At 36.3% G+C, this 144,179-nt stretch overlaps 1 protein-coding gene across 3 annotated transcripts; it reads left to right on the top strand.

The window, feature by feature from the left end:
- The first annotated feature begins 23,581 nt into the window (after positions 1 to 23,581).
- CHST15 (carbohydrate sulfotransferase 15) lies at positions 23,582 to 83,679 on the top strand. Of its 3 annotated transcripts, none has more exons than XM_087964354.1 (8): positions 23,582 to 23,639; positions 67,691 to 68,721; positions 69,792 to 70,131; positions 74,877 to 75,023; positions 78,363 to 78,519; positions 80,734 to 80,890; positions 81,557 to 81,704; positions 83,025 to 83,679. In XM_087964354.1, the coding sequence occupies exons 2-8, from the start codon at positions 68,182 to 68,184 to the stop codon at positions 83,213 to 83,215; spliced, it is 1,680 nt and encodes a 559-aa protein (XP_087820480.1). In that variant the 5' UTR covers positions 23,582 to 23,639; positions 67,691 to 68,181; the 3' UTR covers positions 83,216 to 83,679. The 3 variants fall into 3 exon arrangements, with proteins under 3 accessions (XP_087820480.1, XP_026524907.2, XP_087820479.1); XM_026669122.2 differs by lacking the exon at positions 23,582 to 23,639 and adding an exon at positions 24,909 to 25,501; XM_087964353.1 differs by lacking the exon at positions 23,582 to 23,639 and adding an exon at positions 33,221 to 33,457.
- The last annotated feature ends 60,500 nt before the right edge of the window (positions 83,680 to 144,179 follow it).

Consider the following 144,179-nt stretch of genomic DNA (forward strand, 5'->3'; position numbering starts at 1 on the left):
CTTCTTTTTTTATTTTACCGTATTCCTCTCTCAGTTCATCAACAGATAAAGCCATTATAAACCTTTTCTTCTTCTTTTTTCTCTTCTTCTTCTTAAAACAATCAAGATAATTCAAAGCTTGAAACAATTCCCCAAAATCCCAAAGTCATCAAACAATCCAAACAGAGCACAAAGTCCACACTTTTTCTTCCTGGGGTAATATTGAAGCAGGACCAATTAAGGCATATAAAATATGGACATTATAGAAATCTAGGTCATAAGTTAGAACAAACCTACAGGTCAAATTTACTTCTGTATTTTGTCTGCTGCGAAATTAAGGAACTTATATTTTAAGGAAGTAAAGCTCTGCTTCTCTTGCAACTAAGGATGGGAATGGAAAATTACTGTTGGTGTAAGATAACAGAATAAGCAAGAAAAACATATCCTCTTTTTGTGTTCCTGCCGTAACACAGGATATTGCATTTATCTGTCCTAAGATGCATGTATAATCAGTTGACCGTAATTTGTGAAAGTGTTAAAGGTAAACGCCCAGACCTATGATGAGGTCATTCTGGGTATAAAGAAACCACCCCAGATGCAGCTGGGTGTTCAGAATCTGTCATGCTAATGCTCTGAACGTGTTGCGCAATAAACCTGATTTCCTCCACCTTTTCCGTGGTCTTGAGTCCTGTCTCTGACATATGACTTGCTGCTACAATATCAAGTGGCAAGGGGAAAAAAAAAACCCAATCTGTATTTTAAAGTCTTATTATAATTAACTTCCAATCTCAAAATCTTCCAGGCATCTCCTCCAACAAAATCTTAATAAAAAAATTTCCTTTTGTCCTCTCCCTTCCCACTTATAACAGAAAGCTTTAAATTTTTACCTTCTGTAAAATAGCAGGATTTTCAATATCCATTTGTTAAATCCATGTGGAAGGAGAGTAAATTTTCTCTTTAAACACTTTCACTCGCCGCTTGTAAATCTCTTCTGGAAACAAAGTATCTTTCAAAAAATCAGGATTTTCAGGATATTACTTGTATCTTATAGTCCCAGTTCAGCCAAAAAACTTTCGCTTCAGAACTTTCTCCTTCTTCCTCCAGCACAATCTTGTCCAGCTGTCAGCTTCTTTGTGGCGGCCATTGCTGACCGCCGCTCCACCGCCTTGAGAAAAGAGGGTTAAGCCGGGTGGGGAAGGGGTCTGTGAAAACCCCAACCCCCTGTCCGGATCCCTCCTATCTTCAGCTGCCTCTTCGTGGCAGCCTTAGCCTCCAGATCTGTGGATCGGAGGCACCAAAGCGGCTAGCGCGGCAGGGATCGCGCAGGATCGCAAATCCCTGCCGCTTGCGAAGCCGACAAACCGGAAGTCTCAGAAATTTCTTATGATTTTTAAATACCCACTTTCACAAACCCCAACTCATTCTGAGCAATGATTGCAAATAGCAGACTTAGCATTGTTCTTGGAACAACAAAATAATATCTCAATAATAAAGGTCAAAAAAAATGTAAATCAAAGCAACCAATACTGCCATACTGCTGTTTAAATATACTTTTTACAGGTACTTTTTACAGCCTAATTCCCAGTAGTCAACACATTTAAACTTGTTTGCATGTAAGTGTTCAGCCTATGCTCTATGTTGAGTTGTCTAGTAAAAATATAATCTTACTGGATTATTATGTAGTGCTTGTATAAAAAGGCAAGTCAGACTTTTTAAACATGTACCACATGTTCATCATGTACTGATGTAGACAATTATTGCATGCCAGTCAGAGTCAGTTTTGTGAGATAGGTGACCATATAAATATGACTGATAAAAATAAATACATAAATAAATGACTATAAATAAATTCTTCCTCAAATAAACTAACTGAAAAACAAAAACATTGTTATCTTTACCTAGCCAAAACTGACTACAGTGAAAAGACTTAGCAGGATCATGCTTTGGAGAAATAGATGCTACAATGCTCTGTAGACTAGGCCAGAAATTAGGAAACCAAAAAACCAAAATTTATCCTAGAAGAATGCCAATTGCCAAACTAAGAAGACCTACATGATTGTGTCCATTAAATCATTAAGAGGCAAGCTGGAGGAGACTTTATCATATTGTTTCATGGCCTTTAATCTGATATCTCAGTGACAGCATATAGAAAGCATTTTGTTCCAAAATTTACCCATAAAATTCTGTGTTCCTGGTTTATGACTGTGATTTGTGCTTCTCTGAGAAGTACAAGATAAACTTATTATTCTAAGTTGTATGATAATTTTTTTATGGAACTGTTCACAGTGGTGTTTAAAAAGAAAGGTCTCAGAAGAGCTGACTCATTGCGGCTACTTCCCCCACCCACTCCGTTTATATACTAGTGTATCTGACTCATGTGCCACAAGTGATGAAGCTGTGATTTTTTTCACATCACCACCACTTAACCCCACCCAAGATTGGTTTTATGAAATATGGGTATCTTTCACTTAGGTTTATAGCAAACAGGTCAAGTGCTGCAATTGTTTTTTTATTGTATTTTTAAGTAAACAATGGTTGCATAAGACAATTGCAAAGGATATGAATAAGTGATGAATTTTAATATACTAAGCTGGAAGAATTTCTTTCAAAATCTTAAGTGATTGCACATTTAACTCATCTTTTGTGTTGTTACTAGATTCTCCTTAAAATTCTGGGATTCTGCCTTCCAGACTAGAAAATATAATAAAGTGAAGGTTTACTGAGACATATTTTCTCTATTAAATGCTAGAAATCTGAAATGGTACCATCTTTTCAACTTGGACATTCTTAATTAAGATTATAAAGACTGCAAAGTTTTCTGACTGCAGAACATCACCACTAAAGAGATAAGATGGACCCCCATTTTGGCATTCTTTCCCAAGGCCCTGAAGGCCTGGTTTTGCCAATTGGCCTGAGGAACCTAGAGTGGGATGGATGGATCTAATCAAGGGGTTTATTCAATTGACTGATTGTTGTCACTAGCGGGCTGTTTGTTTATTGCTTTGTATTTTTTTTATATTGAATTTTTAACTCTGTAGTCTGGAGTCACTGAGAGTGAGTTGGGTGGCCATGTAGATTTTATTTATTTATTTATTTATTTATTTATTTATTTATTTATTTATTTATTTATTTATGTCAATTTCTTACAAGATAATAGGTATAAGTAAAAACATAGTTATGAATACATGGATACATATAAGAAAAATAAAACATATATAAAAGAAACAATAGGACAGGAATGGTAGGCACATTGGTGCGCTTATGCATGCCCCCTACAGACCTCTTAGGAAAGGGGTGAGGTCAATAGTAGACAGTCTAAGGTTAAAGTTTTTGGAGTTTGGAAAAGAAACCACAGAGTCAGGTAGAGTATTCCAGACATTGATCACTCTGTTGCTGAAGTCGTATTTCCTGCAATCAAGTTTGGTGTGATTAACCTCGAGTTTGTATCTATTGTTTGCTCTTGTGTTGTTATGGTTGAAGCTGAAGTATTCATTGACAGGTAGGGCATTGCAATGTATGATTTTATATACTATACTTAGATCGGACCGAAGGCGGCGTAGTTCTAGTTTTCTAGGTCTAGAATTTCGAGTCTGGTGGCATAAGGTATTCCGCAATGAGTAGAGGAGTGGAGAACTCTTCTTGTGAAATATTTCTGGACTTTCTCAACTGTGTTAATATCAGATACATAATGTGGGTTCCAGACTGATGACCTGTATTCAAGTATTGATCTAGCAAATGTTTTGTATTCTCTAGTTATTAGTGTAATATTACCAGAGAAAAAGCTTTGTAGGATTAGGTTAACAACTCTTAATGCCTTTTTGGCTATGTAGTTACAGTGGGCTCTAGCACTTAGGTCATTGGAGATGAGTACTCCAAGATCCTTGACAGAGTTTGGATCATCAACAAGGTCTTGACTATTCAACTTGTATTTTATTTTCTGATTTTTTTTTGCCAATATGTAGGACAGAGCATTTATTTGTTGAGATTTGAAGTTGCCATTTGTTTGACTATTCTGTCTGATACATAGTCAAGGTCTTTTTGAAGGGTGGCAGTATTGTCTGTGGTGTTGAATAGCTTTACATCATCAGTGAAGAGAACGCAGTTGCTCTTGATATGATCACAGAGGTCATTTAAGTAGAGTATGAAGAGAGTTGGTCCTAGATCACTGCCTTGGGGGACGCCACTGTTGACAGATACAGAATTTCATATGACGCTCCCAATTTTGACCATTTGTTGTCTGTTTGACAGGAATGCTTCTATCCAGTTATGCAGGTGTCCAGCAATACCATAAGATTTTAGTTTTAGGAGCAGTTTGTCGTGTACCACTGAATCAAAGGCTTTAGAGAAGTCTATGTAGATTGCATCTATTGCTTTGCCCTGATTGAGTTGTGCAGTTCATATGTTTTTGCAGTGTAAGAGTTACAGATTACATGATAGTTTTTTCCTGAAACCAAATTGTTTATTAGAGAGTAGGTTGTTTGTTTCTAAGTGGAGGATGATGGATTGGTTAATAATTGATTCCATGACTTTACAGGTGACTCAGCATAAAGAGATTGGTCTGTAATTTTCAACTAGGCTGGGGTCTCCCTTTTTGAAAATGGGGATGACCGTGGCTTGTGACCATACTTTTGGCAAGGAGCTGGTTCTGAAAGATTTTTCAAAGATTATGCTTAGAGGTTCGGCTATGGCAGTGGATAGCTTTTTTTAAGAAGTAGGCACATATTCCATCTGGTCCAATAAATAGAGATGGTTTTAGATTGTGTAGTGCTTTTTCAACATTGTCTTCTGTAAAATTGATATTTATTAGATCATTAATTCTTAAAATAAAAAATATCAAAATAAAATATTATATAAAATAATATAAAATAAAATATTAAAATAAAATATTTAAGTATTGTTAAAATAAAAAATATCCTGAGCTGACAATAATGTTCAAGTTTAATCAAATTGCAACAAGGCCATTTATAACATCTGCTATTTGTTATAATGAGTAATATTTGCATTTTAAATAATACCTGAAGGCAAAAAAGAAAATCTAGTTTTAACAGTGTACTTTTCAAGACTTTTTCTTACAAAAAAGAAGCTGAGGCCTTAGAAAGAGTGCAAAGAAGAGCAACAAAGAGAATAAGGAATCTGGAAGGTAAATCATACAATGAACAGCTAAGGTAAGTAGGTATGTTTAGCCTAATGATGGAAGGCTAAGGGGAGACCTAATAGCCATCTTCCATTACTTGAAGGGCTGTCACAGGAAAGAGGGAGGTTGAATTAGTCTTCATAGCAACCAAAGGCAGGAGAAGAAACAGTGAGTAGAAGATCATCAGAGAAAGATCTAACCTGGAACTAAGGAGTGATTTCCTGACAGTGAAAACAATTGATTCAATGTTAACCTCTCAGAAATGTAATGTTCCATTGGCCTTCCTAATTGGGAGATGTATTATCAAGCTGCAAACTTGATGTGGGCCAAAGAATGGATAACATTAAGAAAGACTAGATTGTTGACACTAGAAGGACATGATTTATTACTGGGCTGGCATGCTTTTCTGTGGTATAAGGGAACTAAATCGCAGGGCTATTTTAGAAGGCATTATATACGGGAGTCTTTATGGTTAAACTGGGATAAAATTAAGAGACAATGTTATTTGAAAATCCCAGTTTGGTTATCAACTATTGAAGCTTTTTCTTATCCTATAACATACAAGAAGGAACAAACAGTTAGATATGGGGAAATATTGGATGAAAAGGGTGAACTTAAAACGATGCAAAATCTAGAAGAACAAGGTATAAAGATGAATTGGTTTTCATATGCTCAAATACATTCAAGGTATGTTAAAGATTCTAAAACAGAGGGATTCTATGATAAATTGACTGACTTAGATAAGATTTTGACAGGTACTGATGAAAAAGTGATTAAAAAATTATATGGTTATTTACTGGAAATTAAACTAGAGGAAGAACAAGTTAAAGAAACTATGATTGCTTGGGGGAAGAATTTTGGATATGGGATTGATTTAGAGAAATGGCAAAAATTGTAGTCTCAAAATTATAAAATGACAATGTCAACAGCATATAAAGAAAATCTGTATAAGATGTTTTACAGGTGGCATTTTCCCCCGACAAGAATAGCAAGAATGTTCAAGAATAAATCTGAAAAATGCTGGAAATGTCATCAGATACCTGGCTCATATTACCATATGTGGTGGACTTGTGAGGATGCTAGATAATATTGGACTAAAATTTGCATATGGTTGGAAAAAATGACAAAGAAACATATAGATTTAAAACCAGAGATTTTTTTATTGGGAATCTTACCTGATACATACAATAAAAATCTGAAATATTTGATTGTAAATGTATTGACAGCGACTAGGATTGTATTTGCTAAAAATTGGAAGAGTGAGAAAATACCATCACAGGAAGAAATTATTAAGAAAATATTGGAATGTGCTGAAGTGAGTAGATTGACATTTGAAATTAGAGAACAAGAAGATAAACAATTTTATGAAGTTTGGGACCTTTTTTTATCAATGGCTAGATAATAAAATATAATAATAGAATATTTAGAATTTTAGGAAACAATGAATACATATTTCTTTTTTTTTTCTTTGATACTATCCTTATAAAATTTTATTAAGATAGACTTGGTATGACTTTATGATTTGCTATAAAATAAATTAAGTAAATTATAGTTATCTCGTTAAAGTATGAATTAATAAAATTATAGTCAAATGATTGTTTAATAATGATATCAGGCTATATAATTGTTGATTGATAATATGAGCTATTATGTAATATAACTACAATGGAGACTATGAAATGGATGCACACAAAAAAGTGGTAAACCAACCGATACACTGTCTGTAAACTCATGAAGGAAAGATGATGTTTTTATGTTTTATGTGTTTTTGTTTGATGTTAAAATTAATAAAACTGTTTTCAAAAAAATAAAAAGAAATGTAATGTTCCATTGCTGGAGATTTTCAAGAAAAGGTTGGACATACATTTGTTTGGGATGGTATAAAGATTCCTGCTTGGGCAGAGGGTTGAACTAGAAGTATTCCTAGTATACTAGTCGGAATGAGTAATCTATGAAGAAAAATTATGCTTAAAAATTCAAGTAGCCTAAAAAATTCACCAATTCCCTTTGCATATTTAAAAATCAACAAAATATCCAACAAGTAGAAATTAGGCTTAAAAACAGATGTAGTCATTTTTCATCTCTGGTTTATGTACTTAGACATGACATGAGCAGTGAAGCTGGAACAAACAGGTTCTGTGAATTGGCATCTTGTTCTTTTGGAGTCAGTCAGGATAAAGTAGACATTTTGGCTTATTGTTATAAAACAATTTCAATAATTAAGAAATCGTACATCAAAATTCTTCACAGGTCATTATTCTGAACTATTATTCCATTTGTGGTTACTTTTTTTAACTATAGAATTTATGATATAATTTGTTACATCACTGCTTTGGGTTTACTTTATAATTGAATAGTGGTCTAGAAATCAAATAAATAAATATTTAAAAAGACTCTTGTAGGAATTAATTTGTTCCTAGAAAAGAATTGTATCCAACCCAAAATTTTCCATGGGTAGCCTGAATATTCAGAGCTCTTGCAAATGCTGGCGTTTTTTTTAGCACTTCATAGTATTTTGCTTAGCTCCTTTGAACTCTTGAAATCATGAGAAATCTATATTACATTTTCCCTAGATTTTTCCTTTACATTGGACTTCACAATATTCCAACATCTAACAAATTTGCAGTGTGCATATTCTTCATTAATATGCATTTTTGGAAAAGATAGGAAAGCTTTTATCACACTGATGGCTTGGCAATTGTATAAGTGAGATGAATACTAATAAAATAAAAAAAACTTGATACAAAAGGATGGATTACTGATATTTAAATAGCATTGGTGACATTGTGGCTCCATCCTTGGTTTTAATGTTTGAGTAGCACACGAACATTCTGGGGAATACAATTTCAATAGTTTTGATAAGACTACAGTGCATCACTTGTCTGTAATAATTTCAGGTATATAATATAAGAAATAACTTTAAGACAATTCTCCTGTGAATTAATTCCATTATCAGTTAAAGCTCCTTGCAATACATTAATATTAAATCTGGACTTGAACTCTTTGAATTTATAAAAACAATATATAGGTCTATGAAAATATTCAGTTCTTGGACATGATGGCATTTCTGATTCGTAAAGGAGAGAAAATTAGCTTTTAAATTAGTTTCATTTAACACATACCATTTATTACCTGGCAGCAATTTATTAATGTTACCACTGCTCTAATATTGTCAGGATTCCCCTAATTAGAAAAGTAAAACAATTTTTGTGATTGCATTGCCAGCCTGTATGAACAATGCAAACTTTGTGACTTGAATTTGACTCTATGAACTCTATAGATCCCAATGTCTGGTGGTTCTAATAGCAGACACTCATATGGGTTTTCAAACATTTAAAGTTACAGGTTTGGTATGTGATCACACTCAATATCTATAGCAGGGGTCCCCAAACCTGGGGCCATGACCCAATACTGGGCTGCTGCCTGTTCAGAACCAGGGCATGAAATGGTGGATGAGTGCATGAGCAGTGGGGGAGCGCAAGTTCATGCACAAAGTTCCATTTGTGTGAGTGGCAGGTACATATGTCTGTCGCTTGCATGGAACTATCCCTTTTTCCTCCTCCCTGCTGGTCTGCAAACCCGGAAGGTTGGGGACCGCTGGTCTATAGCATCCTTTCTCCAGAAGAAAAAAAAGAAACTCAGCTAGATAGTGACAGATCAGGTTATTTGATGTGCTGAAAAATTAACACATTTCTAATGAGAGATGCATAACAATAAGGATTAACAGGATTACTAGGTGTCATGTATAAGAGCTTCATTGATCTTTTCTGGAGAAAGCATGACTATAGATCAGTGGTAGAAAATAAACAAGCAAGATAATTCAGTTCTGGCATCTCCTGTTGAAAGTCTTTTACAATTTTGGAAAAAAAATATGTACTGAGATCACGGTAAGAGGACAAACACTACATTCCACTGGATATGGTAAGCACATACTTATTTTGTTTGTATTACTTACTGTTCATTTAGCAGTTGCCTTGACTTTGGTTAAAATTAGAATACTCTTTTCCTTGCAATGGATGATGAAGTATCATGTAAAGGTTTGAATGAATTTTAAAATGTCTCAGTTTAAGATAGTTCAGAAACATCCATAATACTGTATTATCATGTGGATATACTGTAGGCTTCTATCCATCAGTTAATAAAAAATGATTATATAGACAGTAAATCTGATATTTGAAGATTGCAAACCCGAACATGCTTACTCAGGAGTAAATTTCATTGATCTGAGTAGATACAGTCCTATACAAAAGAAGATAAGCTTAATGTTCTAGCTCTTTATAAATACACCAGACTTGACAAATTTAAGCCTTCATTGGATAATTCTCACTGTGTCTTTATTCTGCTTCTGGAATCTGGGTGTACCCTATATGCACTTCTGCATCCATATTTGTAATTCTTTTTTGCAGTAATTATCTCCAGAATAAAAAGCATTGGTGGGCATGTTAAAACCTCCCCCCTCAAAAGTACTAAAAAAAATGTACAATGTTCAAAACATTTTGAATTCAACATTTGAGTTGAAACCTCAGTTTTTTTTAAAAAACAAACAAACCTAGGAACTGTTCTAGAACACATAAATAAAAACTATTGTAATCTATTATGATATATGCTGATGGCTGCAAGAACAATTCTACCTCAATACTGCAAAAGAAACATTTTGCCAACATAATCAGACTTGGAAACCAAATTTGGGAAATAAGCAGTTATGGCAAAATTAACAATATACATTCAGAAAGGAAGCTTGAGTAAAGCTCCGTTTATATATAATACATCAAACACCATCAAATTTAGATACTTAAATTATCATATTTTAAGGGGAAAACAATTGTTGTAAGAATTATAATCAGAAGTAATTTCAGTACCTATAAAATGTTGATTGTAATTATCAGTTGCGGTACAATGGGAAGGATTGTGAAATCAAATGTTTTTTTAAAAAACTTATGTTTAATTTTCTTTTCTTCCTACCTTTTTTCTAGAGTATGTGTATTTATCCTTAAAATAATAATAAATAGTAGTAATGTGTCAGAGTTTTACAGAGTATTTTTTTATTTGTGTACCTCTGAGTCATTGCTGATTCCTGGAAACTACCGGACAAGCCCCCATTGCCTGCTTCTTAAGGCTGAGACTACCCAGTTGGCTTTGCGGTTAAGACAGGACTTCAACTCACAATTTCTTTGTACTTAAATTTTACCCTTTTATCCACTAACAAGTTTTTTTTCCTGACAAGAATACATTCAACAAGGAATTACTAAAGAATATGAGCAGGACTTGCCTGTTACAGTATGGGAATGCATATACCAAAAGATACTGCATCTGGCAATTCTAACAGTGTATTTACAAAGAACAGGAATTGTTACAACATCTATGAATGTTTCACAATAGGGCAGAATGAAGACTAATACGATATTTTAAGGTAATCATATACTAATGTCAGCGTAGGTGTGCCATATTGCCTTTGAACAGAAACAGAATTCATGCAATCCTGCAGAAAAAAATATTCTATGATTAAGTCATTCAGTCAAGAAGAAGCAAGGCTTGATATTAAAATTCTGCTGTATGTAAATTTCCATTTGCATTTCAGTATTTAAGCTTCCAGTTTTCAAAGCATTTTAGAACAATTATGATCCTGACTATAAGAAAAAAACCCAAACTAAACCAGGGACTTGGTTTTATGGAATTGTGTTTACTGCTTATGCATACCTGTGGGGGATGGGGGTGAGGTGAGAAAGCAGAAACCCTAGTGCTTCCTTACCTCCTTAGAAATAAGCATCACTTAATAATTTAATCTAATTTAAATAAAAGGGGACGCTGAGGCTCATGTAGTTAGAATGCTCTGTTGGAAGACCATTGAGAGGCTGACCACTTGGTAGTTTAAAACCTGAGAGCACAAGCTGCATGACGGAATGAGTTCCAATCAATTTGCCCTGGCTTTGCCCATCCACCAGTTCAAAAGCATGCAAATGCAAGTAGATAAATAGGTACCACTTTAATGGAAAATATCAAGGACATGAAAGAAGCCCTCTTGGGCATTCCTGATGTCTCCATGGTGATGGTGATGTCTCCAGCTAAAAATTTCAAACCAGAAGCGTGTTGAGGTACTTCTGACACAAATGTGATAGTAGTGTCTGCCTCTCAGCACTGTTTATATTTCCTGTTCACCCCCCCATTAATTAGCTAACATCCGCCCTTAGCAAAACACCCAACATCCATCTGCAGCAATCTCACACGCTACCACCCAACCCCCCAAATAACACCTTCTCCCTCCCCCGAGTGTTGTCCTTCCACCCCGATCCATTCGATATCCCCTATGTGGAATGCTGACCAGCCGAAATGACATCCCAAGGTATTTCTTGGCTGGTAAGAGTGGGAGGCGTTTTGCTTAGAGCTTTGCAAAACGCTGAGCAACTGATAAGGCAGTTTCCCAGCCAGTCGCACCAAAGCGGGCAGGGGCAGTTATGCCTGGCTTCGTCAGCTGTCATCTACATCGATTCAGGACTTTCCAGGTAGATAGCTCTCCCCCAACCACAGTGACATGACAGGCTTCATTTCGTCAGCAGTGTTGTTGAAGTCCGACATGCGGCCCCCTCTACCATGTGACTCTCTGGAACAAAAAATAGGCAATAATTATCTTGTATATACAATTTCCCCCTCCCTGCCCGCTTTCATGGGGTATTCCCTATGGAACCGCCACCATAACCTGGGAGCGGACACATCTGTACACGGTATCCATGCTGCATCTGATAGTGGATACCCCTTCCAGCTAACTAGATATTGCAGGACACCCCGTTGTCGATGTGAATCAAGTATCTTGTCAATTTCGTAATGATCATCACGTACTGGTCCTGGCAGAATTGCTCTCGGTTCTTGTCTGGTCATATTAGCCGGTTTTAATAGAGCAACGTGGAATATAGGGTGAATTTGTTTAAAACGGGATGGCAGTTGAAGCTTCACTGTTATCAGATTTATGATTCGTGATATTTGAAAGGGTCCAATAAATTTTGGTTCTAATTTCTTCTTATTTAAACCCAGGTGTATGTATTTTGTGGATAAATAAACCCAATCTCCAACACTATATGGCTTTTAGTCGGCTCGTTTCTTGTTGCTTTGGATTGCATATGCTTCCTGAGCTTTTTTTAATGTGATTCGCACTGAATCCCATTGTTTTGCTATATTGGTTGCCCACGTAGTGGTATTGGGAGTTTCTTGTGTTTGTGCAGTTTGCAGCCATTCCGGTATGGGTGTAAATTCCATCCCATTAACTATTTGAAAAGGAGAATAACTGGTGCTACTATGAACCGTGTTGTTGTATGCGACTTCAGTGTATGGCAGTAAAGTTGTCCAATTACTTTGTTGATAATCAACATAACATCGGAGATATTGTTCAATGGCCGCATTCGCTCGTTCGGCTGCACCATTGGTAGCCGGATGGTAGGCTGTACTTAACCCTTGTGTTGAACTAATCCAGTGATGGCTAACCTATGACATGCGTGTCACTCGTGACACGCCGAGGCACTTTGACTGACACGCCTGTTGGTGTGGGGAAAACCTGCACATTTAGATGCTGCCTGTGCTCTGCTCCAATCCCTGCTCCCTGCTTGTTGCGTGGAGGCGTGGTGTCACCGCTGCCGCAAGATCTTTGCAGCAGAGAACCAGTTTTAACCGCCATAAACTGAAGTTTGTCAGTTTCATTACCTCAGGAACGCTACAGGAGGAAAGGAGATCCATGAGGTTCACAGCCCTGTAAGGTGGCCTTCCGATCCCCACATCCTGCACCTGCAGCCCTGAGACCAGGGAGACGAGTTTCACAGCCCTGTGTGATCACCCCAGCCCAGTCCATCATAAACCAAATTATTGATATTTCTTGAACTGACACACGACCCGAGGAAGGCTACACTTTTTCCCGATTTTCGACACACCAAGCTGAAAAGGTTAGCCATCACTGATCTAATCACATCGAGGAATTCTCCTGGATCTACCAGGGACTTTGCGGTATCCCTGGGATCGACAGGATGTGTTCTTTACATTCACAGTCTCTTCGGGACGGTTTAGATCCGACTGGACCGTCCAGGAGCAAAGACCTCCAAGATTGCATGCTGTATTGTCACGACACCAGCTCCGCCCTCCCCAGTTGTGTTTTTGTTCTGGAAGAATGATAAAATCCATTCACATGCCAAACTAGTTTTAAAAAGGTAAAAGATGCAGAAAATAGGAGAATGGATTATTTTGCAAACTATTAAAGAAGGAAAAGGAGGAGAAACAAAGAAAGAAAAGCTAAATTCTAGGTTTCACAGATGTCTTGTGGTAATGAAAAATGTTTTTACAACATAATACTGAAAATCTGCCATTATTTCCAAATGTTGAGCATCTTTCTCTCTTTCATATGGGGTACTATGACAACAAAATTTTGCTTGGTCATTATAAAAAAGCAGCTGAACCATTTTTTTTTGTAAACCAATATAGGGAATTTCCAAAGTATATATTTCTGACTGCTAAGGATCTGTGTCTTTTGCATGTTAAAAAAGTGATTTATTTAGGGTGGGAATGGGTTCTATTTTGAGAAAACAATATAAATTACCAGGAAGGAAAGTATTCAATAATATTTCTTCCTCTTATTTTTGTGCTTAAATAGCAGTCATTGTGTGTGTGTGTTGTTTTTTTTTACAAAAAATAGTCCTTTGAAACAAGAATTGAAATATTATAAGAAGTTAAATGCACCTATTTGAAGAGAGTGTTCACGTCTGAAAGAAGTGGAGGAACAGTGGTAAATTATTGCTGTTTCTGCTGCCTGAGGAAAAGAGTAGGTGTGAATAGACATCTCAAATATGTGTTACAATAATGCACCAAAATAAAATAGCCTTCACCAATCTGTCATCTTTAAAAGATGTAGTACTGCAACTCCCACTCTTCTAGCCAGCTGTACCCATCATATCAGAAAGTTTTGAGTTTGGTGTAGGCTGTGATACAGCACTGAAGGGCAATGACACAAAACAAAGGAATTACTGATTCAAGGAACTGTTTTGCTAAATTTCATTCTCAGTGGGGTTTCCAAAAGCCATCAAACTGCCTGAACTTAACAAAGGCATAGAAATAAGCTTCATGTATTTAAATCCATCACATGTCTTCCTGTTTTAAAGATAAGGGAAACACCTGCTTAGGAAATCATTCAAAAAATGTTACAAATAACATGTGAAAGCTAAGGACTATGTTGTTAGACATGCAGCATTTACAAGGGATCATTCTGTCAACATGTACTGAAAAACTGGCAGCTTAATTTTTTGTGGATATTTTTAAAAACCACATTCTTGGAGCAACAAAGTTCCTTTGTGGTCAGTCTACAGAGAAGATAACTCCCAACTTTTATTCAGATTGTTCTTATCATCAACTGTTTCTAAAATTGAATTTGTTTCAGAAATCACCTTGAAGCTAGGAGGAATTAGTTTCCTTTTTAAAAATTATCTTAGTTTATCCAGAGCTTCAGAGCAGCAGCTAAAAAATGTCCAAGCTATTCCCTTTTTTCCTGTGGAGAAAAAGATTTCACATTGCTGGCCAGAATCCACAAATAACCCACAAGAATTTTGTTTAGAAAAGGACAGCAGCAACCAGTAAAAAGTCCGATGGCAAATAACTAGGCGTGTGTCCTGCATTCTGTTTTTTCCCATGCTACATTTTGCTCAATATTTCACTTCAGAAGCACTGAGTCATATTTGTCTTTCCAACCTGTTCCTGAGTCTCTGTATACATATAATGGATAACATTTCTGGACTATAAGCAAACAATGATGTGTTATGAATGCTTAGGGCTAGGCAAATTTTCAGATGATTTAAAATTTTGAGAGTTTGTGGTACACATAGTCATAAAAAGTCTTTGGTCTGAATTGCCTGTTGAGAAAATGTCTGCCAGTTATTCTTTACTATCCAAATGGGTCCAAGAATATTGCTGCAAATAAATATGCTGGCAGCTGACACTTTACTTATTTTAGTTATATTAAAAGAATGTAAAGAAAGTACTGTCGCAGATACCATGGAACATGTTGATATACCACCTTGCCTATCTTTAGGATCTTGTATCCTCCAATGAAGCATCTTGATTGGACTAATTTTCTGAAACAGACTTTGGCAAATGAACATCCCCAATTTTCCTTTCAGATGTTGGAGGTAACTTTTAAACTAATTTATTTTGGAAGGCTGCTGTACTTATCAGATTTGACTTGATTTCTTTGAAATAGAATCAACTGACTTTTTGGCGTGTTTTTAAATACTCAAATTTATTCACAAATAGACAGATCAAACATGTTGAAAACAGTTTAAATATTCAAAAGGTAGCCAATTTTCATACAACTATTTAAAGTAAATTCCAACTTGAAGACCAAACTTAGTGATTTAAGCAGATTTTCTCAAACCATAGCCTCAGACCATGAAGATAAAACCATAGCCTCAAACCATAGCCTTCACATGAAGATATGTAAATCATATCCTTTTTGGATGGAATTGAGATACAGATATCTCCCTTTCATAAAAATATCTCACTGTAAAGTATCTTCCAACAATGCTAGATCTATTTACACAATTCACACTTCCATTTACCTTCCAGTCCCAATAACTGTACCTAAGCTGCCTTCCTTGATTAGAATAGTTAACGTTCAGTATTTTGTATGGCTTGGGTTTAGACTACTTGCATAACAATTAATGCAATGATATAAATAAATCATGGATTGATAACATTCTATTGCTAGCATCTAATGATGGTATAAACTGTAGCACAACAATATCTCTTTTGGGGGGCCTTCTCCCCTTGACATTGCTCTCAGTACATACGTTAGATAAGCCCAAGCACCACTATTGCTATTATTAGGTGAGTAATAGAGGTTAGATCAATCTGGTACTATTGATCACTTAAGGCAAATCTAAGCTCAGCTATGCCCTTTGCTTTGGCTCCTGGTCAGCTACTTTTTTGTTGTTTCTTTGGCCTCCTTCCCTGTAGCTGTGGGTGCTTTTTGATAACTCCCCAGCCAGGCAGTTTAAGTATGCAAGTAGTTATGTTCTTGACTCAACCACATCTGTTCTGAAAAGAAATTTGCTAGAGCTTTGCTGGCTGAAGAATTATGGGAGCTGAAGTCCACATTATCTTCAGTCTGCCAAGGTTGAGAAACAGTGGGCTAGACTGGAAAAAAATTACCTCCAGAGGAGGGCTTTGGCAGGCTTTGCATGTTGGTCAATTTCATGCCCCATTCTTACACCCCTGGTGCAATTTTCCACCAGCTGTTGACATGTAGAGGCAAACAAAGCTAGTTGAATCAATAGCTATTTTGCTTAAAGCATCCAGCAGAGACATAATTAGGATACCTTAATTTGCTTGTCCATATAAACAGAGAAATGGAGACAGGCCAAAGGGATGGTAAATCTTAAATCAGCATGGTTTTAAGTCAGTTTAAGTAGAGTGGATAGCACTTCAATTCAACAATGAAAAAAAAAATGCAGAGATTGAGAGAAAAATTACCATAATAGAATTACTTCTGAGTAATCTCTTATTATAAACTATTTACTAAAACAACTGGGACTTTCAGATGAATGCTGTTGGGCTCATACTAAGTGGAATTTTGTGCATAATTCCTAAATCAGATGGCTTCCAGATGTTTTAAGCCTGTAATTTTCAGCAACCCTGTCCAATGACCACTCCAGGATATGCAGTCTTAGTCTATCTGGAAGGCAGAACCTTAGGGAAATGCAAAACAGTCTGTACAACCTGTAGCTGAATTGTTTTATATTGTTCAGAATAGAGTATATTATAATGATGAGTTTGAAGGGTACCTATCTTTCAAAAAACCAATTCCAGGACCAATAAATAGGGAACAAGTTGTAGGCTCCTCAAGTGCGCAGAAAACATAATTTGCTGCCTCTCATGGCATCATCTGAAAACTATGTGCCCCTTCCCCACTACCACCCCAAAAAAAAAAAAAGCATCTAAGGAAAATAAACCATATGTGACTTCCCCCTTCTTTTCTGGCATAGAGCCAGATTTCTGGAAGCAAACATGCCTGCTGTTAGGAAGCATTACATTTCATACTCAGGAAACCCTTTATAATCATAACTTCTGGTTCTTGAACTAACAGTTCATGCAGGGGCAGTGGAATCATTACCTCATGCCCTGCGGCTCTTATTCTCTACTGTGCCCATTTTGTGGCTGTCCACTGGCTAATAGGGATTACAACTTGTTAATATTATTCCCATATTTTAGTGGGGAAAGAGGACTGAACTATTTCTTTACAACAAATTACTGCTTTAAATCTTTGGGATAGTACCTGAACTTTATGATTTTTTTCACAGCCTTACAACAGAATAGATGGGCTGTAGGAGTTCTACTGTTTAAGTTTCCATATAAACAGATAATTATATGTATATAAACAAAAATACAGAGATCTCTATACATATAGTCATAGGTATTTTAAAGTTAACAAAGTTGTTTTGAAAGGAATGTATTTATTCTTTCCTCCTGTACTGCTTTGTAATCTAATTCCAAAATTCCAATTTAGTAGTTTTGGGGAAAAAAGAAAAAGGAAGATCCTAGAAAACATTTTTTTTCAGACATATCTGTTGCATTAAAATCTGTGATACAACTTTGTGCATGCCAGGACATCCATAACTATCCTAGTTGAGGTCCAAAATGTCAACTTTTTCCCAGAATATGTTTTAATCCCCCCAAAATGTATATAGAAGATCAGAAAGAAAGTTATATAGAAAGCCTTAGTTTTAGTCTATTTTAAAAGTAACCATAGCAAGAAATTCTGCTATCCTCCAGGTAAGTGAAGCAACTTCCATTTTTCCTAATGTGTTTGGATCCCTGAGGCTGAAGGAAGTTGGGTTCAACAATATCTAGTTTGTAGCAGGTTTGGGAAGACTTAGTTAAAATGTTGGACTTGGAAAATTGTATAGATATATCCACTTAGAAATTAAAAAAAAATATTCTTCAATTTTAATGCCACCCATCTCACCCAGGGGTGAGTCTAGACAGCTGACAAACATTAAAGACATAATGGTTACTAGCTGATTTTAAATCCGCTATTCTCTTCTTTATACAAACCTATTTACAGTACATAATTGAAATAAAGATAACATTAATGAGGAAGAGCTATTGTATTACATTATACTTGTATTATGTAGTCAATTATCATAATGTGGTATTTTAAGGAACCTTGAGGAGATAATTTTTCCTAAACTAGACTAAAATAGCAATTGTGATTTTTCTGGATCACAGCCATCACCTGAATAAAATTGTGTACTTCCTATATAAGAGAATACTTACAACTTACTTACCATTGCTTTAAAACTGATTTGTCTGAGAATGAAGCAGTTAAGGCTCCTGTATCCACTTGTACATCAAAACATGGCTTTTAATGGAGAATTATAACACTGAAAACATTGTTTGAATGAATTTACATGAGCATATCCCTCAAATCTTTATAGTATTTATGTAATATGTCATTCCAAAGTTTTGAAAAGTCTTGGATCAATTCCCATTACTCTATAACTTGAAAATCACTAATTAAATAGGTGGGACTAATGCCTCTGAAGTAATGCTTTTTTCTGTGGTGAGATCATACCAGCAATTCCTTATTTTTCTCTATAAACTTTATTGCCAAAAGACTATATATACCAGGATATATTGCAGAGAATTAATGGAGCAATAATACAAATAATGGATAATAGAAAGATTGTGATAAAGTATTCTGTGAAATTAAAACATTAAAAGAACGAGGAAGGTATTGTAACAAGGTAGTTCACGTCAGTGTTATGGGGTAAAAGAAAAAAAAGAAAAGAAAAATGTAACCAATGCTCAATACCTGCTGAAAAATGTATATATGTATATATATTTGTTTATGTGTTTGTTTGTTTCTTTTTAAATGTTTTAAATATATGAAACTTAAATAAACTTTATTTTAAAACTAAAAAAAAAAGATTGTGATTTACGATGAACAATTAAGATGGGTTAAATCATACAAATCACAAAAAAGTAATCTCTTCAACAAGAAATAACATTGTACACCTTCATGACAAGAAATCTGATTGCAGTGAAAAGTGTAGACACATCGTTCTATTCATTTAAATTAATATGGCACTAAAACCTATGCAAGAGCTGCTCACTGAAATAGCAGTATTAACTCACATTAACTAGTTTATGCTAATAAATTAATAATATCATAATGCTGAATTTGGAAGAACCTAGACCAATTATTCCTTATCTAAGGCGTACGTATTTGGAATTACCAATTCCAGAATTCTCAGCCAAAATTCTGGGCATTTTTGTTCAGCATATATTGCATTTATATACTTTGGCATATAAAAAAGACATGAATCATTCATGGGATTCTTCACACAGGGACCAAGGTAGTGTATTACCTCTGAAAAATAGGCTAGTGGAAGTAATTTGGTAAACTGGAAAGATGTTTCCTAGAAGAATCTCTGTTCAGTGAGCCAACTAAACCAATGCAGGAACAGATCAGATATTTGAAATTAATTAGTAACCTGATAAAGTAGTTTTAAAATTCATTGTGTTATGTTGGCATGTGTCAATAGATACTATATAAATATATGTGCATATATATGTATCTATACCATATGTATATACATATGTGCGTATATATAATCTGTGAGTCTGTGTCTGTGTGTCTGTGAGTGTGTGTATATACACACACACACACACACACATACATATATACGTACATACATATACGAGAGAGAGAGAGAGAGAGAGAGAGAGAGAGAGAGAGAGAGGAAGGAGGGAGAGAGAGAAGCCTATCATTAAACTTTTTTTAACCATGGGAGAAGGTAGCAGTCTCAATTCCAAGGAAAAACCTAACCTGCCCAAACCTATACATAATTAGAGGAAGATAAAACCTAAACCTGTGGGAGTGGAGTTTTTTTTTTCTGGAACAGTTCCCCACCCCCCACTAACTTAGTGCCTTGTAGAATAACAGCCTGGGTTACCCATAATCACCACCACCATTACCACCACCAAGAAAAAATAGATTAAAGGGTGAACCAGACACATAAGACATATTGCTAATTTGTATAAGCATGATCTGAGCTTACATGTATGGTATGGTTTATTTTACTTGAAGCATTTCCACCCATAGTTTGGGAATAGTCCTGGAAGCAAGATTATCTTTGCTTGGTTTCAGTTTGTGAGTATCCTGCAGCCTTTTTTTTTAATGAGCATTACTGAATGTTGCATATATACAAATTGGATTGTTGAAATCTGTAGTTAGACCTTGAAGAGAATGTTGCTGTTTAAAAAAAGTCTATTTTTGATTTGTTTTTGATGTGTCCTACCAGTATTTCTGTTCATTTGTTCTGACTCCCAGCTCATTTAGAGACACAATTCAATATGCTACTTATTATTATCTACAAGGTTTGGAATCTAGTTGTTTATTTCACATACAACATTCTTCTCTATGTCCCATCATCTTTTATAGTTCATTTTGGAAACATATTTGAGTAAGGTTTCTATTTTCGGGTGACAGGATCATTATAGAGCAACCTAATGAAAATTCACTAGGCCCCTTTTCTGTAGAAGCAATGAAAAGCTACTAAAAGCTGCTGTGCTCTTCTTAATGTACTTTAAAACCTTGCTATTTTAATAATTTAATTGATGCATTTATTTATTTTTTATTTGTTTAAATAGTTTGGGATTGGAAAATTGGATAATAGGCATTTCATTTTATATGTTTATAATGTTAAAGCCATGATTCTTAAATATATAAAATTTGCAATGCATGTATAAATCAGTGTTTCGATTTCCATGTTAATGGAAATAATAAGCAAGCAAGAACATAACAGTAAAAAACAGGAGCACATTTTTGCTACTTGTCCTTACAGATACAATATGTAAATGTTTTTATAACAACATAAAAATATGTACTAGATGAAATTAACCAATGCCAAGCAGTTGTAAGATGATCAGTCTTTTCCCAGTCATGTTCCTCAGTGGCTGTTCTTATAATATTACTCCTTCAAGATCAACAAGTTCCTTTCAAAGTACAGATAAAGAACTTCTGAAGTGACCCAAAGATAATTGATAAAATTGGGTCTTTAAGACCAGGCCTTATCTGTATTCTAAATAAAAGGGATAAAATCACCACAGGTATACTTTTCTTTCTAACTCATTCCTATTCAGATCAACTTAGAAATACATTCAACTGTGTTAAATGAGTCCTACTTGCCAGTTCACTGGATAGACATGCAATTACAGTGCCGGCTATTAAAGAAAGTGAATGACATTCAACTGGAAATTTAAGTTTCTTACAGTTAAAATTAATAAATGAACTAACGCTATAAAGAAACTGTTGAAAATAGTGGTTGTGTAATACAATAGTCAACATATCTAGGATTGAGCACACTGAGGTGAATTATAATGGTTTCAAGTGCTCAGATTTGTGAATTCAAAGAGGAGAAATGGACAATTCTGAAGTAATTAGATTAGAAACCAATCTTTTAAATCTGAATTAAGCAGTGTTTGGCCTTCCAGATGTTGTAGGATGTAATCTCATCAGCCATAGCCTGCAAGGTTATATAAGATACAATTGAGGAGTCTTGAAAATCAGAAATGCCACAATTGCCCACCTATTTTACACTGTTATTACAGGTGAAACTCAAAAAATTAGAATATCATGAAAAAGTTCATTTATTTCAGTAATGCAACTTAAAAGGTGAAACTAATGTATGAGACAGACTCATTACATGCAAAGCAAGATAGTTCAAGCTATGATGTGTCATAATTGATATGATTATGGCTTACAGCTCATGAAAACCTCACATCCACAATCTCAGAAAATTAGAATATTGTGAAAAGGTTCGATATTCTAGGTTCAAAGTGTCCCACTCTAATCAGCTAATTAAGCCATAATACCTGCAAAGGGTTCCTGAGCCTTTAAATGGTCTCTCAGTCTGGTTCAGTAGGAATCACAATCATGGGAAAGACTGCTGACCTGACAGTTGTGCAGAAACCCATCATTGACACACTCCATAAGGAAGGAAAGCCTCAAAAGGTAATTGCAAAAGAAGTTGGATGTTCCCAAAGTGCTGTATCAAAGCACATTAATAGAAAGTTATGTGGAAGGGAAAAGTCTGGAAGAAGAAGGTACACAAGCAGCAGGGATGACTGCAGCCTGGAGAGGATTGTCAGGAAAAGGCCATTCAAAAGTGTTGGGGGCTTTCACAAGGAGTGGACTGAGACTGGAGTCAGTGCATCAAGAGCCACCACACACAGACGGATCCTGGACATGGGCTTCAAATGTCGTATTCTTCTTGTCAAGCTGCTCCTGAACAACAGAAGCGTCTTACCTGGGCTAAAGAAAAACAGAGCTGGTCTGTTGCTCAGTGGTCCAAAGTCCATTTTTCTGATGAGAGCAACTTTTGCATCTCATTTGGAAACCAAGGACCCAGAGTCTGTAGGAAGAATGGAGAGGCACACACTGCAAGATGCTTGAAGTTTCCACAATCTATGTTGATTTGGGGAGCCATGTCATCTGCTGGTGTTGGTCTACTGTGCTTAAGTCCAGGGTCAACGCAGCCGTCTACCAGGAGATTTTGGAGCTTTATGGGGATGCTGACTTCATTTTCCAGCAGGATTTGGCACCTGTCCACACTGCCAAAAGCACCAAAACCTGGTTCAATGACCATGGGATTACTGTGCTTGATTGGCCAGCAAACTCGCCTGACTTGAACCCCATAGAGAATCTATGGGGCATTGCCAAGAGAAAGATGAGAACATGAGACTGAACAATGCAGAACAGCTGAAGGCCGCTATTGAAGCATCCTGGTCTTCCATAACACCTCAGCAGTACCACAGGCTGATAGCTTCCATGCCATGCTGCATTGAGGCAGTAATTGCTGCAAAAGGCGCCCAAACCAAGTACTGAGTACATATGCATGCCTATACTTTTCAGAAGTTTGATATTGTTCTATGTACAATCCTTGTTTTATTGATTGCATGTACTGTTCTAATTTTCTGAGATTATGGATTTGGGGTTTTCATGAGCTGTAAGCCATAATCATCTCAATTATGACACATCACAGCTTGAACTATCTTGCTTTGCATGTAATGAGTCTATCTCATATATTGGTTTCATCTTTTAAGTTGCATTACTGAAATAAATGAACTTTTGCATGATATTCTAATTTTTCAAGTTTCACCTGTATGTTCTTGTAGGAAAAACGATGTATAATATTTGAAATGAGCATAAATATTTCAATTACTTGTATTTATTTTGGCCAATTGTATAGAAATAATTTGATGATGCTGATCATAAACAAAAAAAATACCATTATGAATGTATTTGTGAATATTTCAGCATGACGATTTTCCAATAGTTTGTTCAGCCCTGGAAGTATCAAGAGGTTTAATGCTTGGTTTATTATATGCAAATTTTCTGAGCTAAGAGAGAGAAGATATGCTAAGGGGCTCATTCTTTCTCCTGACCTTGAAATGTGTAGATGTTAGCTTGAATGAGAAATGAATTTGTAAGAGAAATTTGGTAAGTAGAATGGACTTGATTGTATATATACCAGCTAAAATCTCTTATAAATTCATGCCTGTTTTTTTCCCCTGATTGGAAAGATAGAGAAAGGCTGGGTTGAAAATGACTGGGAAGGCAGTTGTACAGAAGACAGGTAAATATTAAGTGGCAAATTCTGCAGCATTACTGACGTGAAGATCCATTTGTGCGTAATGTGAAGTATTTACTTTGTACGCAATTACTTCATAGTGAGCTAAAGGCAATACTGGAAAGCATTCTTTTTCTTCGACAGATTTTGAAACAACTATTGCTGGAAGGTGCTGCTTAAATTTAAAAGTTTATTGTTCCAGAGATTTTGTTTTGAGCTTCAAATTTTTCAGAAGCTGCAAGAACAAGGAGAAACACAGGTGAATAATCAGCACAATATGCCTTTGGGATAGGGTTTGCCATGCATTTAATTAAACTACTATAATTTATAAGTCCTTCCAGGGCCAAGCTTCAACTGAAGTGCTAGATATTCGGTACAGTACTTGATGCCAGCTCTGCCCAAATGACTTGTTAGCATACTGCATGCTTATTTAACACTGTTACATGTGGCTACAGTATTCAGATCTATTGTTGTTTCAATACAGTACCCTGATGTTATGCATGATTGGTCATTTTAATTTTAATATTTGAATATATTTATTTTCTCAAAAGGGACTATGGAGATTCTCAGTCATCCAGGTCATGGTTGTCACAAAGGTGCTTTTTCATGAGGGAACCGGACTTTCTGGCTTTTTTTTGAAGACATTTCACTTCTCATCCAAGAAGCTTCTTCAGTTCTTTCTCAAATCTTCCTCATCCTAAGGCACCTCCAAAGGCCAACTTTAGAGTGACACAGCAGAACAGGAATGGGTGATATTTTCTTGCCCTGATTCGTCCGAGCTTTTCGGAGTACATGCCCATCTTTTCTGCCTGTCTTCGTCCAAAAGTTGAAGCCACACAAGGGCATCAAGGGAAAAAAACCCCACCTCAAATTGCCAAGGGACAGGATTTTTCTTGCCGGGGCTACGGCGACGCTTCCACCCCTTGGGTTTAAGCAGTTGCAACGCGTGCTCGGGAGACTCCAAGGGAAGTTGAACCAAACTTCTTCGTTTTTTTGTTTTTTTTTTAGCCCGAGGCCTTGCCGCTGCTCCTCATTTTATCCTCGTCTAAGGCTTTTGTGCGCTCGGCTGCAACGCGCGCCGGGAAACGCTACCAGCCCGCTGCTGTGGCTCGACTCTCGGGCGATGCTCGTCCCGTGCCACCTTGAGAGGGACTGTCTGGCTGCGAAAATCGGGCTTCCCCCTCCTGTTAAGCAGAGCAAAGCTCCGAAGCAAAGAGAGGAAATGGGATGCAGACGCTGCCACCTCCGTTCTGCCACTCTGAATACCAACCCAGCGCTTTGTGCAAGGGAAGGCGGCAGGTCAGGGGCACCACGCCCCCCACCCTCCCTTCCTCCGTCGGCCCTCCCAACCTTCCTTCGCCCGGTGTGTGGTGCAGCGCGCGGCAGAGGCGCAAGCGAGCGCTCTGGAGATGCTTGCGCCGACTAGAGCGAGCCCACTCAGACCGCGCGCCCGGCTCTTCCTCAGCTCAAGGGGAGTGTGCCTGAGGTGGGGTGGGGGAGAAGGAGAAGGGAGGGGCTCCGCAAGCCAAGCAGGCGGGAGCCCGGGGTGGTGAGGTGGGGTGTGGGGAAAGGAGAGGAGAAGAGAGGAAGAGCTCCGCTTGAGGTCTGATGACGGGAGATGCTGGGAGACTCGCCGGTCCGCCCAAGGGAAGAAGTTGCCTGGAGGAAGGGAGAGGAGGCCGCGGCACGCGCCCGGCGGTGGATTGTGCCGGACCTGCATTGCCTTAGCAAGGTCAGTGTGTGTGGAGGGAGAGGGGGGAGGGCTCGCGCCCAGACTCCCTAGGACTCTCCGCCTGACTTTGGGGGAAGTTGTGTGGCGCGAGGAGGGGCGCGCGGTTGAAGCCCGCGGCGGGGGGTCCCTCTTTGGTCGGCGGAGGAAGGAATAGGAAAAAAAAAAAAAACGTGCCCGAGGGGGGAAGGCGGCCCAAGTGCCGCTCTGTCTATAGAGCGAAGGGGATGATGAGGAAAGGATGACCAGCCGAGCCGGGGGAAGAGATTTTAGAAACCCGCGGGCAGATCCTTAAAAAGTCCAGGCTGCCTCTTTTAACAACACTCCTGAGGAGGCTTGTCTTAAAAAAATAAGAAGCAGAACTTCGGGCTGTGTCAGTTGCGTGCATTTTGCTGGTTGTCCCAAAGAATTCAGCCCTCCCCGTCAATGGGACAAGGCAGCGGCACGGGGATTTTTTTTAAAAGAAGACTGTAATTGCTTTGCCACACCGCCTATCTGCCATACTATTGCCTGAATCTGTCTCCCGAGGAATCTTTTTTTTTTTTTTTGAAATGTTAGCCGTATTTTAACAGTTTCCACAGGGGGAGCTATGCTAGCCTGTTAAATCAAAATCAACAAAAATGTCTTGTGGCACCTTTAGCACTCACAAGCTTGACTTGGTGGAGGCGTCAGTGGACATCACTTCTAATCAAAACGTTTCATGACACAATAACTAATAGTCCATGGAATCTTATGCTGTGAGAAATGCGTTGATGTGTTGATGCAAGCATTTGAAGGATTGAGAATCTCATACAAGGCACTTGAACATGAGAGAGTTTTATTTCCAGAACTCTGCAGCAATGTGCTTGTTATCTACCTTTACTTTTCTTTGTTTGCTGTCATAACTGAAATCACAATATCATCACTATCTGTTTAGTACCATCATAAGCATATTGTGCCACTGAAATGATGTATTCATACTATAGACGGAATGTTCCTTCTTGCTGTTGTAAAACTGATTCAATCCTGATCCAAATACAATGTCTTTTAATGTCTAAGTAATCCCCAGCATATACATTTGTGCTACGTACATCATTTAGAAACATACGTGCATTTAGAAACAAGGTTTTTCTAGATCTTCATAGCTGTAGAATCAATAGGATTTGTGATAATAATATATTCTGTGGCTTGACAGTAAGAGCTTCCAAGGTACTTGGAAGCTGGAAGCAGTGTAAGATGGATATGAAGGTGCTAGATAGGCTTATCTGGAAATGGATGCATGTATCTTTCAGTTTTTCATTTGTCTACGTAGAAGACCATGGATTGGTTTCTGACATTATCAGTTAATCTTTTTATGGAAAATGCTATTTCTTAGGCAGTTTTATATGGTGGATTGATTAAATGGCTTGGCCACAACAACAAACTTTTCTGTTTCATTTATTTTTAAACCATTCTTTAGAGAAGGTGATTTGTAGCATTAGTGTTATACAGTCCTTGGATAGTGACTAATTCACTGTTCAGTGACAACTGTCTCCATGTTTTTAAAATCTTTTCTCATTTCTGAATTTTGGTGAAATAAAAATTGAAAATGACTTCTGGATAGAAAAGGAGAAATAATATTTTGTAATGTTCTAATAGGATTTAAAAATTACCCCTTTCACTATTTAATGTGTTGGGTAGTAATAATGAGAAATGTAGATTGTTATGTCTGTTCCTTAATAGATAAAGGATATCATTAAACCTCAGGAATTCAGTAGAGACATGGTGTTTGCATGTTATAAACAAATAAGGATACTTTGCTTATATATATATATAAAAGAAGCCTCATGTGTCCTTTCAAAACATTGTCAGTGTGAAGTGAGTCCTTGGAGGAATTGTATAACAACTGAGATAATGCAATTTTGCTGGTCTGCCAGTTGGGAATTACTGACTGATTAATTGAAACATTTGTATGGCAATTTGCCAGGGAAAAATATTGAAACAAGGTATAACTTAGGGAGGATATCTTTCTGTTTAATACTTAGATAAGATAGGAGTGTCTTTGTAGTTAAAAGGTGCATAAGTATGAGTATTTGTCAGTAAGTTTCTTCAGATGAATGAAATGAATGAAAAATTAATTTTATTTGCTGCAATTGCTTCAAAGTTTGTTAAGTTATTATAAGGCCCAAACTTTAAGAAGCTAAATATTGTATTTCATTTTATCACCACAACAGTTATTCGATTTGAAGAAATGTTTTTTTAGAATATAAGATCACTGATAAATATGAAAGATCAACATTGATATATTTACTCTGTTCATTACAAATTTCTTTTTGCATTTTTAAATACAGAGTAATTTATTGTTCAGTTCATATACCATAATAATAACTATGATTTCAAGACCATCAGATTTGATGCAAGTGAAATCCCATTTTGGATTTGTGAAGAAATAGTATCTATTCATTATTTAAATAAACATATATCAAAGTAATTATTTTGTTTTATAAGTAGAAAGTGGCTGGAAAAATATAAAATCCCATAATTAAAATCATAGTTCAAATATTGCACACACTATTTTTCTATAATTCTTAATGGAACATATATGACAAAAGCAGAAATGCTTGTTTATTTATTACTGTAGGATGGATAAATGTTTCCGTGAATGATTTTGATTCCTAAAATCAAAACCCTAAAAAATTCATAGGCTTCATTAAGCAAACTATCATTATTAAAAATCAGCTTTTTCATGGTAGTGAACAATAATTCTGTATGATATCCTTATTGCTTCTTTCTTATCACCATCTTATTTGTACATTTAGAAAGCATTGAGTCAGATGAGTCATTTGATTTATCACAAGCTAAGTGATGTAAATTAATTTACATGCAGAAAAGAACCCTTTCTGTATATAAGGGTTATGTATATTATGGACACTAAAGGATTCTGGAAGAATATTCAAGGCAATATGTGCCCAAAGTATACAGGTAATTCTCTATTTATGACTACAATTGAATCCCAATTGTTGAATGAGTTTTGCTCCATTTTAAGACCTTTCTTGTCAGAGTTGTTAAGTGAATCACTGCTGTTGGTAAGTTAGTGACATAGTTGTTAAGTGAATCTGGCTTCTCCATTGACTTGTCAGTAAGTCTCAAAAAGTGATCTCATAGCCCCAGGACACTACAACTGTCATAAATATGAGCCAGTTGCCAAGGGTCCGAATTTTGATTGCTTGACCATAGATAAGGTGCAATGGTTGTAAGTGTGAAAAATTATCATGTCATTTTTTTCATTGCTGTTGTAACTTCAAGCAGTCACTAAATGAACGGTTGTAAGTTGAGGACTGTGTTTGGCATGAAACTCAAACTTTTTGTAATTTTAAATTTAAATCAAGATTCAGAAACAATGCTAAATTTTTGCGTTATGAGATGTTATTAATCATAATATAAAGCTTTGAAATAGGTTCGATACTTTTGTTCAGATATCATGACTGCATGCTTTCAACTGAATGCAGATACAAGATGAAAGTCAAATGTATTGATTTTTTAAAATTCATAAATAGACATGAAGTGGGATGACCTGACAACATTATGAATGGTACTTACTTTTGAAATAAATGTGCTAGTAAACATGAAAGAAAAATATTTATTTTTATTTTATTTTTATTATTTTTAGAAATAACTCAAGGTAGGGAATATATCTAAAATCCCCTCCTTCTCCTATTTGCCCCACAACAATCATCCTCTGAGGTGGCTTGGGCTGAGAGAGAGAGAGGGTGTGATTGGCCCAAAGTCACCCAGCTGGCTTTCATTTTTAACAGTTAGAATTTATGGTTTCTCATTTTTAGCCTAATGCCTTAACTACTAGATAAAACTGACTCTTTTGTTTCAATAAAGGATTATTGACAGCTTTTAGTTCATCTGCTGTGCTGCCGATTGTTTTTTCTCCATGCTTTTTCTCTCTTTTGCTGACTTTGATATACTAATATATATGTTTAGCTTTTAGTTTTAGAATACAGATAAATATGGAAAAATTTGGTGGTGGTGGTTACAGGCAGTCCTTGATTTATGGACTACAATTGATCCCGGAATATGATCATAAGTTATTGATCTGACTGTATTTTATGACCTTTGGCACAACTGTCATTAAGTGAGTCACCATGGTTGTTGAGCGAACTACATGGTTAATGAATATAAGTATTTTTTTTATTTTTTTTTTTAAAAAATTATTTTATTTGGTTTGTCAATTGCTTACAAGGTAATAGGTATAAGTATATACATAGTTATGAATACATGAAATGGGTACATATAAGAAAAATAAAAGAAACAATAGGAAAGGGATGGTAGGCACATTGGTGCGCTTATGCATGCCCCCTACAGACCTTTTAGGAAAGGGGTGAGGTCAGTAGTAGATAGTCTAAGGTTAAAGTTTTTGGGGTTTGGGGAAGAAACCACAGAGTCAGGTAGAGTATTCCAGACATTGACCACTCTGTTGCTAAAGTCATATTTCCTGCAATCAAGTTTGGTGCGATTAACCTTGAGTTTGTATCTATTGTTTGCTCTTGTATTGTTATGGTTGAAGCTGAAGTATTCATTGACAGGTAGGACATTGCAATGTATGATTTTATGTACTATACTTATATACTATACTTGGATCGGATCTAATGGGTATTTTTTGCTGTAATGACAAAATAGTTGCAAATCACAGTCACATGACTGTGGGATGCTAGAATTGGTTATAAATGCAAGCTGGTTGCCAATAGCCTGAAATGTGATCACATGATCCCAGAATGTGTTTGTATGGCAATCATAACTTCAAGGATTAGTTGTAAGTAGTAGTTTACTACCTTGTAAGTTCCAATGGTCATTAAGTGACTTGTCATTAAACAAAGACTGTCTGTATTGCTGAAGAAAATGAGGGGTAGTTTTGTCCTTTTGTTATCTACTCTTTGGAGAATCTTAATTTCATCAGATAATATGCTGAGAGAGCAGTTGGCACAGTTAATCAAATTCTAAGAGACTGAAACAAGAATGAAGATCCTGAAGCAAAATAGAAGGGTTGATTTTCAAGTTGACAATTCAGTTATATCCAAATGCTGCTGCATTCCAGTGGCAAGAGAACTAACGCAATCACCACAGATAAGAAGACCCCAATATGCATATCTTGATAGGAGCCAGCATTTGGTAGGGCCAACCAAAAGAAGCATTTATTCAGTTTCTCCAAAAATTGGCCCTATCATTGGCCCTATCAGTTTCCCTACTGTGGAAACTTCTCCCATGTTTTTTAAGTGGGCTTATTGCCGCAAGAAAAAATGGTGCTGTAAGAGGTGCTATGGGGTGTAGTAAGCTGCTTCCGTATTGTTGCCAAGAGACTGTAGCTGAGTATGATGCAAAGGAAATTCCTTTTTAGCTGAATCAGATGAAGGGTAGACCTAGATATGTGATGGAATGTGCACCTGGAGAAGCAGTGGGACCAAGTTTTGGCAAGACAGCTTTTTTAGAGACCGGATTAAGAGACAGTGCAGTTCTCAGCTGGAGGGTGGAAGGGGAAGACCTTCAGGGTAGCCACACCCTAGGATCTTTCAGGATATATCTAGTAAGTTAGAAGGTTATAGATTTAGTTTGGCAAGATTCTGTCTATTAGATATAAGCATATAAAGGATTGAACTTGGATTTTTCTGTGTTGTCTCTGAATTTGGGTTTGACAGTCTTAGAAAGTCACTATATCTGAGGTTCAATCTCCTTTCTAAAAAGGAAAATATATTGGTCCAATTTAGAAGATAAAACATTATAGAAGTAATATATGATTTTCAAGTAATTGATATATGAAAAATGCTAAATTATTGATAAATAGTGTATTGTTAATGTAGCTCTGAAATGTCTTGCTGGCTAAAACTTACTTATTTCAGGGATGTCATTACCTATTAAAAGCTTTAACAATCCATCTTTAGACAGCAGTTGTGATATAGCAGCAGTCTTAGCTTTTTGAGATCCAGTAAAAATAATTGGTTAATACATACAGTATTAATTAGATTGCAAAATGCTAGGAGTTTTAGAGAAACGGTAATAATTCTGTCTCCACTGATGTTGTAAGATATTATATTTGATCTGCTGATAGAAACTGCACCCATCTTCTGCAATTTCAAGGCAATGTCATTAAGGCTATTCATGGTTTTACATGTATACTATACCTTACATGTATACCCAAATTTTCTGTCCAACCATCAGCTACCTCTCCTAAACCCCACTTTGCCTGCAGTGGCCAGTTAACTCTTTAATTACATTTTGCTAAAGTACAGCATACCATTTTCACATGCACTTAAATTATTAGTTTCTTTCTATTTAATCATCTCCCCATTCTTTAACAATATAATTAGACTTCATTGTCAAACATTGGATGCAAATTGAGCATACATCCAAAACTATCTTAGAGCAAAATGTGGTCCCGTTTCCTAAAGTTTTATATTCCTTGTCTAGCTATTTTTCTGGTATATCTGTTTGTTATTCAGCTTTAAGCTCATGCCGACTGTTTCAGTGATTCCATCCAGCCAACTCATTTGCTGTCTCCCCCTTCTTCTATTGCCCTGAATTAGGCTCTTCTCCAGTGAGTCCTTCCTTCTCATTAGATGGCCAAAGTATTTGAGTTTCATCTTCAGGATCTGGCCTTCTAAAGAACAGTCAGGGTTGATCATCTTTCAGTCCAAGGGATTCGCATGATTCTTCTCCAGACTATACTTCAAATACCTCAATTCTTTGGTGCTCAGCCTTTCTTATGGTCCAATAAATATATCATGTTAATATGGATTTTAGAATTAACCACCTGCTATTTACAAATTTGTTTTGCTTCTAGTTGATGTCCAGTTTCCACTGCTACTTATATGCCTTTACTGAAGAAATTTAAGGGAAAATATCCACAAAAAGGTTTTCTATGAAATTCACTGGAGGCTCTTGCTGCTGAGGCTGCTGATATCATGATATCAGTTATTTTTTGTCTGACCTGACTTCCTAAACAATAAGAACAACTTCTAACTGTGTTCTAACAAGCTTCAGCTCAGCTACAGAAGATGAAATTGGAGATAGGATCTTAAGCAATTTTATGCGTGTTTCATTGCCTTAACTCTGCTTCTTTTAAATACTATGCACCTTGCTGGCAAATTGTAAACTACTTGTGACACCTTCTATCCTATCAGAGCCAAATTGAGATAACAGTAACTCCTATTTCTCCCTCCCCCTTTCACTCTTGTGATTTCCTCCTTTCTGCAGCCCCTTAGCCTTTTCATATATTTATTATTCCCTCTGCTAAGTTAATATCCGGTCAGATGGTCAGAGTTTTTCATAGAAATCTCATGCTTTCCAGAAATGATTACGTCTTTGAAAGACAACCAGATTGTTAAAAAAATGAAAACAAACACTCTGACTTCATACAGTACTCTGGAACAGTCATGTTCTTCTGTATTCAGTGAAATGGGTATGAAATCTTCCATTTATCTTTTAACTTCTGGGGATTATGAGTTGCTCTTGAGAAACACTTAGACTAGCTAACAAGATAACCTGGTAAGGGTGATTTGGTTCCTTCCAAATATGTTGGGATGATTACAATCACAATTTGTAGTCAACTATTTTAATCTCAGTGTACCTGAAGAACAGCAGGCTTGGAAGACATTTTATTTATTTGTTGGTTTGTATCCTTCCTTTATTGCTTTTACAAATAACTCAAAGTGGTGAACATATTCAACATACTGCTTCCTCCTATTTTTTCCACAACAACAACCCTGTGAGATGGGTTGGCCTGAGACAGAGTGATTGGTTCAAAGTCATCTAGCTGACTTTCATGACTAAGATGGGACATACTCATGATCTCCTGCTTTCTAGTCTGGTACCGACCAAACTGGATCTCTCTACTATATGTGAAGATTTCTTCAAAAAGGCACCAAAGTCTACTCTGATTCCTTATCTGTTTTGAAGATTGTTGAAAATCTGCATCAAAAAGAAATGTGTATAAAATAAGTAGATTTTTTTAACTTGTTTCAAAATGATTTTTTAATCCAACTGTACTTTTACTACTCTAGAGTTATAATGTCATGTCAACTAACACCAGCTGATAGATTTTATTACTAGAATATTCAGGACATGGGTCCTTGATGACTCATGAGAGAAGAAGACCAATATTTACTCTTTTTGGTCTTCTGATCTCTGAAGCCCGAAAACTGGGATAAGGGATTAGTATTGGCACTGTACGTGTCAGACTTTCTAGAGCCATCTTGATGGATGCCTGGAGGACAACTGAGTCTGGGAAGCTATGGAGTGACCAGCCCTTTTATACTGATCGTCTCTCTCAGCAACTTGAACCATCTAGTTCCATAGCACCCTTTGTGCATGGAAAGAATTTACCAACAGACTTGATTAACATATTGTGTTATTGAGAAATGCAGACAAGACACAGTACTTGTACCAACATTACTCAAGTCTCTTACCCAATGATTGAGAGTACTTCATTCAAGAAAATTGGTGCTAAAGGTTGTATTTTTTTTGTAATTGACTAATGTAAAAATGAATTTCAAACTGAGGCATTGACAAGAAGCACAATCCAATCCCAGTAGGTTTTGGCTCAAGATTGATAATTTAATTAAGTATACATCCATACATTTCTATGGGGTTCTTTAATTCTGTAAATATTCTTTACAAAGCTGCAATTGTCAGTTATAGTTGTGGACTTTGGTTCCTAGATTTTGAATTTGTGCTGTTATGCTTAATGTTTTGACAAGTACTAAATTTTGGATGGCTTCATTTAGTAAAAATTATCCTTTGTTATTCCTTTCTTGATATTAATATGCATTAATTAATTGGGCTGTTTTGGATGCAAAATATAATAGTTTAGATATTGTTCCCTGTCACAAATATTGCTTTAATTAAACATGTTTTTTGTGTTATAATTTGTAATGTATGTATATGTATAAGCATTCATTCATTCATTCATTCAAATTATATGATAGATAGAAATGACGTCCAGCTATTAGAAATTAATTTTTTGTGTCTTAATGTTAAAGGACTACTCTTCAACATTGGAAGGATATATTCCGGGTACCATTTACTCAATAGTTTGAAGACCTAGTATTACTTGCAACATATGAACAAATTGTTTATAAATGTAGTTTACCATGAAATATAGGGTATATTTCATGGTAAACTTTATTTGACTTATTATCCTGCTTTTATTTATCTTGCCTATTTTTCTAATAACAACCTTGTCAGATGAGCCTAAAGTCATCTTCCTGGCTTTCATGACTAATGGAAGAGAAGAATTCATAGTCTATTGGTTTCTAGCCTGATATGTTTACTACACCAAACTTGCTGTCTTCTCATTCATTGAAACTGTTCTCTCTCTCTCTCACACACACACACACACACTCTCTCTCTCTCTCTCTCACACACACATGAAGTATAGGTTTATATATATGTGTGTGTGTGTGAAAATACACATCTACATCAGTGGTGGAATTCAAATTTTTTTACTACCAGTTCTGTGGGTGTGGCTTATTTGGTGGGCGTGGCTTGTGGTCATGTGACTGGGTGGGTGTGGCTTAGTGCTCATGTGACTGGGTAGGCATGGCCAACTCAATGTCACTCACATCAAGGGGTGCCTCACCTGGCCCCTCCCTTCCCAGCCATTCCTTGTCACCCACCCTCAACTTATCGATAGTTCTGTAAAAATGTTGTTCACCTTTTTTGACTTTATTATCTGCATACTATAGATGTACTTTCATGGACCACTGAAAGGAGGAAATGGCTCACATGCTTTACTCACGAGTGTGATAGGCAACAGGCTTTTAAGGGGCTGCCACAAAGAAAGGGGGATGTATTTTCCAAAGAAGCAGAATGCAAACAAGAAGCAATTGATGGAAACTGAACAGAGAGAAGCAACCTAAAACTAAGGAGAAACTTCCTTTGAGTGAGAACAATTAACCAGTGGAACTGCCTGTCTCCAGAAGTTCTGGGTGCTCAATCACTGGAAGTTTTTAAGAAAAGACTGGACAGCCATTTCTCTGATATGGTACAGGGTTCACCCCAAACGCCCTTCTAAGTATTATTCTGTCACCTTTCCCAGGATTTCTACTCAGAGTTTGGCATCCTCAATTTTCTTGCCTTTGAACTTGTTCAAAGTTACTGAGCAAAGGGGCTTTTTATGTAGCATTTCACTAGTACATTTTATTGAGTGTATTGGGCAGTTCCTTGGATGCCTTTATGCCAATTGACTTCAATAATGAAATGATCTAGATTATAATTCAATTCTCATTTTTAATAAATACATTTTAACTTCCATTTTTATATAATTATATATAAACAGCTTACATTTTTGCTGTTTTCTAAATTACATATCTTAGAATAAAATTAATATACTTTGACAGTCTATTCCCTTACTTATTTCACTGCTAATGCATGTAGAAAATATATATTTTTCAATGAGGAAGTAAAAGAGAATGTCAGATTCCTGCTAGAACGCTGCCATTCCAAAGGGGAGGGGGGATGCTTCTTGGGGTTGAATGCTTTGAATGTTTTTGCAGTAACTGCATAGGAATTAGGTAGGGGGACTGAGCTTTAGGATGGACTTCCTCTCAGCCAGTTCCAGCCTGTTACCCAAAGTTGCAGCATCCCAAAGATGACCTGCTTCCGCCATGCCACCTCAGAATTCTCATAATATCTTTGCGGCATCATATTAGCTACTAATCTGTAGAGATTCTCAGTTATCCAGGTCCTGATTGTCCCAAAAGTGTTTCTTCAGGAGGCAACTGGACCTTCTTGTTTTTTCTTTGAAGACATTTAGCTTCTCATCCTGAAGAAGCTTTTTCACTATCTGACAGGATAGTGGGGAATGAAAGGTTTATATTACTTGCAGACAGCTGGTTATTTGCATCCTTTTAGAGGGTCATTGAAGCACTTGGAGGTTTATCTGTGTCCTCAGGGTCACCTGAGTAGTGCTCCTGGTTCTGGTAATCTGCAGTTTCCCCCCCCCCCTGGAAATCCATTCCTACTCCCACACCATTTGAAGGGTGTTCATCCTTTGGGACCTATTAGCTACTGGAGGACATGGGGCGCTGGGTAGGGATTGAACAGGGAAATTAGCTTAATGCTTTATGTGGGAATTTTCAGATTCCGCCTGACTTCTCTGCAATCACTTATCTCAAAAATTTGAAATACCATTTGTTTCAAGAGTCATGCTTTCCTGAGAAAATAGCCAAGGCAGCTCCTTACAGAGGAAGACATGTTTGTTCTAAGTGACAACATTTTTAGGATTCTTGAAGTTTTATGAACATTAGCTTAATGTTCCTTTAATTCAGCTTTGTTAAATCAAATTTGAATGATTTTATGATGAAAGTACTCTGTATAAATGTATTATCTGTAACCATTCATTAACTATTACTCCACACAATTTTGCAGTTCAAAGAATCCTTAGTCAAATAATGTACAATTTTTGAGTAACACAATCTACAATTTGGGGATAGCTCATGTTGGTCTATCTAATTAAACGTATAAAAAAACTTGAGATGGAATTTAACAATAGCATTCAAGTGAATATAATATTATCCCTGTTAGGAATGATAGTCACCTAACAGTTGGGTTGGCAATATATAAACCAGGATAGTCATTTAATACTGTTGTACCTTTAAGAGAATGCTTTAATTGTGATTGGCTGAGGTTCCTCCGATGGCCATAAGATGGAGCCAAAAACCTGGTTTGCTCTCTTCTTGCATTTTCCCTATTGCCTTTTGCCTGATCGTCATTCTGCTGGATTTGCTGTGAGTTTTGCAAACTGTTACCAAACTCTGTTTACTGAACTTTGTTTATGATTCTGGACTTCGTTTTTGGATTATCCCTGGACTGATTGTATTGAATACTACCTGCTTTAACCGTGTATGATTTGGACTGTTTGTTGGACTTTGTTTACTCGTTTACAGGAAGTAAAACCTACATTTTACTATCTGTATGCTGGTTGTGTGTTATTCCTCACCATTCTCACTATGTTTCCCTGAGTGCACACATTCTCCTAACAGGGAATACCTCAACACTAGTTATGGGCCCAGTTCATACCAGACTCAGATAACTGTAAATATGTAGTACCTTATACAGACAGCTATATACTGTTTAATTGTGGGTTACTGTCCTGGTAAAGATGGCACAAGACCTGTCAACAAGTCTATCACTGATAACCCGGTTGGATCGAACAAACTATGTTTCCTGGTCTATGAAGTGCAGTCTACTTCTGCGTAGGGAAAGGTTATGGGCTGCAGTTGAGTATCCACCAGATGTAAATGCTTGGAATCCAAATAATGAGGACGATGCCAAAAAGTTAGCTGACTTTAAATGGAGCAACGAACGAGCTCTTTGTATAATTGGACTAACACTGAGGGACCAGCAGCTAGTCCATATTCGTGGAGAAGAGTCTGCTGCTAGGTGTTGGGAGAATTTGAAGAGGATTTATGTTCGTGACAGTGTAGGTGCACATATACATCTTACACGTAAAACTGTTTAGAGCACGTCTTCTGAAAGGTGGAGATATGTTAGCTCATTTAAACTTCATGAAAAGAACTTTTCAAAAGCTACATGAAAAGGAACTGATTTTTTCAGAGCTGCATCAGGTTTACATCATTCTTTCTTCATTGGATGAAAGTTATGATGATTACGTATCTTCACTGGAAGTCCTGACCAGAAATGAACTGACATTAACTGACATAACCGGACGATTATTGGAAGAGACAAGAAGAAGGCTGTATAGAGAAACAACCACAAGAAGAGGATTTGTTTTCAACTGCTTATACTGTTAGGAAATGTTTTTCTTGTGGACCTAGGGGACATATAGCTAGATTCTGTAAGAAGGGAAAACGACAGAATACTGGTAATCACCAGAAGGCTAAGAAGAATGTTAATTTAGCAAATCTAGCAATTTAACTGTAAACCATGATTTGTGGGTAGTTGATAGTGGAGCATCGCAGTACATTACTAGAAATAGAGAGAGATTTGTAAAGATGTCTATGAGTAAGCAACATGTATCATTGGCAAATGGATGGAAGATGAAAGCATCTGGTGAAGGTACTGGATATTGTTCATGTGTAAATGAGCATTTATCTACGTTATATGTAGCTAAACTGAAATTTAATTTGTTATCAGTAAGGGCTTTAGTTAATATTGGTTATGTAGTAACCTTTAGGGGAGATAACTGTATAATAGAGAAAGAGAGTAAAAGTGTTACTGCTACTTTAAAGAATGATTTATATGTGATACATGACGACCAGTTGCAGATGGCTAACTCGGTTTATAACAATGTTAAGCCACATGACGAATGTATACATTTACTACATAGATGTCTGGGGCACATTAATTTTAAGATGCTGAAACAAACTGTTGAATTGTCAGAGGGACTAAAATTAAAACCCTGTAGCAAGTACTTAAACTGTAATGCCTGTAATCAGGAGAAAAGCAAGGTTACTCCAGCAAACAGACTGAATGGGTTTAAGACCAAAGAACCTTTAGAGGTTGTGTTTGCTGACATAATTGGTCCTAAGAAACCCAGTTTGGGAGGTGCCTGCTATGTTTTGAGTATAATGGACCATTACTCACGGTATGGTTTCTGCTATCTAATGAAAAACAAAACGGAAACATTCCAACATTTCGTTAACTGGCTAAGATTTACTGAGAGAAAAATGAGACACAAGGTAATTACTTTAGTTACAGATAACGGGACTGAGTTTATTAACAATAAATTCCAAACGATGTTAAAATTGGCTGGTATCGAGCATAAGCGTTCTGCACCTTACAGGCCACAACATGTTTATAGAATGAAGGGGGCAAACATTACAAGCCATGGCTCGCACTATGTTATCTGATTCAGATTTTCCTGAAACCCTGTGGGGTGAAGCCATAATGTGTAGCAACCATGTGTTAAACAATGTGGTGAATACAACAACTGATGAATTGCCATTCACTCGTTGGCATGGCAGAAAACTAGATTTAAGTTATCTATACACATTTGGAGCTCCAGCATGGATGCATATTCCCGCACAAGTGAGACTTAAAGGGCAACATAGAGCTAGGAAATTATTTTTCGTAGGTTACAAGGCCAACCATAGATCGTTTAGTTTCTGGGATCCAGGCACAGCTAATATTTACTGTAGCGCTAGTGCTAAATTTCTTGAGCATGTTGGGTGGCAGAAACTAGAACAGGAATCCAACAATGATGTTGTTATCGACACCCAAGTAGTCTCTAATGATGGGATAGTTAAACCATCAATAGCCATTAAAGAGGAAGAACAGGCACAGGAGGAGGTAGAAGAACAGGAGCAGGTGGAACAGGAGAGTCCACCAGTAAGCCCTGAGTTACCTAGACGTTCAACTCGTGTAACACGACCACCAGATAGATATCAGGCTAGTATAGTATGCCAAGTAAATATAGTTCCTATTAACTATAATGAACTGAAACTGTATCCTGCTAAGGATCAGGCTGCTTGGCAGGAAGCAATGGATAAGGAACTGAAATCCTTACAAAGGTTGGAGGTATATGAAAATGTCAGGTTACCACCAGGTGAGCATGCCATAGGGTGTAAGTGGATTTATAAAATTAAGACAGGTGTAGATGGGACTGTTACCCATAAAGCCAGATTGGTAGCACAAGGGTTCGATCAGTCAGCCAACGACTATGACGAGGTGTTTGCCCCTAGTCTGAAGGCTACCACATTACGAGCAGCATCAGTGTGGGCAGCTAAGAATAAATACACAATAAATCATTTGGATGTGGAGACGGCATATCTTCATGCACCATTGCAACATACTATATATTTAAAGAAGCCTTTGGGAATAAAAACTGATAACAAAACTGATTGCTGGAGATTAAAAAAGAGTCTTTATGGCTTGAAGCGATCAGGCTATGAATAGAACCAGTGCATAGTGAAGGAATTAACAAAGATAGGTTTTGTAGCTGGCATGGCTGATCCATGTTTATTCAAAAAGGAAAGTGATGATGTAGTTTCATTGTTGCTATTGTTCACTGATGACATAGCATTAATCACTAAGACTGAGAAAGAAGCTACTGAGATTATTTCACTGTTAGAGAAGAAATTTAAAATAAAACATTTAGGTGAGATTCATCAGTATCTTGGTTTGAAAATAGATAAAACTAGGGGAGGCTACAAAATCTCACAAGCAGATAAAATTAACCAGTTACTGAAGAACTTTAAAATGGAACTTTGTAAACCGGCTAAAATACCAATGAGCCAGGACTTGTGCAAAATCCTGTTTTTGATAAAGTCATTTATCAATCATTGATTGGTAGCTTATCCTATCTTAGTAATTGGTCTAGGCCAGATATAGCAAATAGTGTCAACCAATTAGCCAGGTTTAATGCTGAGCCTACTGAAAGGCACTGGCAAGCTGCTAAGCGTGTGTTGAGATATCTTAAACAAACAATGCATTATGCATTATATTTGGAGCCTAAGGATGAACTAAGTTTAACTGCATATGCCGATGCAAGTTTCGCTACAGACATACCTACATGTAAATGAATGTCAGGTACTGTAGTGTTATTAGGAAAAGTGTTAATTGGATGGCGATCTATTCGGCAAAAACATCTAAGCTTATCAACAATGGAGGCTGAATTCTCATGTTTGTCTCTATTATGTACAGACTTAGTATGTTATAAACAACTAATGATAGATATGGGAATTAATGTAAAGGAACCTATTGTTGTATATGAAGACAACCAATCAGCAATTCAGATGGCTTCCAATCTCACTGTAAAGACAAGATCAAAACACACCGATCCATGATATCTGAATGTGAGACAATGTGTTCAAAGTAAAATGATTACATTGGAATATTGCATGTCAGAGAATAACATTGCAGATCATTTTACGAAAGCCCAAGCACTATAAAACATAAGACTTGCTATGAGGAATATGAACTTAAACGGTAAGGTTTTATATATTGTCCTACCCAAAGGGGAGAATATTAGGAATGATAGTCACCTAACAGTTGGGTTGGCAATATATAAACCAGGATAGTCATTTAATACTGTTGCAGCTTTAAGAGAATGCTGTAATTGTGATTGGCTGAGGTCCATCCGACGGCCATAAGATGGAGCCAGAAATCTGGTTTGCTCTCTTCTTGCATTTTCCCTATTGCCTTTTGCCTGATCGTCGTTCTGCTGGATTTGCTGTGAGTCTTGCAAACTGTTAGCAAACTCTGTTTATTGAACTTTGTTTATGATACTGGACTTCGTTTTTGGATTATCCCTGGACTGATTGTATTGAATACTACCTGCTTTAACCGTGTATGATTTTGACTTTTTGTTGGACTCTGTTTACCCATTTACAGGAAGTAAAACCTACATTTTACTATTCAGTGTATCTGTATGCTGGTTGTGTGTTATTCCTCACCACTCTCACTATGTTTCTCTGAGTGCACTCATTCTCCTAACGGGGAATACCTCAACAATCCCCATTCTTTTGGGTTTTATCTTTTAGCATTGATCCATTCATTATATAAGGAATGACAAAATATGCTCTCAGATAATATATGTTTACATTTTGCATTCACTTCTTTGAAGCAATTTTGCTACATTGATTTTATTACTTTTAGGTTATTGGGAAAAGGGGACTTAAATTTTAAGATACTCCTTTGTCAGTTGAATTATATTTCAGTCAGCGATTAGCAGAAAACAGAAGTCAAACAACAAATAAAAAGAGAAATTGTCAGAAAACATCAGTTCAGATGACAACCTAGATACAAACATAAAACATAATAAAAGAAAAATACCAAATTATTGCTAAGTTAAATATAATTGAAAAACCTAAACACTGAAAATATATTTCATTAATGACACTAACATTTGAACTTAAAACTGCTGCATATGGGGAAGAGAGAAGCATAAATCCCATTGATGGTACATTATATAACAATACTTTATCCTATCTCTTTTGGTCAGCAAGTGACAACAGTTAAAGGGGTGTCAGCTCCCAGATAATGCTGGAAGTGTTCACAAGGATACAAGTGGAAGAATTTGCATGTTGAAGGATTATGATGCCTGCATGAGGGTTAGATAAATCAAGCTCTGCCTTCTCTATATCCGTGTTCTAACACGCAGGGTACCTTCATTTTAAGAGGAAATTCTCCACCCCCTGCGTCAATATAATTGCCGCCGCCTTAGGTTTTGGGTTTTTTGGGGCCCCGGCTGAATAATACTTTCCTTTTACTCAGCGAGTTCACCATTAACGGGGAAGCGGGGCAGTGGGGGAGGGAGGGGCGGGGGGGGGGGGGGGGGTGGGGAGAAAGGCGCGGGGCCCGCGGTTTTAACAGTTTCTTCCTGTGCCGGGGAGGCGAGCGCTGAGAGGGCTGACCCAGAGAGGGACAGGTCTTGCTTCCTCCCCTCCTTCTTTCATTGTGTCCTGATCCCCGATCCAGCAGGATTCACGTGGAAGAATTTGCATGTTGAAGGATTATGATTGCCCCTGCAGGGGTTAGAAAAATGCGTGTTATCGCCTTCTCTATATAGTTATATATGGGCAATGGATTGTGGTGTCTGTGGACATGGGGACAGTTGGACATTGTATTGTGTTTTCCTTCATCTGCTGTCTAGTATCGCCAACAACACCACATTCAACCAAACTACATATATATACAGGATTTAGATACATAGCGTTCAGATTGTTATAGGACACTAGCTTTGCATCATATAGGATATGGAAGCACATTTCTGTATAGAATACTGTAGTTTAGTGTAGCTAGGATAAATATGGTAGCTCTTGATTGATAGAAAGTTCAAATTGCCAAAGTTGGTTTATATAGCATTCTGAACTATATAGTCTAGACTCTAGATTAATATTTCTCCTTTATAATTAATTGCCACTTCTTCATCCATAGCCCCCTCAAAATGTGAGAGGTGGAAGAAAATTGACGAATCTTCTGCTATGCTACACAACTAGAGTCTATATCAAATAGTAGTGCTGCATAGACAATAAACAATCCTGCTAACTCCCCTCACTGAATCAATTGCATTATTTAAGTGACCTTGTGAGATAAATTGGATCTTTAAGTGGGAGTTTTCATGAAGCTTATATACAACAGTAATAGCCATCTGTCATAGAATTGATAAGTTTATCCTATAGCCTAGCTCTTCATGTTGAACAAAGAGAAAACTAAAATCAATAAAAGCAGCACATACAGTGAATTGTGCTTTGCCATGTACTTAGCCATGTACTTTTCTGCCAGATGATGTAAGATAAAGCATGATTAAGGGAAAGTGATATTTCCATATTATTTCTCTGTGAGGACTTATTTTATTCCTAAGCCACTCTAACAATTTTGCATTTAAATGTTTTCCATACAATTTGCTGATAATACATAGTAAAGTAATTGGGTAGTAATTAGCTAGTAAGTTTCTTTTCATTTGTTTTATTGTTAGGAACTATATCTCAGTCCTTGGGGATCATCGTAGAGCAATCAGTAAAAAAGAGAATGGAGAGCTAAAATCAGGCTTCATCATTCTACGACATTTTGAATGATTTCTGCTGTTAAATTTATTAATTTATATCCCATCTTTGTTATTATTTTTACAAATAACTCAAGGTGGCGAACATTTAGTACATATTCCTTTTCCTCCTATTTTTCCCACAACAACCCTGTGAGTTGTATTGGGTTGAGAGAAAGTGACTGGCCCAGTTACCCCAGCTGAGTAAGGTGAGTTTTGAACTCATGGTCTCCCAGTTCTCCCAGAATATAGCCATCATATATGTCTTGGTCATTTACATTTGATTTCAAAAAAAGTGTTGCTCCATTAAATTAGGGTTCTTTTTCTCAATTTTATCTAGAATCAAAAACAACCATTATGTCCATAGTAACATATACAGTAATATTTCAAATATAAAAAGTATCAAAAATGGGAAATATGAAGTTTTGACTTTGAATCACAGTTTTCTTTCCCTGTTAGCTATTGAGAATATGATCTCTTCTGTTAAAAATCATAAATCAAGTCTGAAATCCACAGGTTGTCCCTTTGGAAAATTAAATTCTTCAGCTGTACCAATATTTCTTAATCAGTTTATTGTTTTATATTTTTCAGAATCTAAAGAGCCAAGTATTTGTTTTCTTTTTAGGGTGTATTGTGTACTCTCATGGAACTTGTAGGAAAAGACTAAGCTCAGTTTCCATTGCATGCTATATTTCATTTTGTGCCAAAATATTCTTTTGTTGTGGAGACATTCAGATATGAAACTTTTAACTTCAGTCATAAATTGTTCAGGACAGGGAAAGGTTTTTCTTTAGATTGGCAGTTATGTTTACCGTAGTCTAGGGTAGTCTTTGCAGTGGCTCTACAAAGTAAGTTAATATTATTGTATCCTAACATAGGCTGGGCAGGTACAATAGTGAATTATTGTAGTGACTGGCTATTTTGCAAATCTGGTAAGTATATCTTGCTCATACCTTAGTGCCTTTACTATTATACTGTATATGTTTTCAGGGTTTCTTCTGATGCTTACAGAAATCATTGTCCAATCTGGAATTGTCATATTTCCTTCTCTATTAACTACAGGTAATCCTCGACTTACAGACACGATTGAGCCCAGAAATTCTGTTGCTAAGTAAGACATTTGTTAAGTGAATTTTGCCCAATTTTACAACCTCTCTTGCCTCAGTTGTTAAGTGAATTACTGCAGTTGTTATGTTAGTAACACGATTGTTAAGTAAATCTGGCTTCCTCATTGGCTTTGCTTGTCAGAAGGTCACAAAAAATTACCACACGATTCCAGGACACTGTAACAGTCATAAAAATGAATCAGTTGCCAAATATCTGAATTTTGATCACATGAACACTGGGATGCTATAATGGTCATAACTGTGAAAATTGGTCACAAGTCACTTTTTTTAGTGAATGGTCACTAAATCAGCTGTTGTAAGTTGAGGACTACCTGTATTTGAATAATATTTCCATTAATGTTATTAAATTTAAACTGTACATGGAGTACATGTTGCACATTGTATTCAGTCAACCCAAAAATGTGAAAAACCTGTATCAGATCTTGGAGGACCGTAACTGGGATTTTATAGTATAATTGTTTTCAAATTTTTAAAAATGTCTGATTTTTAAATCATTATTTCCTATTGTATTTTTAAAATCTAATTTTATAATTATCCTTGCTGCCCAGCAACTGAGCTTCAATTCAAGAAAGGCAAATCTTTCATTAATCAGGAGGCAACTTATGTCCTCCTAAGATCAGATCCTCAGCTGGAAAGCACCTGTTCTTGGTACTCTTTGAAAATTGTTGCATAGTAAGGTAGCATTCTTGCTTGGAATCTTTATCTGATATATGATGTGGCTTTATATAAAGCACTAGAAGAAAAAGCTGATCTATCCATAGTGGTTCATCTTTAATTATGTCTTTATCATGCAGCGAGTAAATCTAATATACATTTTCATTCATACTCATTTGATGCTTGAAAATGGTAATTGAATTAAAGCTTGATGAACACTCATATGCAGTGAACTACATTAACATTAAATTTTTTGTTGAATACTTTAGTTCCAAATTTTATAAATACAGTTTTAGATTATCCCATGTTACTATCCCATAACTGATTTTCTGTGTTTAATATAATTTATTGAAGTGTTATGCAAGCAGAGCAGGCTTATGAAATACCACCGTGAAGCTGGGAAAAGATGCTGCTTTAATGCATAGCAAAACGCTGCATTAAGCATGAAATTTTATATTGTCAACTAATTCTGGTAATTATTTGCTTCAAGTAGTTCAGGGAGTTTTCCACAATGATTATTAATTTGGTGAATTTTTTCCTTAATAAATAAGTTTTTCCTTAATAAATCACATCTCAAAATATTTCAGTTTTCTTCTTGTTTTCTTCCTTTAATAATTCCCTTGTCCATATTTATTTTTTGTGTCCTGCTGTGACAACTATATTCAGTGGAAAATGTATCCACATAATTTACACCTGCCTGTCAGAACATGAAGGAATGGCGTGTTAATTTACACTTCACCGTTGACTTTGCTTGTTGGAAGCCAACTCGGAAGTCACAAATGATGAACATATGTCCCTAGATGCTACAACTGTCGTAAAAAAAACGCCATTTGCCAAGTGACTTTTGATCACATGATCATGGTGGTGTTGAAATGGTTGTAAATGCAAGGATCAGTTGTATGCAACTTTTTTCAGTGGAACAGTTTTTGCCTTGCTTTTTTGACATTTATGTATAACTTGCAATCTTTACTCTGTTTCCCTGTTCATTACAATTGCCTTAGTTTTGATACATTAATTTTCAGAATAGTCATGCCTCATGTTTTTTTTTTTTGTTAGATCTATATCTCGCTTTTCCTTTGAGAGTTTAAAATATATTACATTATATCCCTTTGTTGATAGTTTGGTTATTTTTATTTTTTTACAAAAACGATTCTGGGAGTTGGATTGAGGGATAAGTAATTGGCCTAAACTAACTCAATAAATTACTGTAGAACTTAAAGGAAAGGGAAGATATTACACTGCCTAAAATATATTAATTACATACTTACATGCAGACACACTTTTAAACATTACAGCAAGAATTCTGGGAGATGGCTAAATGAGTGAAGGGGGATTAAATAAAGCCACAACTGAAAATATATTGTTTTTAGGAAAATTAAAGTCTGAAATACCTATGTTTGTAAGAGAAAGGAAGAAAGGAATATAAATGGAGTGGAAAATTAAATGAAGGATAATCAAGTGAGAATAGGCCAAATATAACAAAGGACCAGGATGAAGGAGAGAAAAATCATAAGATGTAGAAGGCAGAATTCTAGTCTAAAGGCAGAAATGTAGAAGGCAGAAATCTAGTCTTCATATACAGAAGTATATGAAGACTAGATTGGATAGCAGTTACAGCAAAGAGGTACTATAGAATCTAAAGAGATATGCAACCACTAATGGTCTGATAGAAAGTATCACTATGATTTAGGATAATTCTGTTGATAATGTGTCATTGCATGGCAGAGAGGCGGAAATACAAATCAATCAATCAATCAATCAATATTACATAGGCAAATGGCAAAATGTTTTAAGCTTTATTGCCACTTTTTCACCTATATATCCACTGTTTTTTAGATAAGATAGCAAATACCAGGGGTGCTATGGCTCACTGTCTTAAAGATACAGAGCATGGTCTCTGCTCTAGCAGTTCAAGTCCCAGCCCCATGTGATGGAATGAGCTCCCATCCCTTGCCTCAGCTTCTGCCCACCTAGCGGTTCAAAAGCATGCTATACGTGAATAGATAAATATATATCCCTTTGGTAGGAAATATTGCTGGGTGGTATAATGCCCAGCAATGAGGTGAGATCAGTGGTGAGAGAAGGACCTGGATGATGATAACATTCCAATATATTTATGTGAACTAATAACGGAAACTAATAGTAAGAGTAATTACAATGCTACTTTTTATTAGTGATATCTGTAATTGTACTTATTTTAATTTTATCAGTATGAAATATATAGAACTAATTTATTTATTTTAAGTGTCCTGTTATGATTCAATGTAATCAGTCATTTGAGTCTTAACAGTGAACTATAAATTGCCATGTGAAGGTTCTATATGATCTGTAATTTATATAAGTGAACGTGTAATACTGTTTCAATTCAGCATGCTAATTAGGTAAATCTTTAGATGTAGAAATATTGCAAGATTTAACAATCTTATGCTAGATATCAGCGAGTTGTGATAACTTAATGATGTTTTAACAAATTGTAAGAGAGATGCTTGGACTGTCACCCGAGATGGTACTCAGGACCCAAAATGTTGCTGCTTCTAATCCAGAAAACTGTATTAATTCATTTGTTTCATTTTTTCTTTGTTAACAGAAGCTTTTTATATAATAATTTCTGAGAATACTATTTAGATATGCTCTATCAAATGTAAAAAAGGTTAGTAGTGGTAATAATAATGGAAGCTTCAAATAGTTTTCTCTAAAAAACTTTTTTTCCTAAAAGAAATTTAAGGCTGATGATATCTCTTATACGTTAATGCAGTTAGTATTCTAGAGCAGTTTCGAGTTGACAGAAAGTATTAGTTTTTGGTCTAAAATGTTCTTGAGTGCTGCTGCTAAGATCAAAGAAAGCTTGAAGTGACAAAAGCAATACAGGAATCTTTAAAGAATAATGCTATTTTTAACATCTGTTTTCTTACAAAATATCAGAGCTGATAGAAATTTGGTAGGACTTTTGAAAGAAATTTTTTGAAACACTCTGTTAAAAGAATAGTAATTGGTAGTAAATATAAACTCTCGATGAAATATCCTGAATATTTAGTTTACTTTACTTTACTTTAGCTTACTTCATTGTCATTCCACCCCATACAATGAAATTAAATACCATCTTCAGTGTATATTATGACTATTATAATATAGAATATTCATCTATATTATATTTTACAGGTAGTCCTCGACTTATAATCATTCATTTAGAAACTGTTCAAATGAAAAAAGTGACTATTGATCTTCTTAAGACCACTTAACCAGTGGTGGGATTCAAATTTTTTTACTACTGGTTCTGTGGGTGTGGCAGGGGAAGAATACTCTAAAATCTCCAGTCAGAGGTGGTATTTGCCGGTTCTCCAAACTACTCAAAATTTCTGCTACTAGTTCTCCAGAACTGGTCAGGACCTGCTGAATACCACCTCTGCTTAAGACCTCTTAATGCACTTAAGACTTATATGTCACATGATCAAAATTCGGGCACTTGGCAATCAGCATATATATTCAGTGTCCTGAGGTCAGGTGATTGCCATTGCTATGAAGGTGATGTATCCTTCATAGCTGGCTTTTGAAAAGCAAAGTCAATGGAGGAAACCAGATTCACTTAACAGCTGCATGATTCACTAAACAAGTGTGGCAATTCGCTTAACAACAATAGCTGTTTTGATCCAACCCTTTTCCAATAAAACAAACACGAACCAAAGGGAACAGAAACCTTTTGCAGTGTCCACGAGGCTTGAGTTTCAAAACGTCTTTGCTTCTTGCAAAGAATGTCCAATTCACAGCTGGCTTTTATCTTCTTGAAGTCTTGCAGCCTTGCTCCCGAATCGCCCATGCTGCTGCAGCTACTCTTTCCTGTGAGCAGCCCTGCGTGCACATGCACTTGTCACAGGCTCCTCTGGAACCTCCTCATTGCTGCTGCGAACCCCCACAATCTCTGAAGGCAGCAGTCCACTCCCTAATGGTCCTGGCCCCTCATCTGAGTCCTTGCTCTCCTCAGCCATCCGCACCTGCTGCTGGCTAACCACAACAATAGCAAAAAAGGGTTGTAAAATGTGATTCACTTAACAACTGCCTTGCTTAGCAATGAAAATTCTGGTCCTGGTTGTGATCATAATTGGATGACTATCTATATAACATTTTTTAAACTTCTGGAAACAAAAGAAGAACAAGTAGAGAGTTTTAAGACCTGGAAGCTTTATTCTGATTTCAGAAAATTCAAAGAAAGCCTGGTACACAAAAACTATATTTAGAATTTAAGAATTCTTAGTTGTGGTACTTGTTTTAAATTCCAGAACTGAACAAATACTCCCACACAAAAATCAACTTCTGGATATCCCAAGCTTTGTTTATGTCTGCATTATAATTTAGTCTTCTTTATGTGGGAAACATTTTGTTACTGCTACTGTAAAACAGTTGGAAATCGGAAATATGCAACAGAACACCCAGAGATTTCTAAGTTTAAATCCAGAACTATTTTCTGCCATTACTGCGTGTAAAATATGTGATGAAAGAGAATTAGATTCTCTAAGGTGTCTTGATTTAAACAATATCATACAAAAAATAGGAAATAAAACAACTAAATGAAAACTTATCAACAATTTTCTATTTAACATAATTTTTTTAAAATCAATCTAGTTAAACTTTCCTCAAGTTTGTATAGTTACATGATGAATTAATGGCTAATATTTAATTGTGTAAATGTATTTCATTCTAAACAATTAAAATCTATGCAGATTTGTAGACTTTAATACATAATCAATGCTAAGTAATGTTTGTCACCTAATATAATTACAGAACTGGAAACAAAACATCCTCCAAATAACCATCGGACAGAAAGAAATATTGACTTAGAATTGAATTATAGACCTCATTTAATTAATTGATTGATTAATTGATTAAAACTAATTGATGATAGTTTTAAATCTGGATTTGGGGCTGACTTAGATTCTTGAAGTGTTTGCTATTGTGAACCCTTACATGATTTTCCTAATACTTCTCAAACTGCTTTGTTTGCCCTCTTAAAGAAAAAAAAAGTGGACATGACAGCATGTTTGTAGGGTTATCTGCTCAGTCTACAACTGTACCAATCTTATTTCAATTTTCAATGAAATAAATATATTTTTAAAAGGTTGGAGTATAGGAAGATCTTTTGTTAAGTGGTCCTGCACCTAATTTGACAGGTTCTAGTAAGTTCTTTATTCAAATGGCTTTGATTTTTGATTTTTGATGGTATCTGATTTTATCACTCTAAAAATGTGTTTCATTGTTTTATGAAAATAAATTCTCCATAAATATACAAATGAAGTTTCAATTAAATTCACTTCCGGATTTTCTGCAGTAAGTGGGTAAGAAAGTTTACATTCACTCCCAGTTTCTATAAAATGACTTTGTTAAGTATGTTTTTGAAATTTATGTAGAAGTGTAGTTGTGCCAGAATATGAGCTCACCATGATGGAGATAATAATAACAGATAACACATAATCAGAGTTGAAACACTCTGTTGAAGGGACCTTGTAGGTCATCTAGTCCAACCCCCCCTGCCCAAGCAGAAGACCCTGCACCAGGGCTCTTCAAACTTGACAGCTTTAAGACTTGTGGATTTCAACTCCCAGAATTCCTCCTCCAGTCATGTTAGCTCAGGAATTCTGGGAGATGAAGTCCACAAGTCTTAAACTTGCCAAGTTTGAAGACCCTTGCCTTACACAATTTCTGATGATAGAAATAGAAGTGAGATTGGTATGATAGGGCATAGGTGAGAAAAGGTGATGATGAACAGAGAAATATATCCATTGGATGAACTATTCCAAGGATTGGGAAACCAGAATTTACTTTTAGCTTCTACGTCTGCCCCCCCAAACCTTGATCCTAGGTCCAGCATGATGGGTCACTGGTGATTAGCCTTAAACTACTGGTGGTAAATGCCAAGTCCATTTGTAGTAAGACCATGTTCATTTACAATCTGGTAAATAAATAGTTAGATTAACTCCTGACAAGAGAGAATTACTATTTGCCAATAAAACCTCTGGCCCTTGGAAAACTGTGGCTCTGGAATTAGGTCTAAATGAGATTGTGTTCCTTCAAGAATAAGGTCAGCACCTTGGCCATTCCCACTGGTTGTATGGCTCCTATTGAGTAGCAGATATAAGGTATATATATAAGGTATATATAAGATATAAGGGAGAACTCTTTCTCAGCTTCAGATGATGAGTCAGTTGTGGAACAGGAGGCCTTGAGGATAGCAGCTTATGCTCTTGACACTACACAACTGAACTACTGCATTGTACTTTATAATAGGCTGCCTTTAAAAGAATACTGGACAGTAGGAGTTAGTGCCCATTTACTGGCATATAACAATTACAAGTAGACCTGTAACAAGTGTGTTGTAGACCCTGGTTTGTGTGCTAGTAGGTTTTTGGACTCTATGTAGCTTGGTTCCTAGATATCTATGGAAATGACCAATCCAGTGAGTGGTTCCTGAATGAATTATTAATTGTCCTCAGCTTTTGAGAGGTTGTATCTCCAGCTTTATGGAACAGTTCTTTTTTTTTTTTAATCATGCCATATAGGAATTCTTGTTATGTGATGAGAGAAGATACTATATATGATTATAATGGTTTTTCATTGGCCAAAGATACAGGATACAGGAACTTACAGTATATTACTGTTTCATGTATAAACAGCTTAAATTACATTACATTACACATGGGAAGATTCAATAGGCTAAATTATATGTAGAATATTATTGCTGCTTTCTATAGAGAGGACTATCAGGATGGATGTGTGCTCATATATGTACATGACCAAGCCTTGTAACTTATTCTCTATGTATAACCATGTGATGTAGCATATGATTCAGTGGAATCTAACTCCCATTTAAGGAATTAAGCAAGGTAAGAACTAGGGTAATGCTTAGGTAATTGGTTTTAGATTATGAAATCTGGATTCAAGTCATAAATCTTGCTGGTTATGTTGGACTACTAGATGTTTATAAATCTAAATTCTGTGATGAGGTTACTTTGAGAAGAAAGCAATATTTTCCTGTTTATATCTCTTAACCTATAAACCAGGATGCATAGAATTCTCAGAGAAGATATGCCGTATTAAGGAAAATTTTAATGACTTTTTAAAAAGCTTTCATTTGTTGATGTTATTTCTTCATTTCCATGTTTTATTTTAATTGGACTTGATAAATTCATGTTACGATCCAACCTGACCCCCAAAAGATAAGCTTACCTTATTGAAAGTAATATATTCAACTTAATTTGGTATAATCTGTGCCATAATTGTTTCCTGTTTTTTGTGTTTTTAGCTGCCGTTATGAAACAACTGAAAACTTAAAAACAAACAAACAATGGAGATAGATTGTTGTAAATAGTATACTTATTTTTCAACAGTTGATTTAGTTCACATTAATTAGGATTTGGGGGGAATTACCTACTGCTGGAATTATTTATTCAAAATTTGTGTGTTTTAGATATTCAGTTATAAACTTATTGTAGCAATGATTCTGAATGGTCTTTTTGATATAGAGATGGAATGTATTTTTAGCTTCAGCTCTTTTTTTCCCTAAACTTGGTGTACAGTCTCAAGAGTAGTGTGGGATGTTCAGGAAAATTGCGCATTGTGGTTACAATAGTGGGAAAATTATATATACATTTTCAAACACACAGAATGTATTTTTATTCATCTGTGCTATTTGTGTATGCTTTATATATAGCTACTGAACTATGTAGGTAGCCTTTTTTCAAAAAACAAAAACCCAGTATCTGATAATACAATAGATAATTTAGCTAGTTCTTAATATTGAATATGAAGGATAAAATCAATTTTGGTTCATTATCTCAAGATTACTTGGTAAAAATGACTCAGAGCTCCAATTAAACTGACAAAAACATCTAAATTGCCTTCCTTTAAAACTCCAGATAAATAGTATAGTTTTACTTTGAAAGATAAAACAGGTTTTTTTTTAACTGCAGGATTACAGTTCAAAAATATTCAAGCAAACAAGTTTAATAATGGAAATGAGAATGTTGCAATTTTCTCCCAGAAACAGTAAGACCACACTTGGAATACTGCATCCAGCTCTAGTCACCACAACATAAAAAAGATGTTGAGACTCTAGAAAGAGTGCAGAGAAAAGCAACAAAAATGTTTAGTGGGCTGGAGGCTAAAACATAGAAAGAAAGGTTACAGGAATTCGGTATGTCTAGTCTAATGAAAAGAAGGACTAGGAGTGATGTGATCGAAATATTCCAGTATTTGAGAGGCTCCTACAAAGATGAGGCTCCTACAAAGATTTGAAAACTATTTTTCAAAGCACCAAAAAGCAAGACAAGAAACAGTGGTTGGAAACTAACCAAGGAAAGCAACTTAGAACTAAGGAAAATTTCACAACAGTGAAAGTAATCAACCAATGGAATAACTTGCCTTCAGAAGTAGTGGGTACATCACTGGAGGCTTTTAAAAAGACTCAAATGGTATCGGGTCTCCTGCTTGAGCAGGGAGTTGCACTAGAAGACCTCCGAGGTTCCTTCTAATTCTATTCTTATTGATTGATCGATTGAATTTCTCATTTTTGGTATGATAGTGTAGGTTAAGGCAGCTCTATTCTTTTATGTTGTATGAGAATAGATAACAATAGCAAGGAACATCAAATTTAATAATTATATTTCTTTTTACCATCAGTGAATGTATTCTGATTTACAAAAATGCTTTCTCTCTCTTTTTTCTATATCTGTAATGGTGAAAAATTTGAATATATTTTCTGTTGTATACAACAGAGAAGGGATGCCAGCAAGACAGAGGTTAGAAGAAGGTGGGGTAGGAAGATCTGGTGGGGGAAGAAAGAAAGGGGAAAGGCGGAGAAAAGCCACAAAGTTTTAAAATTGGATGGGAAAAGAGGAATCTTTTTCAGGGATAAAGGGTAAAGCATAAATTTTCTTAAAAAAGATTTTGCAAGGTACATAAGACGGTATTGTAATATTTGTATTAGAAATAGAAAATTAGAATGGCTTAAGAGTTAATAAGAAATTAAAATGTTGAAATGTTTAATAATGATTGATTTTTAAAATGTAATAAAATATTGAAGGGAAAGGCAATGAGAATGCTATAAGATTTATTATTTAGATTTATTATTTAACTACGTATTTAGGAGGATACTATGTATTTAAACATTTCCGATTTATTACTCTGTTTTTATTGTTATTAAAAGTAAAAATTAATAGATAGAATGTACCAAGCAGAATCAGATTGGATATTAGATGTCATTTTAAATGTTAATCTAATATTTAGGGAGAGGATAGAAAGGCATCATACTCTGATTAGAGATTTCAGGAGAAATTCTTTTTTTTTTTCATTATAAGGAATGAGATAGAGGGATAATAAAGGATGGGCAAAAGATACAAATATAATGATTTAAATTAAGATGGATTGAATAAGATAGAATTATGAAGAGTGAAATGTGTGGAGAAGTATATATAGAAGATACAGAATGGTAAACAAAATAGGTAATGATCTCTAAGATGAGTATGAATATAATTAAAGCCCATATAAAGAGAGGTACCGGGGGCCAAGTTACTTTACTAAAAGATTTTTTATATGTTTGTTTGTGTCTGTTTATGTTTTTGAGAAGTATTGGTGAAACCTTTTAGAAACACAGAAAGAGAATGACGATAATCAAGTCAGAAAGAAATAGAGGACAAGAGATGTTTTTATGCTCATTTAGAAATGGTTTAAAATAGAATTGTATTGTATAAGATAAGGTTTTATCTGACTTGTAAAATTTACAATGGAAAAAGGTTCAAATATGTAATGGTTGGTGATGATTTGTTTGTTTTTGAAATTAATAAAACTTGTTTAAAAAAAAATTTTTTTGAATATATTTTAATTGATTTTTTTTAAGGATAAATATGACATTTGATCCATACTTGAAAGTTTTACTAGAGAAGATTTAATTTTTTGGCAAATTATGGGACAGATACAGGGGTGGGGTTCTACCAGTTTGGACTGATATTTCAAATGACCGGCTGGCCCCTCCCCTCCCCTCCCTGGAGTCTCCACACAGCCCATTTTTGATGGAGATAAGTGCAGGGTCTGCATGGAGGTTGTGGGAGGGCAAAAAACAGCCTTCCCAGAAAAAACGGAAGTGGCAAAATGGGCCTATTTCTGGCTTCCAGTGGGCCTCCAGAGGCTGGGGGAGGCTGTTTTCACCCTCCCAGAGATCCAGGAGAGGCCTCTGGACCCTTCAGAGGGCGGAAATGGCCACTCTGGCCTCTGGAGGCCTACCAGAAACCGGAAACAGGAAGTTCTGGTAGGCCCCACCGTGGCCACGCCCACCCAGCAACCAGGCAGCAAACTGGTTGCTGGGATCTTTGAATCCCACCCCTGGACAGATAGTCATATTCTAATTTGGACCAATGAAAGATTTATCACCAAAGCTACATTTCAAAGAAAAATTATCATATTGGATAGATCAATATTTCTTTTGGCTAAACTAACAAAAATAATAACAGTAAGAACAATTTCTTTGTACTGATGTTTGATATGTAGATTATTGAAGATATTTATATATTTTATATTTGAATTTTTTCTGATTCTTTATTATATATTTTAAAATAATGTAAGAAATAAAACACACAGAGAGAAAAAACAAGAAATTCAGGTATAGAGTCCAAATTATGAGTTCACAAATCTGAAATATAATAAGATAGTTGATATCAGTTTTCTAGTAAAAATTCACACATCTTGGTTGAATATTATACTAAAATTTGCTTGATTAAAATGAAAGATAAAAGAAACTTCCCCCTTAGTTGTCATCTTGGTCACTGCACCTCAAATCTGGTTTGGCCATAGCATTGTTGTGTTGTGAAATTTTGAACACTTTTCATTAGCACTTCTATATAATGCATACAGTGCAATTAAAACTCTGCTTTCCCAATTTGCAAAGGGGCAAGGCAAAATTATTAGTTCTTTAATTATTTTTCAAATAATTAATTTCAGTTAATATCCTTTGATTGGTGTTAGGGTTTGGGAATTAACCCCTAGAAGAGTATTGCAGCAGTAGTCAAGCCAGGCAGCCAAAGGAGAGCGGAAGGGCCCCAGAGTATACACACACTGAACACAAACACTGTTTGTAGTTTAAATAGTTTTTAATCCAGTTAGAGTTTAAGCATTGTCATTCAGTCCATTAAGTCATTCACAGTATTTCCATCCAGTAAGACTCACTAGTATAGTCCAAGTTAAGAGTCCTTGCAATATCTTTATCAGCCGATAAAGATATCTTCTCCTCCTCCGGTTTCACTCTCCAGAGAAACAAACGCTGGATATTCAGTAGAATTACGCAGTAAATCAGCAAACAGTAGCAAACAATAACAGTTCAGTCACAGGCACTCACAGTTAGTCGCAGCAGCACACAGTTACAGCCAGTAAGCTTTCCAGCTTCTAATGCTTCCTTATATTGTAACTTCTAACCGCACCCTTAATCGGCTAATTGCCTGCTGCATTGTGCTTAAAGTGATAAGCACTTAAACCATGATATCTAAGTTTTATATATTTATTCACCCAAACCATATTTGGTATCAATGTTATACCTAACAATTGGTATTTGCCATATGTTGAAAAGAATGAAGGGAATTCTGAATATTTCTTTCTTTTTGTATCAGGTTGTCTTTTACATATTTTCAATTGGAATTGTTCCCAAAGGCTTCCCAGGAAGAGATGGTGGACTATTCAGGGAACTGTTAGAACACCTGAAAGTAGAGTCCTTGTTTAGAAAATAAATATTTAGTTTTCATCTTGTAAATTATAGTTTTGTTCTTTGGTTCTTTCATGCTACTTTGTTTTTCTTTATCTTTCACTCCAAGCAGGATGTGGAAAACGAGACTTTTGTTTAATGCAGAAATCAGTCCAGAGTTTTTCCAATTTGCTGCCTCCCACTTCAGCATAAAAAAAGAATCCCCTGTAAATATAATAATCTTTTGAAGAGCTTTCCATTTTTGGAAATGAGTGCACAGCCACACCTCATGGTAGAAAAACAAGGCTTTATTTGCAAGCATCAAGTAGATGACTGCTGTTAAGTATTTTTCTTCTCTCCAAAATCATTGGTCTGTGAGAAAAGCTATGCCTATGCTCTGAAACATTATCTAATTTCTTATCTATCTGAAATAACTTAAAGACATTTAATCTGCCAAGACAGTATAGAGATATACTGTAGCTTGAATTTCAGAAAGCTTATCTGATTTCTTGCTCTAATTATCCTTCATTAATCAACTCTTTTCTTGATGTTTCCCTGTTCCTTTCACAATTTCTAACACACACACACACACACACACACACACACACACACACACTTTAACTGACTATGAGAAGCTATTTCTTGGACCCATAGTTTCCAAGTGATGTTTCTTCAGAGGAGTGAATATGAAGTAAATTGAGTCAGTTTCATTTCTCATCCCATGCTGTTATATTACTATTGTTTTCAAAATCCTACTCAGTTTTAAAGACAAAATTCTAGTAGAATTCCATGAACAAATGTTTACAATTTAGACTGTCACTATTAATATCTTGTTGCTTTACCAAGACATTCCTATAATCTACTGATCCTGTCGTCCACTTTATTCATGGTCTCCCCTTTGCATAATCTTCCCTTGTATAATCAGTGGTTTTACATCATGCCTATAATAACTTTGGGTTCTCATTAAATGCCATTCTGGGGTTAGCGTTCTGTGTATTTATGTGTGGTGCTTCTAAATGAGCAACAAAACCCTTTTGATGGGAATAGTTCAAATTTTGAATTGCAGTATAGCTTAATTAACAGCAGACTCTGCTAGCAGACACGGTATTAACTACATTTCTGAGTGGTATCATGAGATCCTGCACATCACATGACTTTTAGCAATTAAATGTAATGTTGCTATTTACAACAATGGTTGTCCAAGCTCCAATTTTACATTCTATTGCCTTTTGACAAGCTGCTTTAACACCAGAAAGCAACAATAAGAGGAACCATTAAAAGGATCTTTTAAGTCCACTTTTTCAAATACTTCATTCTGTTGAAGATAATGCTTTTGTTATAAAAGCAAATTGCCCTCAAACAAGAAAATAAGCCCAGTTGCCACGATTCAACTTTCAAACATTTCGACCTGGATGAATGAGAACCTTCACTGACATTTAGCACAATCATGGTTTCACTTAGCAGCCATTTCAACAACCAAATTGCTGATTCCAACTGTTCCAACTTAAATGAGGACTAGATGTAATACGCCTCCATTCTGGGACACTAAAATAACGTGGCTTTGTTACTCCAAATTGTGACAAGTCTCCTATATAAAGTGGCAGGTCTATTATAAATATTCAACCCCACAGAATCAGAATGCCTTATTTTGCTATTAGTGAGATTTCTTACCCACTGCCTAGAGGGAGTGATGCCGTCTATAGTACCCACGGTACAGTATCTCTCTACAGAAGAGATGCACAAGCGGGAATCACTTTTTAAAGTCAACAGTACATCTTGTGAGGCTTTGTCCTGCATTGTCATTTCTGCCATAAAATCTAAAGTGCTCAGCAATAATAGTAGATTGGGGTGGTAGTGCAGTGACAGGGCCATTCTGATATCAGGCCTTTACAGGAACAGCAAGTTTTTAGTATTAATATATTGCACATTCTGGTGTAATTTACAGATGAAATGGCCTGTGGTAGTCAACAAGAGAAAGCTGAAGCATAATTCTGTTACTTTTTCAGTTACTCATTTATATTGCATTAGGTATCAGATCTCATATCATTCTGTCTATTTTTGAGCCTGCTGTTCATTTTTCTTTCCATACGTGGCTGTATTTTTCTTGGTATGATCTTAAGCAAAAATGTATTTACATAACAGTTTATTGGTAGTCCTTGAATTATGAACACAATTGAGCCCAAAATATATGTTGTTAAGTGAGTGTCTGGAGAGCCTCAGTCATCCAGATCATGGTTTTTCCAAAGGCATTTTTTTCAAAAGGGAACTGGAATTTCTGGTTTTTCTTTGAAGGCATTTTGCTTCTTATCCTTTCGAAGAACTGAAGAAGCTTCTTGGATGAGAAGCGAAACGTCCTCAAAGAAAAAAAACAGGAATTCCAGTTGCCTCTTGAAAAAGTACCTTTGGAAAAATCAGAGACATTTGTTAAGTGATTTTTGCCACATTTTACGACCTTTCTTGCTACAGTTGTTAAGTGAATCACTGCAGTTGATAAATTAATAACCCGGTTGTTAAGTAAATCTGGCTTTCCCCTTGACTTTGCTTGTCAAAAGGTTGGAAAAGGTGTTGAGACACAGCAGTGGTCATAAGTATGAACCAGTTGTCAAGCATCTGAATTTTGATCAAATGATCATGGGAATGCTACAAAGGTCATAAGTGTGAAAAATGTGTTGATAGTGCTGTTGTAACTTTGAACGGTCACTAAATGAACTGTTGTAAGTCAAGGACTACTTGTACTTATTTGTTTATTCTCTTGCATCTTCCTCCTTAGGTTTACACTTAAACTTAGGTCTTTTCCAATCTCTAATTCCAGTTTTATCCCATATTTGTCATACAAATGTTAACAATCGAACTGTCTGTCTCTTGTAACTTTAAACCAACCAGGCATATTTCATCTCACCTGGTACTTTTTTATTTTACACCTAATCTATTGCATGCCATATTTAACTTATTAATGGAGTAAATTTCTGACTGCATTTTCCTTTTGAAAATGTAAATTCTCAAAATGGCTTCTTTTGTATCTTCTTTTAAATCTCTTTTGTGATTACTCTTCTTTGGGTATATTTTCCTTCATTTCTATGATTATCTAAATAAGATTTTCCTTTCTTGTTACATAGATTTTAAATTAATATGCTATGTCCTCCAGGTCAAAACAGGTTGGCACACTTACTGTCTTTATTTTTCCAAGTTACCATAACTTTGACACCAATAATTTCACATACCATGCTTGAAGTAATTAATCAACTGAATTGAATTTGTTCTGTTTCCTATTTTATAGCCACACTGTTCCTGATGTTGTACATCTGATCATGTTGATGTGCAGAGTTTGCATTTACATAGCTTGAGGCGCTACTTATTCTGTAATTCCCATTGCCATGTTCTCCTTTTCTCCCACTTTTGCATTCCAATCATGCGCTCCTAGTACCAAATCCTTTATTATTGTTGCATTTAGCATAGCTTGTAACCTGGCACAGAATTTATCCATTTTCTGCATACTCAAGCAGTTTGGAAAATTATCCACATCTTTTATTGAAAATATGTGCAGGATCTCAAATAGCAATGCCCTATATTGTTGAATACTGTCCCAGTTTCAAACAGACTTTCACAACAACATTGCAGGTAAAACAAAGGATTGGAAAATGGACTAATTTCACCTATACAAGACTCATATTATTTAACCTAGTTTGGAAATAAAATAGCATTAATTAAAAAGTGTACATTATTTAACATTAACTGACATACTGCATTCTGATCAGACCATTTTTCATTAAATAGTTTATTATTCATATTTGAATATAGGTATGAAAAATGTTTATTTGGTTAACATATTTTATGTAATATTATTACACTGAATTTATAGTAGATCCTGAGGGTAAAATATTAATACTGGGAACATTTAGTACTTTAGAAAACAGTACAACTCCAGTAGTCTACTATATTACTTAAGCACCCACTGTACAGCAATGTGTAGCAATAATAATACAGACTCAAATTTTAATTGCACAGATAGTTCTGATTTGACATGCCAGACATAAAGAAATGGATTTGCATACCTTGTGTAAGACAGTTGTGGAACTGTTGCAATAACCATATATTTGAAATCTAGAGAAGGACATCAGTTAGGATAAATTAGGAATCTTATGTTCTTCTTGGCATTACTGAGAAGAAAAAAACATAAAGGTTCTCCTGAATAGATAATGCTGATATTGGAACAAAGGCTGTTAATGAAGCTGTTAAATCTCCATATATTCTGTCCTTCTTCACAAACCATCTAAGCTACTAATTACCACTTCATCTTGGGGAGGTCAGTTCCTCATTAAATGTTGAATATAGTAATACTTGTATACATTGAGCTGATTCACATTCAAGAAGAAAGATAGAAAACTCTGCAGTGTGAGATATATTGAATTAGTTAGTTTATTGAATTAGGAAAGTTTATTGCTAGAATAAAGAGGATATTAGCACAGCATCAACTAAGCTATGTTTCATATATAGTACTAGAGTAACTAAAATATGAATGAATATATACTGTATGAATATATACATTCATTCATATTTTAGTTAATAGACTATAGTTGACAAACTCTTTCATTAAATATTTGTTCATGAAACAGACACATAAACAATATTTCTCTTTCTATTCCCGGCTTTTTGATATAGTTCTAATATTAGAAAGCTCAAGATTCAGAGGAATCTTGATAGACTTGAATACTAGGTCCTATCTAACAAAATGAAATTTAATGATTAGAAAAGTAAAGTTCTACATTTAGGCAAGAAAAAACAAATGCACAGGCATAGAATAGATGGTACCTGACTCAATAGTATCAGTAACTGTGACAGGGATCTTGGAATCCTAGGGACAATCACTTAAATATGAACCATCAGTGTGCTGCAGCTGCCAAAAAACAACAACACAGTCCTAAGCTGCATTAATAGAGGGATAGAATCGAGATCACACAAAGTGTTAATATCACTTCATAATGCTTTGAGAATTTTAGAAGACCACACTTGGAATATTGCATCCAGTTTTGGTTGCCACAATACAAAAAAGATGTTGAGACTGTAGAAAGAGTGCAGAGAAAAGCAACAAGGATGATTAGGGGACTGGAGGCTAAAACATATGAAGAATGGTTGCAGGAATTGAGTATGTCTAGTTTAATGAAAAAGACTAGGTGATATGATAGCAATGTTCCAATATTTGAGGGGTTGCCATAAAGAAGAGGGGAGCCAAACTAGTCTCCAAAGTACCTGAAGGCAGGACAAGAAGCAATGAATGGAAACTAATCAAGTAGAGAAGCAACCTAGAACTAAGGAGAAATTTCTTTACAGTTAGAACAATGACCAGTGGAATGACCTGCCTCCAGAAGTTGTGGGTGCTCCAATACTCGGAAGTTTTAAGAAGAGATTGAACAATCATTTGTTTGAAATGGGGTGGGGTTTCCTATTTGAGCAGGGGCTTGGACTAGAAGACTTTCAAGGTCCCTTCCATTCATTCTGTTTTTCTAAAGGTTATGTTGGGAGTTTAGTGGTATAAATAGTCCAATAAATCTTCTGCCGGTAAAATCTCCAACCTTTTGCTCTTTCCCATGTTATGATTATATTTTGCATGTGGTTACCTGCCAAACCACACTTTTGCCTTTTTCTTTAAAAAAAAAAATGCTGCCACTTTTTATTGAAAGTTCATGGACTCTTCCTTTGTTCTTTATGTTTAGAAAGTTATTGCTACTTCCCACCTCAGCAGGGGATGGTTGTGAAATAGCCTGTTACTTTATTTTTCAGTATGGTTCTTGGTTTAATTTAAGCATGATTGAATGGAATGTGAAGAGACAATTTCTTAGCTGAAACATGTATTAATTTATGTTAGCGGTAGAGATGAATGGAGCTGATCAATTGCAATGAATATTGTAAACCTTAAATTGGGTTAAATTGTAAACCCCTGTCTTGATATGTATAAACAGTTATACTTCTGGATAATTAAGTATGTATGGCACACCAAATTAAAATTAATTAACTGAATGAAAACATTCAAGAAGAAAGAAAATTTATTTTATTTTAATTTGGAATGGTGCATGATATGGTCCCACCTACTTTCAGCCCCCTAGAATAGTAGTCCAAATTCTTGTCTACAAAAAGGTCACAATGTTCTCTTGGATATCATTAAGTAACATATGAAAAACTGTTACACTGGGACCAAAAAAAGTACTTACTATAATCATTAAATCATTTAGTACTTACTAAAAACATTAAAACTTAATTTACTATCTTTCCTTAAGGACAGAATAGAAACCTATTTAATATTTTGCATTTCTTAGGACTTAATTTCCTCCTGGCTGGATGCTAGGACTCCCCTCCCCCTTTCAACATTAGGCTTCTCACCTGGATTTTGGAAATACATAGGAATTGTACTGTCACAAAAAATAATTGATTTTTCCTCCTCCCCAGCATATGAAATAAGGTAGTCAATACTGTCTAATGAAATGCAAGTCACAAATGGAAATAACTTGGCAGACTTCGAGCTTCTATTGGAATTGCAAGATCTTTTTCATCAACCCTTTTAACCTTTTTCATGGATTTAAGGATATATTCTTTCTCTGTTTAAATTGTTTTCTGCAGATACTGCAGCTGTTGTCCAAAATTTCATGCATCAGTTGGATCCATATCCAAACAAGTATCCATCTGTTGACACTATTTATTATCACTGCATTGCTTGCATTCCAGGGGGCAAATCATTCTTAATTGTTTTTAGACAGTGCAGTATCACTGTGAGTTTTATTACATTTCCCCATTTTATTCCTACTTGAAAATACAAATATCTCTGCTTTTGGAAAGATGTGAATGGGCTAGACTTGGAAGTCATATTCTATATTCTATAATGTTATTATGACATTTTGTTGGATAAATGAGACTTAATGTCCTATAAGGCTTTTCCTACTCCACTAAAGGCATTTCAAGCAATTGTTTCACTAATAGCTTTAAAATAAAATTCCAAGTCTTGTTTCAATCATTTTTCTTCATAGCATGAAGCATAGAAGGCTTCTCCTATTTCTGGGGTAGGAAAAGAGTAAGAAACATTAAGCAAAATAAATTACAAGCATAAGTCAAGAGTAACATATATAAATCTAGTTTTATCCAACACAATTTGCTTTACTTCTATCTTTGCACAGTATCCTTGCTTTCACATCCTCTCTTCTGTGATTCCCACGTTGCCTTTTGTTTGCTGAACTCCTTACCACTTTGTTTTTGAGAATCTTAAAATCACTTCTGTATACTTCTTTTGCATTGGTTCAAATCTGTTTTCAATCTCAATCAGCTCTCATTCATTTTTAACTTATATCTTTTAGTTTTATGGTGCACACTTCTGAAGTAATTTATTCCCTTTATATTCAACTTACTTCTGTGCTTTTACTGATTAACCCACACCATAAAGTGCAGATTCTTCTATGTAGCTGTTTTTCTTTTGGTAACGACAGACCACATACAGTCCATTATCTTTACATTTCACCCCTTAATATCACCAGTTTCATATTTAGCTTTCCTAACAAATAAAGAAGATACAGTCTTTAGATCTGAATGGTATTGATGTATTATAGATTTCTATACCTTAGTTCAAATGCTGTTAACCTAAGAGCATATTCAGAAATGCAATATATAGATATTTATCAATAATAATATTGATAAAATTGATAAAATTAATGGTGACAGCTTGTACTTATTGTTTCAAACATTTAATTTGAAATTATATTAAGATTCAGTGAAATGTGTAAACATAATGCCTCCCCTCAGTCTACGATTTCCTAGGCCAGGCACTGCAGTTATTTATATAGATTGGTGTGGTGGCAAAGATGCTCACCTCCTGCTCAGAAGGTTGAGACTTCGGTCCTAGGCAGTGGCAGATGTTTCATTATTTGGGCGCAAAGAGAAAATATCTGCTGCAAACTTCACATTGGCATCAGGAAGGGTATCTGGCCAGTAAATGCTCAGCTCCATTCAGTTGCCCCAACTCCACCCTGAATAAAGGGATTAAAGAGTTGTAAAAAGAAAAAAAAATACTGAGTGTGAGTTTGCCAAGCTTCCTGAAGTAAGAATGGGCGTTGGTAGAAGTTTCCCTGAACGCCCTTTCTATCTATGCTGTGAGAGAGCCCAGGATGGGTTTACTCCTTCCTATGACGTCATTTAGCTGAGTCTGTGCTAAGATATAAAAGCCAGCCCCCGGAAGAGACTGGAAAGAAATGAGTCTTCTTGGTAGCAATTGTGGGGATATCTGACATTGTTATTGTAGAGTTGGGAGGATTTGTTTGGGAGACATCATCCACTTCAGCAATCCTGAGAATATATTTACTGGAGATGAAATTGGATACAAGAACACTATAGCTTCTATTGCCACAGGGTAAATCTTGATTATTTGTAGGCTCGTTGCTTAGCAGGATAATTCTTGGGCACAAAAAGAACTGGTAGTATAGGCTGGGAATGTAGTGTGATAAACAGTGTGAAGTGAAACTCAGTAGCCAGGATTGACCAGGGCCAGTTATAGGCAAATCAAATATCTTCATATTTGCATATTTATGTATCTGAAATCCTGAAGTCTGAAGTGACTAGCAAATGCTGAATTTGTAGGTGGTTTCTTGTACGTTTTAAAAAGATGTTCTGCTGTGAGGTATCTAGCCTGGAGAATAGGATTCCTCCTGGATTTTTATCACCCTCTTAAGCTGTGTATTTCCAGTTTATGTCTGGGAAGATGCCCTATCCCAAAGGGTACCAAGGTATCAATAATGCCTTCTTTAATTTGAAAGGGCGCTCATCACTTCTTCATTTAGTAAAAGAGCCAGTGATTTGTACTTGAGTTGTTAAGTGCATAAGTAAAACAAACCTTACGTTGTTGCTGGTAAGCTGCATGGAGTTTGATAGAATGACTGTTTTTCTACATTCTTGGTGTTGTTACTCTTACAGAGTAGAGAGCTTAATTCAGTGATAGCTAACCTTTTCAGCTTGGTGTGTCGAAAATCGGGAAAAAGTGTAGCCTTCCTCGGGTTGTGTGTCACTTCAAGAAATATCAATAATTTGGTTTATGACGGACTGGGCTGGGGTGATCACACAGGGCTGTGAAACTCGTCTCCTTGGTCTCAGGGCTGCAGGTGCAGGATGTGGGGATCGGAAGGCCACCTTACAGGGCTGTGAACCTCATGGATCTCCTTTCCTCCTGTAGCGTTCCTGAGGTAATGAAACTGACAAACTTCAGTTTATGGTGGTTAAAACTGGTTCTCTGTTGCAAAGATCTTGCGGCAGCGGTGACACCACGCCTCCACGCAACAAGCAGGGAGCAGGGATTGGAGCAGAGCACAGGCAGCCTCTAAATGTGCAGGTTTTCCCCACACCAATAGGCATGTCAGTCAAAGTGCCTCGGCGTGTCATGAGTGACATGCGTGTCATAGGTTAGCCATCACTGGCTTAATTCATGGACTTGATGTGATGATGACATGTTGTTTAATATGTCAGTATTTTGTTGTGCCTCAGTTATTAATTGTAACTGAGCAACTCCAGTCATTTAATGTTTTTGATGAATTATCCCCAGCTGGAGAAATTAGTCGTAAAATAAAGAAAACTGACAATGTATATTGATAATGTATACTTATCAAAACTGATAAGGTGTAAATAAACAACTTGAAGGAGCTCCTTGTAACAGTTGCTGTCTCATCACTGTTTTGGCTCCTCCTCCTTCTCTAAGCAAAGTGTATTTTAAGACTGAAGATGCATATGGTAATGAAACATATGTTAACATGTCAAGTTTCATAACTTACATCTGTTATCTTTTATATTGAAATGTATAAAAGTATTTTTCAAAGCCAATTATAAATCTTCTTTACATGCAATGCTTTCTATTGTTTTTGCCAAAATTTTCTGTGTGCATTTTTGTGCAGTCATAAATACAGTTGGTCTATATATTTTGTCAGAGTTGTGAGGTTTTTTTAAAAAAAATTCTTCTAGTTTTACAAAGTATCTTTCAGTTGTTAAGAATGTAATCTGAACAAAGGCATAAAGAGATTTTACTGAAGCATGTAACTGCTCTTGACGTACAATCATGAAGACCCTTTGATAGTACCTTGCATTACCAGTTTACCTATTAAATCTATTGAAAATTAATTGCCTACTAAATTAGCTGACATTTTGATTAATGTCTGGTAGATTAGTCTGGATATTTCCTTCTGAATATTCACATTGTCTCTGTTTTCTTTTAGGTCATGTAACCACATTCCGAAGTGTTGTTACAAAGATGGAGCTCTCTAAAATTTCAGTCATCTTTCAGTGTACATTTTAAAGATTTTTTTCCAAACCTAAAAAATATTATTCTTTCTCACATAATGGACTGTGTTACTTTTTGATGAAATCCACGGACAATGAACTCATTTTCATTTTCATTTTGGGGTCTTTTCCTTTGGTACAGTGAAATCCCATTCTCACTGTGTTCTTTGGGGAAAACCTAAAGTGTTTTTTTCCCAATCTTATCAACTTGCTCTCAACATTGATCCAAATTATTCATAACAAAGTTCCATGTAGTATGCCTTGATTTTTCAAGATCTGTGAAGTATTTTCTTTATAAATATATATATATAAACAACAATCGCACAAGGATTTTTTAATTGTTTGTAGAAGATGACTTTTGTCTACTTGATTTTCCTCCCTGACTACTGTAAATGGATCCTTACTTCAATGCTTTAATGGTACTAATATGAGGCATTGCATTCATTGTTGCATCGCATTGTTATCAAATGACTTGCATAAACAGTGTTTCAAATGCCGAGGCCCAAGTCATAACATTCAAAAGTGTCATCTATGCAGAGGAGAAAATCAAGTTTTGTTTGTGGATAGCAAGCAGATGAACTTACTTGCAGTTTTGGAAGTGAGGACTGATCATAATAATAGCTGGGCTGGACTATTTTGTTTGAAGAAAGGGAAGATATGCAGCTTATTTTTTGGGTTATTAATAATGATGTTAGTGACCGCATCTTATATTCTGACCGGAACTAAAGATGGTCTTTTGCTTATGCAACCAACACTCCATTATGGAGTTTTTACCAGCAATTCAAACTTAATGGACAATGGCAATTTCTGTGATAAGAAAGAACATTACCAAAAATCTAAAATGAATATTTCATATGCAAAGGATTATTCCAACATTAAAGTACTTATTGACACTATTGTTTCACACATTGAGTTTGTACCAAGATATCCTCCTCACTTGGAAGATCTGAAGAAACAAGAGACACATGTAGGTATAAAAGTGGTCTATTTTATGTTGTAAAAATGTTTATTGCATTGGAATAGCAGTAGTACTTATATACCACTCCAGTATACTGTTTTACAGTATAAGCAGTTTACAGTGTCAGTATATTTACCGCAACAATCTGGGTCTTCATTTTACCTACCTCAGAAGGATGGAAGGCTGAGTCAACCTTGAACTAGTCAGGATCGAACTGCGGGCAGTCGGCAGATTTAGCCTGTAATATTGCATTCTAACTATTATGCCAGCACAATTCTTAATAAGGAATATTTCCTTATTGGAAGAAGTGATGCTATTTTGAATAAATATCCTAAAGTAGAGAATATATGGCTATATTTAATTTTATCATATTAAAACACATCTTTTCTTTATGTTTCACATGTTTCCTTATAATTTAATAGGCATAAAGGAGATAAATGGCTGCTACTTTTATAGACAGGTAGTCAAATAAGCAGATGCAGAGCTCCTTATTTAGAGAAGACTCAAGGAAATGTTCGATGCTAGGAAATGTGGATAGTGTTTAGATGCACTGAGCATGTGGAAGCTGGTTAGAATTGCAGTTGTGAAGCTCAACTTTCACCAAGTAAAGGAATTTTGGAAGATGAAGTACAACACCAGTTTGGGAAGACTTGCAAGATAAAATGGCTATCGTGCAAAATTAATATCTTTTGTCTCTGGATATTCAAGATTACATCAACACTTTTTAACTTACAAGTTCAATCCATGTAAGATATTAGTAATTATAAAACTTTTAACTTACACAAATGAACAAAATTCAAGCTGTGACAGGTATTAATAATAATAAAAATTAATTTTTATATGGAAGAGTGTATAGTTGCCTGATTCATGCTAGATAATTCTATTAATCCTTCCTGATTTTAAAAGATTATTAAAATATATTTTTCTTTATATCCATCACTCTGTGTCCCCTTGGTTCTGTGTTTCTGTAGTATAGGACAGCTAAACATCAAACTAGCAGAATACACAAACAATTTAATTATCATAACAAGAAATATAGCCATAATACTTCAACAAAGCTTGTATTGTTTCTGTTGCAGATGTTCTCAGTCATTCCCAACAAATTTCTCCCAAACAGCAAGAATCCTTGCTGGTATGAAGAATACAAAGGAAACAGTACTAGAAACCCTTATGCCACAAATTCCTATGCCTTGTATTCCAAACGTTTTCGTACAATATTTGACTATCTTCGAAAGGTATTTTGGAATCATTTATATCATTATGATGACAAATATTACCGGCTGCGTTGTCTTCCTCATTTTTATATCATTGGCCAACCAAAATGTGGAACAACAGATCTTTATGATAGGCTTAGACGACACCCTGAAGTGAAATTTTCAGCAATTAAGGAGCCTCACTGGTGGACCCGAAAACGTTTTGGTGAGTAAACATGATGATCAGCAGTTTGCAGTTATATTAACTTAAATGAATGCTTAACAATCCTTAGGAAGCAGTATTCAGTAATTTTGAAGTTTCTCAAGTAGTAAATGATGCAGGGAAATAATCAAGAGATCTGACTTTATGTTCTGAATGTGTTTCAAGTTGCCTTAAAATCCTACCAGCTGGCATTTTCAGGGATAAGTGTATGGTATCAACAATATCATTACCTTGAATTATTTGCCCAGTGCAAAATGTGTTGATGTAAGCAACAGTCTTTGTCTTAGTTTAATGATTTTTACAAGTTGTGTATAGAGTAGCTTAATAAAACATCTTAAAGTATCATTTAAAACAGAACTTTCTGCTGTAAATTGCCATAATCTAGCTAAAATAGATTAAAATGGATGGCACTTAATGTTTATTTGGTGGTCATTATTTCAGACATTTATTTCAGTTTAGGGTAAAGCTGATAACGAAATGTGGTTCTTGTTATTCTTTCAGACAATGCCCTTTCACTAACTTCTGTTGAATATGCATTGTATTCCAGAGTTTTAATTATATTTACACCTTCAAGTCCTCTAAGGAGCTCAGATTCTCTTTTATTTTATACATGCAACAATGCTTTGGGGTAGATTAAGCTGCAGGATGATGACTGCTCCAAGTTCACTAAATAAGCTTCATGGCTGAGTAGGGATTTTTCTGAGGTTTTGTCAATTGTCTTCCAGCACAAGTGAATAAACAGCTCTTTTAGCTCTTTAGCTATTGAAAGAAATGATTTGGCAGTAACACTGAACAATGAGATGGCCAAGTTTGCTAATGGCCCAATTATTCAAAGTAGTAAAAACGTAAATGAGATTAATGCTCCTCTGAGGGAATCTTTCCAAATAGGAGAAAATAGGCAATGCAGTGGCAAATGTGGTTCAGTGCAAGTAAAACAGAGTGCATCCTAAGTTTGCATAACCACTACTTTAGCACAAGGTCAGCCTTGGAAATATTATGTACAGTTGCAACCTGCATATTTCAAAAAAGGTATATCACAAAAGGGTAATCAAAATACTTATAGCATTGAGGTGATTCCTAAACGCATTTAAATTTTAAAAGGAAGAGTGAGAGGGACATGATAAGAGTAGATAAAAATGTTGTATGGTATGGAGAAAGTAAATAACTTCTTGTAATGGTGTTAGATTTCTGGAGGTAAGAGGCTGGAAATTTAGGAAATAACAATATTTTGCCTGAAGGAAGTGATGTAGTTATCATGCCTGACTGGGGAAAAGGACATTTGAGAAGCCAATAGACCACTTCTTTTAATCTTTTGTTGATGTTCTATAAGCACAATTTGAGGAATTTACATTGTGGGTGCTTTTCTACTGCTGCCCAAATTGATCTGTAGCCTGTATCCTTAAATGATTAGTTGGGTGCCCAGCTGCAGAATTACGTTGCCAAAACAATATTATCAGATAGATAGGTCATCTAGTATGTGCTTTTTCAGGGGATGTGGAGTGTTTTGGAATGAGAAAAACACACGTGATCAGTTTTCTTCAGCAGCCTTTTTTTTTTTTTTAACCTTTATACCTTTGGAAGAACCCTTGAAGTAATTTTCAGGTCTCAGAAAATCGCTGTATAAAAACTGCAAAAAATAAGAAATCTTCATGATACAATTTATTTCTGACTTAACATTATTCCCCTTTTTTAGCATATTTACAGCAACAGCAAACTGGCAGGCTGGCAACTGAGTCATGTCTTATAAAATTCTATCAAGTTACAATTTCTTATGAACCCCTAGCAAGCTCTCAGAGAACCCCAGTTGAGAATGGCTGACCTCAGTGATTTAGCTGTAGAGTATTGTTTCATTAAATCTGGCTCTTCCCAATTTCTGCAACTAACATTTGGTGTTAGTTATCATCTGACAATGAGCTATTTCAGAGACACAATGACAAGATGATTTTATATCTTCTTGTTTGAATGCAAATTTGGCGAATGCATACACTGAAAGCAACTATAAGTCTTGTATATGGAACAAAGTTTATGATGACAAAAATATTTTGCAATAGTCATAAGAAATTTGAAGTGTCCCAATTTCCAGGTTCAACTCAATTTTGGAATTACAGTTCATGTGCCTTCAAGTTGGTGTTGATTGTTAATAACTACATAGACTTTCTTCAGGATGATCTGTGCCCAACCTACTCTTCAGATCTTCCAGTCATTATCATTTTAAAAATCCAACCACTTTGTGGCTGATCTTTTCTTTTTTCCTTCCACTTTTTCTACTATTTTATCTTATTCTACTATTTTTATACTATTTTTATTTTCTACTATTTTTATCTCTATCTATTTTATTATTTTTATCTTAGAACAAAAGCTCATGGAGTACTTTAGTAGCATATCTAGGTATAGTAAATTAGAGATATTGAAGGAGCTGGATATTGGCATAATGTGACCAAGTATGATAATTTCAGCCTGGTTGTTTATACCTTCAGTGAGAACTTTTTATTGACCTAATTGTCTCTTATATATCTGCTTTTCCTTTTCCTGCTATCCCCATTCCCACAGCAATTTAACTTAAATGCGATTGTAACTTTTTTTAAACAAGAAAGATAACAACTACTGTAATAGAAACTATGAGGGAAGGCTGCTGTTTTAGCTATTAAAGATGCTGAGCTTGTCAGCTAGAAAGCTGACAGCCTGGGTTCAAGATCCAAGTGCTGTGTGATGGGGTGAGCTCCTTTTACCTGCCTCAGGTCCTGCCCATACAGCAATTCGAAAGCATGCAAATGTGAGTAGATAAATAGGTACCACTATGGTGGGAAGGTAATAGCGTTCTGTGCAGCTCAGCATACAGTCATACTGGCCACATGACCACAGAAAGGTCTTCAGATAACGCTGGCTCCCTTGGCTAAGAAACAGAGCTGAGCATTGCCCCCTACAGTTGGACATGACTGGACATGGGATACCTTTACCTTTTAAGTTTTTACCTTAGAACATAAACTCATGGAGTATTTTAGTAGCATAGTATCTAGGTATAGTAAACTTCATAACATCAAGTAAAAAAAATCAGAACTTTCATTTGCATCCCTATATATTGCATACAAGATTTGTTAGGTGTTCTTTATAATCACATTAAACATTAGATTGCAATAATTTCTTATGTGGATTTGAAATTTGAAACTTCTGTATCAGGCAGATTGGTTTCCAAATTTCTGTATCTAGATATGCACAATACACTCTGACTTTTTATTACTTATCCCTATTATTTTACCATAAGACTCATGGTAATGTATAACTGACTTGCTATAGACAAAGACATGGCACTTGTAGACTAAAAATTAAATTCTCTGGGTTATCTGAGTCTAACAATTGGCAATAAAATTCAGGGGCACAGATGACATCATTTTGGCAATCAATATCCCTGATTCTTTATTTTATTATTGATTTGGCCTTCTACAAGGTCAATTGACCTAAATAGTCAGGAGAGAGGCCAAGATTGCACAATTCCAGCTTTGCAGGTGTGGTCTTGATGGAATTGGTAATTGTCTGACAGCAGCAGTGGCACCAGCCAGTGGGATCAAATATGATTCTGAGATTAGGCTTAGTCCAGAGTTGAGCTTTAATACTTGGCACCATTAGCTTCAAGCCTCAATACTGCAATCATCATATGTGCAAATACAAGTTGTACGTTTCTGAGGCCATTGTGACTTTGAACTGTTGTTAATTGTTGAACTGTTGTTAACTTTGTCATGGATTGTTGTAATACAGTCCATAGTCTATAGAGCTATTCAGATTAGATTTCTAGGCACCTAGAATTTAAGATGTCTGCATAGCATACCACATGGATACGATTAAAGCCTGACCACTTCAAATAAATAATCCACTTTTAGCCAAAATTCACTGGGCTCCCTGGACATTCTAAAATATTTGTCTTGGATGGATTCCCTTGGTTTTTCCTCAAAAATCTTTCATTTCTTTGTTTTCTATTTATAATTCTGTAGTCATTGATTTTACAGTGACTCATCTGGACTTCTATAGCTAGGAATTACTTTTTGTTGTTGTTCATGACTTCCTTACATATCCTGCCTAATAAAACCATTGTTCTGAGAAAAAGCATCTTTTTACTAGATTATACTAATATAATACAGTATTTTATCAAATGTTTTTTGTAATTTGCCTTAGGCTTACTGGTTTGCTTTTATAGTATAATCTCCATTCTATTCCTATTAATAAGAAATATTTTGATAAAATCTAGGTAAAATTATAACATACTGGTGGAATTCTAATTAAACAGATAAAATAATAATAATTTAACCCATAAAACTTTTCCTGTTTACTTTTTCTCGAATACATGAAATTTACAACATTTGCACCATATGCATTTCAGAAATAAATAATCTACATTTGATGTATATTTTTCATTGAAAATTTTTATCCTGTTCAGTAGCCGAAAAGGCTTTCATAGTGTCTTATTGTTATTCTCAGGGTAACATGCCACATTAAAAATATGAGATATCAAAAATAGGTGGGAAAGGAGGAGAAGTGCTAAATTCAGGTGCTAATTTTTTAAATTATTTGGAAACAGTCCCCACTATTCTACACAGAAATTAGGATTGCATTTTAATGCAATCTTGCTATTAACCCAAAGTATCATATCTTTGTCATCATATCTTCTCTTGTTCCAAAATGTAAATCATTAGAAGTCTGTATTATATAATTGCTTATTTTTAAAAAAATTACTTCTTTGTGTCTTTTATTTTCAGGGATAATTCGTTTGAGGGATGGATTTCATGATCGTTACCCTGTGAACGATTACCTAGATTTGTTTGATTTGGCTGCCCATCAGATTCAAAATGTGCTGCAGAGAGATTCTGAGAACAGCTATGAAAAGAGGAGCAACATTATTATTGGTACAGAAACTGTCGCTTAGGATAGTTTTTCTCAATCTGGTGTTTTAGAATCTCTAATAGTGGCTATTTGAAGAATTTAACTTTGAAAAAAGGCTGATTTATAGAAATTGTATTTGCGGTGCTGGTATTGGTATGATTTATGGTTTCTGGTATTAAAATGGGAAGTCAGACATTTTTAAATATTTTAGCAATATATATATCTGAAATACATACTAGATAACAAAATGTGATGATGGTATTTTATTTCAACAAGTTCTGTTAGCAGAGAAAGGAATAGTTTTTTTTTACAACAACCTAGAAGTAGCTTTAAATGCCATTGAAAGGATAAAAAATTTCCACCACTACAAATATCTAAATTCTTAACTATGATGCTGTTTAAATATTTGCAATGTTTATTTAAAACAATTATTTATAAACATACAGTATATATATTTTTGAGAAGTAAACATATTCACTTTTAGTAGACCATTCTCACTATGTTACGAGTGCTGTCTTGATTGTCCTTGCAGTGATAAAACTTGGTAGAATATATACCTAATCTATTTAAAATATTCAAATAACATCATAAGATAGCTAGCAATAAACGTGATAATAAAAAGCATGTATAATTAGAAGTAGTTGGCATAAGGTTTCATATCTATGTGTCTTCATTTCCCGGTAGATTCTAGATGGTTTTTTTCTGTCTATGCACTATTCTAATATTCCAGTACAGAATGTTAAGGAAATTGTCTCCTGATTATCTTAATTGAGTCACCTAAATCTATATAAAAAGATTTACCTCTGTTTCAGCATGGTTGTTTTGAGACTAGCCCTAATTAGTTGCAACTGTGGAGTCAGCATGACAAAAACAAAGTCTAACCAGGCTCTGTGTACAATTAGCAAATAGCAATTACAACTCTTTCTAATTTGGAAATTAGAAATGCATTAAAAGAAGAAATCATCCTTTACTGAATGTCTTCTTCCTATGGTGTTGGAGACAAAGCCCTGAATTTCTACATAATTTTTGTTACATTTATAGATAGATAAATACATATACAGTTCTTTGAATGAAATATAGCATTTGTGCAGGACAGTAATTGTTTAATTGATACTCTGAGATAGAAAGATGCCTTTAAATACTCTAATGCAAGGCTGTCAAACTCATGGCCTGCAGGCTTGATGCGTCACGAGCTGGACAACCCCACTCAGTTTAGCAAATGGGAAAAAGTCCTAATACGTCACGTGATGATGCCATGATGACTCGAGTTTGACACACTTGTCCTAATGTAAAACAGCATTTAACATGATCTAATGCAGGTTTTCCAACCTTGACAACTTTAAGACATCTGAACTTCATCCTCAGCTATGTTGGCTGGGAAGTTCTGGGAATTGAAATTCACACATTATCAAGGTTGGAAACCCTGATCTAATGGGTCTTGACTTCCTAACAAAAGCATTTAATCCTAGCTACACTGATGTGGAGTCTGTTATTTTTATAAACAAATGTTAAATGCTCTTCCTAGAGTTTGTTTCTCAAGGACAGATGAAACAATCTGTATTAGCATTAGATATGTCTTTTACATGAATATATTGATTCAGATTAATTATGAACATTATTATGAAACAGTTGGGCCTCTGCTGCAGTTTTATAGAAATGAGCTTTTCTAAAAATGTTTACTTCAGCATGCATACTATATTAAACTTTTTATTAACTTGTTAAACGTAATTTATTTCATAATATATCCATACAATATGAAAATCGGAAGGTCATTTAGGGAACAGTGTTATTAAATTTTATATAATTAAAGCTGTAAACATTGCTCAAACTTTAACAGGCAGTGTAATTTTCCATTCAAAAATGCCTCTGAATCAAATGATTACTGAGTTATAATTATATTGTCGGATGAACCAATGGCTATTGCCTCAGTGCTATACAACACACAAAGTTCCAAACATTCTAGATAGGATTTAGTAATTTAAGATCATTATAGCAATGAATTTACCAGAATGTTTATAATGGATTTTATATGGACAACCTAGAACTATTCTGTAATAAAAAGAAATAGTTTAACCATATGTTATACATTCTTAACTTCTATGAAAAATTTGTACCATTTTTACTGTGCAATTGTGATTTGATGTATCCATGCAGCAGTTAATTTATCTTATGTTGAATATGACCACTTTTCTTTTCATTTCTTTTCATCAACATTAATTCAAATCCATAACAAGTAAGATTCTAAAACTTGTAGGACATGTACTTTTGAATGCCATTGCCAAGTTAATAAGTTTTGAAGAGCTGATTGCCAAATATGACAAAATAAACAATGGAAATCTACATATCAGCAATTATGGCAATTAAAGGGACACAATAAATGACTAAATATGTCCACCATATACATCTCATAGTGGACCTGCTATAATCTATATTTTAATAATGGAAATTCGATAAAAAAGATTGGACATGCACAATAGATTGCTAAATTTTATTTCATTCATTTATGAAGCCTTAGTTTGCAAAGCTCCTCATCAATATATCTGGGAAACTGACATGTTCCAGAATAATATTTTTTGGATACTGTATGTACTAAGAATTTGAGCACATAGCAAGTAGGATTCATTGGAATTTACAGGAATCATATAAGTAATACACATCAATAATCATACTATTGTTTTTCAGAATGAGCAGTGTTATATGAGGACCCAGATTGTTGGCGGTAATATGCTGACTCTGTAAACTGCTTGGAGAGGCCTGTAAAGTGGTATATAAGTCTTAAGTGTTATTGCTATTATACAGAGTGTAGAAAATAACAAACAGTAATCCATAGAAATTAAAAATTTGAAAGAAGGAAATGAAAACTACTAAATCTAGTTTATAAATATACTTTTTGAAACCTTTTTGTATTTGCAAATCATCCTTTATCTGCATCCATACATCACTTTATACATTGCGCTACATTATTTATTTGTATAAATATTCTTTGAAGTGTAAACATCTTTGAAATATACCCAAACATTGGGATTTATAAAATATAAATTTAACAATATCAAAAGAAAGTAGACTCAATATTTTAGAACATTTTATATGTAAAAGGAAATGGAATACATGGCTCATTCACATCAATACATATCATAGATAACAACGTCTTTATGTTATCTTGTATACATTTTTAAACTTGAACTTGTTACTTTCTACATGTTGAATTTTAGTACCAGTTAATTCTATTCAGTTTCTGTGGTAGAAGTCAATGTACAACAAACACATGGATAATGGCAGATTTGAAAAATATGATGTATAGCAAATTTCTGCGTATGTCTCTCAAATTAAGGGTAATCATCTATAGATTTTGTCATTTCTAGGAGAGGCAAGTGCTTCAACAATGTGGGACAACAATGCTTGGATTTTCTTTTATGATAACAGTACAGAGGGGGAACCTCCATTCTTAATACCAGATTTTATTCATGCCTTCCAGCCAAATGCAAAGCTTATTATTATGCTTAGAGATCCTGTTGAAAGGTGCGCATCCAATGTTTTCAATATTTCAAATGTTTTCTATTTTTTACATATTGTTGTAATTAATAGTTCACTGCATTGAGGATTTTTTTAAGATTAAAGAGTTTCAATTTTGCCTAGTCAGAGAGATGCAATTTTCAAATAAATGTCAGGTCTCCTGATTTGGTAAGAGAAATATTATGGTTTAAGTTTTCTCAGATACACTGTGTGTATGAGAGACTGAGTATCTATGTTTGTTGTCGGTGGTCATGATGGGACTTATTTTACCAGATCCATGCATTATTTGTCTTGATTTATTTTCCGAGATTGTGCCTTATTAACATTTTGACCTTCACCGTATATGTCCATCCCATTTAATATTACACAAGATTCATTCTTTGTGCACATAAATATATATGATAACAGCTGCAATGATGCTGTTGATATTTTACCCATTTGTGTGCATCAAATGTGCAATACATGTACAAAAAAGTGGTTGGACTTCATTCTGTATTTGTGGTAGCCATCTGACTTTTTCATACTCTTCTCTAAAAATGTCCCTGCAATTGAGCAAAGAAGATGGTATTAGCTATTGCTTTGTACTAATATTACTTGTGTTAGGCATCTGTATTACTTTTTCTAGGTCTCTTTTAAAGTTGGAAGTGGCACATTTGATATAATTCTTTGTTTACCATCATTCTGCCTACAAGCTTGTTCAACTCCTGGATGGCTTAACCTCTCTACTACAACATCTGGAAAAAATGCTATCAGAAATAAGAAGTAGTTCAGAATATTAAACTTCATTTAATGAAAGCTATACAAAGAAGTCACAAATAAAATTCCAATAAGCAATGATTGCTTTTTAAAAGTTTATTATATAGTCATTGCTTTAAAATTAATTATTTTAAATAATAACATTTATGCAAATGTTATTGTAGTAACTCCTGGGTAGACAAATAGTCTGCACATGTATCTCTTAGTGGAATGGTTTGCATCCAACATTTTATATAAAGAAAAGAAATGTTGTGCCAATTTAATATAGGATGTTCACATGACTCACTCTTAACCATACTAATTCATATAGGTCCTTAAGGCAGCATCTGATCTAGGACAACTGAATGAATGAAAACTAATTTGAAAATAAGATGATATGATTGGAAGAATTAGATTATTCACTTCCTTACACCCTCTTATTACCCTCATGGGCCCAGGGATATATGTGAAAATTAAAGTCGTGAAAGATGGTATGCTGCTTGTGTGATGGGTATTCTCTAGATTTTAATTTGTCTTTTAAAATGGACAGGTGCTACAATTGGAGTTACTTCAACCTATGGTAGTTTCAGACTAAAAGTTCTTTCCTCTGGTTTAGGTTTCTAGTTTGCCTATTTATATGGCAAAATAACTCATGTATGATTCAGTGACGTATATAATATGAACATGTCACTGGAGGAAACATAGCTTTTAAAATTATTTCCAAAATTATCTAGCTATGGAGAATCAAAAGAAAGTTATAAATGAAGTAATATTAAGTGGGTCATCACTAAGCTAATTGATTTGGTGGTATAGAAGGCGGAGCTCCAAGAAAACTCTGCACAGTTTCATTGTAGACAAAGCAATGTAGAATCAAGAACTGGGTACTTGCAATATAATATAGATTAGGGATCCCTGCCCCCCTGGGCCGTGGTCTCTACCAGGCTGTGGCCTATTCATAATTGGGCAGCGTGAGTGGGTGGCTGGAGCACCACGCTGCCAAGCCACAAAGGTTGGGGACTACTGATATATATCATTTAAAAAGAATGATAAGGTAAAAGATTAAATAGAATGACTAATTACACAACAGCGATATAATGATTACCTCTTGAAGACTATTTTATTCATCTGCCATAAAAAAACAAGAGTAGAAATACATTTGGAATGACTATTATGGTAATAAGGATTTGATTTGATGTTTGGAAAATAAATTCCACTATTGTTGGTGAATTGTAGTAGCTTGACAGTTTGTGTTAGTTTTGTCTAGAATGAGGATTACCTGATACTCTGAAACAGCAAGTAAATCAGAAAGAAGCTCTTTCCTTAGGATATCTAAGCCAAAGTTCTGCTGCGAAAAACAAAATTTATGATATAAATAATATCATTTGTTTCTTTCCTGGACACTAGCTGTTGATTTATTATTTCTGTTAACTAGATGGCATGGTTTATAATTACAGTTCAATTGTTTATATATTTTTTCATTCATAGATTGTATTCTGATTATCTCTACTTTGCAAGTGCTAATAAATCTGTAGAAGACTTCCATGAAAAAGTGGCTGAGTCATTACAACACTTTGAGAATTGCTTGACAGATTTCTCTTTGAGAGCCTGTGTGTACAACAACACCCTTAATAATGCCATGCCAGTATGTATATTTCATTTCACATTGTATATATTACTCTGAAGCCAAGTATTACCAGTTTTAGAATATGTAAGAACCAAGTACTTTATAAAATCCAGTAACTGAAATTGCATATGATTGTTTTTAAATAGAAATAACTGCATACGGGCAGCTAGCCTGGGAGATCTTTTCTCCAACATCTGGTTGTTGAGAGTAGTTTCTAAGAACATACATTTTGCAAGAATGAAATGCTGATTTAATTTGAATGTTATTAATTTCTTTTCCTTTTTAAAGTCCCCTCAAGTCCCCCTTATATCAGGTACATAAAAAAATGACACCAATTAGAGTGAGAAGGAAGATTGTTGGGAGCTCATCTAAAATAGAAATAAATTCATCTGTTCTATGTAATTTCTGCTGTAAATAATTTTAATTTTGTTTTTGTATAGTTCTATTAATTAAACAAATAATTTTTTGGAAAATTATATAACATGAATTCATGTGTTTTCTGTTGTTTATCCCCATTCCCCAACTTGACCCTTTTCCATATCCACCTGCCTAATCACTTCCTAATCAACCATTTCATTTCCCCTTGCATCTCCCACTCAGAATCTTCACTATGTGAATGTAATTATATCTGGAATAATTTACTGCAGCTCTTTCCCTCCCTCTTTCCCCCCACCTCTCTCTCAGGTAAGACTTCAGGTTGGTCTATATGTTGTTTTCCTCCTTGATTGGCTGGCCATTTTCAATAAAGATCAAATATTAGTTCTCCGGTTGGAGGATCATGCATCCAATGTAAAATTAACTATGCACATGGTGTTCCAGTTTCTTGATTTAGGTATGAATTTTAATTAAGCATATCCATCATTGATTTATTGTGATTGTCTTGTGTTTTCTAAGGCTTCCTTTCCTCTGTACTATCTGTCTTCAGCACAGCTGCAGATAGAGTTTGCACCAAATAAATTCATTTTGGGAAGGTATTGGAAGCTGTCATATTTCTACAGCTCAAAGCTTTAAATATAATATTTTAAGTAGTTCATTTGCTACCTACTAGTCTATTCAATTCATGCATTCAGACTGTTATTTTGAACTAAGCAGCATTGTCAGCTTTACTTTAACTTAGTCTTTAAATTTCCTTGAATTTTATATGTATACTAATTTTTATTTCAATATAAACCAATTCCAATAACTTTCAGATATATTTGTCTTTGAAAGAAGAATTTGTAGATAGATTTAAGAGAACGACATATAAAACAGCACCAATGTCTAAACAGAAATGGTCTTCTGTGAATCAACCCTTTGTGGATGGGAGCAATATGGCTTTTCTCATAAAAATTCACTTTGAGCCATGGTGGCACAATATTGCAGGTTAATTCTGCTGACTGCTGGCTGATTGCCAGCAGTTGACTTAGCCTTCCATCCTTCTGAGGTCGGTAAAATGAGGACCCAGATTGTTGGGGGCAATATGCTGACTCTGTAAACCGCTTAAAGAAGTCTGTAAAGCACTGTGAAGCAGTATTTTTAAAAAACTATAAGTCTTTGAGGACTTATATTACATGAATAATCCTCCTGAGCCACTGAATATTAATGTATAATGTTACAGATTGAAAGAAACTTTTTAACTTGTCAAGTACAAAAGTTCAGATGCACATGTAATGGTCCAATTAAACTGATTTATTGCTGATCATGCCTCTGCACAGGAATCTTCTCAACTAATGGTTAGCACCTGCTTGGGTTTAGATAAGGGTCAATGAAAACTGAAGGGAGTCCACTTATGACTATGTAGGGGTTCTAGATTGATCCCCAAGTTCTGCCATTCCTTCACTTACATAATTGTATTTAAATGATTTTAATTACATTTAACTTGGCTCATTTCTTTACCCTGGCATTCAACCCTATTTAGAGTGTAGCCTTTTGCCGTATCACTTATGCCTGACTACATTTAACATCAATTATCTTTTTACCTAATTTAAGTAGAAAAGATGTGGATGTTACATCAAACAATACAAAAAAGCAAATGTCATTGTTTCTCATTAAGCCACCACATGTAACATTCAAAGGCTTACCTGTTTATTGATTTGTTGTATGATTTGGAAAATGCTTAAGAAAATGAATAAGCAAAATTAGACATGATTATAAATATATATTTTTATCATAGGTGCTCTAAGCGAAAAACAAGAAGCTCTAATTACTAAAAGTCCTGCATCAAACACTAGAAGACCTGAAGACCGGAATCTAGGTCCTATGTTGCCTGTCACAAAAGAAATATTGTGTGATTTCTATCAGCCTTTCAACAAAAAACTTGCTGAAGTTCTTTCTGATGAAGCTTTTTTATGGAAAAAGTCCTGATTTGACCATTTCAGAGCCCCACCACTGCAGTGCTTGGAAAGAAAAGGATATATTTTTAAAAATTTTGTTTTTCAGATGTAAATAATTGCCATTGTGAAGTCAGTAAATCTGCATTTTCATGTTTCTCTTACTTGCTATTATGCAATATTCTTTTCCACACTGGACCCTTTCAAGTGTATCATCCCCGGAACTTGAGTCAGCATGGGAACTCCTTATTGAGGAATGCTGGAATACAAACTGAATTTCCAAAGAGGAATATAATGATTTTTGCCATTTTTCCTCAACAAAAGAACAGTGTACAGATAAGTTTGGTTGAAGCAATCTTAAATCTTAAACTGTATTACAATACAGAAATTAGAACTAGATACCTAAAATGCACATTTGTTCTCACTTTTAAGTATATCTTGCAGTATTTGGAAACTGTTTAAAATGGCTTTTTAACCATTAAAGTTAATTAATTTTAACCTAGTTGTTTGATTTTTACTTCGACACACTATATTTACTTTAAATGAGATGACTCCAAAATTAAAGAACTCACCCCCCAAAGAATATTAGACAACAATAAATACAGTAACAACTAAATTGCCTTCATTACAATGTTCCCATGGTATCTAGGAGAACCATCTCATGTCATAGGTAAAATATTAGGAATAAATTGTTTCCCCTTCACGTAAATATAGTATTCTTCAGTAGGCAGACTGTGAAATTTACCAGAAGCAATTAACTTCTGAAATATAATGAAGCAACTTGTTTAATGGAATGTTTTATTTAAATGGGCTCCAGGCACAATTATATTACAATTAGCAGCATTTCATTTTCTGAAGAATGTCCACTTTCAATCATTAAATCAAATAGTTTTGATGTGAGTTTATACAAAATCACTGGGTTAAAGCCAGAACATTCTGGATCAATTTACAATAAGATAGAATAAAAATATGTGAGTCTTTGTGTGGGGGAAGTGACAAAAATGATGTCTTTCAGCTGCTTATTTCAGTCTGTACTCAACATAGTACAAATCCAAAGCCTACGGAAAAGAGTGGGAGTTTACTCTGAAAAGTCTTCAATACTGTCTCTGAGGAAATAGCTAAAATAATTAAAAATACAAACATAATTAAATGTAGCAAGCCAAATTTTATCTGGTTAAGAAATATTGACTAAATTAATTCTGTGTTTGGGCCAAGAAGAGCTTTGCCTGATAGATTTTTGATCAGTTTAATTATTTGAAATCCTTTCCCCCTGCAACAGCAAAGCACAATAATAGTAATGAAAATATAGAAAGAAGGAAAAAATAATGTAATCTGGTAATTTAAAAAGGTAGCTCTTCAGTATGTCATTATATTGATATTAGGGTATCATCTACCATTAGATAAAATGTGGAAGAAGCCCACAATATTTTTTTAATGTTGTGAAGAATCAGAATATTTTTAATGCGTTTTGTTACCTTTTTATTTTTTCTTACTCCAGTAGAATATAAATAGAAACTACCTAAAGAAATAACATTAGGACAATGTCCATCATTTTGTCCAATAGCACAGTTATTCTCCAAAACCTGAACAGAATGGAAAGTTGATGTGACAGGAAAAACTTTAAAAGAAAAACCAAGATTGAAAATGGAGTCGCAACTGGCTTGGGAACACTGTTTGTGTGACAGTTATTTATTTATTCACTTTATACAAATCATCTAGTATAATCTTAGTGTTTTACTATTCCTTGATCTTCACACAACTACTAAAAGAAAGACAATAGTACACAAATTATCTTCTTCAAGATGTGTTTTACTGAGCTAAACATGGTTTTCCTTCTGATAACCTTTGTTCTAGTCCCCTATTTCTGACCCTTTTAATTATCTTTTCCACTTTCAAGTCCAGTAGTTCAAATATATATGTAACAATATAGAAAGCTTGGGGTGAATCTCATGTGAGCTGATTAGAACATTTCTGTGCTATAAACAATTACCAGTAATTCTGGGATGCAAAGAGTTCCTTGTTTGATTCATATGCAGAAAAAATCATATGAAACCGCCTGATCTGGGCTTGCTGTAAGTTATTTATATGAGACATGAAAATCTTGACAGATTGCCCAGTCTGAGAAAATGTAGAGGAAAAAACAAATCTCCGAAAAAGACTATAAACCTAAAGGATAATGTGGACCGTGAAATTACTAGAATATAAAGGGGAACAATACTCCCCTTTGTATCTCACCCATTAGTAAGTTCATTTCACTTTTTTCAATTGTCATTTTTTCCAGCCTGTTTGACCATATCCTTGGTATTTGTAGCCTGTTTTTGTAGGTCTTGGAAGCTCTGGCTGATGAATACACTATTTGATTTATAGTTAGGTTCTGTATTTTCATTTTAGCTTGAACTTTGATTTGAAGAAGACTCTGTGTTCTGCTACTAATTGCCTGTTACAAATACCCTGATCAAGGCTGCAGTTCCAAGGAAAAATATCTTACTGCCATTCCAGTGAACATATTGTTAAAAAAAGGTAGACTCACACTGATTGGCTGGAGACCTGTCATTAGAATCTCCTGGACGTGGCATATCATAATAGCAGCATACATCCACTTCATTGTCTCTTTCTGGACTGCTGGTATAAAGTTTCTTGCTATTTTTTCCCCTGGTGTAGCATGTGAGAGCAAACAGTATTTCTGTCCCTTATATATCTTAACTTATCCTTTTTATTTGTTGATATGAATTGTTCATCCTCTACCATTTTAACTATATCAGGTACATAGTTCTGAGTTCTTGTTACATTCTTTGTTTGAGTTGTTGCTATGCTGGAATAAAAAGACTGAAACAAAGCCTGATTTCTGATTTCAGTACAGGTAGTCCTTTACTTATGACCACAATCGGGCCCAAAGTTTCTGTTGCTAGGTGAGACTGTTGTTAAGTTGCAATGTAGCATTTTAGTGCATTTCAATGACACACAGTAAAGAGCTCTTTTTTGAGCTGTTTTTTGCCGAATACATATTTAGTCCTCAATGGATAATGCATCAAAGTAAAAATGATGCCCAGTTGTACCAGGTCTTCCTGCAACAATTCATTCTGCTAAAATATTCACAAATTTCACCTATTGTCAACAGCAAGGCAACTAAGAACATGTGAATACTTAAACATATGTATGCATGCGTGCCAATTCACACACTCAGCAGAATCCTCTATATGTTTTTTTTAACTTATGTATTTTATTTAAATAAATGACTACATTCTGCTTATTTTATTCCCAGAAATAATGATAAAGCCCATGTTCCATAGAGGAACGGTGTTCTGAAAGGGATGAGTTAGTTACAGATCGTTTGGTATCTACTTGGGAAGAAGAATATCAATGGTTACAATTCTCAGTAGGAGCAGCCGGAAAGTTGGGTCTCCATCTTTTCCTCTCAACTGTTTTTAAGTGCACTTGGTTGTAAATGCCCATTTTGAAGTTTACTTTTTCCTTTTGACTTTCAACTTTAACTGTTAATTTATTCCAACCCCTTGCTAGATATTAATGCAAATGGTTTGCCTATATTTTACTGCTTTATTTTGGACTTTCGTTTTTGCCATATGAAAGTCAGTGGCGAGAGGACTGGGTAGTGAAATTTATCTGATTTGATTTACATTTACATTGGATTTTTACTGCAGAGATTTTGTATTCTATTAGTTTTTAAAAACACTGGTCTTATTTCTTTTAACTTCTGATGGATACTTCCCCATTTCCACTTTTTCTTATGGGAAATACTACCTCAATTTTTTCTGCAATCATTCTGTTATGATACCTGTACTTCTCCTGTCCTTGAGAGGAACTGTTTATGTATTGTAGTTCAGCTAAGAGAGTTTTGGACTATATTAAAATGTAAACAAAAATAACCTAAGGATTTTGAACATTATACATCATATATTCCTTATAATGTCCATAAAAAGGGATATAAAAGAAAGGCAAAAATCAGATAAACTAATATTAAAGCCCTTTGGGAAGCCTTTGGGAAAAAACAATTGTTTTTAACTTACGAATTCAAATTGATGAGAAAAAATAAAGAAAATGACTAAAGACCATCTCTTTCCATAAAGCCTTTATGGATAGTGATGGACTTCTTTAATCCAAAGGTTATCTTGTTCCCACATCCCTAAGAATTTCTTTCTTGTTATTCTCAAGGCTAAGAAGATGGTGAAAACTTGCAGGGCATTGCAATCTAGTTTGGCAGCAGGAACCAGTACTAGTAACATTATCTCCTCAAATGCAACCATTCTGCAATGACCCTTTGTGTCAAAATGATTTATTTTGTCAAGTTGTTGCCAGATCAAGCATCATTCTCAGTATACAACATAATTATGACTTGCCTTTAAGTTCCACTTATTCCTTTCAATTATAGGAATCAAGGGTGGGGGAGTCCAAAGTAACTAAAAAAAGATGGATTTAAAAAACAATCCATTAATTTCTGTTTAGTCATAAGAATAGAGAAAGAAACACCGTTTCAACAAAGCCCTATATAATAGTTGGAAGAAAACTTATGCTCTCTATCTTCCAAGAGAAATAGGCTTTTACATTTGGGAAGAAAACAAGACATTATTGCCTGTTGATTCCAATACTGGGGCATGTCTTTCTTCAACATAAAAATCTTAATTTAAACAAAGAAGTTGCTTCAACTTTGCATCTGTCATTTTGACAGGAATTAATAAGTTTTTCCTAGTATGCTAAAGGCATTTTGTATATAAAAGGCATTAAACTCTTTGCAAGAAACTAGAAAGTAATCTTCTTTAGATACCCCATGGAGATTGTCCATGGACATATGTTTAATGTTACCCTGATCCTTGTCCTCAAACAGGGCTTTCAGCCAGAACTTTGGAAATATCAGATGCAAGAAAGAGAGAGAAAAAGCTTATGCTGTGCTGCCATCTTCTGCCTACTATGGAGAATGTTGTTCTTGGTAATGAATGTACTTCTGATAATTAAAACCACTAAAACATGCATTTTTTCTTAAAATTTATACTTAGACAGCCTGAAATAGTATGGTGGAAAGAATACCATATACATTTTGTACAAACTTTTTAAGTTACAGAAATCTGAACATTTTATTTCTATTTATTACATGAATTTTATATTGCTACACGAAGAGTAAGAGAGAGTTAGGAGAGAACAAGAATGAAAGAGGCCGAGTGACCAAAAAACCAAGCCCTTATTCAATGCCAGGAGTACTGAAAATTACCATACAATGAATATGTGGCTTCTTTTAGTCTATAAAGGATGGTTCTCAGAGATAGTGAGATATTTATGTACAGTGCAGCTGAAATTTCTCAAAGCTCATTTTTAAGGAAGGGTAGGAAGCAGGGAGAATGGATGTATCTTTTTCTTCTTCGTAAAAATATAAATACTTTGCTTAATACTACAAAGATAGCAAGTTTCTGAAATCCATCCCATAAGATCTCTGCATTTGTCTCTTCACTTGGTTCTGGCAATCCTTTCAACCTCTCAATTTGAGTCAAACAACTGCAAAGGTATTCTTTCAATGTTGAAGAAGGGATGAAGTTGTATCGTGCCAAATTCTGAATCATGGGGAAAGACAATTAGATCCAAATTCATAATTGCTTCTTTTTTTAAACAAAGTTTTTATTTTTTACAACAAACATACAAACAAAACATAAAAACATAAAACCCTCTTTCAATTATATACATACAATGTGTCAATTGGTTACAATCTTTTGTGCAATCCTTTTTTTACCATCTCACAAGTTATATAAATTCTCACCTTATCAATCTAGCTTGTGCTTATGTAATATCAATTATTAAACATTCATTTGACTATATTTCCATCATTTTATATGAGATATTCTAATTTTCATCATGATTTAATCTTATACATTCATCCAATGGTTATATATTTTATATTGTATTCTATATCAATCTATTAACTTTTATTGTAAGGCTTACTAATCTATTTCTTTACTTTTTATCTAACCATTGATAAAATAAATCCCATATCATATAAAATTGTTTATCCTCTTGTTCTCTAATTGCTTCTTGAGTGTCTATTGTGATGTATAAGGCACAGTGCAATTTCTCCTTGCAATTCTAAACTCTGCTGAATCATTGTTTCAAAGTTTGGAGTGTTCTGAGTTTATAGTGGTACCAGATTTAAGGAAATCTATGTGAAAAGCATCTGCATCCTCAAAAACTGTAACCAGAGGGTTTCCTGTCAAAAAAGAAGTTTTGTGATAATGCAGTACTACTTGTCACTGCCGGATGCCAGCAGTTCACAGTTCGATTCTCACCGGCTCAAGGTTGATTCAGCCTTCCATCCTTCCGAGGTGGGTAAAATGAAGACCCAGAATGTTGGGGGCTGTTGAGGTAATTCCCCGTTAGGAGAATGAGCGCATACAGGGAGACATATTTGAGAGTAGTGTTTGAATAACACACACACAGCATACAGATACACTGTACAGTAAATGTAGGTTTTTACTTTCAGAAACGTTAAGCAAAGTTCAAACACAGTCCAAAGTCATTCACAGGTAACATCAGTCAGTTTTTAGTCCAGGGATAATCCAATAACAAAGTCCAGTGTCAAAAACAGTTCAGTATCAGACTTACATCAAATCCAGGAATAGCAGTCAATTAGAAGGAACGGCAATATTCTCCAACAGAAAGAAACAGAGACTCACTGAGACTTCTGAGACTAAGACTAAAAAACCCAGGTTTCTGGCTCCATCTTATGGCCGTTTGAGAAACCACACCCACACACCTTTTGCATTTTCTTAAAAATACAGTTTTTAAAATATCTATCCTATCTATCCTGGTTTATATATTGTCCAACCCAAATAGCTGTTAGGTGACTTACATTCCTAACAGGGGCAATATGCTGACTCTGTAAAACTGCTTAGAGAGGGCTTAGACTACTGTGAAGCAGTATATAAGTCTAAGTGCTATTGCTATTTCTGGGAACAATGCTTTGTTCTGGGTCAAAATGATGAGCCCATATTTTCTTAGATGCATGTTGTTGTGCAGAAATTTCTTACTTTCATTCTTGTAGCATGATGACAATTGCTGGCAACTTTCAGCTATGAAGCTTTCACTTTTACTGTCAGCATATAAGAAATTCATCTTGCCCAAACCTTCCGATTTTAAAGAACATCAATAACATGATCCAGTGTTTCCAGTGAAATACCAAGCTTGTCACCTTTGAGTGATCTGCCAATTATCTTTAATCACACCACCAATCTTTCTGAAATTCAACAGTTAAGATCACAGATTGTCCACTTTGGTCTTGATCACACACATCTTTTCCCTGGTTTATCACTTTTACATCTTTTAACCCAGTTAAGCAGAGTAGTCATGCCAAAATAGTAAATAAACCCACAGTTGGTAAACTTCAATTTGAAAGAACTTGTTCAGCAGTAAAAATTCAATTGACTGAATATCCTTAAAGAACACTGACAAGTACTCACTGTAAGCTTCCATCTCATGAACAACAGCAACCAAAGTTTGGTGTATTGGTTAAATTGCTGGCCTAGATACCCAGAAATTGTGAATTCTAGTCTGGTCTTAGGTATGAAAGCAGGCTGAGTGACTTGGGAACAATCATTCTCTTGACTCAATCCCACTTCACAGGGCTGTTGTTATATGGGGAACATAGAAGGGGACAAAGAATATTAAGTAAATTTACTTCCTTGAGTTATCTATATAGTAATAAAGGCAGGATAAAATATAAACAAAAATATAATAAATAATCCAACATAACATTTTATCTCAATAAATTCCCACTTCTGATAGAATGTACACCAGATTCAATCTTTCAATGAAATTCAACAGAAAGAGGATTAAGATCAGGTAGCAGATTGTCCACATGGTCTTGATCACTACACACATCTTTTCCTGGTTTATCACTTTTACATACTTTTTTTTTTTTTAAAACAAGTTTTATTAATTTTAAAACACACAAATTATCATTATTCATTACATGTTTAAACCTTTTCCATTGTAAATTTAACAAGTCAGATAAATTATGATTCTGTTTTAAACCATTTCCATATAATATACCAAAACCTCTTATTCAATTTCTCTTTACTTCTCTTTACTCTTATTCAATATCATTATTATTATTTCATCTGATTCTTTCTGACTTAGTTACCATTATTCTCATTCTATATTTCTACAAGTTTTTACCAATTCTCCCCCAAAAAGACATATACACACAACACACAAAACATAAAAAAATCTTTTTGGAAAGTAACTTGGACCCAGGTGTCTCTCTCTTCATGGACTTCAATTATATTCATGCTCATCTTACATATCATTACTTATTTTATTTACCATTCTAAACCTTCTATATTAACTTCTCCACATATTTCACACTTCTTAATTCTACCTTAATTAATCATCTTAGTTTAAATCATTATATTTGTATCTTTTGTCCATTTTTTATCATCCCTTTGTCTCATCCCTTATGAAAAAAAAAGAAAATCAATTTCTCCTGAAATCATTAATCAGAGTATGATGCCTTTCTATCTCCCCCTAAGTTAATCAAATTAATCTTTAAAATAATATCTAATACCCAATCAGATTTTGCTTGGTACATTCTATCTAACTAATACATCCAACACAATTAAGTGCATAATTAGACAATAAATCCAAATATTAAAAAGAAATACTATAATAAAAATTTTATAATAACATCAATACCATAATTTTATTAAACTCTTTAATTAAAACAATATTCTAAACCTCTCCTATTATTAAGTTTTAAAGCCAATCATTTTTAAACATTTTAACATTTTAATCTCTTATCAACTCTTAAACCATTGCAATACTACCATCTCATCTTATGTACCTTGCAAAATCTTTTTTTTTTTAAAAAATTATACTTTATCCATTATCCATAAAAATTCCTTTTTTCCATTTAATTTCAAAACATTGTAGCTTTTCTCCACCTTTTCCCTTTCTTTCTTTTCCCAACAAACCTTTCTACCCCCCTTCTTCTAGCCTCTGCCTTACCGGCTTCCCTTCTCTGTCGTATTTCTTTTCCCCTTTGTTTACAATCATCATATTGGTTTTGCACTTTATTTTTCCCTTTCTTAAATGTTTTTTTGGATCTTAAGTCCTTAAATCCTTTAGTTTTCTTCTTTTCTCTTCTTTTCTTTTCTTTCTCTCTTCCTTTTTTCTGGATCAAATTCTGAGATTCATTAAAGATGGCTCCTTCCTTTCTTTCTTGTTCCTCTGCTGTCTTCATCTGTTGTAATTTTTGTTGATAATTAGTAAGCGCCATTTCTAAGAAAAGGAAAGCTTCTTCCACACCATCTTTACCATTTTTTTTTGCTTGCTCATATTCTTTTCTTAGTTCCTCAACAGAAAGAGCCATTATAAATCTTTTCTTTTCTTTTCTCCTTCTTTCTTCTTACAACAACCAGAATATTCAAAAGAAAATAAAAAGATAAAACAGTCCCAAAGTTATCAATCAGTCCAAACCAAGGCAGAGTTCTCACTTTCTCCTTCTGGGGTAATATCAATCAAAGAGAAAGAAAGTCCAAATCTGTTTAAAATCTTATTACAATATATTCTAGTCTTCAAATCCTTAAGGCATCTGCTCCAACAAATCTTAGCATACAAATATTTTCTTTTAATCCTCTCCCTTCCCACTCATCGCTTAAAACCAATTTCCACCTAAAAAAATAGGTTTCTTAATATCCAGTTATTTATTCCGTAGGGAAAAGAGGGAAAGCTATCCTTTCAGCACCTTCAAGCAGCCGCTTTTTCCTCTTCTGGCAGGTATTATTCAGAAAATAATACTTTTCAGGAATTTTATTAAATATGTCTTAGAGTCCTAGGAGCCAAGAAAAACTTTCTCCTCTCAATCACTTTCTCCACTTCCTCCTGCGCATTCTTACCCGGCTGCCAGCTTCTTTGTGGCGGCCATTACGGACCGCCGCTGCACCGTCCTGGGAAAAGGGGGTTCTGCCGGCCAGGAGGGGTCTGCAACACCCCAGTCCCTTCTCCGGATCCCCTACCTTCAGCTGCCCCTGCAGGGCAGCCTAGCTCCGCACCCGTGTGGGTCGGAGCCCCAAAAACGGCTAGCGCGGCAGGGATCGCGCAGCTTCGCAAATCCCTGCCGCCGCGAAGCCGACAAACCGGAAGTGTCTTTAATCACACCACCAATCTTTCTGAAATTCAACAGTTAAGATCACAGATTGTCCACCGGTCTTGATCACACACATCTTTTCCCTGGTTTATCACTTTTACATCTTTTAACCCAGTTAAGCAGAGTAGTCATGCCAAAATAGTAAATAAACCCACAGTTGGTAAACTTCAATTTATCTCAATAAATTCCCACTTCTGATAGAATGTAGTAGGCCAGATTCTCAGGAGATGCATTCCTGAGACAATGAGACAACACAGTTCATATAGTTTGTGTGACAGAAAGAGGATGAAGACAGTTCCTCCTCAATAGTTCTTTGAGTAAAGACTTGTGTAGGTAGCAGACTATTTTACTTTGGCAAGATTCTGTCTATAGACATGGAGCAATAAAGAGATCTGCTTAGAAGAGTCACTAGGTGTCCTTAATGTTTTTTGGTCCTGACACTCCTAACTGAAATGAAAAAACAGATGCTGAACAACCTAATGGATCAATACTGCCATTCAACCCTTATATACTGCTGGCCCTTTGAATGAAGAATTTTTTAAAAGAAAAGCATGCAAACTTTTCTTACTTCAAGGTGATAGATTTACTTTAGATACCAAATGAAACATTCTATAGAAAACAAGAGCAGAGGAAATGGATTTGGATTTGTTTTTGATATAAAATCGATGCATACAAAAACAACTGTCTCAAAGATAATTGATTCTGCATTTTAATTTTTAGAAGTGGTACATTTCAGGGTTTTAAGGGGTGAAAAAGGCTATGCAGTCTAAAGATGGAAAAGCGATATACAGTGTAAAGCTGCTGGTACTGCAGACACCACTACCAGTTCTAGTCAATACATTTAAGGACTGAAAATGGCAGGTTAGAGAGGAGGTTAATTTGAAATCTTCTTTGACAGAAGAGATCTGTTTGGAAATGAATATTATGCATACTTAGATTTAGGGTCAACCATGTTGTGAGCTCAGATACTGTGTTAAACTTTCCACGTTACATTGGTTTTAAATATATTTTTAATTCAGTTACTTTAATTCAACACAGTACACAACTGAACAGCTAAGGCTTTTATTTATTTTATTTCTAACATTTAAATTCTGATTTTTGCCTCATAAATCATTGGAGGAAGCTATCACATGTTATAGTAAGAGATCTGCAACAGCTGCCTAAGAATATTTGTGATTAGGGACATAGACAACATATCATTGAATAATAAACATTTAACCCTACCTTTAGAAGAGAATATTTATAGTTCAGTGCTAAGCTGACCTTAGTGTTCTCTGAGCTTGGTTGTTTTCTTGTAGATGTTTCATTACCAAACTAGATAACATCATCAATGTTAAAAGGGGATGGGATTTCTCTCATTTTATATTATAGCCTATTGGCATGCCCTGTCAGTCTTGGTGGTTCTTTGATTAGATTGTTGTTTACTGTTAGCTTGTTTGTCTGAGATAGTGGTTCCTACATTAGGATATTGTTTACTTGTTTCTTGGTTGTTGATCAAGTTAACCTCAGCTGATCTGGGTGTTGATTGCTGGTGAGGAGATGTTTGGTCTTTTTTCTTTTCTTTTTGATTGTCTCCTTTGAGCAGAATACAGTTGTTGTTTATCTCTATATTGATGGCAAATTTGTCTGAGTGCCAGGCTTCCACAAATTTTCTAACATTTTTGGACTCTATCTTTTACCCTAATCCTACTTTTTAAAAACAAAAATATAACAAGAACAAGAATTATAGCAACTGCTAGGAATTAAGTTATCTTTCTGAAATAGATAAGAAAAATATTATTGTAATATTTTATTAGAAAATTGAAATTTAGAAAATTAGAAAATTAGAAAATTATGAGATCTGGACCTCTCCTCCCCTCCCCTCCCCTCCCCTCTCCTCTACTCTCATAGAATTACAGCTTGAAATATTAAAATATTGTTTAAAAGCCTAAGTGGTCTCAAAACAAAGCTATCATATCAAACCTGAAGATAGGGGACTGGAGGCTAAAGGGTTACTGGAATTGGGTGTGTCTAGTGTAATGAAAAGAAGGACTAGGGGTGACATGATAACAGTGTTCCAATATCTCAGGAGTTGCCACATAGAAGAGGGAGTCAAGTTATTCTCCAAAGCACCTGAAAGCAGGACAAGAAGCAATAGATGGAAACTAATCAAGGAGAGAAGCAACTTAGAACGAAGGATATATTTTTTTGACAGAACAATTAACCAGTGGGACAATTTGCTTCTAGAAGTTGTGAATGCTCCAACACTGGAAGTTTTTAAGAAGAGATTGTCCGATAGTGTTGTACTTCTTAGGGTTTATGAAGCATAGATGTCAAAGCCAATTTTAACAAACTATAAATATCAAGCCCTTTCTGCCAATCTATTTTTTTTTTTTAATTCCTGGCCTGCTCTTTTTGACTTTTTCTGAACTTTGAACTGCCTCATTTTTTTGGGATCACAGGTTACAAAATAAAATATAGTCAACGCAATTCCAGCAGTAATACAGAAAGCTACAAAAATCATTTTCACCGAACTATCCCCTGCCATGTTAAAATCAGGTGAAAAGTTATGCAGAAATGATATTGCTTAATTTTCTAGAAGCTTGGAAAATAAAATTTAAGTCTTTGTCAAGTAGCAATTACATAACGAGTAGGCAACAACTAGGTCAAATCCTCAGAGAAAGCTTTTCCTTATTTTTGTTATAACCCTCCCCAGAAATCCAGGACCTATGAATGATTGATAGCCTCTGATTTTGTATAGTAACAGAAAGCATAAATTATTTTTGATAAGTACAAGCCCTTTTCTGCTCAATGTACTGGTGTGGTCATTTTGCTAACAATTTTTATGGTTTTTTATTCTTATTTTTATCTTACCTTTATTATTTTTGTATAAATAACTCAAAATATGAATATACCTAGTACTCCTTCCTTTTCCATATTTACCTCACTACTACAGGCCTGTGAGGTGTGTTGAGCTGAGAGAAAATGACATAGAAGTTCAAAAATTGTGTACAAGGTAGGAGGGAGTGACAAAAAGAGGTTTTATGAACTGATGATGTTGGATTATTTTGGGAAATAGGGAATGTTGTTATTTGTGATAGGACTGTGGTGTGACAGCCGGCTTAGTTCTGACGAAACTGTAAAAATTAACTGCAAAAGTAAAAATTACAACAGTTCTTTTTTATAGCTTATTCAGCTTCAATATTTGCTATTTAGACATTTACCTGATGTTTGTTTGTTAGACTTAAAGCTGCTCAACTCAGGACAACATTATAGATAGCTTACATCAAAAGAACAGCAAACAAGAATAAACAAGGAGATTATATATGCCCAGGCACAAATTTATTGCATTACAGATATCACAGCCAACAGAAGTTCAATAGCTACCTTATTCCAGACGAGTCAGAGTTTAAGAACTTTTGCAATGCTATTGATATAGGAGCCACACAAATTGTTTCCATTGTTTTGTGCTTAGCATGCCAGATCAAGCAGAGAAGGCATACTTTTTAGTACCTTCTATCAAACTGTGTCATCTGCTTGATTCCCAAAAGATCTCAGTGTCTGCCTGTGGAATAGCTTCTCTCTGGAAATCCAACTCTGGTGGGTTTCATATGACTCTGAAGACTTGATTTCCTCAGTCATTTGGGCCACAAGGAATGTGTTGGTCCCTATGGGGTAAACTACATAGGAATCACAAGCAATTGAGCTAATTTTACTTGATTGTAATGCTATAATGACAGAATCTTTTGGTGAGCTATGCTGTCTCTTATCTAACCATTTCCTGAGTGGATTCATTTCTGCGTGGCTGTGATTAAATAAAAATCCATAGTTGTGTGGAAAGGGAACTTCATGAGGACAGTGGTGACACCCAAGCAGGAAAAGCCCAAAGGGAACATCAGGCCAGCCATAAAACAAACTTGCATAGGAAAAGAGATTTAATAAAAGGTATTGAAAGAAGCCCCTAGACAAAAGCCAAGTAATTAAGAAAACTAAGGAAACAAGAAAAGAAAACCCTTACAAACACAAGACATGCCAAATCAGCTAAACAAACAAAAGACACAAAATATATTGCAAAGGAGACAGACAGGAGATTGCCACAAAAACAAATATAAGAAAACATTAGGACGAAACTGATAATCCAATCAAACCACCCTGCAAAATTTGCCTTCTGCACCCCACGGAGTTTACCCTCCAGCGGAAATGAAGACAACCCCTGACAGGATTTAAAACAGAACACCAAATGAACTTTCACCTTAAAGTGATTTTGTTTTTGAATCAGGTTCAGAAAGCAAACAGTATGTGGACAGTTTTGGTTTCCAGAGGGTGCTATTCCATCAATTAGAGCTTACAGAAAAAAAAGATCCATCAACTCTTCAGGCTAAACTTTGCTGCATTAGACTGAGCTTCTTAGCAGCTAAGGACCATCACACAGAAATTTATTTATTTATTTATTTATTTATTTATTTATTTATTTATTTATTTATTTTATTTGGTTTGTCAATTGCTTTACAAGATAATTGGTATAAGTAAAAACATAGTTATGAATACGTGGATCCATATAAGAAGAATAAAAGAAACAATAGGACAGGGACGAATCCTTGGAGGAGAGGCAGAAATTGGAGAAAGGACTCCCTAGGGATGGAGCAAAATAAAAGAGAATGTCTGGAGAATGCAAGCATCGATCCTGCTACCTCTTGCATGCTAAGCAAGCGCTCTACCATTTGAGCTAATTCCCCAGCTGCCTGTCTGATAATATTCTTGCGCAATTCCCCAAGAAAGAAAGAAGCCAAGATAACACGGAGAAACTGACAGGAGAAGGTTGGTGTTCCATGGTGAGAGCACAATCCAACCAACCTACACCGAAGGAAACTCCTTGAATCAATACATCTGGAGCTTCAGAGGGATGCCTGGGTTAGCTCTAAGAGGCACCCCTCCACCTCTGGTGGATCTGGCAAAGTCTTTTACCCTAATCCTACTTTTTAAAAACAAAAATATAACAAGAACAAGAATTATAGCAACTGCTAGGAATTAAGTTATCTTTCTGAAATAGATATAAGAAAAATATTATTGTAATATTTTATTAGAAAATTGAAATTTAGAAAATTAGAAAATTATGAGATCTGGACCTCTCCTCCCCTCCCCTCCCCTCTCCTCTACTCTCATAGAATTACAGCTTGAAATATTAAAATATTGTTTAAAAGCCTAAGTGGTCTCAAAACAAAGCTATCATATCAAACCTGAAGATAGGGGACTGGAGGCTAAAGGGTTACTGGAATTGGGTGTGTCTAGTGTAATGAAAAGAAGGACTAGGGGTGACATGATAACAGTGTTCCAATATCTCAGGAGTTGCCACATAGAAGAGGGAGTCAAGTTATTCTCCAAAGCACCTGAAAGCAGGACAAGAAGCAATAGATGGAAACTAATCAAGGAGAGAAGCAACTTAGAACGAAGGATATATTTTTTTTGACAGAACAATTAACCAGTGGGACAATTTGCTTCTAGAAGTTGTGAATGCTCCAACACTGGAAGTTTTTAAGAAGAGATTGTCCGATAGTGTTGTACTTCTTAGGGTTTATGAAGCATAGATGTCAAAGCCAATTTTAACAAACTATAAATATCAAGCCCTTTCTGCCAATCTATTTTTTTTTTTTAATTCCTGGCCTGCTCTTTTTGACTTTTTCTGAACTTTGAACTGCCTCATTTTTTTGGGATCACAGGTTACAAAATAAAATATAGTCAACGCAATTCCAGCAGTAATACAGAAAGCTACAAAAATCATTTTCACCGAACTATCCCCTGCCATGTTAAAATCAGGTGAAAAGTTATGCAGAAATGATATTGCTTAATTTTCTAGAAGCTTGGAAAATAAAATTTAAGTCTTTGTCAAGTAGCAATTACATAACGAGTAGGCAACAACTAGGTCAAATCCTCAGAGAAAGCTTTTCCTTATTTTTTGTTATAACCCTCCCCAGAAATCCAGGACCTATGAATGATTGATAGCCTCTGATTTTGTATAGTAACAGAAAGCATAAATTATTTTTGATAAGTACAAGCCCTTTTCTGCTCAATGTACTGGTGTGGTCATTTTGCTAACAATTTTTTATGGTTTTTTATTCTTATTTTTATCTTACCTTTATTATTTTTGTATAAATAACTCAAAATATGAATATACCTAGTACTCCTTCCTTTCCATATTTACCTCACTACTACAGGCCTGTGAGGTGTGTTGAGCTGAGAGAAAATGACATAGAAGTTCAAAAATTGTGTACAAGGTAGGAGGGAGTGACAAAAAGAGGTTTTATGAACTGATGATGTTGGATTATTTTGGGAAATAGGGAATGTTGTTATTTGTGATAGGACTGTGGTGTGACAGCCGGCTTAGTTCTGACGAAACTGTAAAAATTAACTGCAAAAGTAAAAAATTACAACAGTTCTTTTTTATAGCTTATTCAGCTTCAATATTTGCTATTTAGACATTTACCTGATGTTTGTTTGTTCGACTTAAAGCTGCTCAACTCAGGACAACATTATAGATAGCTTACATCAAAAGAACAGCAAACAAGAATAAACAAGGAGATTATATATGCCCAGGCACAAATTTATTGCATTACAGATATCACAGCCAACAGAAGTTCAATAGCTACCTTATTCCAGACGAGTCAGAGTTTAAGAACTTCTGCAATGCTATTGATATAGGAGCCACACAAATTGTTTCCATTGTTTTGTGCTTAGCATGCCAGATCAAGCAGAGAAGGCATACTTTTAGTACCTTCTATCAAACTGTGTCATCTGCTTGATTCCCAAAAGATCTCAGTGTCTGCCTGTGGAATAGCTTCTCTCTGGAAATCCAACTCTGGTGGGTTTCATATGACTCTGAAGACTTGATTTCCTCAGTCATTTGGGCCACAAGGAATGTGTTGGCCCTATGGGGTAAACTACATAGGAATCACAAGCAATTGAGCTAATTTTACTTGATTGTAATGCTATAATGACAGAATCTTTTGGTGAGCTATGCTGTCTCTTATCTAACCATTTCCTGAGTGATTCATTTCCTGCGTGGCTGTGATTAAATAAAAATCCATAGTTGTGTGGAAAGGGAACTTCATGAGGACAGTGGTGACACCCAAGCAGGAAAAGCCCAAAGGGAACATCAGGCCAGCCATAAAACAAACTTGCATAGGAAAAGAGATTTAATAAAAGGTATTGAAAGAAGCCCCTAGACAAAAGCCAAGTAATTAAGAAAACTAAGGAAACAAGAAAAGAAAACCCTTACAAACACAAGACATGCCAAATCAGCTAAACAAACAAAAGACACAAAATATATTGCAAAGGAGACAGACAGGAGATTGCCACAAAAACAAATATAAGAAAACATTAGGACGAAACTGATAATCCAATCAAACCACCCTGCAAAATTTGCCTTCTGCACCCCACGGAGTTTACCCTCCAGCGGAAATGAAGACAACCCCTGACAGGATTTAAAACATTAAGAAATAAAACACAAGCATACACACACAAAATGAGAAAAGGTATATAAATCAGGGTTTATTATACAAAGCCAGCTAGCCCCAGGAACGCAGACTTCTTGCTATCTCTCACCTTCCTGAAAAATAAAAAGAACCAGCTTCCAAGCAGTTGCCTGTGTCCTTGCACTGGAGTTCTCCCAGCAGGAAAATTGAATCCTCAGAAGAAAGGCATTTTCCAGCCTTTCAACAATTGGCAACCATGAAGGTTTTCCAGCCAACCCTGCCACCGGACCGGGCCCGGATCCAAACCCAGCCGGCATGGACCTTCTTTGTCCAGGGACAACATCCACGGACCCAGCCCGGAAGGCATAAGGGTAGTAAAGGGAGTCCTTGGGATTTTCTGCTCAACAGCTGCTTGAAAGCAGGTGAGTACCGCTTCAAATTTATAATCTTACTAGGGAGGGGAGTGGAAGTGTGAGTGTACCAGGTGTGTGATTGTGGGTTTTCTCTGCGGAAACAGTGGGATCTCACCTCCTCTGTGATTACCAGCCGCACCCCAGCCAGCTGCTAGCTCCAACAAGCCGTGACCAGCTGGATTTGGGAACACAAGGGGTGATCATGGAGTGTGAGTCCTTCTGAAGGATGTAAGAAAACCGAGTGGGCTGAGAAAGGAACTGGTGTTGGGAAATAAATAGAAAGCAGAATAAATAGTCCCGTGCATCCTGCAAGCAAAGCCCTGTGCAGTTAGAAGGGGCCCGACCGCTGCTGGCAAACAAAATTGGAAATAGTTTGCCTTACAAAGCAGAGCAGGTCCTTCCAGATCCCCACCTTTAAGGGAGATCTGAAAACTGACGGCGGAGTGTGAGGAGGGGCCCGTGCACTGGCTGCTAGGGGGCAGACGGTCCTCCAAGATCCCTGGTTTTTAGGGGGGTCTTAAAACTGACGGCAGAGTTTCCCACGAGAAAGGGGCCCGTACTCGTGTGTAGGGAAACTGGAGTCCTTTCCAGACCTTTTTTGTCGGAAAACTGACGGCGGTAGCCCGGCTAAACCAAAGTAATCCCCACATCAGGTAGGGAATATGGGAAGTTGTAGCTCGAGGGCAATGGAAGAGACCCCCTTGGATAAATTACTTGAGGCTTGGGACAAAAGGCAAGTGCCTGTCCTAACTGGAATGAATAAAAAGGAAGCGAAAAGAATTTGCAAAAAGTGGGCTTTATTGCAGATGACACGGGTAGACAAATTTGGCCTGATAGCGGTACTTTAGATTATAAAACCCTGAAAGCACTTAGAACATGCATTAAGCCCAGCCAAATACCCTATTGGTACTGCTGGGCTGAAATTGTTAGGACCAAAGACCTGACCGAGAGAAAATAATAATAAGGAAAAGCCTGAAACCCATTTCAGGGAAGAGAATACTGAGGCACGGATTATGGCTCCCCTTTTAAGCAAGCCAGTGCCAGGCAGAAATAGGGGACAACTAGAATATGTTTTTACCCACACCCCTTCTCTGCCTCTGACCTAGTCATCTGAAAAAGGATACCCCAGCTTTCAGGGCTGATCCTCAAACAGTTATTAAAACCCTGAAATCTATCATAGACAGCCATAATCCATCCTGGGGTGACATGACCCAGCTGTTACAAGTCTTTCTAACGAAAGACGAACTATTAAAACTGTTTGGAAAAAAAAAACCAGACCAAATAGCCAAACTACCAACTATCCCTGGTCAGACAGCCCCAGCCTACATCGCATGGCTAGTACATCACCCTGACCGGGACTATAATGATACCAATCAATGGGACGAATACACTAGAGCAAAAGATAATTTACTAGAAGCTCTAGAGGAAATAAAAAACACCTTTAAGCTAGTCTGAATTTCAAAAACCAACACAAAGGGAAAAGGAAAACCCTGATGCCTTTGGGTCCTCCTGACAGAAGCAGCTATTACATATGCCCACTTTAGACCTTAGCTGCCTGAAGGACCAAAGGATTTTAGCTTCAGCCTTCGTGGATCAGTCCACCTTAGATATTAAAGAACATTTCCACCGCTTGTCTCTAACTGGCCAACCTTAGATATAGCAGAGTTGCGCAGGGATTGCTAACTTTGTCTATGATCAAAGAGACAAGCTGAAAGAGGAAGAGAAAGATAGAAAGAGACGAATAGAAAGACAGGAAGACTAAAAATGTTTGCTGTAATGAAACATGATGCCAGACAAACGCCAGGTAAAACCCCTATAATTCAAAGAAATGCTGGCATTGCGATAAAGCAGGATGGTCGCAAGGCAAATGTCAGCATTGTTATAGGTGCAGACAGGAAGGTCATTTCAGCAGGCAATGTAGGCAACACCCTCCTGCAACCGGTATCACCCACCACCTAGGAACATGAGGCCAGGCAATAATCCAGTCCATTACACTGAGCAACAAAGTTTCAGTCACCAAGCACCACCCAGCGCTCCCTTTCCTCCAATAAATAATAACAATAGACATCAATGGGAGCAAAGAAGAGAACATGATTTACCCCTTTCTTGACTAGAACATGACAATGAAAGCACTGAATTCATGGCTACCTTTAATGGACTGGCTATCCCCTAGAAAATGGCCCAGAAGGGGAACCCATTGTCACCATTCTTATAGGAGGAAAGAAATACAATTGCTTAGTTGATGCTGGAGCCACCTCCTCATTAATTACTGAACCACCATATAAAGCTCCAGTGGCTGAAGGGGCTCGGGATAGCACAATGGGAGTGGGGGGGAATAATCCCTGTAAAATTTACCCACAACGTACCAGTAGAACTAGGACCTTCACAGTAGACCATGCATTTACTATTTGCCCCCAGTCCCCACTGTCTCTACTAGGAAGGGATCTCCTATGTAAAATGGGAGCTACCATAACATGTGCAAACAGGGGCTGCAATTGGAAATCCCAGAAAAGAGACAATCATGCTGATAACCAGCAACACAGGGCTTCAGGAAGATTTAAAAAGCCTGCCACCCACCTTATGGGGCTGGGATGCATCAGAAGTGGGACTACTTAAAGGAGCCATGGAGAGAGCAAACAAAGAGGTGAAGACCCTACTGGCAAACTCTGTCAGGAGACACACCTCTCCTGGCCACAAGTGCTCCCAATTGCCCTCTTTTATATCAGAACCAGACCAAGGCAAGATATAGGTATTTCCCCCCTTTGAGATCCTTTTTGGTCACCCCCCCATACCCTACAAAGCCTAGATCCTCATTCCCTTTGCTTAGATAGGGGGATAGGGTTCTCTCTTCTTATCTTACAGCCCTGCAAAAGAGACTACAGACCCTCTGGACCCAGAGTGCGCTGACACAGACCTTACCCCTGGAAGAAGCCCTGCATCCATATGAGCCAGGAGATTGGGTGTGGATCAAGTTCTTCACCAGAATCTCCCCCCTACAACCCAGGTGGAAAGGACCCTACCAAATTTTACTGACTACACACACCGCCATACAGGTTGCAGAACGAGACTCTTGGATACATTGGACACATGCAAAGCCAGCAGTCATAGACCATAGCCAAACTCCACCACAATCAATCCCACCCATCAAACTGAAGAAAGATCGGGACACAGATCAATGGACGCTTGCAGCATTCTTCAACACCGTTGAACCACACCACTGTGAGGAACCAAGTGCAAATGTTGCATTACACAAAACTGGACTCCCAGGTGCTGAGTTATAAACTATTTATTATTATTATTATTATTATTTTCTCTCACCTTCTCCATTTTTTCTTTTTTTAAAACCTTTTTTCATCGTATTTTTTTTTAACAAAAAGGACTTTAACCATACCTTTCTCATAATTTTTTGATACTTGACCTCTTACATTTTTTTACATTGCTATTAAAAAAAAAAAGGAGGGGGGGAGGAAGGGAAGAAAAGGAATCTAGCAATGGGGAACATGAAATGCAATATATACTATGTATTGTTATCTGTAATAATTGTAACATTTGTAACACAAGCAACTGCGTTCCTGGAACCAAAGCTTATCCCAGAGAAAGGAAACATATGGGAATATTTAGCAAGAGAAATACTCAACACCACTAACTTTTGCTTAGCAGGAGGGAAATCATAATGTCACTGGGTGCAGCTCACCTAGGGTCACAGAATGCACCAGTCTTAGCAACACAGAACTAAAATGCAACTATACAGAGACCATATCATTTTCATATAGTTACCTGAAGCTCCCACCAGGATCGTTTTTCCTTTGTGGCTTAAAAGCCTACTCATACCTTCCTGCAAATGCCTCAAATGGCCCCTGCACCTTGGGAAGGTTAACCATGCTTATGCCATCCTTACAGAGACGACACAGGAGAGCCTTCCAAACCCTAGACTCAGACTGTTATTCCAAAGTCTCCCTTCCCACAAAAACAGAATACATCTCATTGGCAATATCCTTGGTAGGGGTACCTGGATTGGCAGTGCGAAATTCTAAAAAATTTGAATAGACTAGCATGTACCCTGGCAAAAAGCTTGAATTCGACCTCCCATGCCCTGGATGCCCTTAACAGAGAACTGAGGGAGGTCAGAGAAGCCACCTTGGAGAATAGGGCAGCAATAGACTTCCTTCTCTTGAAGCATAATTATGGCTGTGAAACATTCCAAGGGATGTGTTGCTTCAATCTGGACGAAACCTCAGAACTCATAGGGAGGGACATCCACCACCTGAAAGAGCTATCTCAGAATATTGGTCAGGAGCAATCATTCCTGGACTTTTCATGGCTCTTCTTATGGATGCCAGATTTCCATTGGCTCAAAATCCTTATAGCAACCACAGTCACCATTTGTGTCTTTGGAGCCCTCATGTGTTGCCTCTGTCGATGCATACCACCCTGCCTTAGCTGCCTAAAGGCCTGTATTCCCTCTCAGAAGAGAAAATTAAAGGGGAGACAGGAGGCCATGATAATGATCCAGATTGATCATGAATACCAAGTATACCCAGACATTCAATCAGAGACCACCCTCTAAACAAAAAAAAATGAAGGATTGTGGAAAGGGAACTTCATGAGGACAGTGGTGACACCCAAGCAGGAAAAGCCCAAAGGGAACATCAGGCCAGCCATAAAACAAACTTGCATAGGAAAAGAGATTTAATAAAAGGTATTGAAAGAAGCCCCATAGACAAAAGCCAAGTAATTAAGAAAACTAAGGAAACAAGAAAAGAAAACCCTTACAAACACAAGACATGCCAAATCAGCTAAACAAACAAAAGACACAAAATATATTGCAAAGGAGACAGACAGGAGATTGCCACAAAAACAAATATAAGAAAACATTAGGACGAAACTGATAATCCAATCAAACCACCCTGCAAAGTTTGCTTTCTGCACCCCACGGAGTTTACCCTCCAGCGGAAATGAAGACAACCCCTGACAGGATTTAAAACATTAAGAAATACAAACACAAACACACACACACAAAATGAGAAAAAGGTATATAAATCAGGGGTTTATTATACAAAGCCAGCTAGCCCCAGGAACGCAGACTTCTTGCTATCTCTCGCCTTCCTGAAAAATAAAAAGAACCAGCTTCCAAGCAGTTGCCTGTGTCCTTGCACTGGAGTTCTCCCAGCAGGAAAATTGAATCCTCAGAAGAAAGGCATTTTCCAGCCTTTCAACAGTTGTTTGTCCCCAAAGTGCTTTTTCAAGAGGTTTTTCTCTGAAGACATTTTGCTTCTCATCTAAGAAGTTTCTTCAGCTCTGACTGGATGGTAGGGAATGGAAGGATTTATACTCCTTGCAGACAGATGGTCATTTGCATTCTTTTAGCGAGTCGTTGAAGCCATCTGGAGATTTATCTGTGTCATCAGAGTCAAATGGGCATGGAGCCTTCTTGGCACTGTTGAAAGGACTGTGTCATAGCCTGGAGATACATAATGTGACTGAGAATCTCCATAGACATTCTGCAATTGTTTAGATATTTTCCATCCATGCACAAAATTTCTCTCTAAATATCTCTTTTTTAGGATTTATGCAATAAAATTGGAAGAGTTTCTCTCCCAATTCTATAAAAAATAACAATGTTATTTGGATTGCAGCGCCTTGCTATTTTTGGTTGAACCAATTTACTTATGTTTCAAAGATAAAAATATCCAAAAGTATTTGCTGAATTCAACTTCATTGTACAACACTAGAGGGCGTTCATGCTACATCTTGTATCAATACCACCCAACCTAATCACTGCTTTTTAAATCCAGAGGAGTTGGAGTTTTAACTGAATTAATTTAATTTAGTTTGACAAATTAATGGAAGGCAAGCATTTCAAGTACAAAAACATTCAGATACAAAGTATTAGATGCTCTCCACTAGATGTTCTCCATTTTAAGTTTAAATGTGTCAGTGACAAATGGAGAGACTCTAACTGCAGTTATATTGCTGGCATATTTTGCTATTAAATTTAAGTTTTCTGAACTGTTCTCCTATACTACACTTTCTCTGAGTGTGGCACACAATTGCCTTTGGGCTACATATTGGCTTTAGAAGGAAATTTATGTAAATCCAGACAGGCCTCAGTGTGTTCCTTGTTGCCAAAGTAGCAGTTGCTATGGCAAATGTTAAACACATGTTAGCGATGGTATCACAAAGATCTATGGCATCATAGAGCCTCATAAAACAAGTGAAACCAGGGCTTTTCATATGCACCAAACATTGCTACAATTTTCGCAGATTCAGAGAGCAGCTGCTAGGATTCACTTAAAGGAGCTTAAGTGCTACAGGCACAATGTGCCTTTGAAAGGTCTTTCAAAGGAAGGGGATGAGTATTTATTTTCCAGGAGATAAATTGTGCACATAGATTGTTGCTGTGAGGGCAACAAACAAGCAGGGATCCTCAGTGGGTTGGAATGCTGTTGGATTGCTGTTTATTATAAAGGCAATTTCAAAGCCTGTGAATAAGTCACTGGGATATGTTGTAAACACAAACTTTCTTCCGTCTTCCAGAATGCCTTTTCTTTGCACTGTGGCTTAAAGTAAAATTCATCATAGGAAAGATTTGGCTGAGTTCCTCTTGTGGTATTACCGCTGTTAGTCCTGTCACAGTTGAGAATAAGTAAGACTTGGTTATTTGCTTACATTTTTGGAGAGGGAGAGGGAGAGAAAGGAACCGCAGAATGGATCTCTTGCTTAGTGCCTATTGTCCATGTTGAAAGATTCAATTTTTCTGGATTCTAGCAGTTCCCAGATACTACTTTACAATGGTGAAAAGCAAGAGAACAAAATATCTGTTTCAAGTGTGGCAAGGTTTGCAAATCTAAAATATCTTGTGTGTTGTGGAGGCTTTGACATTTGATTCATTTGGGGAGTGTCCACTTTGGAAGAAAAGAATACATGCAGTGTATATTGCAACACAAATTGTAGATGCAACAGGCTAGATCTATGTAGAAATAGTGGAGAAATGATTAAACTTCTAAGCACTTTTATCATGATTTAGAGTCCCAGTCATTCAATTTGTCTTACCTAAAACTCTGCATTAAAGGAAATCTATATAAAAAGCATCCCCTATAGTTTAAAGACCTCCTTAAGAACCATACGGATTCCAGACATTTATTATTAAACTATGACTATGATATTATATTAATTTTTACAATGAACATTTAACTAATTATGGAGTGCTATTACTACTTGGTTCAAATCAAACCCAACTTTATTACAGCCTTTGGGCCAGAAAGCACAATAATGGAATACATAGGCCTGCAACTATTAATTAAACTTTTCAAAAGCAATAAAATTAGATAAAATACATTATTATAGTAACTGTGGTACAGCTCAGTTGAACTGTAGGTAGGAAGATCAGAACAAATAACACAAAATCTAAAAATATATGTCAGGGTCCTGATGAAATAGAAGCAGGGAATATTTATCCCATTTTAAAGAGCATGATAAACATTCTGTTTTCTACCAGGGTAGTTCTTTAAAGCAGGATAAATATATACAGTATCTTCTTTGATCTTCTATATAGAGAGAGCAATAAAGGAACAGTTCAATATAATACTGTGCACTTGACAATACAATAGGTGAAATTTCTGAAGGAAAAAATATGTCAAAGAATGTTTATATGAAACTCTTGTGTTTAAGTAGAATAAGATGACTAAATTATCTGGATAAATGGAACTATTAAGTTGTTCTCACACAAGGCCAACAACAATTCAGGAAAATATCCATGCCATACCAGCTTCCCACACTGTTAATATGGCCATGTTGACCACTGATGCTTAGAGTCTGATCATATATAAAAATCTTATTGCTTGGCCTTCTGCATAGTTATTTGATAATGCCAGTAAGAAAGATTCTGTTATCTTGGAACAGAAATGGGACAAAAGTGATAGCAAATCTGTTTTGAGATTCATATATGCCAATGTTTCTTAAATTTTGGTGTCCACAAAATCATCACCTCAATTGAAGAACACTTCTGCCAGGGTTCCAACTGATGCCCTAATTAAATCATGAGCCTCAGGCCAAGCTTCAAAAGAAATCCAGTTATTTATGAAGAGCTTCATGTAGGCATGGACCAAGTGGAGCTAACTCTGACCTCACTTAATTTGTGCTTTGGCTCTGACTCTGTTTCGCCCTCTCCCCAAGATGTATCTTCAGTCACATTCCCCAACGAAGCAATTTCATGGATTGTAGAAGTCACTCCTTCTGGCCACTCTGGGCTTCCATGGAAATGACTGTGACATTGCCACCTGGAATGTGCTTTATTTTGTCTGAAATGCAAGTTCCTTGATGCAGCTGCGAGATTCAATTCCCCACCCCCCTTGTTTATGGCAACTCGAGAGCAGGTCAGGGATGCTTTGTGAGTTGACAACTGCAATAATAAAATTGTGTCAAACAACCATGAGAAATGATAGCAGCAACAAATGTGTCTATTTTAATTTTTAGTACAGTAAATGTTGATAAATATAAACCAAAGAAACAAAAACTTTCTTGGGAATCTCCTTAATTTTTAAATGTGGGTCCTGAGAGGAAAAAGTTAAAGAAACACCGAAGTAGCGCATTATAATCTGGATATTGGTGTTGGAGTAAACAAAATAATTATTTCTTACAAGATAAAAAGCAAAATGTAATTACAGAAAAGGAGGTTAATTGTTACTTGCTTTCAGCATGTACAAGAAGAGCTTAGCCATTATTAATAGAAATGAAATTTGTTTAAGCATGGACCACAGGTAGATGTGTATAAGTTGAATAATTGATTCTAGTGAGAAATCACCCTGATAAACATTTTGTACAAATGAGCTGCCTTCAGATTAATAACCATCAGAGTGGATTCCTCTTCCTGCTTTCCCTGAATTCATAAAGCAGAGGGTCGTGCATCATCTGTTCTCTGGAGCATTTCCAAAGGGTGCTACAGTAGAATAGGAAAAGTATTACATGAATGGGAAAGCAATCACCTTCACTATATTGAATCAAAATATAATTAAATTTAAGACTAAATTTTACACATACACAGATAGCATATATAAAATTAAATCAAATATGTATTTGTCTTCCAGGACACACTTTTTGACATGACCTCTGCTGTTTTTGGCTTGTGTCTTTAATGTCCTTAGTGTCTACTCAAAGCCAAGTACAACTCCTATAAACAAGATAAAGTTGATTGCATATTTAAAAGAATATGTACTATGGATGGCTGCATAGATGACAGCACACAACTAAGTGACTTTAGAATAAACTAGAGAACCATGCCCTGTTGGATGATTTTTTCGGAGACATATCCTTGCTAACAAAGAAACAGAATGAGCCCATTTAGCCAAAAAAGAGTGGAAGTGGCAATGGTTTCCAACTTCTTGCAGGCTTCCCCAGTGACTTTCTTGTGGGAAATTGACAGGCAGCACCAGAAATTTTCTTTCTTTCTTTCTTTCTTTCTTTCCTTCCTTCCTTCCTTCCTTCCTTCCTTCCTTCCTTCCTTCCTTCCTTCCTTCCTTCCTTCCTTCCTTCCTTCCTCCCTCCCTCCCTCCCTCCCTCCCTCCCTCCCTCCCTCTCTGTTCCAATAATTCAGCAATCTCACATTGAATAAAATAAAACATAAATAAATACACCCATTCTAAGTTCTATGCCCGTGATGGCGAACCTATGGCACGCAGAGCCACAGCCAAACTTACCTTACTGCACATGTGCATGCCTCGCAGCTGATTTTTTCAGCTGGTTTGAGGTCTTTTTGGGCCTCTCAGAGGCTTGAAAAAAGTGTCTGCAAGGTTCAGAATGAATAATAGGCCCGTTTCGTCATTTCCTGTAATACCTGTAAAATATATATATTTAACCATCTTATATGTTACTGTTTTCATCTCAAAACACTTAAAAATCCCCGGAAGCTCCTCTATTGAGTTGTGGGAAGCTATCAGAGATAATTTAAAAATAACATCATATGACTGTTTGGAGACTAGGGCAAGACTGGCCTACTGGTACCTGATTTCTGGTGGCTAAAGAAGGGGCCAGTTGACATTTCGGCAGAGGCAGGTGTGACTTTGAAAGGAAACCTATAACCTATTTCAGGTGTTTGATTACCTTCAGTGTAAGAAGTGGTTGAAAAAATGAAATGGAATGGGCAAGGACTAAAATACAGTGGCAGATAGAATGGAGTGGAATGGAATAACAGAGTTGGAAGACCTTGGAGGTCTTCAAGTCTCACCCCCTGCTTAAGTAGGACACCCTATACCATTTCAGACAAATGGTTGTCCAATCTCTTCTTAAAATCTTCCAGTGTTGGAAGCATTCACAACTTCTGGAGGCAAACTGCTCCATGGATTAATTGTTCTAACTGGGAGGAAATTTCTCCTTAGTTCTAAGTTGCTTCTCTCCTTGATTAGTTTCCACCCATTGCTTCTTGTCCTGCCTTCAGGTGCTTTGGAAAATAGCTTGACTCCCTCTTCTTTGTGGCAGCCCCTGAGATATTGAAACACTGCTATCATGTTACCCCTAATCGTTCTTTTCAATAAGCTAGACATACCCAATTACAACAACCGTTCTTACGTGTTTTAGCCTCCAGTCCCCTAATCATCTTTGTTGCTTTTCTGTGCACTCTTTCCGGAATAAAAAAGAGACTCAATCTTTTTTACATCGTGATGACCAAAACTGGTTGCAGCATTCCAAGTGTGGCCTTACCAAGGCATTATAAAGTGCTATTAATACTTGATTCTATCCCTCTGTTAATGCAGCATAGAACTGTGTTGGCTTTTTTGGCAGCTGTAGCACAGTACTGGCTCATATTTAAGTGATTGTCCAGTAGGACTCCAAGATTCCTCACAATAGTTACTACTATTGAGCGAGGTAAGTATTTGACTTACACCAGAGAGATTCAGTTTTTATTGGAACTGCAGACATAGCAACTCACTTGGTGACTTTTATCCCAGTCTACCTCACAGGATTGTTGTGAAGAAATGTAGAAGGATGGAGCACTATGTATGTGCCTTGAATTCATGAGCAAAGATATGATATGAATACATATTCATGTTTATATAACTGAAAAAGGATATACAAAGCAATAAAAATGTCCAGGCCTTTTGTCATGCACCTTCAAGTAGCTACTTCTTTAAGAGTATGTGAGGGGTCAGATCTTTGCTGCTGGGTGGGAACAGAAGCAAGGAATTGTGAAGTTGTCACCAAATGTTCAAAATGACCACTAAGTGACCACAGCAGCAGGCCAACCATAGCAGCAACCTGAAGTTGCCACAACTTTTCCAAATTTTGTTTCCTTGTGGGTTATGTATCCCGGATTATGGATGCATTCTGTTTGGATGCATTCTGTTTGAACCATTTGAGGTTCAGAAATGGATGCCCTGTGGTATGCCACTTTGTCCAACTAATGCTAATGACAATGAGAGTTCAGTGATGTTTTTACTCACCCGTGCAGAGCCCTTGCTCTGTATTAAGTTCGGTGGTGGGGATGGAGACTGCATCTATTTTGGACATTCACTTGATATCCATTCAGGACAAACATCTGAATAGTTCACCTAAAATAGGCTATAGGTTTCCTTTCAGATTCATACCTGCCTCCCGTGCTGCAGAAGATCCCAGATGTGTAAAGCCATTGCTTCATTGACTATGGTCCTTAGCTACCCCAAGGAGACCTCCATCCTGCATAAATCACTAGATCATCAAAATGGATTGTGAAAAAAGAAATCTGTGTCATATCTCTTGGAGGGGAGGGGGGAGTAGGCCTCCTCCATTTAAACAGTTTATTTAAGAAGTATTGTGCGTTATAAAGAGAATTGTTTACCACAAGAGGGCATGAAACATTCAGGAATGTAATTTGAAAAAGGAAGAGTGTAGGAGAAAAAGGTCTATGTTCTTGCAAAAAATTGGCTTTAATTTAGCATAAGATTTCACACCATCAGCCTACATTAACAGTTTTTCTTCAAAGCACAGAAACACTGGAGTTATCCTTATTCTTGTCTGGGTGATCTTTGTCTTATCTTAAGAGGTTTCATAATAAATGGTATTATGCTTATAACATGCCCAAGGAATGAAATTTATAAATTATAGACACAGAAAGCTAAGGTTATAATGACTGATTATATCTAAGAGAGATTCACTGACTTCTTAGACCTATTTTGTCCTGATATGTTCCTTTATTTTTCCCCAAGGCTCAGCAGATTAACCATATTCATTTTCTCATTCCATTATCCCCTAAGCCTCCAGCTTTCCTCTTCCTTCTTATAAGAAATATTCTGCACACCAATCTGTAACTAATAAGCAAAATCCACCCACGCTGTAAAATTGCAGGCTTATAAAATTGGACTCCCAAGTAGTCTGGAACACAGGTATTCATAAACTCTTTGAACCCAGGAATTGCAGAATTAGAAGATCCAAGGATCTTTTCTGGAGCCAGAACTTTTTCATACTGTATAGGCAGCCTTCCCTCTCCCTTCTTTTCATACAGACAAAAGTCATATAGGACCTTTCTCTTTACCACGTGAAAGAACTATTCATCAGAGCTTTGCAAAACTTTGAAGGGATGCTTTGCTTTGAAACATCTGCTTTGTAAAAGATCAGGCTCCCTCCATGCATTTCGAGTTGCTTCAGCATCCTTCTCATGTTCCTTCACAGAGTGGTCCTTCATCTATAGCAGAATATTTATTTGGAAAATGTTATTATAGAGCAAGGTAGATAAGGTTTGACTATTGGTCTCCCAGGCCAGTATCTACAATATGCTAACAAATCAGGGACAATGCTACTCTAGCTACCACCTGCCAAGGCTTACAGGTTGGTTCAATTTCATCCAGACAGAGCAAGCTCAGCAGGTGGTTTGGTAGAGGGATCACTAATGGTCAAGCCTTGGATCATTCCTCTCTCCAGGCATTCTCAGGGTTAAACTGGGTAGATGTTAATTAAAAGTAGCTGTTTTTCATGCTGCCCTGCTGATTTCAATCTTGTGATGGATTGCATTTTCCTGGTGAATAGGGAGGGCCTTGTTATTCAGCATCCTTGAGTGTAGCCAAACCAGAGCTTGTTGGCCATATGATATTGCTAAGTACTGGTAACCAGTGCATAGGAGTGGAATGGAATGTCTTAAAGATTACATGCATTGTCTTGCAGAATTGGCCATTGGCCATTTGGGTGTGAATGCTGTTAAGCCGCATGCTGGTACAATATTCAACTATGTAATAAACCAACACCAAGGCTATCATTTGTAGGGTGTTAGCATCCAATACCTCAAGATGTCCCAGCCAATCTGTTCAGTAAATTGGTGCAGCTTTTCAATTTTGAAGTAGAGGTGATTTGCTTGGATAGCTGAATTGGTACCCAGTTGTGAGAACATTACTGTATTCCCGGGCATAGAAGTTATATATAATCGAGTAGAAGTCATATATAATACGGACTGAGTGTATGTTTACTTCTGTCATGTTCTGATCATACACTAAATGAATAATAAACAGGCTGGTCAGTGTCTATACCCATAATTGACTCATCATTTGGCAACTAACTGTAGAGCTGGGTGGTTAGAATGCAGTACTGCAGGCTATTTCTGCTGACTGTGGCTATCAGAAGTTGGCAGTTCAAATCTCACCTCAGGCTCAAGGTTGATTAGTTTTCCATAATTCCGAGATTGGTAAAATGAGGACCCAGATTGTTGGGGGCAATATGCTGACTTTGTAAACCGCTTAGAGAGGGCTGTAAAGTGGTATATAAGTCTAAGCGCTATTGCTAACTGAGGAGCTGAGGGTATGAAAGGACACTTCACCAAAGTTTGGGAGAAAGATAGCAGCACAGAAAGACTGCCCACACTTTATAAACTTTTATCTGTGAGGGTTTGATACTCGGGTATATGTGGTGATGCAGCACCCTGTCCGTTCAGTAGTAACTGCTTAGTAACCAAAGAGGATGGGCAATCCTGAATCTTTCCAAAACATAATGCTGGTTGAGTGGCAAAGGAGAAGATAGATTATAAATCTTGAGTCTTTTGTTGGATGGCGTCAGAATAAGAGTGAAAAACACTATACCAGTATGGCTAATAAAGTCTTAAGGCTATCTCATTCATGTCCTGCAATCAAGATGATGGTAACCTCATAGGAATGAGAAAAGAAATCTGAGTTGTCAAAATCAGCTGGGTTTCCATTAGGTTGGAATGAATGCAGTAAATTTACTTTTTAATTGATCACAATAGGCATGCATCACACTGAGGCAGCAACCAGATTTCTCCTAAAGTTTATGGAGAGCAACTTCAGGGCAATTAGATGTCGATCTTATTGCAATGTATTTGGCCTGATGTTTTCTAGCACAATTTGAATTGTAGTGATTTGTTAAATGATTAGTTAAAATATAATCCATTGGAGCTACATGATAGACAGGATAAACAGCTAAAAGAAAATTAAAATTGATTGCCCAAATTAAAAAAAACCTTTTCCTAGTAACCAGACCTATGAAAGTTGAAGACGAATATATGCGTACATTTTTGGAATGAAAAACTTCTAGATAAGGTGACAGCTAAAGAAGACCACTTATTGGCAGGATCATTTATTTATTTTATTTAAATAAAAATAGAGTTATAAAAACTACCGCACTCTGAACAGATACTGGGGCCATACAATACAAATTTAGAAATAAATTGATAAATAAATAATGCGACCTGACTTATAGCTAAACATTAAAGGGGGAAAAACTACATACTAAATGGGCACAATAGCCATCTATTCTAGAGTTTGCAGGGGGAGGGGGAAACCTCCCAAGTTTAGAAAGATTGTCTAAAAAATTTGTAGAGTCATTAAGAGGAAAGGAAATCCTTCAACTATTTTCTTTCTAGCTGCAATACTGTTATGTTTGGAATGACTTCTTTGGACGCTGTAGGAGATTTCACCTCAAAAACATCCCACCCCTCATAAAATTTCTTTCTGCCTTCTCATTTTTTCTGAGGCAAAACCCTCTACTGATTTAAAGAATTTTAGTAGATACCAAATTAGCAGTTCTACCATAACATGAACACAATCTGCCTTACTGACATAAGCCCAGTTCACAATTTATACAGCCTCCCACATGAGACCTGATATACTTGCAATATTGTAAGACCTAAGTCCAAGAACAATAGTTTGTATTCTCACTATAACCAGGTTCCAGGAAATATGTAGTCACCTGTATCATAAACCTGGCAATATTTTGGGGCCTCTATAACTTGGAAACGGAAAGGACTACAGGTAGTCCTTGACTTACAACCACAATTGAGTCCAAACTTTCTGTTGCTAAGCGAATCAGTTGTTAAATGAGCTTTGCTTCATTTTACAACTTTTCTTACCACAGTTGTTAAGTCAATTGCCACAGCTGTTAAATTAGTAACATGGTTGTTAAGTGAATTTGGCTTCCCCATTGACTTTGCTTGTTGCAAAAGATGACCACATGACCCTGTGACACTGCAACTGTCATAAGTATGAGTCAGTCGCCAAGTCTCTGAAGTTTGATCATGTGACCATGGAGTTGCTGCAACCCAATTAAATTGCATTGAGATAGTCTAATGCCATTTATTACATCTATATTTTAGTATAATTTTAAGAAACTTCCCTTAAAGAATTATCTTTTAGCCCAAATTGGATCAAACTGCTCTTCTGATCAAAGGTACATAAATATTACATTTTAGATATATTCCTATTTCTTTAAAAAAAATTGAGAAGGGCTATAGATTTTCAGGGACTCCTGGTTTGATGTTTTAACAAAGCCCTAGATGCTGGCTTAGAAGAAAGATGGGAACAGCAACAGCAGTAGCAAAAAAAAAAAAAAGAGAGAGAAATATCTCAGTTCTCAATCCTGAAATAACACTAACCCAATGAGTCATGCATTATTTTAAGAAAAATAATATAGTTCATCTGGTCTGCATGTGAGAGCTGTAAAAAGCAGTGAAGCATATATATATTTGTTTCCTTAAGTTTTTGCGTATCTATTTCGTGTATCTATTGTGTGCTCTTGTGTTGTTATGGTTGAAGCTGAAGTATTCATTGACAGGTAGGACATTGCAATGTATGATTTTATATACCATGCTTAAATCAGACCGAAGACGGCGTAATTCAAGGTTTTCTAGTTCTAGAATTTCAAGTCTGGTGGCATAAGGTATTCTACAATGAGTAGAGGAATGGAGAACTCTTCTTGTGAAATATTTCTGGACTTTCTCAATTGTGCTAATATCAGATACGTAATGTGGGTTCCAGACTGATGAACTGTATTCGAGTATTGGTCTAACAAATGTTTTGTATGCTCTGGTTAGTAGTGTGATATTACCAGAGAAAAAGCTACGTAGGATTAGGTTAACAACTCTTAATGCCTTTTTGGCTATGTAGTTGCAGTGGGCTCTAGCACTTAGATCATTAGAGGTGAGTATTCCAAGGTCCTTTACAGAGCTTGGGTCATCAACAAGATCTTGACTATTCAGCTTGTATTTTATTTTCTGATTTTTTTTGCCAATATGTAAGACAGAGCATTTATTTGTTGAGATTTGAAGTTGCCATTTGTTTGACCATTCTGATACATAGTCAAGATCTTTTTGTAGGGTAGCAGTATTGTCTGTGGTATTGAACAGCTTTACATCATCAGCGAAAAGAACGCAATTGCTCTTAATATGATCACAGAGGTCATTTATGTAGAGTATGAAGAGAGTTGGTCCTAGAACACTGCCTTGGGGGACACCACTATTGACAGGTACAGAATTTGATAGGACGCTCCCAATTTTGACCATTTGTTGTCTGTTTGCCAGGAATGCTTCTATCCAGTTATTCAGTTGTCCAGAGATACCATAGGATTTTATTTTTAGGAGTAGTTTGTCGTGTACCACTGAATCAAAGGCTTTACAGAAGTCTATGTAGATTGCGTCTATTGCTTTGCCCTGGTCGAGTTGTGTCGTCCATATGTTTTTGCAGTGTAAGAGTTGCAGATTACAGGATAGTTTTTTTCTGAAACCAAATTGTTTATTGGAGAGTAGGTTGTTTGTCTCTAAGTGGAGGATTTTGCTTTTGTGGAAGCCGTTGGCTGTCAGTACTTTAGTTGGCCCAAATTTAAAACTGAGAAAACTGTAAAAGTCTGACTCACAGACGAACACAATACAGAAGCCTGATGATGGCAGATGAGATTCTGCCAAAACGTTGCTACAACTTTAAAAGTACAACTATAATAACGTGGGAAAATACCCGAACAAAGCTGAATACCATACATGTAAGTACCTGCGAAAACTTAAGAATATATATATATATATATATATATATATATATATATATATATATATATATATATATATATATATATATATATATATATGGATCTTATAGTATATGTATAGTATATGTATATGCATATGTATTATATGTATATGTATATATGTATATATATATGGAAAATCCGTCACCGGTCCCACTGTCCCATCTTCAGGCTGGTGCTTTCGGCTTAGTGCCAGTGCAAGCAGGTGAGAAGCACAGAGTTGAAGACAGAAGCCTGAAGATGATGAATGAGACTTCATCGAAACGTTGCCTAGATACTTCCAATCTTACGCGGGAGAAAACCCGAATAACCAAAAATCCACATATATGTATATATGTATATATGTATATATGTATATATGTATATATGTATATATGTATATATGTATATATGTATATATGTATATATGTATATATGTATATATGTATATATGTATATATGTATATATGTATATATGTATATTTGAGAAGAGTTTCTGGTTTATAGAAATGTGTGTGTGTGTGTGTGAGCGCGTGCGCACATTATCAGCATTACTATAGAAAAACAGATACCAAAATGGAACTCATTTTTTCTCCAGCAGTACATCACTAAGTAATACAAATTTGGCTGATCTCCCAAAGTGATGTATATCCACTTTCATCTTCTTCATCTTCACTCTTTCTTGCTTATACCTTGACTTAGTCAAACTCGAGTTTTGCCAAAATCTGTTTTTCAGTTTCTCAAAAATGTTCTTCCCATACAAAAGTGATATTTATTTTCTTGCTTTATTCTCTGGATACCTGAGAAATTCTTTTGCAGTCAATGGTTTTGAGCTAATTTGATTGTTCTGATGTAGTGAAGCTAATTTGATTGTTCTGATGTAGTGAAGGGAGCATATTTTATCTATTCGCCCACCCCCATCACTCTGGAACTTTATTACTTTCTAATCTGAGTGTAATCTGAGTGTGACAGGTGTTATGTCTATCTTATATGCAGCTCTATCATTCTTCTCTATTGAAGTTGTTTCATATTGCCACTCTAGCATTCATCTCTATTGTTCCTGTGATGCATGTCCTGTTCCTGTTGTATTACTCATTCTCTAGTAAAATGGTTTCTGCATAGTGATGGCTTGTAGTGTGCTTACTTACTCTACATGAATCTACATGAAATGCTGAGAACACTCAGTGGGAGGAGTTGCTTTAAATGAAACTGTTGGAAGCCAGGAAGGAAATAAGCACTAGATCAGGGGTGTCCAACCTTGGCAACTTTAAGATTTGTGGACTTCAACTTCCAGAATTCCTCAATTAGCCATGCTGGCTGGGGAATTCTGGGAGCTGAAGTCCACAAGTCTTAAAGTTGCCAAGGTTGGACACCTCTGCACTAGATGATCCTTTGACAAAAGACAAGACATTGACCTTCCCTTCTTTGCAAGAGGATGAGAAACTCTGAAATTCCCCTCTTGTACATAAGAAATTCTAAAGTACCGTATATACTTGAGTATAAGTTGACCCGAATATAAGCCGAGGCACCTAATTTTACACAAAAAAACTGGGAAAACTTATTGACTCGAGTATAAGCCGAGGGTGGGAAATGCAGCAGCTACTGGTAAATTTCAAAAATAAAAATAATTAATTTGGGAAACGATCTCACTATCATGAAAGGTTTAATTGATTCACTAACCCAAAAGAAGAAGATGATGATGACAGCGGGAGGCAGGAGTCACTCTCTTCCCCTCCCTCGGAGGCCCCCTGAGTCAGGAGTCACTACCGCCGGCGCGCCCCAGTCCCGCCGCCTTGGGAAGGGAAAGGCAAAGCGCTTTTTGCCTTTCCCTTCCCGGCTGGGGCTGTTGGGAGTCGCTGCCGCCGGAGCGGCCCCAGTCCCACCGCTGGGAAGGGAAAGGCAAAACGCTTTTTGCCTTTCCCTTCCCGGCTGGGTTGTTGGGAGTCGCTGCCGCCAGAGGCCGCGACTCCACACCATTTTTTTCAGAGGGAATCTGACTCGAGTATAAGCTGAGGGGGATTTTTTCAGCACAAAAAATGGGCTGAAAAACTAGGCTTATACTCGAGTATATACAGTAATTGTCAGGTGAAAAGAATTGGGACCATACATTAAGTTGCAGTTCAAGCCTATACATAAGAATCTAGTGAACTAAAATTCAATACTAAACTGGTACCAGATTAGTCAATGAAATTCAAGAGGGATTGGACTTAGACCATTTGTGGGAATGTAATGACTCTAGGCGGATGACGCATTTAATTCCACTCCCCAGCTCTGCTTGCTCTTCTACAATAAATTCTTTTTCATCAAATTAAATGACAACTGATACAACTATATTTATTATTTCCTGGCTAGAAGCAGTTTTCATGTCAAACAATTTGGATTGAAATCTAACATCTGACCAAAAATGTGGAATGGAAGTTTTGTTTTTTGGATGTAAATTTAATGCAACTGTTTTATTTACAGCAATTGAAACAAATGAAAGCATAATGTAGCCTTGGAAGTCTGTCACTTTGGGAGCAACAAAGGTCTGATTGGTGCATAAATGGTGTTACAAAGAGGGGGTGTGAGGAGAATTAAGAAATAATCAAAGCAAACATTTCCTCAAAGAAAACTAGAAGTAATGATTGCTGGTATATTGTCTGTTCTGCAACCTTCCCTTTTCAGGTCTTTGTTGATGTTTCTTCCAAAAATGTTAAATTGTCTTGCAATTTTTATTAATCAATAAAAATAAGATTATTACATACTTAATGTGTATCATTAATTTTTATAATGAATCTGTGTGCGCACTATCAACAGTGTGGAATCCCCTCTGGCTTTTGGACTGTTTTCTGAAGAGAAATGATCAAAACACCATCTTCTTTCTGCATTTCTTCTTTCTTGTTAAAAGGATCACCTGAGTGGTTCATTGTCAGATAGCTATTGGAAAAAAAGATGGTACTGGTAGTTGTGACACATGTTTACAAGAAAATATTTGTTTTTGAAACTAAGAAAGGCAGAATGTTATTTGAAAAAATAAGAGGAATACTTCCTTCTATTTTTAAGTGGTACTCTGTCAAACAGGGTAAGCAACTTTTTTTAGAACTAATTTTCCCTCCATCATCTCCTGTCCTACTGTGTTTCCCAGAAAATAAGACCAGGTCTTATTTTCTGTTGGGCCCCAAAATATGGCATATTGGGGGTGTGTTATTTCCCCCCCCCCATGTACTGGAGGCCCAGTTCTTCTGCTTGTTTGCAGCAGGGCAGGACATCATGAGTTGGGAATTGGAGCTGCCCCATGCATCCCACACTGGCTTACCTTAGGGCCTCCACAACCAGGTTACCCCCACTCTGATACCTGCCTCATCTTGTGGTGGTGACTCCAGCCCTGTCCAGCAGGAGCCTGCATAGATATGATGATGAGACAGGGTTGGAGCTGCCCCACATGCCCTGCACATGCTTACCTCAGGGCCCCTGCAGCCAGGCCATCCATGCCCCGACACCTGCCTCGTCTGACAACCATGGCATGGTCAGCACACTACGTCCTCCTGCTCTGTTGTAGCCATTAGCAAGCAGAAAAAGTCGGCAAGCAGCCATGTGGGTTCCTGCTGCACATGGTTCTGGTGCTGCTGCGGTGAGGCAGTGTCAGGGTATGAATGGTCTGGCTGCAGGGGCCCTAAGGTAAGCCAGTGTAGGGTGTGTGGGGCAGCTCCACTCCCCCTGCCTTGCCTCATGGCTGCAGTGCTGCAAGCAACCAGATGGAATGCTGCGCAGCCAGCTGTGCAGGCTCTTAAGTAGGGCTTATTTTGAGGGAAGGCCTTATTTTTAGGGAAACAGGATAGTTTAGTATAATGCTTCTCATATGGGAAGAACAGGGATATGTGCACATCCCTGTTCTATCTGTGCAAGAGCGCTTGTACAGCACTTAGTCAGGTGAATTTAACTTGCAAATGGACTAGGAAATGCAGGTAGTTTTCAACCGAAGGCTGTAATGGAGCCTGCTCATTAGAGCCACAAGTGGTGACCTTGCAGCTGCCATAAGTGTGAAACAGGTTCAGTTTGTAGCTTTTGGATCATCTGTCATACATTGAATGGCCATTAAATGACCTATTGTATCTTGAGGACTACATGTGTGGTTGGAGAGTCTGTAGGACTGAAAAGAAGATTGAGAAATAATGAAGGACCAGCTTGAAAGAGCCTATTCTTTCCACTCGTTTGAACAAAGATTAAAATTAAAGAACAAAAAGCAAGACTAGAAAACATTATGTATAACAATGAGATTAAGGATAGAGACAGAAAGACAAAACAGTTTGAAGTTTGTAATTTTGTAAATCAGGTGGCCCTACATATAATCTAGCAGGGAATTTAGTGGGGCTTCTCTCTAGGTAGATATGTCTGGAATTATGCTACAATGTCCCTAAGGAGTGGCTCTCTAATGAAGGCCATTCAAAATGAAGATGTGGCAAATCTAGGCCTGCCAATTTGGCAATATGCTGCAGAATTCCAAAGACAGGTAATGCTTCTTTCTATTGTTTAGTTTCTTGGCTAGAACCCTGAATTTGCTCCCAATAGGTAAGCATTACTGAGCAGCGAATGCTGATATAACACTCCTATGAGTACTGATTGGCCACGTGCTTCCTGAAAAGTTTTGAGAGATACTTTGGATTGCAAACCAACATTTGAACTCTGCAGAGTATAGGAAATGAGAGTCAGACAGCAGAATCAATGAATGAATTGTGGACAAAAATGCACATTAAATCCCTGCCCAAACAATTTCTCTTCCCCTTCCACATTTTTCTTTCTTTGAACTCTTCAACCCTCCCTCCTCTTCTGCACTGTGTTTGTTGCCTTTTGTCTTCCCAGCTGTAGCCATATGAAACATCTAGGTTTTCTCTCTAAAACAGAGCTGCAATTATTCCTGACATTTTTTCCCCTTTAGAGTATATCTAGGGGATAGTTTCATGGAAGGGGAGGAGGGACAGATTATTTCTCTTTTTTTTAATACACAAGTGGTGCTAAAATGTGAAGTGCTATGGGCTTCTGCTTTGCAGTCTTCTCAGGAACATCGCTGAATAGAGTCCATTGCAAAACCTGAACCTTGGCTGGGAAAAAAAGATAGCTTTTCTGTTCCCAGTTAGGATTTCTCAGTTGCCTATCTTTTGGAATTTAGGGGAAAGGTTTATTTATGGGAGGAAATATTTTACAGAAAACAAAATATGAACTGTCCCTAAGATTATGGATTTAAGCATATTGATTCCAGTTTATTTAAATATTATTTATTTTTTAAACTGGAGTCAATATTCTATTGGATTTTCTTCCTCCTGTGATAAAATTACTAACTCATAATTGGTCTATAATTCTTGACAGTACATCTATCAGAATGTTTCTTATTGGTAGTTTGTCAGCTCTTCCATACAGTATATTTATTCTACTTGAAAGGTGAGTGATTGCAACTGGACCAATTTTTGTTGTTGGTTTGAGACATTGCAATGACTCAACCTTCAAATAACTCTATCTGGATTACTGAGAATCTTCATCAACCTAATTATTCCACTGTATGTTTTTCACTTCTGAAACCTGGCACAAATACCCTCTCAAAATTCTCTACCAAACTTTGGGGCCAAGGCAATTGGGTGGGTGATTTCTATGAACTTCTCCAGGGAAAGGAGAACTTCTCTAACAACTTGTGTGAATTTCCTGGAAGAAAAACTTTCAAAAAACAGGATATCTTTTTAACCGTAACAGTTGTGCCATTAGTGAAAACTCTCAAAGGGAAAAGTTCCCCTTTGAATGTCACTGAGCTACGGGAAGCAAGGAAAGAGTCATACTGCCAAAAAGATTGGGGGGGGGGGGGAGGAGTGAATTATTTATGCATATCCCTTGGCTGCTTTCAAGAAAAGAAGAGAATGCCACCCTTAATGTATGTAAATTTCTTCAAAGTTGTCTTCAAGATTTTCTATAGCAAATTATCTATCAACCAATAGAATGAAAGCTGGTAAAAATAAAATACAGAAGAGTCCCTGATGGCTATATCTAACATACATATCACTTCATAAATGTTGCAATTATTAAAATCTTTATTGCTATTTAAGAAAGTGTCTGGTGTTGACTGTGCTGGTTTTCAAATGTAAGATTAAAAGGTTTTGTTTGTTCATTTTAAAAGTTTGTAATATGTTCATCCATAACATACCTCTATATTCTCAGAAAGGATACATTTCATTGGATTTTAGAAGCATTAGGCAGGCAGGCAGGCAGGCAGGCAAGCAGGCAGGCAGGCAGGCAGGCAGGCAACTGTTGTGATGTTGTCACTATCACCCTCCAAAACTTATTATTTAGTATATGATAGGGCACATTGCTAACCATGTATCTTTAACATCCAGTCTAGACAGAATCCTAGAAATATTCCATCTGGCCAATTCCATTGGATCAGAACCCAAAAATTGTCAAAACTGTCTTTTGTAGAAAAACAACAGACCCTTTTGCAAGTGGTTCATTTTGTTTAAGGCCAAAACAAGTTCAATGATCCCAGTTGCTTTTATAGTACTGGATATATTTTTCATTGTGGAGGATAAACATTTTCTGAAGTCCTCTGTCTGGTGTATATAATATAGTCCAGAAAAGAATCATTCATCTGTTCACCCTTTCTGTAATTTGTTTAAAATAAACAGTTGTGATTAAACCATCATTTCTCTAAATACTTTCAGGTTGTATGGTGTTATTGGAGCTCTTTTTCATGCAACAACAACAGCAGCAGCAGCAACAACAACAACAATGACAACAACAACAACAAGTCTGGATAATGGATGTGGCAGTGCCTGGAAACAGCAGAATAGAAGAGAAAGAACTGAAGAAGATAATAAAATGCAAAGACCTACAAAAAGAAATAGAACGACTATGGCAAAGGCAAGCAGGGGTAGTACCAATAGTTATAGGTGCCTTGGGTGCAATCCCAAAACAACCAGAGCACCACTTGAACACCATCATTGGCATTGACAAATTTGTCATCAGTCAATTCAGAAGGCGGCTTTGCTTGGAATAGCTTCCATCCTGCAACGATATCTAACACTGTCAAACATCCAGCATTGCCTATCTCAAGTCCTTGGTAAGGACTCAATAGGTAGACAAAAATGCCAAATCCAGTCTGAACATCTGGCTGACTGCAGGAATAATAATAATAATTTAAAAAATGAAATTAATAATAAATGGAAGCATAGTGAAAGCATTAGCAAAGGATGACAGTTACAAATACCTAGGCATATTGGAAGCGGATAACATCTTGAATGGAAAAGTCAAAGAGTCAATGCAAAAGGAACACATCAGGAGGGTCAGCAAAATATTAAAATAAAAGCTGAAATCTGGAAACATAATTAAAGCCATTAATACATGGGCAGTTCCAGTGATACACTACTCAGCTGGAATCATCAACTGGACTTTGGCTGAACTGGAAAATCTGGACTGGAAAATGCACAAACGTTTGAATATGTACCATGCTTTACATCCATGAAGTGACATTGACAGGTTGTACCTGCCAAGAAAAATAGGGGTAGGAGGGCTATTGCAAATCCATCAAACTGTAGAAGAATAAAAATGATGTTTGAATGATTATGTGAACCAAAGTTCAGAAAAATTGCTGCAAGCTGTGAAAACGGAGAACATTATAAAAACAACAGAAACAAAGGCAGAATATAAGGAAAAATAGCTGGGTGGTAGATTAAATAAATGGAAAACCAAAGCTTTGCATGGACAGCACTTGAAAAGCATTAAAGGAAAATGTGATGGCAACTTGACATGAGCATGGTTTAAGAGAGGAACCATCAAGAAAGGTTTAATACTTGTTGCCCAAGAACAAGCACTACAAACTAATGCCAAGAAAGCGAAGATATAAAAATTGACTGACAATTCAAACTGCTGACTTTGCAACAACAAAATCAAAATTGTATCACATTTAATATGTGAATGCAGCAAAATTGCACAAACTGATTACAAAGCTAGACACGACCGAGTTGCTAAATTAATCCACTAGTCATTATGTAAAATATATGACTTACTTGTATCCGAAAAGTCATGGGAACATAAAGTAGAAAAAGTTATCGAAAACGAGAAGGTGAAGATCTTGTGGGACTTTTGAATACAGATGGATCATCATTTGGAACACAACACGCCAGATATCACAGTTGTCAAAAACTGAAACGTACAATGTATTGATATCGTGGTACCAGGAGATGCCAGACTCGAAGAAAAAGAACTGGAAAAATATCACAACCTGGCCATCAAAACTACGCAATTATGGATGAAACATGTAACAGTGATACCCATTGTCATCAGGGCACTTGGTACCATGTCCAAGAATTTTATAAAATACACCAGCTTCCTGCAATAACACCAGTAGAATTGCAAAAACCTGTGCTATTTGGATCTTTGTACATCTTAAGAAGGTACTTGGTTGATACCTAGGATGCTGACAGCAACCTGTATCAACCATTAGCACCAGTCAATGATATTTGTGATACATTTTTAAATGTTCAGTTGACTGAGTTTTATGTTTAATGAATAGAAGATAATAATAATAATATAATTTAAAGACATCTGTTAGTGTTGATTTTTGACTCTTTCATCCACTAAATAGTCAACACGTAGGGGAGTTTTTATGTACGTGAGATATTCACTTCAATCATAAATATGCAAAAGAAGTCAGAAATACCAACTGAAGATAACAGAGGGCTGCTATTTTTCTAATAATCAAATAAGGGCATTTCTGAAATAATAAATGGCTGGTGCCTGTGGGAATTTTCTATGGTTTAATGTGCATGCTCCATGTAAGTTTTACTTGTTTGAATAAGAGTCCATGTGATCAGTAGGATTTCTAGGTAGATCTTTAAATTATTCCTTGAAATCATAAAAAATCAATAGAATGCTTCCACAACATTTGAAATAAGAATGTTACTAATAAACAGATATTATTCATTACTTATTTATGTACCAACTATAATTTAGTGATTATACATTCCATAGTTCTTGTTGCCTTCTATTATAGGTTTTATAGTGTAATAGAGGACAACAATAAATTGTTTTTTAAAAATCTGTCCATTTCACTATGTGAAGCTACTTAGTGTAATGCAGTCTTTCTTCTGTGAATGAACAACATTTCATGAAATGGAAACCACATTTTTCCATTTAGTGAGATACAGAATGTCTCTTCAGGGCAGCTCTGTGAGTTTGATAATATTCAGTTCTTCCCTAAGAGTAAAATTCATAAAATAAAATTAGGAATTCTAACTAGCCAAAATGAAAATATCTGGCATAATCCTATGCACTTCTATTTAAAAGTAATTCCCAATAGAGCTTACTCACAGGAAATTTGCAACTGAATATTAAATTGCAGTCATTATCAATTTCCACTGACTTTAATGAAAACAGACAAGCCACTAGAAATCTACAAGAAGGAAGCATTTTTCAGTTATGTCCATGTCTTTAAGGCAATGAATCTGGTTGATCCACTGAAAACCACAGCAAGCTTCCATATTTTGACGGTCTACTTTATGGTGCAAAGTCTCCCATCAAGTGTCATTTTTAAAAAATGACTAATTTTTATAATTCTGCTTAATTTGTTCCAAAAAAATGTTAGCATCCATCAAGGGCTACTCTCTAATTCTGGAGAAGGAAATGCATTTTCAGCTTATTTTTCAGTAAAAGTCTTTGTAACTGGTATGTTCCTCCTGCAGTTGATACTTTTCATATCGCACCAACATGCTGAGGCCTGATTGCTACCCAGCCTGATCATCTTCAAATGACAGAAAATAGTAATAGAATTTTGAAGAGTTGAAAAGCAGTTATGCTGATTCTGAAGTGCACAGAAAGAAGCATCTTGGAATGCCTGGGTGATTATAAAGTTTCCTAAATAGTGATTTCAGTCTAATTTTCTAGCTCTTCCATCTGGCCTGTCTACAAACTTTGGATACAAATTCAGCCAAAGTTTAGAGTCTTTAAAACAACAACAACAACAACCAGCAGATGATGTGGAGGTATATTTAGCTTTTAATTCTATTTAGGATTAATAACAAGCCTAGAGGCACAGCAAGATTTCTGTTTTCCTAGACCAGGGATGTCAAACTTGATTTTATTGAGGGCTACATCAGGGTTGTGTTTGACCTGGGGAGGGGGCAGATTGGGCAGGGCCAGCTTAATATCACTCATGTTTCTTCCCCAAAAACTTTAACCTTAGACTGTCTACTATTGACCTCACCCCTTTCCTAAGAGGTCTGTAGGGGGCGTGCATAAGCACACCAACGTGCCTACCATCCCTGTCCTATTGTTTCTTTTATTTTTCTTATATGTACCCATTTCATGTATTCATAACTATGTATATACTTATACCTATTATCTTGTAAGCGATTGACAAATCAAATAAATAAATAAAAATAAATAAAAAATAAAATGTCGGGGCCTGAGTGCTCTGCCAGTGAAAACAGGCTCCCGAGATCCATTTTCAGCTATGATGGCCTCCTGCAACCCTCTGCCAGTGAAAATGGAGCTTGAGAGTACTGACTGTGGTCCTTAAAAGCTCTGATTTGGGCTGTGATGGCCTCCTGCAACCCTCTGCCAGTGAAAATGGAGCTTGAGAGTACTGCCTGTGGTCCTTAAAAGCTCTGATTTGGGCTGTGATGGCCTCCTGCGACCCTCTGCCAGTGAAAACAGAACTTGGGAGGGCCTCACACAGCTCTCCCAAGCTCTGTTTTCACTGACATAGGCACTGTCGGCTGGTCCTTCACTGTTTCCAGGGTGGCCCCTTGGCCTCCATCAATGCTTTGCAGCTACCTGTTAGAACAGGGGTCCCCAAACTTGGCAACTTTAAGACTTGTGGACTTCGCGGCTTCCGGTTTGAGCTTCTTCGGTGATAGACTGAAATCCATGATCGTGCGTGGTTTTGATCTGTGCTCGCCGCTGGAGCTCCCTGAGCCGGCTGGTTTCAGGGCTAAGCCACCCCGTAGAGGTGGTGAAGAGGGGGGAGACTGCCAGCAGGATCGAGGAGAGTTGCATCTCTCCTCCCAAGCTGGCCAATACTCCCTTTCCCGAAGGCGGTTGCAGCGGTGGTCAGAAATGGCCACCTCAAAGAAGAACTTGACCGGAAAAAAACATGCAGGAGAAAGATAAGAAGAGAAAGTTTTGGCTAATCTGGTCAAATTGAAAAAGTAACAATATAAGGTACCCTGGAATTTGAATTATAAAGAATAACATTGCTTCCAAAGAAGACTTTGAAGCAGCAAATGAGAGAGGGAAGGGAAAGGATTTGCATTTTTTTTCTTTTCTTCCCTATATTGACAACTAAGAGATTTAAGCAAGAAATCGGCAAAAATCCACTTTGACATTAACAGATATTTAAGCTGAAAATAAAATGTCAAAGGGATAATAAAGATTTCTGGAATCTCAAAAACTTTTAAAAGAAGGAAAAAAACAAAAGGGTGGGATCTGGAAAAATGGAGAAGACCACCTGGAAGTGAAAGGAATTAACAGTGAAACTTTAACAAGATTCCTAAAAGATACATTTTAACTGAAACTTTGTAACAAGATAATAGAACCCCAGGAAGAGAAAGTGGAAAAAAGAAGCAAGAAGAAACAGCTTTGGATTATTTGGATTACTTGGCAATTTTTGGATTTTTAGCTATCGGATCTAAAGGACTAAAATTAATCGGGTGGTTTAAAAGTTTTTAAAATGGTATCACTCTTGGAAGAATTGTGAATGGAACTTAAAAAACAGAAAGAAGATGCACAAGAAGGAAGAGGTTCTTTTGGGTTCATATTTCAATTTTTAGAAATGGAGATCCTGAACTATGAGAAACAACAAGAAATGCCTGTAGAACAAAAAGGGCAGGACAAAGAAGAAGCCATCTTCAATGACCAAGGTGGGGAAAAGAAAGGAAAGTGGGGAAAGAGAGTGAAACATTTAAGATTTGAAAAAACAATAAAAAAAAGAATAGTTTGAAAAGTAATTACAATATTAGGAAGAAACAGAAGAGAGGATTACAGAAGAGAGAATCAGAATTAGAGAGAGAAGGGGTCAAAAAGGGAAGGGAGAAGAAGAGGGGGAAGATGGAAAGGAAAATAAATTATAAAGGACAGAAACAGGACATATAGAAACAGGGAAAACGTACAAAGATTAAGGGTATAAGCCTATTTAGAAGACACAGAGATAATGGGTGAAAATTTAATTGAAAGGGGGATTCTGCAAGGGTACATAAGATAGTATTGTTATATTAGAAATAGAAATGAACTTTGAAAATATGAAACAAGTGTGATTAAAATGATAGATAAAATACTCATTGTAATGTAATGGAATGTTCAATAAATAAATAAAATAAAGAGAATGAGAGAATGGAATGAGGAAAGGAGGGGAACATTTTAATTATCATTAACGTGTTATACAAATTTAAGTGAAGAGGAATATGAAAGAAATATGAAAAAATTATGGAAATATTATAAGTGTTCCTAGCAGATGATATCCTATTGAAAAGAAATGTTAAAGATGTTAAAGATTATAACTATCATTAATGATAGAGGTGAATTGGAATAGAATAAGTATTTTATTTATTATTGTTATATATATACTTTTTCTTTAAGAACTTGGTACGTATTTTAAGAATGTACCAAGAAGAATTCAACTGGAAGTTATGTGTTATATTAAATGTTATAATTATAATGGCATAAATTGAAGTTTAAATAAGAGTTGAAGGGATAAAAATTAAAAGATGTGAAGGTGTCATACTCCAATCAGTAACTACACAGGAAAATTTTGTTTAATGAGAAAAGAAAATATGAAATTGAAACAGGACAGACAAAAGTATAAATATAATGATTAGAAAGATATTGAAATTTAGAAAAAGATATATATATATATATATATATATATATATATATATATATATATATATATATATATATATATGTATGGTGTTCGGTTGGTTCGGTATTTTCCCACGTCATTGTAGTTCTTTTAAAGTTGTAGCAACGTTTCAGCAGAATCTCATCTGCCATCATCAGGCTTCTGTATTGTGTCCGTCTGTGGGTCAGACTTTTACAGTGGTTTCAGATTTAAATTTGGGGCAGCCTATTGCTGTGCCAGAATGGTTTTTCTTCATCCTGATTGGTTGGGAGTCTTGGTCTGTGTTTATTGGTCTCGGAGTTTGCTGTGTTCTGCTTGATGGGTGTTTCTAATATCTTCTGTCTGTTTTTGGCTCTTTTTGTATCTTGATTGGCTGGCAGCATTGTGTTACTTTAATGGAGGTCTTTAGTGCAGCTTGGCTTCCGGGTAAATGGAGGCTATCATTAGTTAGGAAGCTGGGTTTCATCTGGGTGCCTGGTTGGGGTGTGTTTGAGCTGGAGGTATCAGGGGATCTGTTTGTGCCCAGGTGTTTGCCTGGCTTGTGGTGTGGAGATTTTTTGTTTGTGAGTGCAGGCTTCCAAATGATTGACAGCCTGGTGGAATCATCTCTTCTGTTCATGCTTTCTGGTCTTTTTCAATCTCTATGGCTTCTCTGATGACTCTGTGGCTAGGGTTTTCCATAGTGGCCAGGGTTTTGGTGCCATTGAAGTTGATGCTATGACCTGTAGCTTCCATGTGTTGGACTAGTGAGGAAGTGTGTTCCAGCTTTTTGACTGCATTTTTGTGTTCATCCAGGCGGGTACTTATTCTTCTATTGGTCTGTCCAATGTATGTGGCCGGGCATGATGCACAGGGGACTTCGTATCGCCTTGGTTTTCCAGGTCAATTTTATCTTTGGGGTTGCTAAGGATGGCTGCTATTTTTCTGTCTGTTTTGAAGGCAGTCCTGATGTGATGTCTGTGTAGTACCTTACTAATTTTGTCTGTAGTACCTCTTATGTAGGGCAGGACAGCTGTTCCATAGGTCTGTTCATCTTCTGGGTCTCTATTATGTTTCAGTGTGTTTTTGTGGATCAAGCTGGTGATTTTGCTTTTGTGGAAGCCGTTGGCTGTCAGTACTTTAGTCAGGGTGCATAGTTCAGCCTTAATGTGTGTCTTGTCTGCCAGGCGTTTGGTTCTGGTAATTAGTGTTTTAGCCACGGAGTTTATCTGTGCTGGGTGGTGGTGGGATTGGGCGTTGAGGTAGCGGTTGGTGTGGGTTTTCTTCTGGTATATGGTGTGTCCTAGTGTGCCATCTGTTTTTTTGTAGATTAGTACATCTAGGAATGGTAGTTGTTTGTTTGTTTCTGTTTCCATGGTGAACTTGATTTTGGGGTGTGCGCTGTTTAGGTGTGTTAGGAAATTGTTTAGGTTTTCTTGTCCATGGGGCCAAATCACGAATGTGTCATCGATGTATCTTAACCATAGTTTGGGTTTGAGGATGGCATTGGCCAGGGCTCTGGATTGAATTCTTCCATGAACAGGTTAGCAATGACAGGTGACAGTGGTGATCCCATGGGGGCTCCTTCTATTTGTTTGTATCTTTGTCCTTTGTATATGAAATATGTGTTGGTTAAGCAGTGTTCTGTTAGTTCCATGAGGTGTTTGGCTGGTTGGTATTTATTTTTGATGATTTCAAGGGTCTCTTTTATCGGGACTTGAGTGAATAGGGAAACCACGTCAAAACTTACAAGCAGATCTTCTTGCTCCACGTGTAGATCTTTGATCATTTCCAAGAAGTGGTATGAGTTTTGTACATGTGAAGCTGCTGTTTCAGCATGGGGCTGTAGCTGCTTTGCTAGGTATTTAGCTAGGTTTTGTAGTGGTGCTCCTCTGGAGCTGACTATGGGTCTGAGAGGTATGCCTTCTTTGTGTATTTTTGGGAGGCCGTATAGTTTGGGGCATCTGGAAGATTTCTCTCTGGGTATAATCGTGTGTTGGATCTCTTTGCTTATGTGGCTGGTTATAATTTTCTTCTTGGTTAATTTTTCCAGATATGTGGTTGGGTCTGTGTTTATGGGTTTGTATGTGGAGTCTTGGAGTAGGTCTGTCAATTTTGTTTCGTAGTCTTTTCTGTCCATTACTACAGTGGCATTTCCTTTGTCTGCTGGGAGGATGATTATGCTGCTATCTCTTTTCAGGGTTTGTAGTGCTTTAATTTCATTTTTCTGTAAGTTGCTTTTGGGTGGCTTGCTTGTGCATAGGATATTGGTAACTTGGTGTCTTATTTTATCAGCTTCATCTGTATTTAATTTAGTTAGGCTGGATTCTACTGCACATATGATGGATTCTGTGGGGATTTTTGGGGTGCTATAGCATAATTGAATCCTTTGGTTAGAACATCTGTTTCTGTTTTGGTGAGTTCTCTGTTGGAAACGTTGTGCACTAATTGTTTCAGGTGTTGTTGTGAGTTGTTGGGGTTTTCTTGTCATGTTCTAATTTCTTTAATTTTTCAATAATTTTCCTGTTTGTAAATACCTTCAGAATCAGCTCTCCAGTTGTAAGTTGTTTTATCTTGTCCCAAAGTAGAGGTGATTTTGCTGCTCAGTTCAGGTGAGTGCTAGCAAATCTTTGTTTAGCTGATCTAATCGAATCTCTGTGGAGCTCGTTCCAGTAGTAAACCATTTCAGTTCTTTTCAGGATACGTTTAGTGGCTGCTGTGCTTTGATGAAATGTTAATTTGAAGCAGGTTGGTGTAAATAAGTTGTCTCTGCAGCTGCGCTGGAATTGAGGTCACATAGTATTCCTGCTCTTTTTTCCAGTTTCGTAGGTTTTGAGGAAGGAAATAAACAGCCAGATCAAAACCTACGAGAAACTGGAAATTAAAAGAGCAGGAATACTATGTGACCTCCAATTCCTACGCAGCTGCAGAGACAACAATACTACACCAACCTGCTTCAAATTAACATTTCATCAAAGCACAGCAGCCACTAAACGTATCCTGAAAAGAACTGAAATGGCTTTACTACGGAACGAGCTCCACAATAAGAGATTCCGATTAGATCAGTTAAACAAAGATTTGCTAGCACTACACCTGGAACTGAGCAGCAAAATCCACCCTCTACTTTGGGACAAGATAAAACAACTTACAACTTGGAGAGCTGATTCTGAAGGTATTTACAAACAGGAAAAATTATTGAAAAAAATTAAAGAAATTAGAACATGACAAGAAAACCCCAACAACTCACAACAACACCTGAAACAATTAGTGCACAACGTTTCCAACAGAGAACTCACCAAAACAGAAACAGATGTTCTAACCAAAGGATTCAATTATGCTATAGCACCCCAAAAATCCCCACAGAATCCATCATATGTGCAGTAGAATCCAGCCTAACTAAATTAAATACAGATGAAGCTGATAAAATAAGACACCAAGTTACCAATATCCTATGCACAAGCAAGCCACCCAAAAGCAACTTACAGAAAAATGAAATTAAAGCACTACAAACCCTGAAAAGAGATAGCAGCATAATCATCCTCCCAGCAGACAAAGGAAATGCCACTGTAGTAATGGACAGAAAAGACTACGAAACAAAATTGACAGACCTACTCCAAGACTCCACATACAAACCCATAAACACAGACCCAACCACATATCTGGAAAAATTAACCAAGAAGAAAATTATAACCAGCCACATAAGCAAAGAGATCCAACACACGATTATACCCAGAGAGAAATCTTCCAGATGCCCCAAACTATACGGCCTCCCAAAAATACACAAAGAAGGCATACCTCTCAGACCCATAGTCAGCTCCAGAGGAGCACCACTACAAAACCTAGCCAAATACCTAGCAAAGCAGCTACAGCCCCATGCTGAAACAGCAGCTTCACATGTACAAAACTCATACCACTTCTTGGAAATGATCAAAGATCTACACGTGAGCAAGAAGATCTGCTTGTAAGTTTTGACGTGGTTTCCTATTCACTCAAGTCCCGATAAAAGAGACCCTTGAAATCATCAAAAATAAATACCAACCAGCCAAACACCTCATGGAACTAACAGAACACTGCTTAACCAACACATATTTCATATACAAAGGACAAAGATACAAACAAATAGAAGGAGCCCCCATGGGATCACCACTGTCACCTGTCATTGCTAACCTGTTCATGGAAGAATTCGAATCCAGAGCCCTGGCCAATGCCATCCTCAAACCCAAACTATGGTTAAGATACATCGATGACACATTCGTGATTTGGCCCCATGGACAAGAAAACCTAAACAATTTCCTAACACACCTAAACAGCGCACACCCCAAAATCAAGTTCACCATGGAAACAGAAACAAACAAACAACTACCATTCCTAGATGTACTAATCTACAAAAAAACAGATGGCACACTAGGACACACCATATACCAGAAGAAAACCCACACCAACCGCTACCTCAACGCCCAATCCCACCACCACCCAGCACAGATAAACTCCGTGGCTAAAACACTAATTACCAGAACCAAACGCCTGGCAGACAAGACACACATTAAGGCTGAACTATGCACCCTGACTAAAGTACTGACAGCCAACGGCTTCCACAAAAGCAAAATCACCAGCTTGATCCACAAAAACACACTGAAACATAATAGAGACCCAGAAGATGAACAGACCTATGGAACAGCTGTCCTGCCCTACATAAGAGGTACTACAGACAAAATTAGTAAGGTACTACACAGACATCACATCAGGACTGCCTTCAAAACAGACAGAAAAATAGCAGCCATCCTTAGCAACCCCAAAGATAAAATTGACCTGGAAAACCAAGGCGTATACGAAGTCCCCTGTGCATCATGCCCGCCACATACATTGGACAGACCAATAGAAGAATAAGTACCCGCCTGGATGAACACAAAAATGCAGTCAAAAAGCTGGAACACACTTCCTCACTAGTCCAACACATGGAAGCTACAGGTCATAGCATCAACTTCAATGGCACCAAAACCCTGGCCACTATGGAAAACCCTAGCCACAGAGTCATCAGAGAAGCCATAGAGATTGAAAAAGACCAGAAAGCATGAACAGAAGAGATGATTCCACCAGGCTGTCAATCATTTGGAAGCCTGCACTCACAAACAAAAAAATCTCCACACCACAAGCCAGGCAAACACCTGGGCACAAACAGATCCCCCTGATACCTCCAGCTCAAACACACCCCAACCAGGCACCCAGATGAAACCCAGCTTCCTAACTAATGATAGCCGTCCATTTACCTGAAGCCAAGCTGCACTAAAGACCTCCATTAAAGTAACACAATGCTGCCAGCCAATCAAGATACAAAAAGAGCCAAAAACAGACAGAAGATATTAGAAACACCCATCAAGCAGAACACAGCAAACTCCGAGACCAATAAACACAGACCAAGACTCCCAACCAATCAGGATGAAAAAAAAAAAACCATTCTGGCACAGCAATAGGCTGCCCCAAATTTAAATCTGAAACCACTGTAAAAGTCTGACCCACAGACGGACACAATACAGAAGCCTGATGATGGCAGATGAGATTCTGCTGAAACGTTGCTACAACTTTAAAAGAACTACAATGACGTGGGAAAATACCCGAACCAAGCCGAACACCATACATGTAAGTACCACGAAAACTTAAGAAAACAAATATATATATATATATATATATATATATATATATATATATATATATATATATATATATATATATATATATATATATATATATTGAATTTAGAAAGGAATGAGATAATTAAAAGTAAGATTGAGAAAATGAAGGGAAGGGAAAAATTAATGAGAAAATGTTAAAATAGCAATAAGATATGGAATAGAACACAAAGATGAATATGACATTGAATTTGTGTCTGTATGGAGAAGAGATAACTCGGGACCATGCTATTCTCAAAAAAAGAAATTTTACTTGTATTATGTTTTGTGAAAACCCAAATAAATTTTTTATATAAAAAAAAGTCTTGTGGACTTCAACTCCCAGAATCCAGCCCAGGATCCAGCCCTGGGCCTTGAGTTTGACACCCCTGCTCTAGACTATGGTCAATGCCTTCCAGGTACTAGAACTGAAAAGAAAGGCTGATATCTGCCAGGATTATTAATCTTATGAGGTGTTGATACTTTTTAAACATAAAATTGTGTAAGGATGCCAAACTCTGATGCAGTCTCATATAATAGCATCAAGATCTTGTGACCTGTTATGCAATCACATGTTAAAACTCTGAAATGTTTCCTGAAATCTTAGTGATCTTGTGCACCATCAAAATCAACCTGTCCCCCAGATTTTGACATTGCTTTCTCTAGTCTTGAATTAAGAAGCAGATGAAAGCTTCTCAAGAGACCTTTCAGAGTCAAGCAGAATCTAATGGATATTAGTCATCTAAGATATTTTCCTACTCTAGGCAAAGGATAAAACATGAATGAATGTGAATATACGTGTCCCAGGATACAATCTGGGTCATCCACTGGGACCAGAGGTTTTGCCTTCTGAGCTTTTGGACTCCTGCTGGAGCCCATCTTCAGGGAACTGAAGACTCAGCTCTAGCATGAGTCCAAAAGATTGGAAGACAAAATCTCTGGTCCCAATGACTGACCCTTATTACATCTACAGAATCTGTCCAGTTGCTTCATCTTAGCTTTATCTGTGTCATTTGAAGATAATAACCAATAGCTTACAAGATGGAGGACAGGTAAAGTTCTTCGCCAAAGTCCTCCATCAAGGCTTTGCAGCTACCTGTTAGAACAGGAGCAGGGGTGGGATTCTGCTGGTTCTGTCCAGTTCTATAGAACCCCTGGGTTAACTTTCTAAGCAGTTTGGAGAACCAGTAGTTAGAAGAAATCTCCTTTTGTTTTTTTCCATCCTTATTACATTCTTGCCAGTACGCCTAAACTTCCTGTCTCCAGAGCTTCTGAGGCTTGGCTTTCTTAATGGGGAAGGGTTGTTTTAAGATTTTTACATTGCTGTTGGGAGGAAATACTTCCCTGGACAATCAGCACTTTGAAGAAATAATTGAATAATGAAGCAAAGCTTTTAGTGACAGGGAACCAAGATGAGTGACATTCAGCAAGGCTTCTTGGCTAGCTAGAAAGATTGACATTCAAATGTGAGTTTACATACCCTTTCTGAGTTTTAGTCTAAAACTGATTTTTGGTGAAGGTTAATCCTGTGCTTGGTGACATTTTATCCTATGTTTATTGATGGGATAATTTTCCCTATTCAGCTTCAACAAGCAACAGCTACTGTTGTGATTTAATTTGTATTGTATTTAATTTGTATTATAATTTTTTCCTGCCTCATGGTTTCTTTTTCTATCTGGGGAGGGGGTCTTTCTCACTGCTTTAGTACTATCTGGCACTGTCCTTTTGGGGTATACTTCCAAGAGGCAGGATGCAAGCTTGGCACTGATTTTTTTATTGCCTTTCTTGGGGGCATGTGATCTTTCCTTAAATCTGGATGATTTCCTTAGGATATCTTGTGCGGGGAGTGAGACCAGCCTTAAGTGGTGCAAATGGATCTAAGGATTGCTTTTCCCGGGTGTTGCTTTTTCTGGAGAGCTTAAATGACCTCTCTGCTAAAGAGTTTCTCTTTATAAGCAAGAGTTGGCTGCTTGATAGTTATCACTGCATTTTAACTATTTTCATTCCTCAAGGTGCTCTGGCACCCTGCCTGATTTATAATTCTGGCTTGCAAGTATTTTTAATCTAATGATTGGTATTTAGGGCAGCTTTTTGCAAGCAGAGAAATTTTTTGTATTTTTGTACAGGTAATCCTTGACTTACAACAGTTCATTTAGTGACCATTCAGAGTTACAATGGCACTGAAAAAAGCGACTTATGACCATTTTTCACAATTATGACCATTGCAGCATCCCCACTGTCATGAGAGGCCAGGCGAGGAGAAGTGCCCTTTGACATGAGTGATGTTGAGTTGGCCATGCCCATCCAGTCACATGACCACCAAGCCATACCCACCAACTAAGCCACGCCCACAAAACCAGTTGTTAAAAAAACTGAATCCCACCCCTGAACAGGGGTCCCAAAACTTGGCAACTTTAAGACTTGTGGACCAACTCCCAGAATTCTCCAGCCAGCATAGAGACCTCTGTGTTAGAATATGCTGTCTCAGCCACCTATTTCACTATACCTTTACTCTTTCTCACTCTTGCTGAACCTGCAGCTTCCAGTCCACTTAAACAATTTATGAAGATGACAAATTCTAGCAGAAACCACATAGAAATCTCTATTCTAACCCACTGCATTGTGGCATAGATTAACATTCCTTAGTCCTGTTGCTAAGACTGTAGCTCAAGTCATTTGGGCACACAATTAAGATTGATTGCTCCCCATAGGCCTACTTCAAACAGTCTAACAGAAAAAATAATTAGTGCAGTCAGTCTTTGTATAGAAATACTGCATCAAAAATCAGGGAAGGGGTATGAGAGTGGGGGAAGGTGGCAAAAGTAGGCAAATGACAAAATGTGAGTAAGGACATGATACAAATAAGGGGATTTCTATACAAGCCTCAGATGCCTGGATACACATAACAGACATGATTTTCCTTATAGTAGCATCATGGTATGTTGTTGACAAAGAGGCAACCATACTGTAAGGAAGGACAAAATTCTTAATAGTAAGCACCATACATCCTGTTGTTATTCAGTTACATTTTCACTGAAGAATGCCTGGCCACTTCAAAGGGAAAAAGAAACCCGGATTCCAGTTATTCAAATGATAGTTGACTTTGTCTCAAAATCATAAATATATTCATAATAAATATTTTCTTAGCCCAATATTTTTTACAACTACTCTATCCTATACAACCATACTTCTATACAAAACAGAGTGCATTGCTGAAAGTATAAATAATGGAAAGATAATAAGAGATTTCTACTTTCATATCAGAAACAATGGTTAAAATTCATGAATCTATTTACACGAAGTTTATAAGAATATCTCTTCTATACCAGTGTTAAATTGAAAAAAAAAGTTTGTTGCCAATATATTATTTTCTCTTTCTTTGTTGCATTAAGAACTGGGGTTTATTAATGTACCTTTAACTGCTTTAATGACATTTTGTGCTCATTCAGTTCCAAATCCATATCAGTATCTTCATTTTATCTGAGCTGAAGTTCAATTGCAATGCAGATTCAATGCAGAACTTTGCTCAGGTACCAACTTGAAACAACCTCTGCTCCACTTGGGTTAATAAAGCAAGGTATTATTCCTACTGTTGTGGAATTTTTGCCGAACAGAAGAGCACAATGCTGACGTGATATTGCCAAATTTTAGCCAACTTGGATGCCTACTTTGCAAGAAACCGGGACCTGAACAATAGAAATACAGTTTTCTGATACATTTGGGGTTGACAGGCGGGAAATCCAAGAGAGAGGATTTGCAGGCAAGGTGTTTTTTTTTGAGAAAGTGAGATAAGTGTTAGAGAGGGATAAAGAGTGTTTTTTAAAATTGTAAAACAAAAGTCACATCTCTGTGACAAGTGAAATTTTGAGACAGTCAGATGATGATACATGATTATGAGGGCTCTCCCTTCCTCCCTTTAATAGAGCTTTTCCAGACAGGGGAGGGCTTTGTTTTCACATGCAAGGGGAACATGAGAGAATTACAACAGCAGAAGCTCAGATGAGAGCAGGCAAAAGGAGAAGCAAGAAAAAAAGAAGTGGGGAGCAACGTTTGCAGAATTATTTTCAGCTTTATTTTTTTATTATTTTTCCATCACAATACTTTAAGAGTTTATTAGTCTCATTCTGGAATCTCCACTCCAGATCTGTTATTTAGATGTTGAATAGCAAGAAGACATTATTATGGCTAAGAAAAAGAAAGTCTATGATGCAAACCACAGCATACTAATCATTCCCAGCTTCAGCTAGAAGTGAGATGTGGGATACTATGGAAAATGTCGTTAAACAACGCACAACTTAGCCATTCTTGAATGGTGAAATGCTAATCAATTAAGCCATCCATCTAAAAAACAAAAACAAAAATCAATACATTTGGAACAGCCTTACATAGCAAGTTTGGTTTCCTAGACTCCCACTTTGAGAAATATATCTAATCCTGGAAGTCTGCAGGTCAGGAAATGCTTTAAAATTTACAGCAGTTCTGAGTCTCGGTGGCACCCTTGTGAGAGTATCGGAACTTGCAGCTGTGTTTTCATTTTTCTTTTATCTCTTTCCAGTTACTCAGTAAGGAGTAGTGTGAAATATGTCAGCCGCTGTTTAGTGCTCTGACCCCAAAAAAAGTATGAAGAAACAACTCTTCCCACAAACTCATAGAGGAGACTTCTAAGAAGGCCATCTCTAGTGCAGTGAAATTATTTTCTGCGATGATATAGAGGGATCTCATGACCCTGGCCAGTAGGATTAGACCTGAGGAGATTTTACTTGTTATAAACAAAGTTTTTCTCTCATCTCTATTACACGAAAGTTACTCAGGGAAACAAACATTAGATTTTCCTGGTCTCTTTTCCTTGAATTAATGTCTGAATTTGATCATGAACTGCTGAATTGAATATGATGATGCCCAACCTTAATAAAATCTAATCATATCAGATGATCAGACCGAGATCCACCTAATGCAATAGATTTGATTTAATAATCCTTATGTATTTCAATAAAATAGTACAAAGAAGAATGGAATCTATTCTCTCTAAAAATGTTTGCTCTTTCTAATATCCCATAAGAATTTTTAAAGTCATGGTGAGCCAAATGTTAGGCTTACTTCTAGATTAACTTTGTTTGGCAAGAGATAATTCCAGACAAATCTTTTTAGATAATATTTTGCTTTATGTATGTGTCTCTTGCTATGTTACTCATGCTTGTCTTCATTATATAAGATCAAAGCGGTAGTTTAATGTAATGAGGTTATGAAAAATATTTGCCAAGCCCCCCCCCCCAAAGGGGGGGGGTGTTGCCAAATTTCTCTCTTGTGTACAATTTGTCAATTACAAAAGCATTCTAGCTTGCAAAAAAAAAGCAACCCTTTTCTATATTCTTGCAAAAAGGAAGATGAATGTATCTATATAGTCACTGGAAGTTCAATTTTCAGTTGAGGTACACTTAATTTATTGAGCCTAGATCAATCTGCAAGTAATTTGAGAACTCAGTCCAAAAGCTTTACTCGATAACTAATTGCTAATCATGATGATGAGATGAAATGAAGCAAGCATTAGAAAAAAAGTATTTATTTTTAGAATCTCTATTTTACTAGCATGTCTATGTTGTAAACCATAACATTTCTTAGCTGAGTATATTTGCATTATAAATTGTTTTAATAACCTCATTTATCACAATTATTGTCTGATCAAATAGATCAGTGAACAACCATCAAAGGACTTTTCTTGAAAAACCACAGTTCCCAAGATTTTCTGCATGATATCTATCATAGGGTTTGCCCAAAGTCAGCAAATCTAAAACAACAAAAACAAAATTAATTAGATGTGAAGGTCACTAAAGTTAGTATGAGTTTTTTTGTAGAGCAATATCTTTGAGCAGACATATGAGACTCTAGAAAGAATACAGAGAAGAGCAACAAAGATGATTAGAGGTCTGGAGGCTAATCTGCATGATGAACGGCTAATATAACTACTTATATCTAGTATAACAAAGAGAAAGTCTTGGGGGTGATAACATGATAGCAGTCTCCTAGTACTTGAGGGGCTTTCACAGAGAAGAGGATGTCAATCTATACTCCAAAGCACCAGATAGCAGGACAAGAAATGGAAATCCATCAAAGAGAGATCCAACAAGAAGTAAGGAGAAATTTCCTGACAGTGAGAACAATTAATCAGTGGATTAATTCCTGAATTAATCCTTTCTTCTAGAAAACTTGGATGCTCCATCATTGGAGGTTTTCAAGAAGATATTGGACAACCATTTCTCTGGAATGATGTAAGATTTTCTGCTTGAGGAGGAGCTTGGAACAGAAGACTCCCAAGATCCTTTCCAACCTTGTTATTCTATGTTCTATTCTATGTTCTACATTACAGTAATAACAATATCTCCTAGGTACTAGGATGTAAATAGTGAGTATCTCTATATATAGATTGAGTAGAAATTGGTCCCTATATTCTGCATTGGAAAATATTTAACTATCATTGTGTAATGCATTAAGACTGAAAACATACATATATCCAGTTGTATTACTGTTTCATGGCAGTTTGTTTTGTTGCTGATACCGTTAATAGCTCCATAGACTTACTTTGTGCAAAAATATAGCTGTACAGTACTGAAGAAATCTGTGGGAACAATCATTCTTCTTGTTTGTTCTAATAATTACCATGTTATGGATGTGGTAATTGCTTTTTAAGTAAGATAAATTTCCTGCTTTTGACACTGAAACAGCTATAAATTTCTATAGCCTGTTCACACTGAATAATCTGGAAAGAAAATAATTTTATTATGGTTTCAGGAATATAAATTTTGAGATCTTATTTAACCAACTGAAACCAATGAAGTATAATGCTTAATTTTTAATGGATCATGCTATTTATTTTATCCTGACATGAAATTTTATAGCCCAAGGTGTTATATGTGTTTGCGCATGCATGTGTGGGTACACACATACAGGGAGAAAGAGAGTTGCCATAGGATAATGAAAAACATTAGTAGCATGAAGATTGTGCAATTCAATAGATACTTATAAAAGTGATTAGATTAGTCTTCCCTGAGCTAGGAAAGAACAGTGAACTTTTGGAAACACTTTAAAGTACAGGACATCTGGAGATTCCTCCCTTATTTCCTAGGTTCTTGATTACATCACCTGTTCATCAAAGGGTGTTTGCAAAGCTAATTAAAAAAAGCTCCAGTGCTCCACCCTAGCTGACAGTCTTTGCTGACATTTATGGAACATGCCTTTTTTCTTTTAAGAGCTCTGCAAAAA

Source organism: Notechis scutatus, chromosome 4 (genome assembly GCF_049901735.1).
Source record: "Notechis scutatus isolate UNSWTSFEM ecotype Mainland chromosome 4, rNotScu1.2, whole genome shotgun sequence".
NCBI classification, from domain to species: domain Eukaryota; kingdom Metazoa; phylum Chordata; class Lepidosauria; order Squamata; family Elapidae; genus Notechis; species Notechis scutatus.

Excerpts from the sequence above, each read along its gene's own strand:
- CHST15 (XM_087964354.1), top strand. The coding sequence starts at position 68,182 with ATGAGGCATTGCATTCATTGTTGCATCGCATTGTTATCAAATGACTTG. Across the intron at positions 75,024-78,362 it reads GAGGAGCAACATTATTATTG|GAGAGGCAAGTGCTTCAACA; the intron begins GTACAGAAACTG and ends TGTCATTTCTAG. Across the intron at positions 78,520-80,733 it reads CTTAGAGATCCTGTTGAAAG|ATTGTATTCTGATTATCTCT; the intron begins GTGCGCATCCAA and ends TTTCATTCATAG.